The following is a 144,179-nucleotide window of genomic DNA, read 5'->3' on the forward strand; positions in this document are numbered from 1 at the left end:
TTGGGGACAGGAAGCAGAAGTCTGAAATCGTTTTGCACAGCTTAATTTAGTTACTGAGCGTTCTGGATTCTTACCTACATTGAAACTAAATGGGCTGAGCTTACTTAAGACACACATAAAGGTAGACTGAGGTTAGTGTGTTCTGTCAAGGAAAGTTCGGTTTTTAATCTGATGAAACATGCTGTGTGAATGCAGTTTTCTAAGATTGGGGCTATCGGATCTACCCTGCAAAAATTCAGATGACCACCAGAGGGCCAAAGTCCTTGGACCCTTTGCTGCCCTCTAGTGTTCCTACAAGCTTTTGAAGCCCAGATCCAGTAACAGTAGAGGTGTCCTTAGTCCAGAAGAGAAAAACGTTCTGCTGAAATCTGTAGACTGAGCTGAAGAAAGCATGGGACTATATCAACCACATGCCCTCTGGTTAGTTCGGAATTGCCAAGATAAAGCCAAGTTGTTGAAGCAAAAGAGAACATCTCCTGTAGAAATAGGCAACCTGCGTTAGGACTAATATATAAATTTAGAATCTATTTTTAATTTGTATCCTTAATATTTGCAATTCTATTATCTTAATGGGGATTCTGAGGCCACCATCATGTGATCTGCCAAGAGCAGTATATTTTCTTTTTCTATTTTTTAAACTAATTTGAGGGCTGCTGTATTCTGTGACTTGGCAGCTTAGCAATTTAAGTTTTATCAGCGTTGAATGTTTGCATTTAAAGTAAAAAAAAGGACAGGAAAGTTGGGAAAAAAAAACCTAGAGTCAGTTTGGTGATTGAGGTGACACACAGGTTGATAAAAATATTCACATAAATAAATACAGTTTCTTACACCTTAGGTGTTTAAATAAAGTTTGATTTGGTTTGTCTCTTGTGAGAGTGGGTTTCTCGGGGTGGGGTGCAAGAAGAACTGAATCCTCTAGACACACACTTACACTTCATGGTCAGGATAATGAATGAATGAATGATGATGATGATTCTGCCTTTCTTTTGATCAACTCAAGGTGGCATATATACCTAGTGCCTCCTGTTTTCTCCACAATCCCCCTGTGAGGTGGGTTGTGCTGAGAGTGAGTGACTCACCTAAAGTCACCCACCCAGCCAGCTAGTAGTGGGTTACTATCAGGTGAGGAGCCATGTGGAGGATAGGATATGACAAGAAGAACTACCAGTCCATCATCCCGTTGCAGGAGGCAAGGGTCAGATTGTGAAAACTTAAGAGGGCTTCTTGGAGAGGTGAGTTGAGACATCAGCCCTCTACCCTGTCTGCTATAGGTGGTAGAATAATGTAACATTTGACACTACTTAGCTTCCTCTCATTATTTCAATGTATTTTAGTTATTTGAATTTTGAGGAAGACTGTTTCTGCAGTGGTAACCTCTGCTTTCATCCTAGTTAATTCCCAGCTTCTAGTTAGCAGTAAAAGTTACTGTGAACAGTATAATTGCCATTTTTATGCCCTTAAAACTTACCCTAAGTAATATGTTTACAGGAATTGGATTATATTTATGTCCTTCTTGGGAAAAGTGAGTTTTTTTGTTTTTTTCTGACAGGAACCCAAGTACTTCGACAGAATAATTGAGGGGCTTAGGATCCAAAAGGCTGAGAAGCACTAACTGATCAGATTTGCCCACAAAATGCCTACGTGCATTCCAGTGAACAGCTGGTCTCCAGCCCTGTACTGTGTACAGGAAGATGTCTCACGAGCATATTTAGGAGATGAAGATGGCAATGTCTGGTAACAGGATGGAAGCTTCTGGCATACTCCCGAGTTGCAGAATTGTAACAGTGGTTCTGTTCAGTGTTCAGATGAAATGCTGTCCCACATAACTGGGATGAGAGAGCGAGCGAGCCAGCCTGCTGGAAAAATTAATGGAGCAAGACGGACCGGGATGGATTTTGTCATAAATTGCCCTATTCTCATTCAGTTATGAATAATATAGAACACTCCAGTGAAGGACATTGTGTTTTTTAAACCTGTGAATATATTTTCTTGTCAAAGAGTTTGGGAAAGGTGTGCCACGCCATCTTCTGCACCCAAACATGTATTTTTGGAGTTTGCGGTTAGCACACACGCTTGGTTAGCAAACAGAATAGACAGATGTGGAGGCGGCAGATGCTGTCACCAGCCTTGTGGGTTCTTTAGCAAGAGAATTGTCAATTATTTTATTTTTTTGAATGATTTTTAAGATGACGGTTAGATGGTGCCTTTGCTTCATAATGAAGTAGAAGGACTTGGTGGTTTACTGCAATTGGTGTGATGGCACCCTGTTTGTGTTTAAATATTGCATTTAAAAACAACGCCCTAGCTGTATTTGCACAGGATCTTTTAAATTATTCTTCAGAGAATGGAAATGGCATGGTACACCACTTACCGAAGTAAGGGAATAGTGCTTGGCTCTTCTGTGGTTTTCGTCCTATTCACAGGTTCATGGAAAGTAATAGGAATGAAAGGTTCAAAGCCATTTCTACAAGGTCACCACAAGAATGATGAAACACGCTGAGACTTTTATTTCAAGTTAGCTGACTAAGCAGTGCTTTGATTTGGGTACTGGCACAGGGAAGAAGCAAAACGGGGGAATTTATGGGAACTGTCTCTAGGAGCAAGAAGGCACAGCATACATAATAAACTGGATTCCAGTCCTGGCGTGGGGAGGAGGGATCTCTCTAGAGAGCTCTATTTTGTGGAGCGCCTCAAGGCTCTTCACTCTGTCCACGTCTTTTTAACATTTGGGTGAAACGGCAGGGGAGGTGATTAGTTGGCATGGGATCTGGTATCATCAGGATGTTGATGGTACCTAGTTGGACATCTTGGCCTCAGGCCAGACAGGCAGTGCAGAAGTGATGACCCAGTGCCTGGATGCTGTTAGGATCTGGAATGGGGAGGTGAAGATCCCTCAAAGCAGAGTGTGTTGGGTCTGTGGGCCCAATGATTCCATAGAAATGTCTTCTTCGACTCTGGTTTGCAATTTGGGCGTCCTTTTGGACTCAGAGCACCAGCTCAGTCAGCAGATGGCAGCTGTGGCCAGATGGGATTTTGTACACTTGCATCTTCTGCACCTATTGTGGCCATTCCTGGATTGGGGAGGCCTTGTTCACAGTCATTCATGACTTAGTCACCCCCTGCTTGGTTTACTGTAACATGCTCTACATAGGGCTGCCCTTGGAAAGCATTCAGAAGCTACAGCTGGTACAAAATGGGGCAGCTCAGGCAGTGATGGCAATCTCCTCATCCATTTGGGTCACCCCACTTTTATGGAACCTGCATTAGTTTCCAGTTGGCTTTTGGGTGTGATCCAAGGTGCTGGATCATCTTTTAAGACCCTATGTGGTTCAGGGCGAGGTCATCTGAGGGACTGCCTTCTCCCATATTTATCTGCTCGCCCCCTACCAGATTGAATAGGCCCCATCTATAGGAGGTGGTCACTTGACAGGACCTGGGAAGTGAGTATTAGTTGTGCCCCCATATTTTGGAATTCCTTCCCCAGAGATCTTGTCTGCTCCTTTCCACCCAGACTTCTGGAGAGTTAAGATCTGGTGGTTCCATTTAGCGCAGGACGAGGGCACATTGTGAGTGAAGGTTAGACTACGGCAAGTGTGTGACTTGGTATATTTTCAGTTTATTATTTTGATGTTGCCAGTTTTGTTTATATTATGGGTATGTTTTATTTTATGACGACCTTGATGTTTAGCCACCCAGGGTCTTGTGAAATGGAGAGCATGCAAATAAATAATAATAAACAAGTAAATAAACAATATAATATATACTTGGAGAGCCAGTTTGATGTAGTGTTAAGGCATCAGGCTAGAAACTGGGAGAGTGTGAGTTCTAGTCCTGCCTTAGGCAAGAAGCCAGCTGGCTGACCTTGGGCCAATCACTCTCTCTTAGCCCTCGGAAGGAGGCAATGGCAAACCACTTCCAAAAAACCTTGCCAAGAAAACTGCAGGGACTAGTCCAGGCAGGCACCAGGAGTCAAAAACTGACTTAAAGGCACAGTATATACAGGTAGTCCTCGCTTAATAACCATTTGTTTAATGACGGTTTAGACTTATGAAGGTGCTGAAAAAACCAACTTACAACCGGTGCTCACACTTATGACCATCGCACTGTCCATGTGGTCACGTGATCACCACTTTCGGCCTTCCCATCTGGCTTCTGGCAAGCAAAACCAATGGGGAACTACATGATTTGCTCAACCACCACTTGGTTCGCTTAACAATTGCGGTGATTTGCTTAATGACCACTGCAAAAAAGGTTGTAAAATCAGGTTGGATTCGCTTGTTTCATTTAGCAACTGAAATTCCAGTCTCAACTGTGGTCATTAAGCGAGGACTACCTGTACTTAACTGTCTAGTATATTTAACTATCAGTGAAGTACGACAAAGTCTCCTTCAAGCTGAGCAGGACTCCTGGTGGCTTCAGGGACATCAGTATATTATTTTCTTGGCAACAGAACAAAAACCTTTCCATCTAACTGATCTCTTCCTGCCCATGAAAACGCCCTGATACGGGGAAAAGATGCAGGTCCTTTACGTGCTGCGAAGAGATGCTACTTTTGTACTCGCAAGCCCTGCTCAAGCTTAATCCGTACCTGTTTCCTCTTGCAAAAAGCTCTAGCTGATAAAAGGCCATTCAGAGGTCTGGAATCAACTGAATACATTTATTTAAAAGCAATTTTAAATATTAAAAAAGTAGAAATTAACACACACAGTACTCAAACGGTCACATTAAACACGTAAGGAAACCAATGTACGGATGTACGATTGTAACATTCAAAGGGGGTTTCAGTATCAACTGGTACTATAAGGTCTGTTTTCTTTTACATGTGGTTGCAGTATGTCATAAAAAAATAAATAGCGATCGCTGTTCAACAGTAAGAGAACACATCATTTCCAGAAGGTACTTCCCTCCCTGGGGGGAAAACCCCAAACAAGCAGGCTTTCCAAATAGATCATGAAACGTACAAAATTGCAGATAGTGACTCCGAGTTTAAATAGAACCTTGTATTTAAACTCAACCTATGTATCATACATTGCATCTTAATTATCCTATGGACTCTAAATCAAATAGCTCTTGTTCCGGATGGAACTCATTTTATTTAAAAAATTTATATGCTACTTCAAAAAGCTTACAAAATAATAGACATTTGACTCTACATCATTTTACACATCTTTCTATGTTCACTTTTATCTTTTTTGAAAACCAGTGGACTTTGAGTTTGTTTTAAAATACGCTTGACAAAGTAGATGAGTTTTCTCCATTAACCGGAAGGACGTTTCATCAACAAGCAATATGGAATGCTAAGTCAGTTTTGTTCTAGCTTTTATATAAACAGCATAAGTCTGAAAACACTGACGTTGGCAGCAGGCTCGCTTGTTCGTTTGTACGCTTAAACCTTTCAACAAAATGTGCCGTGACCCGGCCGAAACAATTGTTTGAAAACCACCTTCCAATCAGAGCTGATAAATACTTCGCTTTCCTTCATGCAAGAGTTCTTAAACTGATTACGTTTTGCACGTTAACCACTTAAAAATAAGCACTGAGTTTTGTAAAACATCCACAGCAAAAGCAACAGATTAATTGCAACTTTGGGTGAAACGAATCGTTGTGGGATGGAATTTCAACGGACCGCTCTACAGGAAATGAAACTTGGGCTATTGGCAAAGTAACTTTTTTAACCCAGTATTTCTCAACCTTAGCAATTTTAAGATATGTGGACTTCAACTCCCAGAATTCCTCAGCCAGCCATGCTGGCTGGGGAATTCTGGGAGTTGAAGTCCACGCATCTTAAAGTTGCCAAGGTTGAAAAATAGTGTTTTAACCGATATCTGCCCAATAAAATTACAAAATGCATAGCAAAACACTAGCCCCCATCCTTCTCCCCCCAAAAGGGCTTATCTATTTTGAATATGATTAGGAAGAAGTGGTTTGGCCCAGCAAATCTCAGCTGTTTATCATCCTGTCTTTCGCAGGCTTCTCTGCAAGTCTGTTAAAAAACAAAGGTACTGCCGCTTTAAGGATTCAGTTCCTTAGTGTGAAAGCAATGGCACTTTTTTTCAGGGACTTGCAGAAATCTGAGAAAGGGAGACAACCTGACTGAGCAGCAGAGAGGTGTGGCAATTGCGCAAAATCTGAAGCCCTTCTTCCAAATAGTGTCGGGAGCACGCACAGTCCTAACCAATAAATGTGTATCCGAAATGAGTATGTCCTTGCTACATTGATTTGAAAAAATGAGTTGAAGCTGCCGTCATGAAATTTTAGCAGTCTAATAATCTCAGGTCCAAACGTGTCCTTCCTAAATTATTAATTCCGCGGCTGCCAGATCCTTGGCACTGTTCAATTCAGAAAGGCAAACTTCCAGATGTTCCTGTGGCTTCTCTGACGGCTGCTATTTTTCAGGAAAGGTATTGTTCAATTGTTTTGCTAACGATTTTGATTTCTCCAGGCAGTAATGCAAGAGGAACATTGCAACTTAATACGGCTTCCCTGGAATGAAGGTTGGAATCCCCCAACACCTTAATGAACCCTTTAGTTAGCAAACGAATACTCCTATCAGCTGGTATTTCAATCTGGGTGGTAAACAGATTACCACAAAGCTGCACGCTTTGAAAGTGAAAGGCAAGCGATGCTGGTAATGCTCTTGCATAAACGGAGACTGTAAGGAGGAAAGCAAAGCCATGCAAGTAGGAATGTACTTTATAATGAGACCCTGGTTCACTACAATAAAACCTCCAGCCAGAAGTCTCATATATTTTTCTTTGCGAGACTGAATCATTTTTATTGAAGACGTTCAGATGGAGTCAAGTGAGGTAAAGAGCACAGGAAGAAACTGCAGTTACAGGAATACGAACAGGAAATGTGGCCCACAGACCATAAAATTAGTACTGGTTACCTGTAGCATCAGTGCATATTTCTTGTGTTGGATGGATGGATACACCGGACACATTTTTTTTTTTAAACAATACCAAGGGAGTGGATTTCACAAGCTGTAAACTGCGCACGGTGGAAGTCATCCACGGCCGTCAGCAGCTCCTTTCGAAAACCCAGGAGTAACTCTGCTAGTTATCTACGTCAAGAATACTGATGTATTAGGAACGGTAAATTCTGTACAGCGGAAAGGGACTGGATGGGACTAACAGTTTATTCAGAAAGCTGGCAGTTCATACACACAGACAAAAATTTAAGTGCTTGATGCCACGAATGGCCTGAGCAACCCAGTAAGGCATGCCAGCTCCCACAATGACCATAATACTGGCAATGGCAAAGAAACACCTTCTATTTACAATACAATATGAGCCCCTTGTATGGGGAGGAACGAGTTCTTGCTTTGTTAACAGCAGTCATATATACATCCATATCAACAACTATGCACAGAATTACAGGAATGCAGCAGCAGCAGCTGTTGGCTTCGTGCTTAAAGCCCGACTTGCAGGAACAATGTGCAATACTCGAGTTTCTGATTAGTCTGACAAAATGTGGACGAAGGATACTGGGAAAACCCCCTTCCGTTCCGGCTTCCCTTCAATGTGGCCAATCTGCAAAGAAGAAGATTGCTTCAGGCATGGCTGGTAGGAGGTATTCTAGCAAGGGCTACTCAGGTGAAGCTTTTGAGAGGCTTCCATGATGCGTATTGTGCCCTTACTAGCCGTTTACGCACTGCCTACTTTTGCATTTCAATATCCGTCATGTAAGTCTTTCTCAGTCGCCGCCTTTTAGTTTATTTGGCTTCGGGTCCTTCTATTGATAATTATGATGCCAGCACTGAGATCCTAACTGCCATTCAACTAATACAGTTCAGTAAATTGTATTACGCTTGGCAAGGTAGATGTATCATACTAGTAACATATCTACGTTTTCTAATATATCAAGGGGATTCCCAGCATTTTTTCTCTTGGGTTTGCATGGCAGTAGCTACGCAAGCTAAGAACCAGCTCTTTCAGAGGTTACTGGCAGGCTTTATGTCCAAATTAACTTTCCCCTTCAAATCAACATTGCTGCACATTCACTCCCTGTCCACCTACTTTCCGCATGAAGGATCTCGGCTGCTATGGCAGTCGTTGGTCCTGTTACTCTAGGATTACGTTCTGCCTTGTGACTTGAATTGATTTGAAGACTAGCATGTGCGCACGTCATTTTTGCTGTACGTAGTCCCTACATAAACCACTGAGAGTCTGTGAGGTTTGGCAAGTGCAATCGACGTTACAAATCCTATTAATAATGGGGCTTACGCCAAAACTACAGGTGGTCCTCATTAAATGACCACTCGCTCAGCAACCGTTCAAACTTACGACAGTGCTGAACGAATGGCAGTTACTACCCTCCCTCGTACTTATGACATCGCAGCATCCCATGGTCACGTGACTGCCATTTGCAACCTTCTTTGCCAGCTTCCTACAAGCAAAGTCAATGGGGAGGCCAGCAGGAGGTCATAAATGGCGACTGCATGTCATCCTTGCTTAACAACCCACAGTGATTCGCTTTAGGACAGCAATTGGAAGTGCCAGGATTTCCATTGCTAAGCAGTGCAGTCACATGACATTCTGCTTTATGACCATGTAGTTTAGCGACAGAAATTCCAGTCCCAATTACTATCATTAAGTGAGGACCACCTGCATACTGTTATGTACTATACACTCAAATGTTTATTTTATTTAAACGTTAAAAGTAGAAAAATACCTACCCACCACTCTTGATCCTCCTCTCCTGTTACAATAATAATTTCACCTTCAACAAATGTAAGCTCATCATCATTATCTGCTTGGCAATCATAGATTGTCTTCACCCTCCTAATTTTATTCTTCCCCTGAATGAAAAACAAACAAGTACCATTTGAGCAAAGACAGGAAAAATACTGTTATTCTTTAGGTTGCTAATTATAAAACCAATGAGCCTATTCAGATGTGGTCAGAAAATCTAGGACAGATTTCTGTGCCACGTCTGCTTGTGAATGTGGAGGTGGCAAAACCTTTCCACTTGATGATGCAAGTTTCCCTTACAGAACAAGAGAATTCATCCCCCTTTTACTGATCACCTCCAAACGCAAATAAGATTTATTGCTGTAAAAGCCACTGCCTTTTATAGATAAGATTTATCACACGCAGATACATTTTTGAAATGCTGAATTCATGCAAATGCCAGTAGTTGTACTAAACCAATCTGCAAACCCATACCTGTAGATAAACTAACTAGAGAATAATTAGACCTGCTAAGCATCTGTTTGCCTGTTTGTGTCTTGATTACTAAGATTTTGATGCCTTCTACTATCAACAACTCAGTGCATTTAAAGATGGACCCTCAGGATAGTGAAGCATGCCCAGTGGTTCCAAAAATAAGTGCCCCACCCACACAGAATACATGTTTTCTTGCCATTCCCACTGGCAGTTCACAACACGTAGCAGCAATGGAGCAATGCAGGGCAGTAGAATCTGCTGGAATTGACTAGACTTTGCTGCAGAGGTACACGGCACGAGGCCCCTCAAGCTGCTCGACAGCTGTCCCCAAATGTGACGGTAGGGAAGTTACAAAATGCACAGGGAGTAATCATATTAATGGGTTCATTAATTGAAATATCTTCATTTTAACTGACAGTAAAAATAAATGAAACCAAATTTCATTTTTGTTTCTGCACTGCCCCACTTCTAAACCAAGCCCATCCTCAGACAAATGAAACAACTGGGCACCCCTGCTTAACAGAAGGGAGGAGGTAGGTCAACCGGCTTCCATCTTCAGCTGTTTACAGTATCATGAGCTTTAGGGGTTCTTTTTAGATAGCTTGCCAAGTAAAAAAAAAAAAATTCTTCTTATGGGGATTCAGCAAAGTCAGCTACTTCTGAGAATGCAATCATTTCAGTTGGTTTTCCTTCAACCAGGAAAGTTAGATTTATATCTGGTCTTCCCTTGGGACTTTCCCAGTTTCCCCAGAACAACCACACTGGGAGGTGGGTTGGACTGGGAGAGTGTGATTTGCCCAAAGACCCCTAGTGACCTTTCGTGGATGAAGACACATTTGAATCCAGGTCCCCCCATGCCACTCCAACTGGCAACATGGTGTTTTGATGAGCACTTTGGTATGGGGATGTTACTCTTGACACCTACTTTCTATTATCTTTACCCTGGAGTGGTCAAAAATCATTAAAATGCAGCAGTAGCTTGTCTTTAAATCCCAGTTGAAACATGTTCTGAGTGGGTAATCATTATCTCAATCTCAGCATGGCAGTTGCAAAATAGGAATCATGATCTTGGCTCATTTCATAGGATCAGTGAAAGAAACATACATGAAACACATTATGTGCTCAATAAGAATGTAGTGTAAGTAATTAGGATGCACTTATTCCACTGTTTTCGAAATTCTTCACTCTTAATCTGAAAGCATGAACTTTCAGAGTTAAGCATTTTGACTTCAGAGCAGAATGCCATGTAAGGTTTTCTCCCTTAATCCTACAACAGCTTCATGGAAGCTTCTCTTTTCCAACAGCCAACTCTAAGCAGGTTCATCTCCATTATATACCAGTCCTACAACAACATCGAAACAGAAATGATCTACCTACCATGTTTATTTTTCTAGGAAGTGGCACAGGGGTTTCAGCTGATCCAGGGGTGGTATCTCCAGAATCTTCAGATGCTTGTTTCTGGACAATCTCTTTTGACTGTATCTTTGGGGAAAGATCCACACTGGGTGATTTCTGATTGGCCTCTGAGGGCTGAGGTCTGGGGGATGCGTCCCCACCAGGAGTTTTTGCCAAAGTTTCTCCTAGTTGTGGCTTCGGAGGAAGATCCTTCATTTGGGGTTTTGGAGGTAAGTCTGCAAGTTGTGGTTTTGGAGGGAGATCCCCCAATTGCGGCTTGGGGGGTAAATCTGCAGGTTGGGGCTTCTGGGGCAGGTCAATACAGAGAGAGGCTGACTTCTGAAAGATTTCAGAATGGTGACTGGATTTATCTAGTGAGGGAAGATGGATTGTTTCTATTTTTCTTAATGCCACTGAAACAGAAAGCAAACACAATGAGATCATTTCAGATAAAGCCCCTTTCTTTTCCTTCCTATTTTCTTTAAAAAAAATGCCACCCATTTCCGTTGCAATTTTACAACTGCCACTTGTACTTTTTGCTCCTTTGAGGCTTCCTTAGATTTATTCTGAGACCCACGGACAGCAGAATAAGAAATGATGAGCATTCAGACTCAAAAGCCCAACCACAATTAATACAGGGGAAAAAAAATAACACATGTGGGTCTTTCGTTCACCCTTTTCTTTTTCTATAGTGTCATGCTTTATTTTTACTTGCAAAGGTATATATAAAGAGAGAAAAGAGTTACCACAAACCTTAAAGCAATTTAACAGAACAAAAAACAGTGGAAGAAAAAGGAAATAGTAAAAAGGACATTTTAAAATGGATCTTTAGCAGCAACCCCATTTTAAACCACAAATTAAGCCTTGACCACATGAAACATTTAGCCTCTGAATTAAGAGGTATTAAGAGAATTTAAGGCAAAATTCTACTAGTTACATTCCTACCTACTGGCTCTTAAAGTAGTCAAATTATGGGAGTAGCTTGCTTTCAATAATTTTTATTTCAAACAATCTTTCAATGCAATTCTGCATATATGTACTTATTTATTTATTTATCTATCAAATTTCATCAGCGCCCATCTCCCCAAAAGAGGAACTCTGGGCATATGAAAGGTAGATTTTACAGGCCTCCTATCATTCATTTGTAGACTAACCTAAACTATCCTAGCTTAGATAGTCCAGGGGTTTCTTCGAAGTGAAGCCATTTTGTATTACACATACTCACATAAAATCCCCCTTGAGTCAACCCTGACAGATTTCTTAATAATAATACAGAATTTCTTTTATGGTAATTTTCCCCCCAACTTCCTCATCTAACTTAACAGCTCTGGGATATCCTTGTGGCTTCCCATCCAAAGACTAACCATGTGTGCCCCTGCTTAGCTTTTTTCACGATCAGCCTTACCTTTCTGAGGTAGTTTCGGAAGCACTCTGGGGCCCAGGGCCGTCTTAGCAGTCCCGGTGCTGATGGACAGATACACAAGAGATTACAACTCTATAATAAAAGTTCCAAATGCCTTGTATTTAGAGTACAGGCATCAACCGGCACTGCCAGCATAAACATTTTCAGACTGAAAATCTTAAGTGACACCGACTGTGGGCTTGCCTTGTTCACATTGAAAGCTATACAGTAGTTAGTCATAACAATCTGTCTGTATTTTAGTTTTTAAAAAGGCGTAATAAAAGACGTATATACAAGCATATTCCTTGGCTAGTTCAGATAAGAGTCCAGAAGCTGAATTAAACTGAACAAGAAGCATCAGTTAGAAGATGCCACCATCATGGCAGTTTCCTGCACTCTGAAAGCATTCAAGCTCACAAATGTAGACTCTATTCAATTACAGTACATGTACAGCTAGTCCTCACTTAACAACCAGAATTGGCCCCCAATTACAGGTTACTCCAATATGTACTCTAATATACTCCAGTCCTAGAATTATAGTCCTTTCATCTAATGAAGCGTGTTATAGTCCACAAAATCCTTGCACTATTGAAGTCCTTTCATCTAATGCAGCATGTTACAGTCCACACAATCTTTGTGCCATATTTTTTCCTTTTATACTGTATGTCGGTCTCATGTCATACTCATGGGACTCTGCTCTTTTTCCTGAAGCAGTCTAAAATAGTTACCCCTCTGAAAACAGAAACATACAGCCACACATCTGGAGTTATATGAGGCAAGATCAACACACTGCAGGGTTCTCGAAGCATTCCCCCTTTGATGGCACTTGCACACTTAAAAGCTTCTCTGGAAAGGGCCCACAATAGCAGTATTTCGGTATTAGTATTCACTAAATCAGCATCCCCACAGCCATTTAGCAGTTCATGTTGTCAACTGAAAGAATTGCAGGCAACAGCTCAGAAAAACGATGCACATCTGGAGGAATGTAATGTACTCAAAGTTTGCTTGATATTGCGTAAGAGGCAAGAACATATAAAAGCAAAACTGTCAACTGCACGCTTCCAGAAGTATTTGGAAGTGTACTTGAAGGTGCAGAGCGCAGAAAAGAATAAAAGAGAGTGAAGGCTTGCATTATATTCATCTCATTGATTCAAAATAGTGAGAAACTCGTTGACTTGTCACTCAAAATAGCGAGAAACAGTTTTTAGCATTTTTTTTAGAGGTAGCAACAAAGGGTCTCAGAGGGTGTCTGAGATGGCAGGTTGCCTACCCTTGTATTTCAGGACCATTATAACACTTGACATTTCAGAATAGTTGTAGGCAGGAGCAATTTTTTTTTTTTAATCGAGAGAATTGTGTTCAAAGGATGACGGGATGATTGTTGATTCTGATCATTCTTATTATTAATCTTCTTCTTCTTCTTAATAGAACTGAGAGTATTCTGAATGGCCTAAGAAAGTAGAGAAGGTTAGCCAGCCCTGTTTCTCCCCAGAAGAAATGGAGCTCGCCCTTTCCTGACAGTAACAGCATCTGTATTCTCTTGCCACTTTCGTCATAATAATGAAAGCACAACGTTGCAGCTTTGAGCCGTCTTTGTGAAGCTGCACTGCGTGTAGCAAAAGGGTCAAGCTGGCCTCACAGCACTGTGAGGCTGCTTGCTTCACTCTGATCCCCCTTGCCCCCCAAGGATATCACTGCCTGTCAGCTCCATCCTCTGTGAGCAAGAATTTGTGATGACAAAAAGTAGATAATTATTTTTATTTTTATAACAGGATCAAAAGTAGAATATGCCACTGCGTTAAAAAAAACCAACTCTTTGATGAAGGGGAAGGAAGACAGAAATAAAGTATTTTTCTGATACTAGCAAAAGCGTTTGTGGAAGACTACCAGGGTAACACACACACACCTACAGACAAAAAGCCTGTGTTCGGCTTACTTGAAAATATTAAGGTAAGGCTTATGTACTCTGTCTATCAATACATATTATTTCGTGCATTGATTGTGTGTGTTTGTGTCTGTGTGTGTGTGTGTATGGCAAACTGAAAACTGAGAAGCTAAGAAAAAGGGGATATGAATGACTTCTTCTATATATATATGAAAAAAAAAATCCCCTACAGACATGAAAATCTAATCATATCTACATTCACTCTCTTGTGTAATGACAGTAACTATAAAAAGTAACATCAACATACAAATATCTTACCCTGATTGTTGAGACATCCCCTCAAACTTGTTTGCTGTTTTTGTGGCTGGTGGACCCAAATCATTACCTAAAAGTGAAAATATTGAGCATTTAAAATTTTAAAAGTAGCAGTCATGAGCTTAAATTAGTAGAAGTCATAACAGAAGTTGTATAAAGGTATGTATATGTATATAATGATTTAAGCCAAAGGAGCACTACTTCCCAACAAGTTAAGAGTCCCTCTTTTGGGGGAGATGGGCGGTAATTAAATTTGAATAATAAAGAAATAATAAATAATAAATAATTTGGGAAAATAAAAACCCGTCTGCTAATGAGGAAAGAACATTTAAAATGAAACACTCATTCAAGCCAATGTCAAACTCAATTTCATCTACACCATTCAATATTGATGGCATCTCAAGTGTCTACAAAGGAAGCAGGGCAGAACAACCCAACCTGTATGACCGCGTCCATACACAGTTTGTGGCTAAGATGCTAGGCAGAAATTTGACAAAGAATTAAAACTTGACCTGACACTTTTTTTGCTTTCAACTTCGTCACGATTTCATCCAGATATGGAAGTAATTATTTCTTTAAGGAAAGAAGGATGGATGGATATTAAAAATATATATAAGAAAATATTCTTGTATTTTTCCTCCACAAAGACCTGACTATATTGTGGCACTCTCACACTGTTTTATGAGAACTTGCAATTCGAAGTATAATTTGTTTCTACTGCAGTTCTTCAGAAGTACTATTTAAACAAGGCCGCCTAGTGACCCAGATCTGAGAGGAGACACTAGCAAAGTGCATGTAGGCATGCGCATTGCACCTGTTGGCAACTCCTTCGATCAAATGTGCCTGCTCCTGGGATCACACAACTCCAAATCACCTAGGTATAAAGGCTTTTTATTTCTGTTACTAGATCTGCTGGCGGCAAGCAACAAATTCAAACTTTCAGAGGGAAAATGTATTTGATTCCGATACGTTTAGAATTGGCTGGGGGATGCAAGAGCAAAGCATACCTTCTCTGTGTTTTGTTTTGATTTATTTATTTATAGGCTGCCCACCTCCAGTGGACTCTGGAGCTAGCCTTGGATGCTGTAAATAAAAACCATTTTGGAGGCAAATTATCCAGAGGAAGTCCTAAAAATACGCACCGTGCTCCCTGCTTCCCAGCCTGATTCTGGCTGTCTAAAATTGTAACTCCTTCCTAAATCAATGCTTTCATAATCTGAAAAACCAAGCGTGGAAACCAGAATGGGAAGAACACGGAGCAGCCCAAATGCATGGAAGTCCAGGCAAGAGAGCTAGTAGAAGATGACAGAGAGGGACTCTTAAAGGAAATGCCCTTAGCAGTTATAAAAGTTGACAAGAAAACTGAATACTACAGAATATTAGAGATAGGAGAGATATACGGTGGTGCTTAAAAGTTTGTGAACCCTTTTGAATTTTCAGTATTCCTGCATAAATATGACCTGAAACATGGATCTATTCTCCACACAAGTCCTAAAAGAGGAGAGAACCCAATTATACAAATGAGTCAAAAAACATTATACTTTCTCTTATTTATTGATGAAAATGATCCAAAGCTACAAATCTGTGCAGGGCAAAAGTATGTGAACCTTTGTTTTCAGTAAATGGTGTGTCCTCCTTGGGCAGCAATAACTGCAACTAAATGTTTCCAAAAACTGTTAATCAGTCCTGCACATCGACTTGGAGGAATTTTAGCCCATTTCTCCTCACAGAACAGTTTCAACTCAGGGATGCTGGTGGGCTCCCTCACAAGAACTGCCTGCTTCAGGTCCTTCCACAACATTTCTATAGGATTAAGCTCAACACTTTGACTTGGCAATTCACAAACATTAACTTTCTTCTGCTTTAACCATTCTTTGGTCGTACACCTTGGTTTTTTTTATCACTGTCTTGCTGCATGACCCACTTTTTCTTGAGCGTCAGTTCACACATTGATACCTTGACATTTCCTGTAGAATTTGCTGGTGTAATTCAGAATTCATAGTTCCATCAATGACGACAAGCCATACTGCTCCAGAGGCAGCAAAGTAGGCCCAAACCGTGATACTGCCACCATGTTTCACAGATGGGATAAGGTTCTTAATGCCTTTTGCCACACATAACACTTTTCATTCAAGCCAAAAAGTTCTATTTTGGTCTCATCCATCACAGAACATTCTTCCAATAGCCATCTGGCTTATCCACATGGTCTTTTGCAAACTATAGACAGGCAGCAATGTTCTTTTGGAGAGTAGTGGCTTTCTCCTTGCAACCCTGCCATGCATACCACCGTTGTTCAGTATTCTCCTGATGGTGGTGTCACAAACAATGACATTTGCCAACGCAAGAGAGGCCTTTAGTTCCTGAGACATTACCCTGGGCTTCTTTGAGACCTCCTGGGGTATTACACACCTTGCTTTTGGTGTGATCTTGGTTGGTTGACCAATCCCAGGGAGGATAGCAATGATGTTGAATTGCTTCCATTGGTACATGATTTGCCTGATGGTGGACTGGTGGATTCCAAACTCTTTGAAAATAATTTTCCAGCCTGCTGAGCATCAACAGCTGTTTTTCGGAGTTCCTCAGAAATCTCTTTTGTTTGAGCCATGACACACTTCCACATACCTGTGTTGTGAAGATCAGACTTTGACAGTGAATACCCAGAATTCTGTTCTTTAAATCAGGCAGGACCTTCCACACACACACCTGATTATTATCCCATTGATTAAAACACCTGACTCTAATTTCCCTTTCCAATGAACTGATAATCCTAGAGGTTCACATATGTTTGCCACACACAAGTATGTAGTTTTGGATCACTTTCCTCAATAAATAAATGAACAAGTACAATGTTTTTAACTCAATTTTTTAATTGTGTTCTCTTTACCTAGTTTTAGGACTCGGGTGGAAAACAGATCATGTTTTAGGTCATATTTATGCAGAAATGTTGAAAATTCAAAAGGGTTCACAAACTTTTAAGCACCACCGTAGAGGGTGGTGAAACTCATCTTTCTTTGTGAAGACAAGGCAAGATAGAAGTTCTACTTTGTTCTAACGTAAGAATGAAAAAGAGTCTCCTAGTTATTTGTAAATATCAATTAAAAGCAGGTTTTCCTTTTTTTGGGCTCTGCCAATTCTTTTACAGGATACTCCAAGTGGGTTTAGAGACAGGAAGTTTTATTGAGGTTTTTTGGATAATCTGGCCCTTGCCAATAACTTTTATTCAATAAAAGAACTGGAAACCCCTTTGTTATTAAACGCTGGCATTTCTTCCTTGGATTCAAAACAGGCTATATCATACCGTGCAGAATCAAGGAACTTTTATTTGCTGAAGGCAAACTTTCTACACACTGGGGTGGAAGAGTTAAGCTCAGCACCAGCCTTTTCTTCCCTCCCGTTTCATGCCAAACACTCATTTTTTTCTTCTTCAGAGTCCCATTTCGGGAATCTGATCACTAGCATAGGACTGTTGAAATCAGACTAAGAACTGTACAGAATTAGACCCAGGTGGTTCAAAACATAGCATGGTTGAAAGTTTGCTTTTATTTGCTTTCTTAAATCTAGGAAGGGGAAAGCCTAGGGCTATAAAGTTAGATTGGGAAGTATAAAAAAAAAGAAGAAAGCAAAAGTTAAACTTTTCCCAGAAGGCGGCAGTAGCAGCAAACTATATCGATATTGTTCTCAAGAAAACTACACATGTGTGTTCAGGAGTCATCCTCAGCTCGAGGAAGCTTCTGCCTTTAAAAGCATTCAAAACTGCACACTTGCTAAGCAGATTAAAGCACTTTGATGCTCTCCAAATATTTCTAAGGAGATATAAAGTTAGATGTTCTGTAGTACCTTTAATACATATTTGCCCATTTTAATGAAAATGCCACTTAAAATTCAAAAAGTACACAAAGAATTACAAGCAAGTGAGATAATAAAAACAGACAAAGTACAGGCGATCTCATTTGTCACATGGAAACTGCTGATGTACTAACACCAAAAACAATGCACAACACAATAGCTGAGTGTGCCATTCTTCCCCTCAAATGTCACTGTTACTACATACTCAAGCTGTGTTACAGTTTACAGTTATTTTTATTTTTGATCTTCTGCAGTGTAATTATGCTCAAGCTACTGTATATACCTTGGTAGCAAAACATTAAATAAATCAACAGATTCCAGTATTAGTGTCTTCTGTGCTTCAGGGAAGAACTGCATTCTGTATACATCTATAAATATATTTGGCGATCATTAAATGTCACCTTCATTGATGTATAAGACACTTGAATATGTAGCAACTGCTGATAACCTTATAGAGAGATCATTTTGATTTATAAACTGATTTAAAAATCACTCATACATGGCTCCCACTGATTAGAAATTTCAATCTTCCCTCTGTTTTGAAGCAATGTTCCATTAAATTTCAGTGGTCCTTTAGACACACTTTTTCTAAATGTTGGACCCAAACCAAATGCTAGAGTTTTTCAGTTTACTATCTTTTTGCCATTGGACTCAAAAGAGTCATGGAGCATACAGTTAAAACAAATCCTCAGACCTTTTTTAGAGCTAAAATTAAAAACAGATAACCTGATGCACAGAATTATCGTAACTTAATCAAGGAAAAGTGTAAGGTCTATGAAACATTCTTGGCCACTAAAGCAGAAACATGCTGTTTTCATTATCTTGTTTTAGCGTTGTAAAATGCTAACTTAAGCCATTTTCAGTGGAACACAAAATTAATGTGTTAGGGGAAGGTCAACGGTTTGATGCCAGTTGCTTCAAAAGGTTTCCTAGGATGCTTCAAAACTTATTGCGTTGCCTTTTCTACCAACAGAAAATAAAGACTGATCCAAAGAGTTGCTCTAACCAACTCCCCTGCTTCACAAGGATGTTAAAAATTTCCATCTATCACAGGTTTCATTAAAACAATGAGCTGTAAGACTTTGGACTAACTCTGAAATGTCAGCCAGAGGGTCTAATTTATAATCAGCAGTCCCAGCTCAATTAAAATGTCATATCCAACCATGATTGGTGCTCATGTTGCAGAAAATTGCTACGATGGCTTGAGCTTTCAAATGTTCAGCATGTTGACCTGTTTCCACCTTGCATTTGTTCTATACTCCACCATGTTGAAGGACACAGTAATGTTAAGATTTGTCAGTTCAGACATCACACCAAGCAGCAGCGGAAATCATACTTCCCAAAGTTCAAACCATAACACAGGATAGCAGTTAGGGTTAGGACACCCTAATATTAACCCACAAACTGGCCATTTAATCTCCCACTAAATCAACATGAGGGTTCCTTAATCATGGTGTGATGGGGCATTTAAACTAAGCCAATATGAATATTATTATTTCGCATTGCAAAACTCACCCCAAGACACTTGGCCCTTATTCTGGGGCCCATGAGGTAGTGGGCTGGGTGGGTCTGATAGGGTTCTTTTGTGTCCCGGGGGAGGGGGTGGGGGCCTCTTCTTAGACAGAGTGGAGCTGCCACTAGAGGCTGGAGTGCTTAATGGGAGGGTTGAAGGAGGGCCCGATGGACCTGTGGAAATAAACAAAATCTTCTTATCAACACAAAGATGGGTTAATGCCAATACAGCACAAAAGAAACTCAAAATTAGACAACAGGAAAATACAGCAAACGACTAAAAAAAGAACAACAGGCCATCCTAAACAGTGGAAGTTTAGTAAAATTCTTCTCCTACTGGAAGCTTTTCCAGCAATTACTGTGATTAGAAAAGCAGATATATGCATAGACACACACACACACACACATAGAAGCTCCCACAAATAAATTTAGGACATTATTAAGATGTAGAAAGAGATGCTTACATATAATACGAAGCAGACCCACTGAAATCAATTTATGTTTGTTAGACTTACACCCATGATTTCAGTGGACCTACTATAAGCACAACTGGGTTCAATAAACAGTTATACATGTAAAAATATAAATATTAAACAAAAGTAATACCTCTGGCCTGAACGTCAAGTTTCTCTAATAGAGCTAATGGAAAGAGTATATTGTTTAAATGATATTGATAAATGATCAATGAGATCAGTTAGTTACTACCTTAAATCCCATTTATTCCAGTTGGTTTATCATAAATATGATTAAGTCTAGGTCTGACTCACTGTTTACCAATAAAAATATTCGTCAACATTAGTACTAGTAAATCTAAGTAGTAATTTTGCTTATTATTTCAAATGTTAAATCTAGAAGTATAGCATAACAACCAAAAGTACAGATTTAATGTAGTAAAAGTCCCACGTTCAAATCACTGGCAAGCCAAGGAAAATCTTGCAGGCCAAGGGAAAGCCTCTTAGCAATCTGGGGATAGTGATATTCATCACAGCCCCATGCAGTATTCAAAAGTGGTGCTTCACAAAATATGTTGCAGCAGCTGTGTCCTTGCCCTACTAGTTTTCTGTGCATGCATAAAGAGACAACATCTGTGTTGAAGGATTTAGCAAGGGCTAGTCTTGAAACAGATACATTTTAATACTGTTATATCTGATGTTTGTTTTTATATTAATTTCATATTATTTATATTTTTGCTTTAACTCATTATCTCCTCTAGAAAATAACTGGCTGTAGGATTATAAGCAAAAACACTAATGAAATTGATTTAATCAAGCTATTCATTTTATGACGGTGTGCATACTAAGAAGAAGAACCCAAAAATAATGCATACATCTCTCTTAATTCTATTAAGCTTGATTACCATCCTGATAAAGAGGTGCAAAGTGAGGCTAGGCAAGAATGTTTTGTTAATCATAATCACAAGTTCGTTCACACTGTAAATTAAACAATTTTATTTAAAATGAGACAATATATACCACCTGAATTATAGAACAATGAAATTGGATTAAATTTGTATCCATTGGTATCTTATCTCAAGAGAGATCATATATAAATGGATACTCAACGGGTTTCCAAACTCCTTAGGGTATCTGCCATAGTTGGACATGGCCATAATTGACCTTACAGTAGACACTTCCCTTCAGGACCACCAAGCACCATAAAGCGAGACAGTTCATTAATGGGAAGGATGGAAAGCTATGGGTTTGAACCACCATGGGTATAAGAGCATGTGCAAAGGCAATCAACAGTTTTTTCTGACTTTGTTCTTGTTTGTAATAAAGATTCATTTAGCCAAAATGTGTCTGCAAAAATTCTTTTGAACCCAAGCCTAGGATTCAAGTTTGCTGGGTAAAGTTAAGAGGCCCTTTGATGTACTGTTGAGTCCAGATCAAGGATGCTGAGTATCAATGCTTAGTATCAATTTTATTTGCTAAGAATGCTTTCAGGTTAGACTTGGGGCCTAGGAATATTATTTAAAGTAAACATTACACTGTGCATGGGGCACAATGGCATTCAGATGTCACACTGAAGGATCAGAATCTATGTATTTACAGATAACTAATCATAAAAATTATAATTCAACATTTTTTTCATGCCAAGTGATATGTAGCCCAATTTGATGCAACTGTTCTCTTATTAAGCCCAACTATGATCAACAATATTTCCTCTGAAAAGAATTTATACATTCAAACTTTAAAATGTTTCCTTTACTCAAAGTATTAAAATTATTTTGATTAATATTTAACATTATTTGGCATGTTTAGGCAATAGTGCACCCATTTTGTAGGTAAGTATATAGGGAATTAAGAAACCATATTTCTCTAAAATACCATGTACTTGAGTAAAGCTTGGATGATCATTGGTAGCACAGATAAACTATTTTCTTGCTTTAAAACCAATCGAAAAAGGACATTGTTATGCAGTGCGTTCTAAGAATTAACCACCAATAAAAGCTAAACCTCTCTAGAAATATAAATTGCATTCACATTTCACAATGTGGTTTGTTTGGATCTGGCTTAGCACACTGTGCAATCCTGGTTGCTGCAATTTGCAAACAAGAATTTATGATTTAGTGTGTAGGGTGAAAGCCAAATTGTGGCTTATTTGCATATAATGGTTAAGCAAACCACAGCTCTGTATAATATATGAAACCACTCCTACTTCTGCCATATTACAAAGTGATACACAAGAAAAAAATATTTTAAAAAATTACATCAATATTTAAATAATATTTTAAAAAATTACATCACTCAACGTAGTGAACAAATTCTGTCTGCTGGTTACAAAGAACAAAAGTACTACTAAAAAGCATTGGTTCATTCAGTTATAGCTTCTGATTATTTCAACTAAGTCAATCATAACAATTGTATTTTCGAATAGTTGGCAATAATATAATCTCTGGTTAGTGTGGAATAAAAATGCGTCATCCTCTATTTAAGAAATTTCAAGTAGTATACGAGAACCAAACTCTGATTTTTGAATCGCCAAATAAGCAAACGTCTGATTTCAAAGAGTGGTATCACTAGAAGTTCCACACCCTCACCGTTCCTGGCTTTACTAAAAGCAGAAGTGTTTGTTGATACTTGTGTAAAATTTTATTTCTATTTTTATTTCAAGAATGCTTGAGTTCAGTGTCGGCCGAACAATTCCTTTGAGTATAATTTGCTGTACTACTATACCCCCTAACAGAGAGCCAAAGGTCCTCCTGTCCTCTATTCCATTAATATATTTGTCTGTGGTTAGACTCAATGTTTTCCCATTCTGATTTGCCAGGTGGCAACAGTGCTTTCAGAGAAGGGATCTATTTCTAAAACAAATTATACCAGAATATGTGATATTTTTAAAAACTGGTTCACTGGTTTACCGTATCCGATGTTTTTTTCACTGTAATTTTTATTTTTATCACTGCATTCTTGATTAGTTACTTGGGTATGATCGTTCATGATTATGGTACATGAATTCCTGGTGCAAGATTGTAAAATCACACAGGAAAAGACTGCAGATGCTTCACATATGTTCTCTGCTGGCGACACTGTAGGCAAAAGTCAACGTATGTGAAACGTTTTCAAAGCTGGTTCAAATCTTTCCCCAAGAAAATTATGGAGCAAAAACACTACCAAAGAATGTTGTGATTTGTCACAAAGTTTACATGACATAATATTTACTCTGTCTTTCTGTAGGGAAAAAGAACGGGGTGAGTTGATTGCTTGGAAAAATACTCTGCTGCCTGTTCATTATACAATTAATAGGGATGTACAAAACCAGCTGTTTTGGGGTGATCTATGCCCAAAAGAAGAGCCAGTTTGGTGTAGAGGTTAAGGCACCAGGCTAGAAACTGGGGGACTGTGAGTTCTAGTCCCACCTTGGGCACAAAGCCGGCTGGTTGACCTGGGGCCAGTCACTCTCTCTCAGCCCGAGGAAGGAGGCAATGGCAAACCACTTCTGAAAAACCTTGCCAAGAAAACTGCAGGGAGTTGTCCAGGCAGCCTCTGAGAATTGGACACAACTGAATGAACTGAAAAAAGAAAATGCCCCAAACATGTATTTAAGATATTCTGGTCCATGTAGGGAAGAAAACGAGGATGTATTGTTCCAGATACCAGCAGAACGTGGGTGTGGCGAGGGAAGAAAGCAAGCCACATGCACCACCCTTGCCTACTCACCTGATATAATTATTCCAGGATTCCTCTGGATTTTGTTCCAGTTGAAATCCAGAACAACCCCAATGATCCAGCTTTGCTTTCTGCTGAACCAAGGCAATTGGAAATGGTTTGGCATAACTTCTGGAATGCAATACTTTCCTTCAGATTGAACCAAAATGTAGTCTCCCAGCATGCTGGCTGGGGAATTCTGGGAGTTGAAGTCCACACATCTTAAAGTTCCCAAGTTTGAAAAACTCTTGCATACAGTAACAGAATAACCAGAAAAATCTAAAAACATTGTATCAAGACCTAGCTTGGCAGTTTTCTTCAATTATCGAGTCTTTCTGGCCTAATTCCGGAGTTTTATACATTGCATGCCTCTCTACAGAAAACTGCAAAATACTAAGGCCTGTCTTATAAGCTACACCTAGTGTTCCTAATTCGGAATTTATAGCCTCTGTGCAATGCCTTTTTAAAAAGTTAGCTCAAAATAGCAAAACGCATGAAACAAAAAGGAGTTGTTTGCGCTTTAAGTGAAACAAACTGCTGCTCATCATAAGCGTTCACTGTATGGTCAGACAATCGTCTTTCAGAAAGGCAAAACTCAAGAGTACGTTTCTGCAAGGCCCGGGTGGGGGGGGGACCCATCAATCACACACCATTGCAGCAACGCTTACGGGGGTATTTAACAAGTACCTTTTCCAGCGTTTCGTGGAGGAAGCGGAGGGCCATCTACCACTGTTGGAGAAGTTGCAGAGTCTACGCTCGCAGAGACGAAGATCTGGTGCGGGAAGGCGCCATAGGAAAGTCTTTGTTTGTCCCGTGGAGTGCTAAGACCAGGAAGAGCCATTTTGTCTTGGGGAGAAATACTGGAAGAGTGACAAAAGCTCTGGGGTCTTGGAGAACGCTCTTTCTTTATTGGACTAGGCTGTGGGAAAAAATTAACACTTTTATTTCAACGTACACCCCCTATTTAACCGGTAAGGTAAAAACCTTCCAGCTGAAGAGCAGGAAATGAGGGTCTTGTATACAGGCAGTCCTCAACTTATGACCATTTGTTTAGTGACCATTCGAAGTTACAGCGGTGCTGAAAAAAGTGACTTACGACCGTCGCAGCATCTCTGCAGTCATGTGATCAAAATGTAGGCACCTGGCAACCAGCATGTATTTATGATGGGTGCAGCATCCCGGGGTCATGTGATCACCAGTTGCGACCTTCCCAGCCAGCTTCCAACAAGCAAAGTCAATGTGGGAAGCCAGATTTGCTTAATGACCACGTGATTAACAACTGCAGTGGTTCACTTAACACCAGTGGCAAAAAAGATTGTAAAATTGGGCATGACTCACTTAGTGACCGCCTCATTTAGCGATGGAAGTTCCAGTCCCAATTGTGGTCATAAACTGAGGTCTACCTGTAAGCCACTGAGGCATGAACAGTGACCTCCATTTTCGTTTTAAGAAGCTTCCTTATTTATTTCAGGCAGGTACAGCTTTGAATTATACATCACATGAGAAAAATCAGCTCCAAAAAGGACATTCTTGAGCACATGGAGAGCTCATGATCTCTTCTAAAATCCCTGTGGATCTTAGAACTGGAGGAGGCAAGAAAGTAGATTATTCAATTATATGTTGACATATCGTTTCTAAATATATTTTATTTTTGAGTGAAGCTCTAACTAGGTTATAAGTATTTTGTTCAGGAGCCAACCAACATTCATCACATGAAAACACATACAATGAATCCTGATCTATTCTCCTTCAGTACCTCTGGAGTTACTGTACATCGCCCAGAGTTGTTGAGAGTTGGGAGACATACAAGTTTAATAAATCGCTATCGTCATCACCACCACCACCACCATCCTTTAGCGAGGCTTTGACCACTTCTGCTATCCATCAGGAACAAGAACCTGAAGGACGAGTTTTAGAAGGACCTTGCACAAAATATTTCATGGGCTGTTAATAATTTGCTTTCACAAATGTGGTCACTACTGGTTGAATTTGTATGTCACCCCAAGCTAATTATGCATAGACTGTAGGATATAACAAATGCGTAAAGATCAATGGGTTAACCATCATTATTAGTATTCTTCCATCTGTTAGTTCCATGATTTCTTGGTCAAATGCAGCCTTTTCCTTAAATGTTCTCAATACTACTTCCAAACCACTTTTTCAGCCCTACTTCCAGGTTCAGAAAGGAAAGATGGGGACTATGTCACCACCACCCAATCCATTGCGAAACAATATAATCCCCAATTCTTCTTTACCTTGTCATCCAGGTCGTCATCGCTTTCGTCCATTTCTTCCTGCCGAAGATTCCACTCATATTCAATGTGCACATGTGGATTTAGTTTTCCGGCTTTGGCCTGAGAAAGCTGAAATGCATGTAATTCAGAAATGGAGTCTTCGGTGTTTTGTGAAAGGCATGCTCTGTTCTTTGCAGGGGCATTCTGTACTATATCCAAACGCATGGCTTTGTCTGATTTATTGAAAACCCTTTATCGTGATGAAAAGAACCCTAATTCAAATTAAGAAATGAAGCATAGAAAACTCTATTCCCAATACAACGGTTCGTGCTTTGAAATCAGGGATCTTTTTTGCTTGGGGGAAATAGAGAAACACTGAAAAAGAGCAGAATGTCGCTCTGGGATCTCTGCCTGCAGCCAATCCATCCCGTTCTGTACTTGCAAAATGAGAGAGATTTTCAGGCACTGTTCCCTCCTCCATCTCCTAATTGCAAACAAGCATAATTTTCTTTTTCTTACCAGGTCTTCACATTGGATAGCTTTCAGTCTCTTTGCCGTGTCCAGGGCAGTCTCCCCAGTTTGATTTGCTGCAAGTTTCAGGATAAAGTTAACTTGTTAAACCAAACTGCTAAATGTTGTAATAAAGTTCAATATTCAATAACCATTAAAAAAAAAAAGATGCAGTGAAAATCACACGGTTGTTACATGGAAGAAGGGCATCTGGCTCGACTTATCCCTGCTCACACAACCAAGTGGTGTAGATACAACACGCCTCTCACAATCCCTTCCGTGACCAGGTATTTGCTCTGAGAAGATCCTCTGAGAGAAAAATCTGGATCAGGAAATGAAGGTCTTAAAACCGCCTGCAATTCAGGCAGAGGAGCAAGCAGCCATGGTCTCAATCCATTGCCCTTTCCTGCTTATGCCATCTAAAGAGGATGGCTCTATACATTACAAAGAACAAGGAAGTTCAGGAGAACCCGCTTACTAGAAAAAATGGACATTCATACGTGACTCACATGCTGTAGACCACAGCTCAGAAGAACAATAAAGAATCCTTCTGGGGTTGGTGAACTGGTAAAATGAAAATACAGTTGGTCCTCACTTAACAACCATTTGTTTAGTGACAGTTCGGACTTAATAACAGTGCTGAAAAACCAACTTCTGACCGGTCCTCACACAACCGTCACAGCGTCCCCACTGTCACATGATCACGATTTGAGCACTTGGCAGATGGTTAGCATTTATGACCATCGCCGCATCCTGTGGTCACATGACCACCATTTTCGACCTTCCCAGCCAGCTTCTGACAAGCAAAATCAATGGGAACTGTGTGATTCGCTTAACAACCACATGGTTCACTTAATGCCTGCAGTGATTTGCTTAACGACCACCACAAAAAGGTCATAAAATTGGGTCGGATTCTCTTAATGACTGCTTCACATAGCAACCAAAATTCTGGTACCAATTTTGGTCGTTAAGTGAGGACTACCTGTAATGTTTTGCTTTTCTCCATTTAAGCAATAGAGACATCTAATGGCAAGTGGGCATGGTCTGGCTTCCTTGGCTACTGGTGTAAACTACAGATACGGGAATCAAGGACCTGGAATTACAAATTATGTCACTTCAGTATTATATCTCAATTACTTTATGAAAGTCTGTATTTATGAATGTTCAGAGAACACTTGAAAATATACATTGTTCAAACCCTTGATCAACGACATCTTATTTTAACAAGTTAACATCAAAAGCAATGACAGCTGAGCTAAATCATCAAAGGTATAGTTGGAATATGAACAAAATGCTAAACAAGAATCATCAGGAGATTGCACCATGAAAGAAGCTTTTTATGGTAATTACTTGAGGAATATTTGTAATTACTTCCAGCATTGTATTTAAGTCAAAAGACTTCCCTTCCAGTCAGCTGTGCCTTTTTTACAGTGAATTCTAATATTTACCTCCACCATCTTTTATAGACTGTATTTCAAGAGGAGAACTCGCTCACCTGTATGTAAAGTTGGCTTGCCCTTCAAGACCAACTTCAAACATTCTGGCTTGTTATATATACTGCAATAGTGTAGAACTGTATTCCCCAACACTGTTTGCTTATCCAGGTTTCCACTAAAAATAAAGTAAAAACAAATTATATATTAGGTTACATACCTAAACGTTTATATTTGGGATATGCAGTACATATCCATGAATTTAATTTCTTCAGTAAAAAGCTTGTACTATTTGTGAATCAGAGAGTCCACAACGACCGGTAGCAGTAATTTTTCTGGCCTTTTAAAAATCAGGTGATGATGACGATGACGATGGTTCTAATAAACGTAACGATCCTGTTTCTCTTAACTACAGTATCTTTCTTCTAGACGGAACACCATGGCAGAGAATCTTCTTTCCAGCAAATGTGGTAGACATACTGTGCATATATTTCTAATTTCTCCCACAAATAGAAGAATAAGGAAGTTGTAACTGTTGCTTGAAAAGAAGGTTAAGAGCCTTGCCAGGGTGGCAGAAGGAAGAGTCAATATTTTTTATGGCTACAAGGAACCTGAGGAGCGGAGGCTATGCCAGGCCTCGAAGCCTAACATTGTGGAAAGAATTACATGGTGGATAAAGAGTGAAGTAAAGCAGGGCAAAATAAATACATAAAACCCAATATACAAGGTAGAGATCTGAAGCGTCAATGATTGACCCTCCCAAAATTAGTCTAGGGTTGGTGCCCAATAAAAAATTCATATAAGGTCAAAGTACATGCTTTTCAAAGCACTGTTTTCGTTTACCATAAAAAGAAAACTTTTACCTGCTTCCAACCCTCCAACAATCTTTCCTACCTGCTGTTTGCACCTGAAGATGCTGTTTAATGATAGTAGCACCTTCTGGAACAAATGGCAGACGGAGAGAATCCCCAGTGAGAAACTGGGTGGGCTGGAAAGAGGCATCTTCTCTTCCTCTTCTCCCACAATACCACTTACAGTAGTTCCAATGTAGTTCCTTTCTGAGAAAAGAGGGAAGGTGCTAGCATTAAGCATGTTTGTATAAGGCACTGTTGCCGAACAGATTTTTTTACAGTGGCTCTTTACGGGGTGCTACGTTTTGAGGTTGGTGGAACTGTAAGCAGGAGTTATGGTACGGTTACAGTATGTGGGAATGACCTTGGGAGACAGTGGGAAGAGCCACAGCCAGGGGAGCGGTCAGATAAAATATAGTTCGTTCATCTGGGCCTGCTTCCTGCCTGGACTACCTTGAAAGGCTGACAGGTACCCTCTGACTCCGTGGAGACAGTGGCTGAAGGCCCAATCCAATGAGCTGTCAAACTTGGGAGCCAACAGGCTATCCATCACAGGAAGCAGACCAGGGAAACAATGAGCAGGAAAAGGCGAGGGCGGGCTCCGATAATGGGCTAGATCCTGGCAGGACATCTAGTCCCAGGATGCGCCAGCAACTCTGAAGGACGGAACCATGGCAATCTGCTTAGTTACTTGGGGTAGTAACTAAGACAACACTCCTAACTGAGCCGCACCTGCAACTGGGGCTATTTAGGAGCAGCCAACCGGGACCTTGTGCTCTATTGGGAACTACATTCCAAAGATGGACCTGCAATCCTGGATCCTTACTCTGCTCTTGGACTCTAGGCCTTGTAACTCAGACTGGCTTGTGAAACTTTTGGGTATTTAAATCCTCAACTGACACAGACCACACTTGCTTCTCTGCTACCACCGTGCCCCATTTTCCCAAGCCTTTATGTTGTTGCCTACCTACTTTCTAGATCTGCCTCTCGCCTCTGATTGGACTTTGTGGATCGCTGGCTCTTTCAACAAGCATTGGCCCTGCTGACGCTGCACCCTGGCCACCAGTCATGACCTCACCTTCCCTATATTTCTCCTGTGGCCACGAGATCACAGCCTTCCCTTTTCTTCTAACTGTTGCAGCTGTCCTACTGATTATTTTTTTTACCTTCCCCCAGGAATCTCTAACTGCAAGGACTGAAAGAACTCAGCAATAGCTGCAGTAACCTTTTGATGTCCCAGAGACTATGGAAGTTTCTCAGTGCATTTTTTCAAAGGTTTCTCCACTTAAAAGAAATGAAAAAGGATGCACTGATTATCTGAGGGCATTTCCACATCGTCAGTATTTCTGCTTCCCGTGCCCTCACAAAGCAGTGGGAAGCCAACCTGTGCTGATTATCATTCCTTCCAGGGATGAAATGTGGAGAATGTGCAGCGCCAAGAACCAAGCTGTGTTCATGTCCAGCTGACCAATGGGAGAGTGCAAAAGTTATCTAGTCAATGTCCCATCCCTGAGCTACCACTGATCCGGGGGTAACAAAAATAAAATCATCTGCTAGCTTCCTCCTCCTGCACCTTCCTATTTTCAGTTTGGTCTAATGACCTCGAAAACAATCCAACATTTCCTCTGACATTTAAGGCACCAGGAGCATGATGCTGAAGTTCAGGAGGGGGAGGGCAGAATTCCCACAAGTGGCAAAACGAACCCCTCACAAATTCTGCAGACTTTATAGAAATAATAATCGACAAGAAAATCAATGAACGCTATGTTGTAAACTTGGAGTAAGAGTTTAATGCAAATGTACACTTCTATCTGTAGCAAAGGAGGACGGAAGTCATTCCTGTTCTGTATTTTCTTTCTTTCTTCTCTTTTTCTTTTTCTGCACTTTTGATTTTGCTCTTTTGTCAGGGTTCGCTCAACTGCAAAGCCCTGCCATGGTTTTGTGCTTAGGGGTGCTGACAGAGAGTTACAAGCAAGATGCGTGTCAGCACCAGTGAATTCTGCCTGGGTGAAAGAGGAGGGGCGGCATTCCAGCAAGAGGCAGTTGGAGAATGTTTACAGAAGAGCTCAGCATCAAGGCCGACCTGTCGGTGCTTTCTAGCAGAGTCTGGAAGATGAACTGGTGGGGGTTGTATGGCTGAGAGGAAAAATACTAATTGATAAGAGACTCAGAAGGAGGGGTTGGCACGGAGTGGGAAAGTGTTTAATTCAAAGATCGGAGCAGGAAAAACTTCATTCAGGGCTCTGGCTACATTTCACATCACTCTTTGCAAGCTGCTTGTTCCTAATAAAGAATTCTTCTATATCCTTAATGGATTGTACTGAGAATTTCTACGTTTAGGATTTAAAAGCGGATTTGAGAACTGGAACCATCACATCTTTTTTCTATTTTGTTTTCTTACTTCACTTTTTATCATTTGTTGTTTGCTTTTATCTTTTTATCTTGAAATCTTAATAAAGTTTAATAAAACAAAATTCGGCAGACTTTGAAAAAGACCATTCTGCAGCAGGTTCAGATAAATTGGTGCAGAACTAGGGCTTTACAAAAAAAAAAAAGATTTAGAGCGCAGAGCAGAAAATAGTGAGTCCCCTGCTGTCTTTTCATTTCATTCATTTGGAAGACAGCAGGGGCAGCCTCTCCCTTCCCCCAGTCCCTTACTTGGACATTATAGTCCCTTTTGCTGGATTCAGTTCTCTAGCCCAGACTTTGGAGGTGGGGGGAGAGTAATGCATGTGATTACACAGTAAAAGTCAGAGAGAAACTAATTTAATGCTTATACTCCAAAATATAAACAAAGAGCTGTTACCAGTTTTGTACAAGGAAGTCAACCAGATGGAGTGAGGTGTGATCAGCAGTCCGGACTGCTAAATGAAGAGCAGTTTCACCTGGCTCCTAAAGTCAGATAAAAAAGCTGCAAATTAACCCACACCAGTGCAAAGTTGCTGGCTACAATCTGAATGATTTGCAGTGAATGCTAGATCAAGGATTGCAGCTCTGAAAATGAATGTGTCAATGACTCAGGTACCTGGGTTTGACAAGGGAAGCAGAGTGAAGGTTATCACGTGTATTTAAATGGCAAAAAAACTAGAGCGAGTGCATGAATTAGCGTAGCTTGGTAGAGTATTATGAGAAAATAGATGGCGAAAAATTTCAGAAGTGCAAATGTTGGCAGAAAGGTAATTGGTACTATATAGACAGTTTGTAAAAAATGAATGTTTTCTTAAAGAAGGCAAAATGATGGTGTATTAGAATATGCAGCTTCCTACTTCGTTATATGGAAGTAATAGCGGGATATGTCAGGAGTCACATAAAAGTTGAAGGCAGTGGGAATGGGGTAAGTAAAGGTAAAGGTTTCCCTTGACATTAAGTCCAGTCGTGTCTGACTCTAGGGGGCGGTGCTCATCTCCGTTTCAAAGCCAAAGAGCCGGCGTTTGTCCGTAGACACTTCCTCTGTGGTCACGTGGCCGGCATGACTACACGGAACGCTGTTACCTGCCCGCCGAAGCGGTACCTATTAATCTACTCACATTTGCATGTTTTCGAACTGCTAGGTTGGCAGGAGCGGGGACTAGCAACGGGAGCTCACCCCGTCACGCGGATTCGAACCGCCAACCTTCCGATTGGCAAGCTCAGCAGTTAGAAGTTAATGCGTATGTACAGACATGTATATGTGTATATAGTTAATGTATACATACACACATATACGTATACACATATACATACACACAAATGTGCAAAGGTACAAAAAATCGTGACTGTGATGCAATCCTCATTTTTTGATTTAGTTTTTTTTGTCTGCACATATTTGTTTCTTAAACATATGTAAATTCAGACAACTTGTCTGAGATCTCACCTGTCCAGGCTCTAACAGTGGCTCCATTAGTTCAACTCCTTCTGCATAGACTTGGATTAGTGCAAGTAAATCCCTGGATCTGACAGCCTCTAGCAGTTCATTCAGTTTAGCTGCTGCAGATGCACAGGTCTTTCTGGAGAACTTATGGTCTACATATTTAGCAGTGATAAACTCTTTACGTGCAGTCCTGAAAGCAAAGCAAAGCAAAAACATTAACAGATTGCTTTTAAAGAAATAATCACATTCAAATTTACATTTCAGATCAAACCTTAAGATTGAAGGATTAAACAAGAGGAAAACTGAAGAAAAATTAGCCATGTTTATTCATCTCCTGGTTGTTTTCACAATTTCACATCAGAAGATGCCTCTCCAAAACATTTAGGACTCTGATACAGAGGCACCCAATAGCATAGATCAGGGTTTCTCAACCAGGGCTCCGTGGAACCCTTGGGTTCCACAAGAGGTCGCTAGGGGTTCCCTGGGAGATCACAATTTATTTAAAAAAATTATTTCAAATTCCAGCAACTTCACATTAAAGAGGTAAGCTTCATTCTTTATTTTTAGTTTAAGAACACTGTTAATGCATCTATGCAGGCCTACCCATGAAATGAACATAATAATTTTGTAACTTCTGGACTATCTTTGAGCCTGGATGTGCAGGGGTTCCCCGAGGCCTGAAAAATATTTCAAGGGTTCCTCCAGGGTCAAAAGGTTGAGAAAGGCTGCCATAGATGGTAACATTTCCCCGTTCAGCCAATCCAGTGATTATAAGAACAAGAGTTCCTACTTTCATCCCATCTCTCTCTTCAAACTGAGATTTCAGCAGATAAATGACCAATAATTATCTGAACATTATGTATCAAGGGATGCTTAAAATGATGGAAGAACCAGAAAAAGGGTTAAAGATGATTTAAAAAGGACTAAGAATGAGAGTAAAGATCATGAAGAACCTCAGATAAGAACTTCTTCACTGTAAAAGGAAGCATGAATGTGCTCAAATGAGGCCCTATTAAGCCACTCACAGAAAAATCAGGAAGACCATTGACTCATAGTTTCTTGTCTGTATGCTGACACCCACAGTAGGAAAAACAAACAGAATAAACCCTGAGCTACTCCCAAATGTCCCACGCAGAAACAAATCCTGAGAATTCAAACACACCGGCTTTCAAGCCTTGATTTGAAAAAGAGAAGCATCATGAACAGCATTAGAAAAAAGGATTTCATGAAGAATGACATCTGAAAAACAGCCTGATGCCAGTATTTCCTCATAACATTAGGGCATGAACTTACATCTGGATCTGCTTCTTGAGATAGTTACTTGAAGGCTTGACATAGATGCTTAGAGCTCTCCCATGGTCTACTAGCTTTGATGGGGATAGCTGGAAAACCAGCAACTTCCTTGTCAGCCTTTGGGGAAGCAGTATTTTCCTGAGTGCCTACACACAAGCATATCCAGAAAACCTACAGAAGGGCCCTGAAGCAGCCCCACTCCTTTTGCAGCTTTGAGAAGGACATCCAGAGGAATGCGGCATTTGCAAATGAAGCGTTTGACGATTTGCACAAGACTAACGATATGTGTGCGTGTGTGTTGCTAATTGCAGTTTTTTCATTACTTACATATCACTTGATGGAGTAGGTTTTGGAGAGGGGCTTGGTAAGTTTCCCTCCATAATTTCATTAAAACTATTATTTCCTATGTTCTTGGCCAGCTAAGCATGAAACAAACAAACAAACAAAACATCATGCAATTAAACATTTGCCATTAATTGTAACACTTTCAAACCATAATATACTTTAAGTCTATCTGATGTTTAAAAGCTACCCTTCAACACAATTTTATAAACGCTGAGAGAGTGAAAGCCAACTGCAACTCTTGTTAGCCTGTGTCAGTGTTTCTCAACCGCAGCAACTTTAAGCTGTGTGGACTTCAACTCCCAGAATTCCCCAGCCAGCAAGTCCACACAGCTTAAAGTTGCTGAGGTTGAGAAACACTAGTCTATGTTCAACAGCCCAGGAGTAACGCAGGAGAAGGCCTGCTTTGGTGTACTAGAAAATTCGGCCTCTGACAATGGAAGCGTATTCCAAAGGCATCTTCTGCGTATCTTAACAGCCAAAAAGATTTGTAAAGGGAGATATGCTCCCTCATCCAGTTAAGGCCCTAAGCAGTTAAGTCAGCAACTTAAATTGTACCTGGTAAACAACTGGAAGCTGGTAAGATATTTTGGTACAGGTAAGATATGATCAGGTAGTTTAGTTATCATTTCTACACTAATTACAACTTCTGGGCACTTTTCAAAAGTAGCTCTACATACAGCACGTTCCACAGTCCAGATAGTATTTAATCAAGTCCTGGATAACCACTGTCAAATCTGATCAGCTCAACAACAGTCACAGCTGCCATGCTGGTCATCACAGTTCTCCCCATCCCAGCTGCCACCTGCAAATAAGTGGAAGTTGAGGATATTAAGGAATAACACCCAGCTGCAAACCTGCTCTGCCAGGAGGAATGCAACTCCCACCAAAACAGAATTAACCTCACTCCCTGAGTCTAGTTTAAATCCGATTCATACGCAAGTCTCAACCCGTGTTGATTCCATTCACGCATGAGAGTCGGATCAGATGCTCTGGGAATGTTTGATCTGGGAGCATGACATTTGCCCGGATTCAATTCAGTTTGCTTTCCCCAACCCGTTCCCATGTGGAACATGCTGAATCTCCTGGCAGTGCCAAACTTCCTGAGAATGCCCAACCTCTTCCAAACCACACTGTCCCAGTTTCTGGAAGTACATCCTCTAAACAGGATGAAGTTCCAGGTATCCTGCACACGGTGCAGCAGATGAAACCTATCCGTTTCATGGCCAGAATGCCCTGGAACAGTTCAAACCACTTCCAGCCTAAACTGCAGATCGAACACAGATTTCTGCAGAACCACCGATGCGTAGTCTCTGTCCAATTTTTTCTTATAATTACAGCAGGTGAATATTACTTATTTTATAAATCCGTTTACCAAGAGTTCAGATGTTCCTAATTTGTCCAATTCTAAAGACTGGATTCGAGAAATATGAACACCCATTTCTCTGTGTATTCCGGAACACTCTATACAGGTTAAAATACCCAGGTTAGTTGAAAGCCATGTTGGATCTAAAGAAAATAAAAAATGAACAAGAGCAACGTTAATAATCTTTTTTTTTTCACTAACAGCAATGCTTTTGGATAGTTTATTGTAAGAGCAAAAACCTAATGCTATTTGATACTTGGGTTAAACTTTAGACTGTGTATCGAAACGTATCTCAGGAACAAATTTCTTGAGCAAGACGTTGTTAATGTACATCCAAGTACCTGGTGATCCACAGTCACAACAGACATCATTTCCAGCCAATCTCTGAATGTCATCAATTATGGCTTTAGTAAGATCCTCTAGGCTGTTCTCCCCTGTGCTCTGTTCTCCGCGAAAGGCCATATTTAAAGCTTCTTCTTTGCTGTTGGTCAATACTGATATCCACCTAAAGTAAGACAGAAATGTTTTTGATCACAGCATTATCTACCCAATATAAGAAACTATAAAAGAAACACGATATGGAGGAATAAAAGAGGAAAACTTCCCGAAGTTCTTATACTGTTCCATCGATTTCAAACTTTGAAAGAGATGAAATGAGAAAGTTTGAAAGAGATGAGACAACGTAAGTACATTGGGAAATTTTCCTATTTTCCTATTTTCAAGTACATATAAAGTCTGCATACCCATTTGGCTGAAATTGTGTGTTTTTTTTTTTGAGTGGTTACTTGTGACTTCGCACATCGAGCTTTTGTATCTGCACGGATGTAACTTAGATTATTCTAGAGCCCAGCTTCTACATGGAAAGGCTCCACCTTAATTTCCCAAAGAGATTAAGACATGGCTTTTTGTATTTTCCTGAGTTCTTTAAATCAAAGATATTTACCGGGTTCTTCAGGGACAAAATGCCCACGAAGGAATGCGGATCACTTATGAAAATGCAGATGACTACATAAAGTATCACAGATGGTCTCTGTGCATCACAGATGAGGGATATGCAGTTCATTCGAAAATCAAGGCGAGGACTGACTGTTCACAGACTTCATTTAACTGCGATCTGGTCTAACTTGGTGCTTTAATATTTACTCGTCACTAGACTGAAGTCCAGTGTGAATGAGCACACCTCCTATGAATGCAAGCCCAATGCTTTGATTTGTTGTGTAATCAAAGCAATCAACAGATTCCATTATTATGATTCCAATTTTATGAGAGCCAACATGGCACAGTGGTGAAGGGGTCAAGACTGGCACCAGGGAGATCCAGGTTCTGAGCCACAGACGCTCACATTAAAAACTGAAGCAGAAAACTGCTACCAATTAAAACTGGTAATAAAAATAACATGATGTGTGTGTGTGTGTGTGTCTATCTATTTCATCACTGGGATGTCCTAAGAAATCTTCTTTAAGCTTAAAGAACAGTCTGGAATGACATGCCAGGGGAAAAATAGCCTGGAAAAAGATCAGCAGGCACAGCCATCCACATTGTGTGAAGTAGCTAAAATATACACCTATTTTGCAAGCCAACATTAATCCTGTTTATTATGGGTTAAAAATGAATGTTTCCAGTAACTCCAGGAATGAAAATGTTCTTACGCAACATAGTCTTGCTCATCCTCTGCCTGAAAGTGGTATGTTCTGTTATCTGGAACATAAACATGCAAATCTTCAAAATAATGAACATACTAATTATATTCTTAGAGAAAAAAATTACTGAAAGTCTTACAGACAACGTTTAGTAACTCAGGACATATGCTGAGATGAGTCAGGGAACCTTTAAAGGTTCTATTTTCAGTAGGAAACATTTTGCTCACATTTAAAGAAATGCAAGTTGATTTGCTCTTACAAAAATATCCAGAGATGAATAGTTCGAAGAGCATGGAAGATTCACGTTGCATGTTCTATTCATGACAACCCAATCCAAAGGACTGCATGTGACACCCAAGTAATTAACTTTGAAAACATACGTGATATCAAGTCAAATGACTTCTTGTCTTCAGCATTTGGCTTCACCTGGCACGTGAGCAGATTTAATTTAGCAGGCTGCCTGTTTGACTTAAAAATAAGAAAAACACGATTTTACTTCACTTAATTTTTAAAAATTACGTTTCTAATTCAAAGGTCATCATCACACAGATGCTCTTTTTTTTTTTCTTTTTTTTTGTCCACTACCAAACGTTATGATCTTTTCAACTGCATCACTATTCCTTACTCGGCTGTGGGTGTACTAACAGAACTAAACAATTTCATCTTCCCTGTAACTCATTATTAAGAAATGTTAGAATGTTTGCAAGAATGAAACATGATCCGGAAGTGGCTTTTTATGGGATGGCAGGAGGCATGTTACTTGATTACAGTAATCTAACGACGACACTAAATCTCTTGTTAGATGAGCTGAACAGACGTATTCATAAAGAATAACAGCCAATCGTTTGTTTAGCACTTTAAATCAAAATGGGCTTTGTTATTAATTTTTTAAAAAAATAAGTTCTACACAAAATGGGTAAAGAAGAGAAGTCTCCTCTTCCGAGCCTTCTAGAAAAAGTTTATTTCTTTATTGCTTTTTTTTTTAAGGCCATATGGATTTGGTTAAACATGGATGGAGGTAACTTTGCAGCTACCTGTTCAGCTGAAACGCTGAGAAACATGGAACAATTTCTTCTCCAATCCTTTAGAGGAGGTATTTCACAATCACTAATGACAGCTTGTTCTTGAATACCAAATTCAGCATCATTTTCCAGATACCAAGAATTCAGTGCTTGGAAAGCAGATAGAACACAAGGGGGCAATATCTGCTAAAGGCTGATAATTAAATCAGAATGAATCTGACTGGAACCTCTATTCTCCATCTCTAACTTCCTTGCAGCAACTTTGGCCCAAAAGTTGTACATATGATTTAACACTTTAAAGTCTCTGGTTTAAGTCATAATGTCTTGATGAAAACCCACTGAAGCTGGTCTTCCAAGTTATGGTCATTGGGTGAAAGCACAGAATAGCAAACTTTCTAAATGTTGAGTTTCTTTTATGTAACGTGACACACACAACCGTCAAAAACTGCTTTAAAGTGGAAGAATTTCCCCTGGAGAGTATCTTGTATGGGCTTGGAATGAACTCCTGGCTAGGGCAGCTACCAAATGTTACGTGAGATAATAACAGGACAGTCTCCTAATGCCAACCTCTTAAATGATGGAGCGTATTCAAATTAATTGCATGGACAATAGATTGATTTTCTGATCTACTTAGACTATTATTCTTCAGCCTTTGATGCTTTACAGAACACACATACATCTGTATCTATATGTTATGAATAATGATTTACTTTACATTTATTTACATATTTATACCCAGTTTTTGATAAGTTACCAGAAACTTAAAAGAACTTAAAATAGGGCATTATGAAGCCCATAGTATTAGGACAGATAAAACAGATTCTCGGGAAATGCATTGTTCTCTCTCACTCCTCAAAGCATCAATAATTCACAAGAGATAACAACAGAGAAATAGCTTAGTACAGAAAGTGTGCTGTTGAGAAATATTCCATGTGCCTTTGTAGACCAGGGTTTCTCAACCTTAAGATGTGTGGACTTCAACTCCCAGAATTCCCCAGCCAGCAAGTCATGGGCACATGACATTGCACTTAACAACTGCGCAGGATTCGCTTAACAACGGCAACCAGGACTGCTATCATAAGTAGCACGGTCATGTGATTTTTCACTTTATGACCATGTTGCTTAGTGACGGAGTTGCCGTTCCCAATTGCGGTCAGTAAGTGAGGACAGCTTGTATAGAAGACATGAAAAAGGGTTCTAACTATACCTGCGTGAATAAAAATAGGACTCTTCCTGTGATCACAAATATCACTAATCCTACACAGTTCTACATTTCAAAAATAAGTTGCCCGCTAATCACCTTGAGATCTAATTTCACTCCACGTGGGGGGAACTTCAGAGGGAGGACAATCTTTTACGATATAAGAAGACTACTCACAGTTGCATGCGATATGGTCAGAATGCCATTTTTAACTGTGCATTTCCTCCTCTGCCAAACTTTCCGCAAGCTGATAAAACAGCAACATTAATCAATAAACTATTGTTCAAAATTAGGATTCTTTCATGAGGTGCCGCAGAACAAGCACACACAATCTGACACACTTCATGCATTTGTCAGAAATATGCACAATTGGTATTTACATGAAAAAATTTATATTGCTGAAGTACAGAAAAGGACTTTTCTTCATATGCAATTTTCACTGCCATGTTGAATTTCTTGAGTTTTATGCAAGCTGGCTGCAATGGCATACCACCAAGCAGTCGAACTGTCTACTGTCTGAAAGCTAAGAAATTGGACAGGAGCAGACTGTCGTTCTGCTTGAAGATAATTCAGCAAAATGGGGTTGAAACAGCCACATTATCCTCCCCAGTATAAGTCCTATTTCTTCATACTTTCAGGCTGCTGTACTGAAAGGAACTATATTTTTCCTCAGGCACAGTAGGTACTTTTTTAAGAAGAAACGGCTGCCTTATTTCTTCTGCTCCATCATCTACATTTTTTCTTTAAAAAGCTCTTTTACTTGGTTTACTTGATGGGCCTGAAGGCCACAGGCCTGCACATGGCTTCAAAAACCCTTAATTAGTAGCCATATGGGGAACAATTACATTAATTTATTAATTAAATTGACGCTAAATTAACATTTAATCAAACATCATACTTATCTTGGCCCAACCCATTTTTTGCTTCAGCAAAGGATTGTTACCTTGTCGTGGTGCTGGAGCTTGAGCACCTCAATGATGCCCTGAGCTAAACCGTGAAGGGCCACCCAAGATGGGAAGGTCATGACAGAGAGGTCAGACTAAATGCGATCCCTGGGGAAGGTAATGGCAATCCAGTATTCTTGCCGTGAAAACTCAATGGATCAGTACAACCAGAGATATCATCGGAAGATGAGATCCCCAGGTCGGAAGATGGTCAAAATACTACTGGGGAGGAACAAAGGATGAGTTCAACTAGCCCCAGACGTGATGACGCAGCTAGCTCAAAGCCGAAAGGACGGCTAGCGGCCGACGGTGCTGGCGGTGAACGGCAAATCCGATGTTCTAAGGATCAACACACCATTGGAACCTGGAATGTAAGATCTATGAGCCAGGGCAAATTGGGTGTGGTTCTTGGTGAGACATCAAGATTAAAGATAGACATTTTGGGCGTCAGTGAACTGAAATGGACTGGAATGGGCCACTTCACATCAAATGACCACCAGATCTACTACTGTGGACAAGAGGACCACAGAAGAAATGGAGTAGCCTTCATAATTAATAGTAAAGTGGCTAAAGCAGTGCTTGGATACAATCTAAAACACGATCGAATGATCTCAATTCGAATTCAGGACAAGCCATAAGATGATGCTGTCAAGGTAATGCATGCTATAGGTCAGCAAATTTGGAAAACACAGGAATGTCCATCAGATTGGAAAAAATCAACTTACATCCCCATACCAAAAAAAGGGAAACACGAAAGGAAGTTCAAACTATCGAACAGTGGCACTCATTTCACATGCCGGTAAGGTAATGCTCAAGGTCCTGCAAGGTAGACTTCAGCAATTCATGGAGCGAGAATTGCCAGATGTACAAGCTGGGTTTAGAAAAGGCAGAGGAACTAGGGACCAAATTGCCAATATCCGCTGGATAATGGAAAAAGGCAGGGAGTTTCAGAAAAACATCTATTTCTGTTTTATTGACTATTCTAAAGCTTTGACTGTGTGGACCATAACAAATTGTGGCAAATTCTTAGTGGTATGGGGATACCAAGTCATCTTGTCTGCCTCCTGAAGAATCTGTATAATGACCAAGTAGCAACGGTAAGAACAGACCATGGAACAACCGACTGGTTTAAGATTGGGAAGGGAGTACGGCAGGGCTGTATACTCTCACCCTACCTATTCAACTTGTACGCAGAACACATCATGCGACATGCTGGGCTTGAGGAATCCAAGGCTGGAGTTAAAATCGCTGGAAGAAACGTTAACAATCTCAGATATGCAGATGATACCACTTTGATGGCTGAAAGAGAAGAGGAACTGAGCAGCCTTATGATGAAGGTGAAAGAAGAAAGTGCAGAAGCTGGCTTGCAGCTAAACCTCAAAAAAACCAAGATTATGGCAACCAGCTTGATTGATAACTGGCAAATAGAGGGAGAAAATGTAGAGGCAGTGAAAGACTTTGTATTTCTAGGTGTGAAGATTACTGCAGATACTGACTGCAGTCAGGAACTCAGAAGACGCTTAATCCTTGGGAGAAGAGCAATGACAAATCTCGATAAAATAGTTAAGAGCAGAGACATCACACTGACAACAAAGGTCCGCATAGTTAAAGCAATGGTGTTCCCCGTAGTAACATATGGCTGCGAGAGCTGGACCATAAGGAAGGTTGAGAGAAGGAAGATCAATGCTGTTGAACTGTGGTGTTGGAGGAAAATTCTGAGAGTGCCTTGGACTGCCAGAAGATCAAACCAGTCCATCCTCCAGGAAGTAAAGCCAGACTGCTCACTTGAGGGAATGATATTAAAGGCAAAACTGAAATACTTTGGCCACATAATGAGAAGACAGGACACCCTGGAGAAGATGCTGATGTTAGGGAGAGCAGAAGGCAAAAGGAAGAGGGGCCGACCAAGGGCAAGATGGATGGATGATATTCTAGAGGTGACGGACTTGTTCCTGGGGGAGCTGGGGGTGTTGACGACCAACAGGAAGCTCTGGCGTGGGCTGGTCCATGAAGTCACGAAGAGTGGGAAGCGACTAAACGAATAAACAACAAACCCATTTTTTGACTCAACTACTAAAAGAGTTGTCATGGAAGATGCCTGTATACCCCTGCTAAACTGCAGCTCTTGATGGAAAGTTAAATCAGTTTTAATTTGCATACGATGGCTAACCCCATTAATGCTTTATTCATAGAGGCTACTGGCTCACCTACAGGAACACACCTGGATGCCTTACCGATTTCAGCTCAAGGTTTTAGAGATATCTTAATATGCAGTAATTTAATGCAGGATGGCAGCCTTTCTACCACAGAAATAAATAAATAATAAGGCAAAATAAGCATCTCATTAAAAGATAAAGACCAAACTTTAAAATTATTGACAAGTTTACTCGTATTTTCCCTGATCTGAATGAGTTATGCGTTCTACTGGGTTATAATAAATGGGGTTTGGCTGAATCTTTAATTGCCCTTACCACCTCAATGTCTGTATCAGAGTTAGAAAGAAGGTGGAGAGACACTGCCTGATTTTTTTGGAGGTGGGATTTGTGACTGATCAATAATAGCAATAAAAAGGCTGCCTTCCTATGCAATTTTATTGTTTTGATTTATGGGCAAATAATTCTGAGACTGCATACTGCTCAGCTATAAAATGGAATATTATGTGTAAGAGTGCTTGTATCACTTCTTGTTTCTTTATTGTCTGGGGTTTTTTTCCAGCAATGTGTATGCCATGCCAGCTTAGAGAAAACATATTTTAATCCCGAATGGTTTATTTTTTAAATGAGTAAAGCATGAACTTTGAAAAGAAATACTCATATCTCTTTTCTTCAAACCACCTTGAATACATTGTCCCTTCAAACACAGGTCAATTTCCTTTCATCATTAGTTCATTTAGCACATAAAAATCCTACAAACAATTTTTCAAATTATTACACCAAACTGGGGTGGGACAAGCTGAAAAATGAATGTTACTTTCCTAATGCATGAAATATATTTACGTCTGTACTTTAATTTTTTTTTAAAAAAAACCTATTTATTGGCCATATTAATAGATTTATATCACAGCATCAGCCAACCACATGCCTCTCTTGAACCGCTGTGAGACATTTGGTTGGACAGGTTTTTGGGAAAATGGACTTATCAGCATTAATGGGAGCCATTTTTCAAACACTGGAACATTTAAGATGTAATAAATGAAATATAGAATACTTCCTGTACTCCAGGAAGACATTTTTACATTTAAAAAGTAATTTCACAGCATTAATTCACTCCATCTATCAAAAATCATACTCTCTAATACATACCCATCACTCTTCTTTAAAAGATAACCCTTTTTCTCACTGCCATATTCTTTATTACCCTGAAGCTGATGCATGCTGTATCCTCCTTGCCTGCTCTGTGAATCCTAGACAGAAGGCAAGGACAAACATATTGATATTTTCCTTTCCCTGATTAGTTCTTTGCTTGTTGTTTTTGTTTCACATTAATTCCTGCATTTATAGAACTACTGCACAAAGAATGATTTTGTTTTACAGAAGACTCTGACGCAGACTTTTTTTTTTAACTTAGCAGATAAAAGGATTATTGCACACTTCCACAACACAGAAAAGCTCTGAATGAAAATCTTAGCACATTGAGTTAAAAATAAAATTAAAATGTCCGATGTAAATTTAGAACAGATGCAAGCAAGCAAGCTATATACACACATGTAAAACACATGTATATTGATGGTTCAATTTTATTTCCCATGCTTATTCGTTCATGGTTTGAAATTGAAATGCAATTCAGGATATACATGTGTGAATGCCTGTATATACTGTACAGCACACATACACAAACACACAAGCCTAATGAAAATACAGTGACTAAAAGATCTGCAAATTCACTGTGAATACAATATTCATTAAAGCATTGACTTACTCTCCTAGACTTCGATCAGAGAAGGCAAAAGAAACATAGAAAGAGAAAAGTAAGACAATTTATTTTTCTAAAAGAATAATACTGAACATTTTGCAGTCTATTCCGATCATCAACACTTAATAAGGGCAATAATAAAAGTAGTCAGAAGGGGGCACATTTAGGTGCTTCATAACGTGTTGGAAGTCCACACGTCCTAAAGTCACCAAGGTTGAGAAACGCTGGCGTAAGCCATCCGCCTTCTTTGCCTTCTTCTACTTTTAGCAACAGCCTCAAGAAAACTATCTGTTTTTATTACAGGGCACTACTTAGAAACTCATGGTAAATAAGCCTATTCCTAGGAACACTTTTCATGAAGTCACAGCAGAAAATAAATACTACACAAAATGCCAGCATTCATTTCTTAAAAATGCAAAAATCACAAACAGATCTTAGAGATTATTACTATTATTATTTAAATAAGCTCTACACTAAAGAGTTATTTAAGTGAGGGCACATTTCCATGCTATTAGAGCAGCCAACTGGATTTTTATAGCATCCTACAAGCCTAGGGGGCAAAATGACCTTTGGAGTGTATTGGTGTATCATTTGTATGAAACATCCTAGACCCCTTTTGTGTTCAAACTCCTTCATCTATATAGACAACTAGTGGACAGGACTAGTGTTGAACAGCAGGACTGGGGGTAAAAAAAACCCTATTGTGTATAATGAGATATATTACTCATATTTTTATATCCCTGCTTTCCATTAAAAAAAATGGAGGGGAGGGTGATGGTATGTGGGAATGACCTTGGGAGACAGGAGGAAGACATGCAGCCAGGGCAATGGTCTATAAGAGGAAGCTCAGTCCGCAGGTGGGGAAAAGCATAGGAAGCGTTTCAGATGGGACCCTCCCTAGTTTTCTGGAGACTAAAAAGAGAGGAGGAAAGAAATACTGTCAGTCTTGCAAGATTGATGTCAACCTTTCAGGTTATCCAGACAAGAAGCACACCCAGATGAATTAATCCTACTTCACTGTACAGTTACATTAACAGAATCTTGAGTCAGCCTTGTGAGGCAGTCTAGACAAGAAGCACTACCAGGACTATCAGCACTAGCTTCATTGTAAGGTTACATTAACAGAATCTTTCAAGACTGAAATTATTTCTCCCCTCCTCTCTTTTTAGTTTACGGAAAACTAGGGAGGGTCCCTTCTGAAACACTTCCCATGCTTTTCTCCACCTGTGGACTGAGCTTCCTCTTACAGACCGTTGCCCTGGCTGTGGATCTTCCTCCTGTCTCCCAAGGTCATTCCCACATACCATCACAGGAGGCTCCAGGAACTCTGCATTGATGGTAGGAACTTTGGAGGAAGACAAAGTAACTATAATAGTTTCTGAAACTAAGGGCTTTCCCCAGAGAAGGGCTCACTGGTGAGAGAAGCATCTAGGCCAAGGCTGTTTGTAAATACCTGGCAGTGTTCACAGCCTGGCTTTTCCCAAGGGACAAAAAGCAAAGGTTGTATCTACCCAAGGAAGAAAGCTTGCTGTTGCAACAATGCCATTGTGGGATGAACCCTTCAAGGCCACATGGAGGAGGACAGAAGACAGGCAAATAGATTTAGCCATCCACATCCTTCAATCCTTCACACATAAAATGAAGAGAAAACTAAGCCAAGTTTTAGTTAAAGTTAAATCAAAGAGAACAAACTAAAACAAAGACAATGTTCCAGAAAAAAAACACTGAGCTCCAAGAAGGAAAGAGTTATCATTATGGTGATTACCATAATGAAAGGATTCCGGGGGAGATACAGCTAGGCATGGCTGCCATGTATGGGGTGGCTGGTTTCCAGCCAGAACTTGATGCAAGCTTTAGGAGCTTCTGAGTAGCCTCTACATGTTCGACATGTACGAACTGATAAAGATGGTGATGAAGCAGCAGCGTTTTGAATTGGGTGTAGGAACTAGCAATAGACTGAAAGTGGCATCCAGGATGAACCCAACTTTTCCCTTAGCACTGCAGCAGTGCAGCTTTGCTGTAAACAAAACATGCTCGAAGACTGAGTGAAGCCAGTGACACTAAAATGCCAAACAGCCTGGAACTGGGTGATTTAAAGCACTTCCTTCAACTATTTAAGACGAGATCGGCCACAAAAGCCTGGGTCACAGCACTACTTGTAGTCCATTAAATTGGCAGGCACGAAAGACACAGCCTTCTCAAGGGAGATCTTGTGGCTACGTAATTCCCTTCCAAAGATATAATTTCCACCTCCTCCAGAGACTGTTTTCAGCTGGAATCTGAAGAACTGTTTTTGCATCTGGTTTTTTCCCCCAAAATCTGCACTTAAAGAAGAATGTTAAAGATTGTTACCGTTTTATTGCAGATTCTGGAATGAATTCTGCATCTGTATGATTCTTACTGTATGCTTTGTATTCTTTTAATCACTAATGCATGTGTTTTTAAATTATATCTCCTTGAGAAAGATGCTTTAGCTCTGAAAGGTAGCAGAAAAGTTCTTAAAATAAATACGGTATCTCTCACAAGGGACCCTCCCTAGTTTCTTGGGCTGTAAAGGTGGCAGGGAAGAAATGCACTTTCAGACTTGCAAGATTCTGTTACTGTAACCTCACAATAAAGTAGAATTAGCTCATCTGAGCGTGCTTCCTGTGTGGACTACCTCACAAGGCTGACAGATATGTATGACCCCTACCTTGTTGGTCCTTTCATAAAGCTGTAAAAACATGGCTCTTTCAGCAGGCCCTAAAGTAGGGTGATCTGCTCCCTGATATTTTATTGTGATATGAATACGTGTGAGTTGGTTGTCTTTGCCTGATGCATGGTATGTATTTTTGGTTTATGTTGTTTCTATTACTTATCTTTCCTGTTTTAACCATAATATGTAAGTTACTCCAGTGATGGAGGTGGCTGACTGGCAGGCTAGCTGATAGATGGATGGATAGATATATAGAAGATAGATAGGTAAGCAAATTATTATCAAAGACTCAAAAATAAATCCATGCTGGAAGAGAGAGCTAACCACTTCACAGTTAGATAAATGTTTTGGTATAATACTTGAAAAACTAATGGGGAAAATGGAATGGATGTTATAAAAAGGACATTGGTTGACTTAATAACTTGCTACACAGCATTCTTCATTTATTTGACTTGATCTATGGATGTGCCAAATTTTAACCAAATCCAGTAAAACCGTCACAGATACCAGAAAGTAAACGAAGTGCTAGCAATTGAATTGTGTACCCTCTTTACCTTGTTGTTTCAAAAGACATAGCACTTTCTTGGACATTTAAAATGAAGTACTTTATTCCAATTTGCCATGGAAGACAATCCTTGACTGGTATGATTATTTTTCTGGGTCCTGATAGACTATGACAATAACCAGTTAAAAAATATACAGTGTATCCTCAGTTTCACTGGATACCTATTCTTTCCATTATGGAATATGACTTTTCAGGGTGAAACGTCTTGTTACACTGAAGACTATTAACATGCATCATCCCCCAACTTTTAATTAGTCACAAGCAGACACAGAGACCTTGATCTGAATAAGAATAAATACAGACAATAAAATGTTATAATCATTCAATAAGTAATAAGCCACCCAGAGTCACTTGTTGAGATGGGAGGCTATAGAAATTGAATGAATGAATGAATGAATGAATGAATAAATAAATAAATAAATAAATAATAAATAAATAATAAATACAAAACAAGAGATATATTGACACCAGGGGGCTTCCCTCCCTTTTTACAGACCTTCTAAATATTGGATTTCTACTATGTAATGTCAAGCATAACCTTCACAAAATGCTTTAAAATGGAATAATTTCCCTGGAGAGTATCTTTTATGAGCTTGGAACAAACTTCTGGCTGGGGCAACTACCAAGTGTTATGTGAGATAATAACAGGACAGACTGCTAATACCAAACTTCTTAAATGATGGAGCATATTTAAATACCTTGCATGGACAAGAAGTTAACTGGTTGGTCTACTTAATCTATTGTTCATTGCATGGGCAATAGATTAAGCTGTTGGTCTACTTAGACCCATACAGCATTTTATCTTTTATGGGACACACGTATACATGTATACTGAGGTGTTAAGAATAAAGGTTTTAAAATCACCTTTATGGAGTGTGAAAGTACTGGGAGAACAACACATGGGAGAAGGAAGTGTGAACCTCTCCTTGTGTTCAGCAGTCCTCAGCTGGATACTTCTTCCACACTTAACTTGCAATTCAAAGGAGACAGACAGTATAGATGATACATTCCATATGTACTTTTGACCTCAGGGAACCAGGAAGGATGGAATCCATAGATGGGAAATGAGGAGAGGCCTAAACCTTGCATTTCCTTCCAGAAAGCAAAACGGTATACTGGTGAAGTAGAAAAGAATGCGGTGGCGCTGCGGGTTAAACCGCTGAGCTGTCGATCGGAAGGTCGGCGGTTCGAAACCGCGCGGCGGGGTGAGCTCCCGTTGCTAGTCCCAGCTCCTGCTCACCTAGCAGTTCGAAAACATGCAAATGTGAGTAGATCAATAGGTACCGCTTCGGCGGGAAGGTAACGGCGTTCCGAGTCGTCATGCTGGCCACATGACCCGGAAGTGTCTATGACAACGCCGGCTCCAAGGCTTAGAAACGGAGATGAGCACCGCCCCCTAGAGTCGGACTCGACTGGACTTTACGTCAAGGGAAACCTTTACCTTTACCTATGGTGAGAAAACAATGTGCAGGAATCAAAGCCAGGCTGCTCTCAGGAATGGGTGCCTGGGGAAGCCAGCAGGAACGGAGAACAGATAAATGACTGCCTCTTTCAACTTGTCCCACTGGGCAAATGTCCAGTACATCGAGTGCAAACTGTTAAGTCCATCACTTGAAACAACTGATAAGAGGAAACTAGTGACTGAAGTAGAAGACAGAGGATAAAGAAAGAGGTCAACAGAAGAATCCTGAGAAAATTAAGGGATTCTTCAGTACATCTTTGTAATTTCATTGGAAAAGGACAGAAATTTGATCTTAAAAGAGAGTTAATATGATGTAACAGACAGAAGTTATTCTTGGGACATGAGATTAGTGTTCAGATCCTCAGTTTCTCTCAGCCTCTCTCACAGCTCAGGACAATAGTAAAGGGAATTGCATAAGCCATCTTCTTCCTTTTGGGAAGAACTGCAATGGAAACTTTTAGTAGGGAATGAGAATGAGGTTAATGTAGAGATACTTGGCATGTTTGTTATGTTGCAAGCTCAGGGGTTCTCCAGTATTTTAACCAGGAACTGGTCACCAAAAAAAAAAGAAAAAAAAGAGGGAAAAAACTGCTTGCTGTTAATTCAAGTTAAAGGAATCTTGCGACACAAGTCAAGAATGACCACTAATGGTGGTGCCCCTGATGGAAAGAAGCGAGGAAGACCAAGAAACTCAACTGAAGCAAGAGTAAGTTAATTTCAAAACAGTTGCTTTGGAGAAAATCGATGAAGAATTTAGGGGGAAAATGTATTCCTATGCAAGCTTACTCAAAAGTAGGCTTCTATGATTACTGGAGAAATGTATCTATTTAGATGCAGATATTTAACTAACTAAATTCTTTATGATTAGTAAAATAGTAGTTGATTAAAATCGGAAAATGAGTCAGTGGCTGCAAATGCAAACTTAAGCAGCATCAACTGAAATATAATTTCCAAATCACCACAACTAATTGTTTCACTTCGTTCTGTGTCCGTCAGAGCCTATCTCAACTACTGCATGCAGACATTTATATGAAACTGGAACAGGTCCAGAGAACGGCAACAAGAATGATCAGGGGATTCATTTCTGTGAAAAGAAGTTGAAGGAACTGGGTTTGGGCATGCTTAGTCTTGGCAGAAGATGACTGAAGGGGGATATGACAGCAGTTTGCAGATACCTGAAAGGATGTCACGCAGAAGAAAGTCAAGACCACTCTCATTCTAGAAGGTAGGACATGAACTAATGGATTTAAGTAATAAGAAAAATATATTCCACTTGAATAGCGGGAAAAAGCTTCATAGTAATAGCGCAACCAATTCCTTAGAAAGCTAGTTGTCTTCTGCACTGCACTGAACATGGAGGCCAGACAGCCAATTTAAAGATGGAGTCAAGCAATGACAAGAGAGTTGAACCTGAAGATCTAAATGGCTACCAATAACTCTCTGGTATTTTCCACCATAAGAATTATGCTATAAATGGCAAGGGGAATGGCCTTAAAGGACAAGAGGAAGAGCCACGACCAAGGCAGTGATCAGACAAGTGCAGCTTGAGCCCATTTCAAGAAACTAATTTGAGAAAACGCCTCAGACAAGCCCCCCTCCCTAACTCACATGAAGATGAAGGGAGGGAGGGGAAGCACATTCAAACTTGCGGGATTCTGTTACTGTAGCTGTTCCAATAAAACTAGTTTTAGACCTATATGGCATTGGTTTCTTAGTCTGGTCTTCCTTACAGAGCTGACATATACCATAAACTACAAGCACTGTGGTGTTTGTCTTAGCTGCATGTCTGAGTCATACTTGTAATATCCCCGAAGAAGGACAGACAGTAACTTGCAATGGCTTTGGAGGCATGACAGTATGACAAATCCTACCCAGGATCTGCTCAGATATTTTTTTTCTGTTATTTTCCATACTCTCTGGCAATCAGCTATAAATGTTACTAACATATGGCTTTAAACTTTTCTTCCATGGACAATATGGGCTTTTATTTATTTACATACTACACCTACAACTGTAACTCCAATCCAGCAGGACCCCAACTGGTTCACAGCATAATGCAAACATCAGAATTACAATATATTTATACAGAAAGATAATTACAATAAATTACATACTCTATAATAGTCCGTAAATAATAAATTATAGTAAATATAATGCAAACATCTCAATTAGGGTGGCTTTTTATGTCACTTTAGAGGCAGACTTTAACAAATGTAAAATGTCTACGATTTCAACCCATTGCTGATATTAGTTTTGCTTATGATTCTTACCTCCTTTTGGTCAAGCTGTAATGAGGACTTTATCAAATCCCTCAGTGCAGTGAGTTGTTTCTTTTCTTCATCTTGTGTCTGTTTTATCTAGAGCAAAAATATCCCCAACTTGTTACCCATTTACATTTTTTTATTATTTGGATTGACAGGAATATACTTGAGTACATACATATACTTCAATTATCTACATATACTTGCTGTGCGGCGGAAATAAAATATTTGCTTTTTATTCTAATAGTTCATTATTTTCCAGAGTTAAAACTATCTGAAAACTATAACTTGCTCACTCCAGAAGGGAAGTATTGAGACTGCAGCATCTCTTTACTTTTTTTTTCAGGATATATTCAAAAGAGGCAATCACAGTCACTTTCAAGGAATTACTGATCCTACGGTTTGACCATAAAGGCAGGCATTCCTCACACTGCAAAACACCATCTTACAATACCAACCACTTTTACATTAAATGCTTGCAGTTGAGACTCTCAGAACAATGGGGCTGGGAAGAGTATTAACTTAGGTACGTAAGAGTAGAGGAGGGCCACTGACTTTGTACACATCTTTTCTTTGCTCTAGAAATAGAGTTGGACTAAAACAAAAAGAAAAAAAGCTAAAACAAATCCCGAAGTTCAAAAGAAATTGGAAGTGCATGGCACATGGGCTTAGTTTTAGAGAAGGTATAGATTAAAGGTTCTCCCAAATACTATTCCTAAGGTTATAGTAAGGCTGTTCACTTCTATAATGTACCATGACAGAGCCAATGTACTAGATGACTCTTCAAATGTCTAGCCGGCCACAATATTTTGTTTTGCAAGCAGTGCAGGAGAATGGGCTCATAACAACACAGCAGGAAACCATTTCACTCCACTTGAGGCAACACCTGTCAATCCATTTCATTCTCAGCAATCCAAGTGAACTAGTCTAGTTAGTTTAATAAATCTGAAAGTTGGCAAGGCCAACAAGTACATTTGTGAAAGTAATTTTGTGAATTCTATCTCATTTTTTACCCTCTGATGTGTGTCCCCAATAGGCAATTACCAAATAGGTATCAGTCCTGTCTTATGAATGACTTACATTATATAAATCAGCAGCTAGTTTTTCAATGTACTGTTTCAGTTTATCAGCTGTCTTCAAGCCATCTTGAAAGAAACTGAAATGAAAAAAATGTTATTTATCAGCAATATGGGAGTCATGTTTCAAACTTGTCAGTGTTTTTTCAATATACACGATGTGCCAAAAATCAGGCCCCATAAGCCAATCACAATATGTTCTTTTACTTTTTTTTTTCAGAGAAAATGTTACTGTACTTAGGTCATGCGTCAAATGAGTTAAGAAATGTTTAGGAAAAAATGGCAACCATTTTGAATATTTAATGTAATTTATATAATACACTGTCTATGGGGCCTGACTTTTGGTACACCCTGTAAATCAAATGAATATACATAATCATTTCTTATTTATCACTCGTTTTCCAACGCATGGAAACAGTAACTGGCACCTGATTTGGAAGCTAAAACATTACTAGAGGTACTTGAAATCTATTTACATTTTCATCACTTTCTCCTTTCCAGCATAAATGTTCAAAGAAGCCATGATTTTTGTGAACAGCTTTCTTTTTCAATATTTATAATCTAAAAAGTAGCCACAGAAGAAATAACAGAGACATGAACTAGAGTAGGTGTAAGAATATTCAATTCTATATCAATTCATTGTTTATTTTTAGCTCTTTTAAGAATTCAGCTGACGAATCAAACAATTTAGCAGTGGTCTTCGGTTCTCCTCAACAAATTAGAAGAGAAAGAAATTGTCTACTTGGGGTTCAAAAGCAAAAAGGTGTTTGGTAACTCAGAGGGACGGGAACATAGCATCTCTTTGCAGATTCTTATATGACAACAATTGCTTTGTCCAGGGTCCTGCAGACTCCAAAGCTCCTTTTTGCATTTGAATCTGAAGCCCAGCACACCTCTAGAAGCAGACTGGATGACAGCTTGGAAAGGACCCATGTACAAAGATTACCTAAAAACATTTAAATCATGTTTTCATATCAGTCAAGAATCTATCCAATTTTGGTGGTCATATCTGCTGCTAGAGTGTCAAAAATGGATTCAGCATGAATCCAGTTGACACTGAAATGTCCTTCAGTGTCAGGTATATCCTACATGCGAAGCAATCTTTTCTTCTCTTTCCAGATTATATCAATTCACCATTTTTTCTGTTGACCCATTTTTAAAACCAGTTTGTAAGACAGTGAAAGGATAATCAAATCTGACCTTCTATGCTGAAACAACAGGAATTCAATATCTATGACTTTGCCAGAGGTTTTGAACAAGCGGTGTTCCAATTTTATTTTTTGAAATCGACAAAACGAAAGTTCAACAAAAGCAGGTGATGTCATCCCAGAAAAGAAAAAGGCTTCTAAATTTCAAGTAACACATTGCGACTGAATAGCCGAAGAACTATACTCACTTGCATTGTGCATGATAATACTTAATAAGATTCTGTAAAAGGTCCACACCCTTTTTTGTCTTGATTTCATTAACCTTAATGAGATACTATGGAAAGAAAAAAAAATCAAGGCTCAGTAGATAATTATACATTTGGGCCTAGCTGTATTCAAATGCAGGTTCTATTTGAAATCTATTTTAACAAATTTAGCAATTATCTCAGAGGCTGTTTACAGCTAGCATCTAAAGGCACTCTGATAATATGTGATTAAAATCATGTTGTATACAGAACAGTAACACACAGCAAGGCTATTTTACATTAAAACCAATACTGTGAGGAATAGTGCTTTCTAAATTGTCTAATGCTATTGCTATTTCTTCCTCCTTAATACAACTCCTATCCTTTTTAGACATTCAGTAGCTTGTCTAACTTTACATTAAGTGCTTGGAAATAGTAATCCTGTTCTGAATCACAGCACTGTACCATTTATTTATTTATTTTTCAAATTTCTACTACTGCCCATCTCTCCCAAAAGGGGGACTCTGGGCGGTTTACAATAAAATCAAAATCAAAATAAAATTTTGCCCAAACTCAACTTTTATCCTCTTTTTGTGAATTTGCCCTAAAATGATTATGGAATTCAATATAAGAATGACAAGTGCTTATCAAATTGCAGGGAGGGGGAGAGATTTCAAGTTCCCCAGCAGCCAATACCCAGATAAGCAGGGATTAATACCAGAGAAACAATCAAGCAGGAAACAATGCCCTAATAAAGGAACTACCAAGGAGAAACCACACCCACACCAACCCTGGCAGGGCAAGCTACTGTAGATAAACAGGGGGCAAGTCCCACACTCTCTCGCACTGATGATGTTGCCTAGTCAGGTAATGAAACGTCTGCAAGCAAACAATCTTTTTTGGCTCAGAGATCACCAAGAACTCTACAGACTTCAAGTTGTTTTATACGCTGTGGCCCAGTATAAGTAGATTTACAGAATGTTTAACAAGTGACTTTAAAATCTGACTTACTTCACACATCTGGAGCTGAAACAGCCTTCTCTCTTTCTCCATTTCTTCTGCTATCTCAGCTCCAGTAATCTCTGTTCGTATCATCCCATGTTGTTTTGCATGTTCCCTTTTTTCCTTTTCAATTTTTGTGCTGTCAATTGCAAAACAAAGAAACAAAAAGCATTTAGGAAACTGGTCCAGCTTTGAAATCCACAAGAAATCACAAACAGAGTCCATCAATATAGAAACAATGACATTTCTCATGTTTCTCGTTTTACCAAATTTCAGCAAGCAATAAATCCAAACCTAAATAGCTTTCCACCTTAAGAGCAAGCTGTTAAGTGCTGAAAAACAGGAGGAGGACTTGGTTATTTTAGAAATTCAACATAAGCACATCAAGAATGATGTACCACCTTGACATAAAGATCTATTATATGCTTCATTTAAAGGAAATTAACTTTGGAAGCAATCCTTTTCTAAAAGGAATTGTAATATAGGTCCAAATTATCCTATGTGGGGATATTTATTTAATATCTTGCTTAGCCATTTTTGAATGCTATGTTTGAAAGTAGACAGCTTTTAATACCATAAAAAGACCACGGTATTTGGGAGTGAAGCCTTGAGCTGGATCACGAGATGACAATGACAAAACACTGAATCAATAAAAATGCAATGCATCCAGAGACATTTTAGATATGCCATATGCCAGGATTTCAAAGTTAACAAAAAGCATACTTCAACAAGACAGTTTTATGTGTGTCCATCCAAAAACCTGAGGTCTTGAACTCAGCATTTGTTCGAGTTTCTTCATGCATTTTCAAGCAATTATTCTTCAAGATCTGCACTGTTTGTCTGAATTACCGCATATGCTTGCAGGTAAGCCTATCCCTGGATAAGCCAACCCTTGGAAGTTTCATGTTTTAATTTTCACAACTGGCTTATCCCAGGTTGTGCATTTTCATGGTATTTTGGTTAAAAATTTGAGGGTCGGCTTATCCGAGGATGGGCTTATCTGCAAGTATCTAATGGTACTTTAAAAAAGTATAACTGTATATACCCATGGATAAGTATATTACAATTTTTGGGGTGTATTTTGGCACCTAAAATTCTCAGCTTACTTCCAAGTATATACAATACTTGTTTAAGATGGGCAGCAATATAAATTATCTATGAATGAATAAATAATGGTTATCCCTTGTTATTTGTATTTATTGAAGAAAAACAAGAATGCTTATGCATGCATGCAGAAAACCATAGCATCAGTAACATTACCTGGAAGGAATGATCACAGTTCAAATATATGATCAATTAACAGTAGTTGATTCATAAACTGACCAGCATGCCAACTACAGAAAGATAACGTGGAAATGTTTTGAGTACTTCTTTACTTATTACTTTTTAAAATTGTAACATGATTCACTAAAGGAGGGACAAATAGTAGGATGCCCTGGTATAGATTGCTAAGTGGGACTGAATATACATTTATTTTTTGCCTGTTACATTATGAATCATGAAGTGACAGACATTTGAAGAGAGTTCAAGAATAGAAAGACAGGAGCTTATTGACTTTAAGCATAAATGTTTGCTCAGCAAAGTTAACAATACTTACAATTTGGTCTCATAATCTTTCCAGGCTTTATCAAAGGGCTTTTTGAGATCCTTAGGGAAGAGGAAATTGACTTAAAATAAGGTTATGGCACTGCTATGTTAAACTGTGTATATTTAAGGTATCATTCCACAATTATAAAATGACAAAAAAAAATTAAAAGCTTTTAAGTATTTCTTTCCCATGAATCTTAGGACAGGCTTGATGGGAAAGTTAAGTATGCAATTACAAGTAAATGTAACCAAATTTTCATGCAAATGGGACAGTATCACCACCACAGTGATGGACAAACAGCAAAAATTCCGGGGTCACCACCCATCAATCTGAATCCCATGTCAAATCTGCAGGCTTACCCCTTTAATTCCTTTCAAATCGCCTTTCAAGAGGGAATCCAGGGTGAAGATAACATTATGGCTCAACCCTTGAAGCTGAGGATGAAAAGCAGTATTATTCAGTATTTAAAAACAGTGAACTTAAAATGAGCTACCAAATAGACAGCATTGTTTTCTTTCTAGGACACATTTATACCTGACAGCAGAAATTTAACTTATTCCTACATATTGGCAATTTACCAAGCTTCATATGGCACAGGTTTTATCCTAGTTAACAAAGTTACACCAACCTGGGACAAGAAGAAAAGGATTTCAAAAAGTGTTTTTAGAGAAGGGGTAACTTTTCAAGCACTGCAGAACAATTTTCAGCCAACACAGCTTAACAAGCACTCAAGACCATAGACAGCTTTTCCATTTTCAAAAGATTCTACTTCTTTAAAGCAGCCAGGAGCATTCTGAATTTCACAGCTGTTTTTTGAAGGGAGAAGAGGTTCTCTTCCTTCATTAAAAAAAAGAAAAAAGAAAAAAGAAAAGGGGAGGATATCTTGAAGAACAGGTAAGCTTGACATACTTTGGGCCTTTCACAAAGCAAAAAAAAAAATCTTGTGAACATTGGAATGCAAGTAAAACTCTGAACATTTTTGTGGGACTGTGGCAAACCAATGCAATTGGAGATACAAGGGAAAGAAGAGGGTCAGTGGGATCATGTAAAATTGGAAAAGTGAACCTGTAGGGTTTAGAGCTGTGTTTTCAACCTGGGGGACTTGAAGATGTGTGGACTTCAACTCCCAGAACTCCCCAGACAGCATGAGTTGAAGTTCAAGTTCAAGTTGCCCAGGTTGAAAAACACTGGGATGGATGGATATGAAATCTGACCACTGGAAATTAGTTTCAAATGTTTCTGCATTTCTCAGCTGTCATCAGATTTAACTTTCACCTCATTAAAAAAGGGTTAATCAAAAAGAGAACAAGATGATGAAGCCAATGCACGATGGAAAGCCAAATTAATAAAAAAATATGGCAAACTCACAAGTTTAACAGATTTTTTTTTAATAATCACAAAGGCCGGAATAGTCTGATTAAAATCATAGAATGTTTAAATCAGAAACAAACTGAGAAATTATTTACATCATCTCTTACTGGTTATAAATATTTTCTGCTGCAGTTTGGCCACTGATGATGTTAACTATGTACTTACAACCAAACTTTTTATTTGCTGACATGCTTATGCTTTTCATTCTTTTTTTTTTTTTAATCTATAAAACAAACGTAATTAAAGTACTTCTAAATCATCTATTTAGCTGAAATCATTGTTGACTTTTTGTGAGGATAACTATGGGAAGATAAGAAACCTGAACATAAGATAATGTTGTCTTTCTTCTTCTTTTTTCCACCTTGCCTGATTCCTTATAAAACTCTTCAAAGTTATCAAAAGCTTTGGAGGAAATTCTTGAAGTTACTGAGATGAATTTGAATTGAATTCAAAGAAAACCGGACGTCACAGATAACTGTTACCCAAGCAAGCAAAATTCTTAAAAGACACAATTTAGTGAAAATACAGAATTACTGTAATTGGTGGAAAACAATCTTCCTTTTTCAAAAGTAGTTAAGAACCAATAGCAGTACTTTTACAGTGCCGTTAAAATCATCACCACCATCATCACTGAAATGGAATCCAAATTGAAATGGAACGTGTCTCCTATCAATGGAAGTGGAAGTGAAATACTGGAACCCAGCCATCTGAAGCTTTCTGGGTTCAGCGAAGGTACTGATTTCTTAGAGATTCAGTGTAGAACTGAGGCCCTCGTACATTTCTGAGAAAGGGACAATAGCTGAAATCATATTCAGTGGGATTTCAATCATTAATATGACTGCACCTTGCAAATGATGGAGCTGACCTCCTCTTCTAGAGTTGAATGCTCTGAATATAATATTGCTTCAGAGGAATAGTGAAGAACCAGTGGTTTGTGGAGATGTAGAAACTTTGATTTTAAACACAGGAGTTCAAGATTTATGTATTCAAATTAAATGAAATCAAAGCTGCTATGTCCTGATCTCAATGCTTTGACACCTCTAGTGGTTTAGGATAGAAAACCTAAATTTCAGAGTAGGGAAAACCCTCCAGGTGATTGGGATAAATGTCTTTGCCCTTGACAAGTAAGAAGAGCAATTTTGGAAGGACCCTGTCTTCTGCTAAGAAGATAGTGGCTCATAGAAATAGTTACTAGCCAATGCTCATGCAAGATATTGTCATCTTGATGTAAAGAGCTTTGAGGAAGTACTGTTTGTTTGATAGCCACAGATGCTCAAGCTCCTGCTGCTTTCTTCAAAATGACAGAAGTCTGCCTCTTCTGGATGTATGTGCAACATCAAAAAACTCATACAAAATGGGTGGTGCTTGCGTCACAAAGCTGCAATGCTGCTGTTGTCAGATTGACCCTCTTTGGAAGATGCTGCTGATAGATTTGACAGAGTAACTGAGGTCATTCTCCAAAAACAACTTTGCTTAGAACTTTTTTTACACCAATGGAACAAATTCAAAGCTAACATTTAGAATGTAGGAAACACTACATGTTTGCTGCCCCCCCATATATTTTTTTTAAGATTGGAGATATCAAATTATGATCCAGTATTAGAGAAGGCAGGTGTAATGGAATGTGAGAATGACCTTGGAAGATGGGGAAGGAGGGGGAGAGATTGTGCCTAGGGGATGATCAGATAAAAGGGTGAGGAGCCTGCAACTGAGTAACAGAGAAAGAAACTTAGAAAGGAGACCCTAACCCTAACTTAGGCAGGAGATTTGTACTTTCAGACTTGCAAGATTCTGTTAATGTAGCCTAACAATTTATTAGAAGTAGCTCATCCAGTCATGTTTCCTGTGTGGTTTACCTGGGAGGGCTGACTGAAGGAGAGCCAGTTCGGTATAGTGGTTAAAGGGACCAGGCAGGTCACTGTAAGTTCTAGTCCCACCTTAAGCACAAAGCCACTGTTTCTTAACCCTACGAGGAAGGCAATGGTAAACCACTTCCGAAAAATGTTGCCACGAAAACTGCCTAGACTTGTCCAGGAGGTCTAGACAGACTTGAAGATACACCCAGAGTTAAAATACAATTAATGTAGAAGAACAGGACTTACACTGCATGCTTCCATCCTGGGTCTTTCCACATCTTTATTACTTCCTAGTTTGTGGCAGCCATAGGTTGCCAGAACATCCAAATTACTAACCTTCCAAACTAGGATTACAAGTGAACATTAAAGAATGGAACATGAAAGAAGACAAAAGGGAAGGCTGGAAGGGCATAAGCGCAAAGTATGATCACAAAACATGTTGGATCTGATATTACATGTGTTCTATTGTTTGTATCACTCAAACTAAGTTTATTTGAACTGTATGTATTTGTACACTGCAGCAATAATTCATATACATTTAGCCAATATGTAAAATATTTATAGCTTTATATCTTTGCATTCTGAGGAATGGAACACTAATTATTTTAATACTGAATAGACTTATTAAATGTACTGAGCAAGATGAGGCTGGAAGGATAAGAAAAAATGAATTCACTTAAAATCATTTCAACAGCAATGAAGTTAACTCTTTAGATAGTTTCTCCAGAGTTATCCAATGCAAAGATCAGTCAAGAAAGTTAGTTTGGAATCCAAATTTAGGATGAATGCTATTATAAATGGCTGCATAGACTGAACATTTATTTATTTATTTATTTATTTATTTATTTATTATTTATTTATCTATCATATTTTTATCACCGCCCATCTCCCCCACAATAGCTTCTGCCATTCACAAAACTAGACCAAATGCTTAAAACACTGTTATCAGAACTCATGAAAAGGAACATTTTCTCCATAGGTAAAGGTAAAGGTTTCCCTTGACGTAAAGTCCAGTCGAATCCGACTCTAGGGGGCGGTGCTCATCTCCGTTTCTAAGCCTTGGAGCCGGCGTTGTCATAGACACTTCCGGGTCATGTGGCCAGCATGATGACTCGGAACGCCGTTACCTTCCCGCCGAAGCGGTACCTATTGATCTACTCACATTTGCATGTTTTCGAACTGCTAGGTGAGCAGGAGCTGGGATTAACAACGGGAGCTCACCCCGCCGCGCGGTTTCGAACCGCCGACCTTCCGATCGACAGCTCAGCGGTTTAACCCGCAGCGCCACCGCGTAAAGGAACATTTTCTCCATAGCTGCATTTAAAACATAATGCTTACTCCAGGAATGTAAAATGTTGGGTTGTTTATTACAATCAAATACTTACGTAACAACATCACCTACATTTTATCTAACATATAACAGACCTTATATAGTAATAATTGTAAATATTTTAAAGGATAAAACATTAGAAACTCCTTACCAGATTTTTAAGCAGTGTTGATAATTCCTTAGTCAGCGTGGAAAATTTTACAAAAGCAGTGCCCAAATCTGGATTATCTCTACTTAAGAAATTACTTCCAAATTTATCTAGCACTTGTGCATAGCTTTCTTCATTTTGGACATGTTCTAAAAGAGAAAAATGTTCAATTGATTCCACTTACAAGAATACAAAATACTAAGAATGACAAATAAAATGAAAATAATTTTTCTAGAAGAACAATTCAGAGATAATAAAGCTATGCATTGCAGTAATAATATTGCACTTTTAGGGAGAAATTATCCTAACAGTGTTTTGCTCTTTTGCCAAAAGTCAAAGTTGAGACTATAAAAAAGAATGTGAAGAACGATTTAGAAATAAAAATTCAGCATCAACATCACATCCTCACCCCAGGAACCTCTTGTAATAGCACATTCCTCAACATGAATGGACTCAAGACTGCTCCCTAGTTCATTAGTCAAGACATACAAATAAGCCTGGAATCACCATGCTTTGATGTCACATTAATTAGAAAAAAGAAAAACAGTAATATCCAACAAATCAATTAGTGTTGAAACTGAAAAACAAACAGAAAGAATGGTTTTATAGAATATAACTAAAGCTTTCTACAGTTAGTCAGTAACAGCTTATTCATTTAAGAGTTTTGACCTCCTTGGCTCGTTGAGTAACCCAGGGCATGGCATAAATAAAGGCTATGAATCACAGCAAACAGGCTATAACTTAATTAAATCTCTTCTGTTCTGTGACCATCCTAAGAAAGCTAAACTGTATTTTACATGATACTCAAGACATATTTCTTAATACAGTCAATATTAGTACTCAATATATTAATAGTACTCAATAAATGTATCACAGGCATAAGATGCTAGAGAAAAGACAGTGACCTAAAGAAGAAATATTTTATTGGCCCAACTGCAGAAATTCCTGTGGCAACATATTCTGCAATTATAAACTATCAGATTTTTCCTTCTTGTGTATGAGAAATGCAAGTACATTTTTTTTAATGCAGGGGAGAGAGAATAAAAATTCACAATGAATGTAAACAACTCTGCAGAATTGCCACTATGCTTAATGTCACATTTAATACCTTTTAGCACGAAAAGCAGATATTATTCTGCTCTAGCAATCTGTTAATATTTTCCAGTAAGGTTTATTAGTGCATGAATATCCAATGACTACCTGGATGACGAATGATATAGCTATTGAGGAATGGTGCCTTGAATGTCTGAAATGGTTTTATTTCTTTGTGTCTCATTATCTTTGTGTGTTGTTGTGAGCCACCCAGAGTTACGTTGTATAAGAAGAACATCCATAAAAATTCTTTTAAATATATAAATAAATAAATATAAACAAATAAATATTGGCTGGATCAAGTGGAAATGAAAGAAAGCCTTCTCAATCTCTCAGTAAGTACATCCTCCATGATTTTTTTGTGATCACTACTTGTATCAAATATTGGTTCTCCTAGTTTCAGTCATATATATCCAAAATGTATTTAGAAATTTTTTTTAAAATCAAAATAATACCATAACTATTCCTAAGGTTTAGGAGTAAAATACAACATACTATACAATGTAATGTTTAAAATGTTGATTTTGGACTACGGACACTCAAGTTCAAATCCTCAGGTAATCAGAGAATGGGGTAGAGTTTGGTCAACCTCTCTTGAAACTAATCACCCCACATGGTTTTCAGGGGATTAAAATTAGGGAAGGCTGTTATATATGTTGCCTTTAGCTTCCAGAGGAAAATGTGGGCCATAATAATAAGAAATACATCTCAGAGACAACCAACAGACTATTATAACCACATGGCATCACTATAGCACACAAACCAACCAAGGCCTCCAAAACGTCTTATGTAAACCAAAAGAGTAGCCCAAGAAGACAAAAGGAATCATTTAGAACATTCAGTGTCAGGACTATAACGGCCACTACGTAGGACAGGCAGGCAGAAGACTAGCAGAGCACATCCACGAACACCAACTAGCAGTCAGAAGACACAATGAAAACTCCTTAATCTCACAACACATGGAATGACTCAACCATACTTTCAACTGGGAAACTATGAGCATCCTAGATCTAGGCCAAGCCAAATCCAAAAATGCTAGGGAATTCCTGAAAGTTTGGAACTTAGACAAATCAGCCATCAATAGATGCACAGAGATAAACTAAATTTACACACCATTCAAGAGAGACAACAAAAAAGCTAAGAAGGAAACAAAAAGAGCAGAACACATCCTCTCCAGCAGTTGACACCCAGACAAGCAGGGGTTAACATCAGACAAACAATCAAGCAGAAAACTATACCCTACTCAAGGAACTACCAAGGAGAAAACCAAACCCCCACCACCACTGGCAGGGCAAGCTACTGTACACAAACAGGGAGAAAACCCCACACTCCCTCGCACTGATGATGCTACCTAGTTGGGTTATGAAATGTCTGCAAGCAAACAACCAAGCTCAGAGAGCACCAAGGACTCCACAGTTCAACCCTGAGCTACAAATATTCTCTTCTATTGGAATAATAAATATATCAAGCAAACAAACACTGGCAGAACATATTTTAAAGTATAATTTGTCATTATTGTCCCCTTAAGCTCGCCCTGAAGCAATCTAATTATATGGAATTGTTTCAAATAATAGAGAAATAGACACTGGAGAAAGTCTTATTTTTATTTCACTGCAACATCCTTAACATTGCTGAGAAAATCTCAGTTAAACCCTTCTACTGATTAAGAAAGGAATTATCATTAAACACTTTTCTTGCTAGTAGAGACCAATATAGCAAAAGAGACACTTAAAAGGCTGTGAACATTTAAGTGGAATATAAAGGAATATAAACAAAAGGAAATAAAACTGAAACAAATTATATATTTTTAAAAAATTTGAAGTTATTTTCTTTAGACTGGTTCATCTCTTATAAAAATACTATAGAAATAACCATTATTTTCCCACTACATTGTATTTTTTAATTCTTCCTAATTCTTATAGTTCACAACAATTTATTTTAAATACAATCAATACTAACACACAGTAAACAATGTAATTTAGAGAAATAAAGCTTACCCTGCCCAGAATTATATATTGCTTTTACAGATTTTTTCACTTTTTGTAGTGCAGTTCTGTCCTGATCTAAGGCCTAGAAGGGAAAAAAAAATCAGAGAAAGAAAGTGAAATATCATGCTAAGGGAAACGGAACGTCTGTTTTAAATTGTATAAAAGGTAAAAGGTAAAGGTTCCCGTTTAGTTGTGTCCGACACTAGGGGGCGGTGCTCATCTCCGTTTCACGGCCGAAGAGCCAGCGTTGTCCGAAGATGCTTCCACGGTCATGCGGGTAGCATGACAGTCAGGGAACGCTGTTGCCTTCCCGCCGAAGTGGTACCTGTTTATCTACTTGCATTTGCATGCTTTCGAACTGCTAGGTTGGCAAGAGCTGGGGCGAGTGCGGGAGCTCAAGTGGCGCTCGGGTCTCGAACCGCTGAGCTTGCAACCTTCCGGTTGACAAGCCTGGCATCTTAACCGCTGAGCCACCACACCCCCTTTATTTTTTTTATGAATTGTATACTTCATTACAAAACAAGTAAGCGAGTGCAGAATAATTTTGCCAGCTGTAAAATATCGTTTAGGCAAAATACCGTTATCAGCCTCTGGGATTGTTCCTTCAATTCAGTTACAAATGGTAGAACAGAAGTTTGGAGGGTGATACAGGTAGTCCTCGCTTAACATCCATTCGTTCAGCAACTGCTCGAAGTTATGAAGGGACTTACAACCAGTGCTCAAATTTCCCGCCATTTCAGCACCCCCGTGATCACGTGAACCAAATTCGAGCACTTGGCAACCGGCTTGCACTTACAACTAAATGTGTTCAAGACTGTAGCCTCAATGTGGAATAGAAGGGCACATGCTGAGGTCGCAGAGCCACAGGTGGTCCCCAGGACCCTTGAATGCAATCTCCAAAAGTGGCTTCAAAATCGTCATTATATTAAGAGTAACTATGGGTGTGTGGTCATTCAAAACATATTTCCAAATGTGTCTGAATCCTAAACTATTGATTGAGGCTATTATAGGCATTTAAAATATATTTAGGATTGAGGGGATGATTTCTTCAATATGGTATGTGTTATGAATCAACCATTTTGAAATACGAATAAACAAACCATAAGTACGAAATACCACATGGAAACAGACATCTGGAAAATGAAAGAGGATTCTCTATGCCCTGTTTACAGCTAAAAGACTTACTCTTCAGCATTGGAAAGATAAATATGTGGCCTCCAATTATTCAGTGCTCTGCAGAAATAGTATTAGCAACTTACCAATGAATCACATTGACAGAGATTAGCTATGAATGATTATACTGAAATACGGCTACCGTTCATTCTGTAGAGCTTTTACATATTATGCATTTGCATCTATGAATAAATGCCCTGTTTTTGTTTCTTCTCTTTGTTTTGTTTTTCTCTTTTTAAATTTCTGAATTGTTTATTTTCAATTTGTTTTTGTATTCAATTAAGAAAAGCGAAACTAATAGTGATAAAAAGACAGTCTGAATAAAAGCACGTAGCGCTGAACACTTAGACAATTAAAGACATCGTTTAATTTTTTTCAAGTGTAATAAATTATTAATACCATGTTCATTAGGAGAACAATTATATAAAAAAGAAAGCCCTGTAAATGGAAAATATTCATGTGAAATATATTTCATAAATGCATTAGACAAAGAGAGAAATGACATCAAATCAAAATAAAATAGTTATCAATATATTAAAGAATAAACTTCATTTCGTTCAATGATTATCCAATTTAATTAGTTCTACAAGTGAAATACAGCATCTGGTATTCTGCAAGATATAGTGGTAAGATAGAGAGCCTTTCACCTCCTGGACATCAAATAATCCAGCTCCGATCAACAATTCATAAATGTTACCATCTGTCTGGTCTCTGGCGTCTTGTATCCAGGATAAAATGACTTAATACTTTCAGTCTATTCTCCCATAAGTAAAATAAGAGACCTATTGGTTAATTATCTTTCAGGTTAAACATTTGTGCCATACCTGCAATTATCAGAGTACACTCAGTCACTACAAAATAAATCAACCAAGTTTAATAACTTAGTTTAATAATTAGTTTTCAGTGGTACGTTTGCTCAGAAAATCTAGAAAAAAAGAAACATCCTAATGAACACCACCAAAACATATTTTACAAAATAATAGCTCCATGGTCCAGTTATTTTTTTTTAATTAAAAGTGCTAAGAAAATGAAAACTTTTAAAATTAGGTTAACAATTAGATGTTAACATTAGGTTACAGTAAAACTAGTGAGGTTAGCACAATTTTTCCCATACTATGATTTCAATGTTGAATCATAACTCCTGTAACTCCCAGACTACTGTGCTCCAAAACATCTGGAAATTATCAAGATAGCCAAAGCCAGTTTAGCAAAGAATAAAATTTTTAGACTTGACATTTCAATTTCCATTTGAAATTAATAATTTCTTTTTCCAGACAATTGGGCCAGGTGATTTCATGGATTAGCATCTGAAGTTTGAATAGAAAACCCAAATGTTAGATATGCCACGAGGAGTAGAAATTCAAGTATTGGATACACCATTCATGGGCATTTTATGAATTCATGAAGATTGTACAGCCATCTAAAGACAGGAAGTTGAAGAATTCAATCTTGCAAGTTGCATTATGAACTGATCTGGTAAGCATCCTCCGCACAAGTGCAGCATATCAAAAATAATTGTAATGGTATTTGGGAATGACCTTGGGAGATGGGGCAAAGAGATACTGCCTTGGGAATGGTCAGATAAGAGAGGGCAGAGCCCACAGCTATAGTTGGAGGAGCAAAAGGCTCAGAAGGGACCCTCCCTATGTTCTCGGGCTATAAAGGTGATGGCGGGAGAATTGCAAGATTCTTTCAGACTTGCAAGATTTTGCTAATGTAGCTTTAAAATAAAGTAGAATTTGCTTATCTGGTCATGTTTCCTGTCTAGTTTACCTGGCAAGGCTGACATTAATCCATCAACCGCTGCACCCTTCACATATTCCAACACAGTATCAAAATACAATTTAAAGTGTAACTGTGGGAAAAATGTAATAAAAGATGTTATATTTGATTAGTATAGAAATGGGACTGATGTGATCTACTAAAGTATTTTCCAAAAGGTGTTCCTTATAAGACAGTTTGGAAGCAGTTTCAAAAAAGTAAGTACACATTGCTGGCAACCTCCAACTTTAACGCTAAAGCAGTGTTTCTCAACTTCAGCAACTTTAAGATGTGTGGACTTCAACTCCCAGAATTCCCCAGGCAGCATGCTGGGAGTTGAAGTCCACACATCTTACAGTTGCTGAGGTTGAGAAACACTGCTCTAAAGAATACGTATGAGCTTCTAGTATCATATGCACCGCTGTATCAATGTCCTGTGGTGTCCCAAGAACTCGGTTTCTTTGTAGACTGCTGTCCTAAGTTATGTTATGAGAAATTCTCTTATAGCAAGACCACTGCTACCACCATGTTTGATTCAACTCCTGTATACCATCAACTTTGTAAATACCCTTAAGAAGAAGCTCCCTTAAGGTAGATAAGATGACCTCTCATAACTGCCTTACTGGTATGCCAAACAGTTTTTAGGTCAGTCCCTCTGTCCAAATTAGAAGAAGCTCCCTTAAGTAGACCATAATATGATTACCTTTGGTCTCAGAAGGTGGCAGCATCAAACCATCTTTGGCTATCTTGAAAAAAAGAGAGCTGGGACTTGTTAGTATTTGATTGAGGTATCAAGACGAAATCTCAAGGTGAAGTTAAAAACCAAACCAAACCTGGAAGTCCATATTATTGTCCAAAAAAACCAGAAACAAAAACAAAACTGCCCTACACATCATCATCATGGGGTCTCCTGGTGCCAACTTGACTGTTTACCTTTACCTATCACCCTACAACACACTTCAACTGCATTTTTCCATGTTTCAAAGGTTTCTTTTACCCATTGACTTTCTATCGCTAATCCTGGGTGACTAAAACAAATCGGTGATTTTCTTCTCTCTCCAGAACAATAAAGTAATTGCCATTACTTGAACCTATATGAATTCTTTCTCACTGATTACAGAAACAAATACAAATTACAGTTGGGAGTCCAAGAGAGTGATAGGAATAACAAATATAAATTGTTTCCCCTTTCTAATCCATAGCTAAGATCACTCATTTCAGTTAAACCAAAATATTAGAGATAGATTAATATCTATAATAGTTCTGAAAGCCGAATGTCCCCCTCAAGCTCCGTTTACATTTAAAAATACAATTCCCAATATATAGCAGTATTCACATCTTAGTACTAGCTATATATTAAAAAATTTGGATATAGCTAGCAGAAAGGTTGGATAATAATTCTATTACTAATATGCACAATTACCTTTTTCTGTAAGTTCATGACATATACATAATAGTTCAATTTATACATAATAGTTCAATTTAAATGTAAAGTTTCTTTTCTTTGTTTCTTCCAAGATACAGATCTTTAATCACAAAAGGCATCAGGAAAAAAGGTACCTGAGTGAAATAAGCGGAAATGAAGACAATGTCCTATGAAGAACAGAAACCGCTCTCCATTCCAGGTCACCAAAAATCTCTTTATCACCCACTGCCCTTTCTCTTCCTCTTTCCTCCCCTCCTTCTCTCACTAAAAATGCAGACCTGTATGACTTGCAGGTCAGGTTAGGGAATTTTTAAAAGTCCATTACATCATTTTTATTTAGCTCCTATGAACACCTTCCTTTTGTCTTAGAGCAAATGAAATAACCCCAGAATTCTACCAAGGTACATCTGGGCCAAAGCCAATACAGTTTTGCACTACCTCATAATTTGGACATCACTTAGATGCTACTGCAACCTACCAACAGGAAGAGCCAGGTATTAAATGTATGAATCAACAGAAAGTTTTCTTGCATTCCTGTCAATAGTTCTGCATCACTTGCCTTCCCATATTGTGCAATCCTCAAAAAAGAACTCAAGAATATAAGGGATTTCTTTTGATGTGTCTCTATGACAACCGATACTTCTTACCCTACAAACTGGCCACCAAAAGAAAGACAATGCCAGATGTATTTTCCTTATTTACATGATAAGCATTTTCTTCTATTGAAGTCATAGAGAACATGGATGTCTTGCCAACACTGTCACTACAGATAATTAGTTCACAAATTAAGTTGACTTGATTATGAAAGAATTAGCCCCTTAATAGGGGTTAGCCCCCTCCCTCCTGGGCTTCAGAAAACAATTGAAAACCTGGTTTTGCCACCATGCTTGGAGTAGGGAGAGGAAGAGCCATTCTTGGGGCTAGCTGGTTTCCTAGTCCTGCCTGGGACTGGCCTTACCGGCTTATGGGCTGAATTAGATCTGCCGTTACTTGGATTTGACTCTATTTTATATATTTATTGATTACTGGAATTATTTATGATTTTATTGAATTTTAAATTATTTTTATTGTGAACCGCCTAGGGTCCCCCATGTGGGGGAGGGGGGTGGTGATAAAAATATGATAAATAAAATAAAAATAAATAAAAATAAAATAAAATAAAAACTTAAAGCCAGCTAATATAGTTTGAGAAATCTGTGTAACACCAAGTGTATGACATAAGGTAGCTAAGCAGCAGATTGTCCATCCTACCGGTATTTGTGGAGAAAAGTGTTGAATAATGAATTACAAACTAATGAATATTTGTAATTACCTAACAGCCTATTCGTTAGGAGTAAACGCATTAAAACTCTTCCAACATTAAAGACACACCAAGACATGACAGCATGACTCAGTCCAACCCTCTGCACCACAGTTTACACTAACTAGTCAAAAATCAGAAAGAGTTTGAAGGCACCTCTTCAGAACACCAAATTTTATTAAAAGGCACAAGTCTTGTGAGCTACAGTTCATTTGGACAGCTTATAACTGATAAGATCTGATAGTCTGAAAAGATGCCACAAGACTCCTTCAGATGTTTGGCTACCATACAGTAGCATAGCTCTTCTCCCACAATCACTAGCAGTTACTATCTGTTCTTAATTGCCCTGGCTTATAAATGGCCCTGCTCCATCTAGTACAGCACTCAAACCACTTGCAACTAAGCACATACATGATGCTGCACAACACTTCAGCGCATGAGAATGAACAGAAAGTTCTACTGCATGTGCTCCATGTAGAAAGAAACAGAAGCTGAACCTTCTTTCTCTAAATACACAAATAGAAAATCAGAAAGGCCATATAATTGTTTGTGATCCGTAAAGAAGTCGCAAAATAAACACTGCATTGCATCACAGGGAAAAAATGCACACTTGTCATTCACATAGTCAACTCCCAGAGAACCCACATGTTTCGCTGCTCAGTTCTGGAAACACTTGGGTTGGAAAGTCCTTCGTATTACTGTAAATGCCAACAACGATTTAAACAACTCCAACTCAAGTTTTAAAGAAAATGACTGAAGCAGAAAAAGACTTTAGAATAAAGATAATGGCTGACAGATTACATCAAACCTCAGACTTGCCCTATTACTTCATTATGGCTGTTATAAGCATATTTAAGGCCTTCGTTAAAACAATCTTTTTTTTTTTTAATCAGTTGTGGGGGTAACAAGATTATGAACCAAATCTACTTAGCTCTGATAAGGGTCAATCAAACAGAAACTGCCATATTGGCTTTAAACTTTGGGAAAACCCAACATCACATTAATGGCTGTGTTTGCACAATATGTTTAATCAGACCAGATAAATACCTAGCTAAGCTTGACTAACTTTAAGTTGGGTTAGGTTTTTTCCCCCCCCTGGTATAGCAGAGAGTCAGTAGAGCAAAATCAGCAACTTACATAGCTTAAAATTCAATATATAGTGTAAATCCAAAAAATAATTCTTTCATAATCAAGCAAGTTGTGCAATCCATGTACAGACCAGAAGAGACGATAACCAATATATTGCTAGGCAGCTCCTTTAACATTTTCCAGGCTGTCTTTCTCACCTGATCTTCTTTTTTCTTTTTTTAAATTATGGAAGCTGGCACCCTTCAAAACAAAGTACCAACCTGTACTTTCATCTTATCTCTGGGCCCCATACAGACCCATAGGTTTTCTTATAGAATACAGATGGATTTGTCCCAGACCTTTATCACTTATCCAGAATAAATAAATGAATCAATTTGGGGTACCTGGAAGACACAGCAAGGAGCAGCCTCATCAGTTTCCCTTCTGGTAATGGCTGGCCAGGTCCACCACCAAAGCCATTTTGTGTGAATAGGCCAGCCTTAACTCCATGATAGGTATTTTGTGACATCCATGACTGGCTCTCAAAATTTTAAATGTTCATATTTGCCCAGAGAGGGCTATCAAATCTTGGTCTAGATCCATGTGCACATTACTGGAGCTTCCACATTCATCAAATGTGATGAGCTTGGTTAATGTAAACTATTTAAAACCTTGTGTTGACTGCCTATCTTTTAGGGAAATTAATTCTCACAGTGCTACTGAAATCCATTGACCTTCGAACCTACCATATTACAATTTGGCTTTTTCCTTTTCCAGCTTTGCATATGCTAAGCACGTCCAAGTAATTACATATATCACTGCAGGTTTCACAGTGTTGATCATTTAGTCATTTTAGCCCAATTAAGAACATCAAAATATATGTAGAACCATCCTGCTGGAATTCGACAAAGAAATGGACAACTGCATCTGGGAATTTGATGTGCTGGGAAAATATAGGTGAAACAACCACATCCAGATTCCAGATGCTATCAAGGGTGTTATGTCTTGTTTTGTTTTGTTCTTGACATCAAGTCAATTCTGACTCCTGGCAACTACATGGACAAGTCCATGCAGTTTTCCTGGCAATGTTTTCCAGAAGTGATTGCAACTGCCTTCTTCCTAGAAGTGAAAAAGAATGACTGGCCCAAAGGCACCCAACTGGCTTCATGCCTAAGGCATGGCTAGAACTCACAGTCTTCCCATTTCTAGTCCAGTGCTTTCATCACTATACCAAATTGGCTCTCTATCAAGGCATTGGTTATATTTTTAAAAAAGATTTATAAGCATAAAGATTTATAAGCCTAAGCTCAGATAAATGTGTGCATAAAACACAATCTTAATAGCTCTATGGAGGTACTAAAAGTGCAAATTGGAAGTAAAAGAACAATCCACCTATGCTCCTCTGCTTCCAATGGGCCGCTGTTTAAACTGATTGCAAAGGATAAATATTTATGCCAAAAACCATGGCTTATATAACAATAAGCAAACTAAAGACTGGTATAACTCTAAAAGATTTTAAATAAACTTTAACGGGCCTCAAAGTCATTTGAAAACCCCAGTCGACTTTCCTAATTGCCCAACTATCCTACCCTGCTTCCCTGACAACTAGTAACCATAGAAGATACTACAGCAGTTAGGTTTCCCAAATGTAGAAAGCTTTTTGTAAATCCAATAAAACCAATGATCTGGCATGCCATGAGGACATTTAGGTCACAGATGGTGTGTACATTCATACTGCCTACTTGGCTGACCTCTCAAATGTGCAATCACATCTCTTTCTAGGATGTTTATGAACCTGGGCAAATGGGAACAATGTTTTATAGCCAAATGATGCTGTTTAAAAAACTTCATTCACTTACAATGTCTTAAAAAATTACTCACATTCAAGAACTATTTCATTTGCTACTTTCATACTAATATTAGGTGGGCAGATTTCTGCTCATCCATCCAAGGGGACCTTCTCTCTTCCCTACTGGCACACACACATCCCTTTGCCAATGTTCCAAGCTTGCTCCAAAGGGCCCCTGACTACTTGCGACAGATCTGGATGATACGTAGGTGGAGAAAACATTCTGTTGGCAGATTCTATTCTGTTAGCAGATGGGAACCACTGGAAATTACTTATGTTAGTTTATATCTACTAGTAAAAATAAGCTTGGAGGAAAAAAATATGACAGATAAAAATGCAAAAACATGGAAAGCGCAAGTTAAACAGCATCACAACAAAATGAGAAACAGTAGTAACCACTGTCTAAAATCACTGAAACATGGTTTTGGAGCTGATAAACCTGAATTTTTTTTAAAAAAAAATAACCAAACTTGCTTCAATGAATTTTCAGATGGAGAATTTCTCTGCTGTTTGGGTGTTTCTTTATTAAGAACAGTTCTAAGCCACCACAATCCCAAAGGACTCTGAATGGCAAGCAAGAAATATTAACAATACAATAATCACCAGAAAATACAAAGCTATTGTGGCACCCTCAGTCTGAAGGCAAGTTGAAAAAGGGTATTTTACATTTGTTTTAAAAATGCAAGGAGGATGAGTATCACACATCCATTCAGGAGGAAGGAATTCCATCCAGGGGAAGTTAGTCCTGAGAAGAACTGCTATCTCATCCATACTTCATATACTTGGCAAAGAGATGGGACTGCAGCAGGCCATCTCTAGATGACCAGACTGGATGGTCAGATTCTATTCTGACAAAACAATATCACTGATTTCAACATAGCACCACCATTTAAATTCAACTTTTTGACCTTGGAGGAACCCTTGAAATATTTTTTTCAGGCCTTGAGGAACCCCTGCACATTCACAATCAAATACAGACCAGAAGTTACAAAATTATTATATTCGTTTCATGGGTAGGCCTGTATAGATGCATTCACAGTGTTCTTAAACTAAAGAATGAAACTTACCTCTTCAATGTGAAGTTGCCTGAATTTAAAATAATTTTTAAATAAATTGTGATCTTCCAGGGAACCCTAGTGACCTCTCACAGAACCCTGGGGTTCCATGGAACCCTGGTTGAGGAACCCTGCTCTATGGGGATAAAGCAAATCTTAGTAATGATCGTTGCTGATCCAAGTGCAAGATACCAAGAGGATGACCACAGTTGGCACTGTAAATCATTCTTCCACAACTAGGCATGCTCCAAATTAGTGGATTTCAACACCTAGATTTTTATGTTTATATTATCATCTCAGGAATTCTGAAACCTAAATTCCAGACATCTGAAGAATGGCCCAATCAGGAAAGGTTACAACCCTAAGTAGTTGAATTTTCTCAAAAGTTGTTGAATTTTCTGTTTTGACAGTTTGTAAAAATATGCAACCTACATTGTTTAAAAAATGCTGCATATAACTTACAACATACACATATGAAATCATAATAGCAATTGCTACCTGAAAGGTATAGCGAAAACAGTGTTTCTGTAAAATGATTTATTTTAATGTTCTGCCTGCACTGATAATATAATTAGTCAGAGGCAACAGAATTTTAGCTTATGGATTAATGCTGTAAGATGTGGGAGGGACAGATTGAAATATGGGATACTTCAAAAGTCTGTTTCTCTTGTTGTTCTATTTTTGAAGATCAACATGAATAACACTCTTCCCCTTACCATGAGAGATATATTTGTCAGTTACTTAAAAATACACATTAGGCCAATCTGCAATCTTCAGATACAGAAATATGACCAGCTTGTTCAGGCAAAGGAAATGTGATGTTTTAAATACTGAGGCTGGACAATAGTCATTTTGTTGACTCCATAAGATGTGCAGTTCTAACACTGCTATTTTTACAAAACATATACTCTTTACGTTATTATTGTTAGAACAGAGAAGGATTTTTTTTTAAAAAAACTTTTACCATCTGCTAACATCCAAAATGAACACTTAGAGAAGCATCAACATCAAGGGAAAAAAATGCAATCTTAAATCCTATAGATGTTTAATGATTTGAAGTCAACTATTCAAAGTGTTATTTGTGTTCAACAGTATCCCTGTCAATACAAAGCTGATCTAATATGACTTCTGTGATAGGAGGGGGGATTTTTATTAATTTCAGCTTCAGTTTCTTCAGCCAGCCAAAAAGTATAACAAGACTGACCAACTCTTCCAAATGACATAGGGAGCAGCTTCTCCTTCCTGCTCAGGAGTCTCCACTGAATACATTCTTAGTGATATTTTTCTAAACTCTAAATATAAGACATTCCCATCCTCTACCAATAGTTTTCAAAAGTTTATTTTCAAAGGAATAAATACAATCTTAATATGATAAATATAGCAAGGATGAAAGGTATGTAAATATGTTATTAAAGCACTATCTCAAAGTAAACTTGCTCATGAGATCATTTCTCAATTCCATGTAATGAACACCCACATGTACCTATATATATATATATATATATATATATATATATATATATAAGCTACTAACATGGCTAGTTTGATCAAGAAATACCTGAGATTTAGCAAATAATTTTATTCATCCAGAGAATATAAGAAGCAGCTTAAATCCACTTCCCCTAAGTTCCAATGTGCTAGTGAAATGATGGGCAAACACTCACAGAAGTGTTTTTTTCTTTTCCAGGAAAGATTACAATCTGAACCAAGATAAATTAAAGAAACAAATATTATCTTCTAACCTACATTAAAATAAATCAACACAAATTAAATATAAATTCAATATTAAATGTCAGTACCAAAAAACAACATAGACAAAGTCATTCATCTTTGTTGTCGTCTCAAGCTTGTTCATGCGCTGGCCTGAATAGGAAATAGAATCAGGGATGGTAACGCATCAGTGTGTGCAAAGTAGTCAGACACTGTCTCCATTTTAAGCTTCCCAGCCCCTGCAAAATGACACACTGAGGAACGCTTTTGATGGATTATGAAAAGCCACAAACAAAACCTAGAAATGCAGTATTTTTGGAACTTGCTGACCTTTTGGGAGATGTGAGTAAAAGCTGGGGAGAAATATAATGCATATTTTGTTATCCAACCTAAAGTTTGGAATGTCTGCAAACCTATCTGCCAGTTGATCGATACTCTCAATATCCAGTGCTCTATGAAGGAGGAGGTCTAACAGCATATTCTTCTTCCCTTGTCCTCCTTTTTAGTGTGAATTGGAGAAAGTAATAAACAGATTTTCTGAGCAATAAAGTAAGTTAAATATGCGGAACCTTTATTTATCTATTTCACTCAAGCAAGTACTATTCCCCCCAAAATATTGACATCCAAAATGTACGGTATTTCAACAATCAGCATCTGAAAGATCTATTTTGTGGGCTTTTAAAAGTGGGGGGGGGGGCTGCATCACCTGAAACAAATTTTCATGTTTTCAATTGTCAGTTTGTGTTTTCTAAAAATTTAAACATCTACCATGGATTTAAAAACAAAGGACTCCGAGTCAGATTCATGCCACTGTGATGCAGGAAGAATTTGCTTGGGAGAAATTCAGACTGCAATCGTAAACCAAGTGCTTGAAAACTTTAACATCCGAAGTCATTTTTCCAAAAAAACACCCTGCATATTTTGTAAGGTTACTATTAGCAATTACAGTCCCGCCTTAGGCCTGAAAGCCGGCTCGGTGACTTTGGGCCAGTCATTCTCTCTCAGGCCACAAGATCAGGCTCGGGCGACAAGCTGGTCAGTCAACTCCCATTGCAACCAACGGATCAACATTCAGTTGATCCGGAAAAAAAAAAATCAGACCCTGCACCTGAGGGGAAAATGCTAGGAAGAAAAAAAAAGTAACAACAGTAATTATCTTTCAAATTAGATTAAAAAGATCTGCACTTTTCTTAGAAATTTTAAAACACCTCTTGGAAAAAAATGCTTTACAACATTCTAATAGTGACAAAGATTTTTGTGGAAGATGTGGTTTAGCATTCTGTACATCTGCTGCTCCCCATCCTTTCCCTAACAGGCTCATGATGTGAGACACATTTGCTTCCATTTTCATCTCATTACGGTTTGTCCTGGCTTAGCCAAAACAGACTGTCTTTAGTGGAAAACAGAAGCAATCTTCTCTTTCGTAGCTACGGTATGAGAAAGGAAAGGAAAGATTTGTGTTTAGGACACTGCTATGACTTACAGCATTTACACCTGAACCAAGACTAAGTGGGAGAGCAAAAGATATGTCTAAACTAAACGAAGACAAGTTTTCTCAATACCCTTTCACTACTTATAATGCCAATGAAAGCACTCCTAGTTCAACTCTTAATTAACACGACCTATTAAAACATGACCAGCTCAATGCTGAAAACATCCCAGCCAGCATTCTGAGAACTGAAATCCATAGATATGAAGGACACCAAGGTTGGAGATGGCAACCTACTATTCATTATGAATAAGCATTTCCCCCTATTTCTTCAATTTGACTCAGCCTTTGTGAGAATTCCTGCCTAAGCCATTCAGCCCTAGGAAGTAATCAGGCATTTTTTTGTAGAGCAAATTGCAGAAGGGCTCTGGGGTTCATTTTAAAAAATACCAAAAGCCCAGACACAAACGGAGAGTGAAATCCCAGTTGTGTGGAGGAAAAAAACAAGTTATTCTCAGAAAGATCATCTGGGGTTTGCAGGAGTAGTAGTAATATGGAAGTTATCTAGCCAGTGGCTATCTACTCAGGTTGGAAATTCATGTCCAAGCACCTTCTGGGACTTAATTATAACTATAATGGTACTTCTTCAGCAAAGGATCGTTACCTTGCCATGGTGCTGGAGCTTGAGCACCTCAATGATGCCATGAGCTAAACCGTGAAGGGCCACCCAAGATGAGAAGGTCATGACAGAGAGGTCAGACTAAATGCGATCCCTGGGGAAGGTAATGGCAACCCACCCCAGTATTCTTGCCGTGAAAACTAAATGGATCAGTACAACCAGAGATATGTCGGTATACCATCGGAAGATGAGACCCCCAGGTCGGACGATGGTCAAAATGCTACTGGGGAGGAACAGAGGATGAGTTCAACTAGCCCCAGACGTGATGACGCAGCTAGCTCAAAGCTGAAAGGACAGCTAGCGGCCGACGATGCTGGTGGTGAACGGCGAATCCGATGTTCTAAGGATCAACACACCATTGGAACCTGGAATGTAAGATCTATGAGCCAGGGCAAATTGGATGTGGTTCTTGGTGAGATGTCAAGATTAAAGATAGACATTTTGGGCGTCAGTGAACTGAAATGGACTGGAATGGGCCACTTCACATCAAATGACCACCAGATCTACTACTGTGGACAAGAGGACCACAGAGGAAATGGAGTAGCCTTCCTAATTAATAGTAAAGTGGCTAAAGCAGTGCTTGGATACAATCCAAAACACGATAGAATGATCTCAATTCGAATTCAGGGCAAGCCATCTAACATCACAGTGATCCAAATATACGGCCCAACCACAGATGCTGAAGAAGCTGAAGTAGAGCAGTTCTATGAGGATCTGCAGCACCTACTGGACAACACGCCTAAAAGAGATGTTGTTTTCATCACGGGAGACTGGAATGCTAAGGTGGGCAGTCAAATGACACCTGGAATTACAGGTAAGCATGGCCTGGGAGAACAAAACGAAGCAGGACATAGGCTGGTAGAATTTTGCCAAGACAACTCACTCTGCAGAACAAACTCTCTCTTCCAACAACCTAAGAGACGGCTTTATACGTGGACTTCACCAGATGGACAACACTGAAATCAGATTGACTACATCCTTTGCAGCCAAAGGTGGCGGACATCTATACAGTCGGTAAAAACAAGACCTGGAGCTGACTGTAGTTCAGATCACGAACTTCTTATTGCACAATTTAGGATCAGACTAAAGAGATTAGGGAAGACCCACAGATCAGCTAGATATGAGCTCACTAATATTCCTAAGGAATATGCAGTGGAGGTGAAGAATAGATTTAAGGGACTGGACTTAGTAGATAGGGTCCCGGAAGAACTATGGACAGAAGTTCGCAACATTGTTCAGGAGGCGGCAACAAAATACATCCCAAAGAAAGAGAAAACCAAGAAGGCAAAGTGGCTGTCTGCTGAGACACTAGAAGTAGCCCAAGAAAGAAGGAAAGCAAAAGGCAACAGTGATAGGGGGAGATATGCCCAATTAAATGCAAAATTCCAGAGGTTAGCCAGAAGAGATAAGGAATTATTTTTAAACAAGCAATGCGCGGAAGTGGAAGAAGACAATAGAATAGGAAGGACAAGAGACCTCTTCCATAAAATTAGAAACATCGGAGGTAAATTCCAGGCAAAAATTAGTTTGATCAAAAACAAAGATGGCAAGGACCTAACAGAAGAAGAGATCAAGAAAAGGTGGCAAGAATATACAGAAGACCTGTATAGGAAGGATAACAATATCGGGGATAGCTTTGACGGTGTGGTCAGTGAGCTAGAGCCAGACATCCTGAAGAGTGAGGTTGAATGGGCCTTAAGAAGCACTGCTAATAACAAGGCAGCAGGAGACAACGGCATCCCAGCTGAACTGTTCAAAATCTTGCCAGATGATGCTGTCAAGGTAATGCATGCTATATGCCAGCAAATTTGGAAAACACAAGAATGGCCATCAGACTGGAAAAAGTCAACTTATATGCCCATACCAAAAAAGGGAAACGCGAAAGAATGTTCAAACTATCAAACAGTGGCACTCATTTCACATGCCAGTAAGGTAATGCTTAAGATCCTGCAAGGTAGACTTCAGCAATTCATGGGGCGAGAATTGCCAGATGTACAAGCTGAGTTTAGAAAAGGCAGAGGAACTAGGGACCAAATTGCCAATATCCGCTGGATAATGGAAAAAGGCAGGGAGTTTCAGAAAAACATCTATTTCTGTTTTATTGACTATTCTAAAGCCTTTGACTGTGCGGACCATAACAAATTGTGGCAAGTTCTTAGTAGTATGGGGATACCAAGTCATCTTGTCTGCCTCCTGAAGAATCTGTATAACGACCAAGTAGCAACAGTAAGAACAGACCACGGAACAACGGACTGGTTTAAGATTGGGAAAGGAGTACGGCAGGACTGTATACTCTCACCCTACCTATTCAACTTGTACGCAGAACACATCGTGCGACATGCTGGGCTTGAGGAATCCAAGGCTGGAGTTAAAATTGCTGGAAGAAACATTAACCATCTCAGATATGCAGATGATACCATTTTGATGGCTGAAAGCAAAGAGGAACTGAGGAGCCTTATGATGAAGGTGAAAGAAGAAAGTGCAAAAGCTGGCTTGCAGCTAAACCTCAAAAAAAACCAAGATTATGGCAACCAGCTTGATTGATAACTGGCAAATAGAGGGAGAAAACGTAGAGGCAGTGAAAGACTTTGTATTTCTAGGTGTGAAGATTACAGCAGATGCTGACTGTCAGAAGGTGCTTAATCCTTGGGAGAAGAGCAATGATGAATCTCAATAAAATAGTTAAGAGCAGAGACATCACACTGACCACAAAGGTCTGCATAGTTAAAGCAATGGTGTTCCCCGTAGTAACATATGGCTGCGAGAGCTGGACCATAAGGAAGGCTGAGAGAAGGAAGATCTATGCTTTTGAACTGTGGTGTTGGAGGAAAATTCTGAGAGTGCCTTGGACTGCAAGAAGATCAAACCAGTCCATCCTCCAGGAAGTAAAGCCAGACTGCTCACTTGAGGGAATGATATTAAAGGCAAAACTGAAATACTTTGGCCACATAATGAGAAGACAGGACACCTTGGAGAAGATGCTGATGCTAGGGAGAGTGGAGGGCAAAAGGAAGAGGGGCCGACCAAGGGCAAGGAGCATGGATGATATTCTAGAGGTGATGGATTTGTCCCTGGGGGAGCTGGGGGTGTTGACGACCGACAGGAAGCTCTGGCGTGGGCTGGCCCATGAAGTCACGAAGAGTCGGAAGTGACTAAACAAATAAACAACAACATAATGGTACTTAACAATTGTCCCCTACATCTATTTGTTGCCCTAATTAGGAATCATTCCCCATTTTTAAAAAGTAGAGATTCTGGCCCAGTTACACTCACTTTTATTTTGCAGCCAGTTGCTTTCTCTCCTAACAATACAGTAGCTGGATGTTCAGCTTAAACTTCTTCACATGCATGGGGCATTAACATTTTTTTTTTAGCATTTGACCACAAGCAGTAGGATAAAATAAAAACTACTACAGGCAACATATCAAAACCTGGAAAGAGGAGCTGAGTTTCAAGCAGTTCATATGCTACCATGTTTTTTATTTATTTATTTATTTATTCATTCATTCATTCACACACACACACATATACATACATACATACATACACAAACACACACACACATTTCCACAGTCTTAAATCATTGTTTAAGAATTCAACTGGGATCATGGGTGGGGAGGCATGCTTTGTTCAAGTAATGCTATGTTTTTCTTCTTGTACATCTACATTTTAAAAAAATAAACAGACGTCAAACAAATCCCTAAATACAACTATGGTTTTAGAACCAGAAGTTATAATCAAAAAATATATAATTAACTATGAATAGTTATATTTAAATCTCAGTTATACGAAAGTGGTCCTTTTATCATCATCTAAGCATCATGATCCCATTTTTTTGGCTGTACCCTCTAACACCACAATGCTAGGAAAATACTCACATGAACACAGAACTTTGGAAAACCAACCCATTACTCCTACGCAATTCTTGCAAGTACGGTACCTACACCGAAAAAAGTTCAAGCCAAATGTTCAGCCCATAACTTGTTATGGGTTATCTTGCTTTACAATAGATCTACTTCCTGCCACTTCTACATCTGTAGGATAGAGATATTAATTACAGTAACATACTGCAAAATCATATTTGCCAAAATCCTCAAGTAAAATCCATGTGGAATTTCAATCCAGTTTGCATTATGTTATTCAACTACTATGGAATCTCAAGGCCAAACTTTGTGGCAAGCATACCTAGTGATTAAAGGCACATGTGCGCACCACTCATGTGCACACACCTCTAAATGAAAAATGTCAAAGCAAGTCTCAACCAAATATGGTCATAAAGATCAATGGACGTAAGTATTGTACAATGTAAATCCACTCTACAGCATTCGCTACTGAATTCTCTGATTCCTAAAGCCATTACTGTATGTAGTTTCAAGCTTTACAACATTCAAGCTACACTAGTTTAAGGAAGACATCATTTCCATTTAGCATACTAATAGGACTACTTCTGAAGTGTATGCAAAAATAATAATTTATACTGAATCACTCAAACGATGAGGCATTAACTATTGTTGCCGATGCAGTAAGAACATGATTGCGCATGATCTTCATTTGGTACACATACTGTATGCACTGTTTACTGCATAAATACTGTATCTCCATGCAGTTAGAAAAATTGGGCATAGATTATATTACTGTGCTTGCATGGCTGACACACCTCAGAATATGGAATCAAGAACTACTTAACTTATACAAAAGCAGTTGCTTGTCGTTATACCAACAGTAGGTTTTCAACAACACCCTGATTCTACTCTCTTCTAAGCATGCCACAAATCACAGAATTCAAAAAGAAAACTAGAGTATGGTTTTTATTGTCAACAGGATAATAAGCATTTAAGAAAATATTTTTAGTTGTGGAGCTTTTCCCCTCATGTTTTCTTTACAAGTTTAAAGCTTCTTTAAATGTTTAAGCACTTACTCTGCTTCCCTTCCATAAGAAATAGTTAATAATTATTTTAATCCCCAAACTCAAAAAGCCGTGGCTTTAACCAAAGCTCAGAACTTGACCAAGAATCAACAAGAAGGGCAAATTCAAAGCCAGGATTAAAAGCTATTCATCAGAAAAAAATTCCTGGGAAAACCACATTTTCACTTTTTCTTAGGTAAGAGAATTCCAAAACACATCTATGGCTGAGTTCACATACCACATTCGGCCTTGATTTCTATAACTGTTTCTCAAATTCAGGACAACTGACTGGATTCATACAATATGTTATTCCATTAACCATGATTTACAGACCACACACTAAACCAAACCACATTATAGCTTAGTATAATGCATAAATCTGAACTCTTAATGCCATCTGTTGAGCCTCAACCAGTACAACTGAGATGGGGAACTTGTAGCTGCTCTAGATATTGCTAACAGCAGTTCCTAATAGCCCCTGGTAAGCTTGGCTATTGGTGAGTGAGAACTTCAACATCTGAAGGTCCATCTTCATGGACTTTCAACATCTACAGGTTTCCCATTCTCAATCAGGCCCAAAGGTGAGAAAGTTACCATAGCTATATGCTTTGCTAGCTCCCCTCATGATTTTGATGAAATTGAGTCCAGCTTAAAATCTTCCAGAACAGTTTCCCACGCAGCTCTTCATAGACTGCATGACACTACTTTTTGCTCTAAATTCAATGTATTCAAGTGGGGCCCACAACATAAGTGACTTACAGATGGTCTCTGAATTGGGATTTCAGGTTTTTTAAAAATGTTTTAATAAATATTAAACAATATTACAGGCTTGTGACAGAATATTTTTCCACTGGCTTTTGTGATGTCAATTAATCATGACATCTTTTAGTATTTTAAGCCTATTTATGTGGCTATATATGCTACCTTCAGCTTTGGAGGAAAACTGGCATATAACTCTAACAAATAAGTAGAATAAGGAAGACAAATAGGCTATTGAAAGAAATGAATAATTCAAAGTAACCGGATGTGAGTTATGCATACTGTGGAAAAATAAATACACCAACTATGCAGTCTGAGCTAATAGGGATTAATTAGAGAAAAGATGCAATGGTCAAGGCGGAATGGTCTAGGACAACATCAACCCAATGTGCACCACCTATGAAAAAGGTTACTTAATTTTCACTTAAGATTTGAAAATAAAACTGCCCATATTAAATAGCCTTTAGACAAATATATGGTACAGTCACACTTGTTACACAGTCCTGGTCAGTGCAGTTTTAAAAGGGAGATTAAAAAAGTATTAATTCAATAATAATTTAAAAGTGATCCAAGGGTTGTGCATTTTCCCTAATGGGAAAAGGCTTTAATGTTGACCCAAACACAAGCAAGTAGAAAATTCATGGATGTGTATAAAGTTTGGTGATTTTTTTCTCTCTCACCCCAATACCAGAACCCTGGATCATCTAATAAGTGACACAAACAAGACAATACACAGGTCATACACAATTCATTCATGAAAACTCACTACAGCAGGATATGTTAATGGTCACAATCTTAGATGGCTTGAAAGAAGGATTAGTCTAAATCATGAAAGATAAGGTTATCAATATCTACTATTCATAATAATCATATGTTACTATTATATTCAGATGCCTTTTGAATACCAGTTGCTGCCAGAAACAGCTGAAAAAAGATGTCATGATGTCAGTACTGCCTTCATGTCCTATATGTGGATTTCCCAAAAACATCTGTTCGGACATTTTATGAAACAGGATACTCTCTTAAATGGGCATTTGATCACATTCAGCAGGATTCCTACACATTATATTTACACTATAATCAAATATAATATAGTATAATGTAATGTAATGTAATGTAATGTAATGTAGTGTAATGTAATATACATACACATATACACATACACAATCAAACTGCATAATGATAATTACCAGGAATGAATATATATTCAAACAAATGTTTTATTATCCTGTTTTGACAATTTGAATGTCACGCTTTAGTTGTGCTTAATATTCAAGCATTTAAGTTTAGAAACTGTTGTAAAATGCAACAGAAAATGACCCAATAAGATACAAGATGGCAAAAATAAAAAAACAACCCTAAATTCCTGAATCCGGTTTCTGCAAGGAGGTACTCTTTGTAATTATTCTTTCCAACCCAATGGAATGTGGGAAAGAATGTACATAAAAGGGCTGTCCATCAGTAGGATAACTGTCCGAAACTGAACAAAATGGGGCCAAATTTGGTGCAGGGTCAGGTTTTTGTTTTTTTTATCCATTCAATCATGTCTGATTCTCAGAGACTCCTTTGACAAGTCCCTGCAATTTTCTTGGCAGGTTTTTCAGAAGTGGTTTGCCCTTGCCTGCTTCCTAGGGCTGAGAGAGGGGGACTGGCCAAGGTCACTCAGCTGGCTTTGTTCCTAAGGCAGGACGAGAATTCATGGTCTCTAACCCGATGCCTTAACCACTACACCAAACAGGCTCTCAGTGTTGGGGTAGAAGCCAACAAAACAAAGATCAAGTTAGAGAAAGAGACTAGATCAGGTTGGAGCTGCAAGGAAAGAAATCCAGAAAAAAAACTCCCAATGCATTCCTATAGGAGAAACAGCTAGGCAGTGGCTCAGAATATTGGTGAGTGTACGTGGCCCAGAGCAAAGTTATTATTAAGGGAATGGAAAGCATTTCAAATGCCACACTCTGCATGTTTGCTATCAATGACAACAGATTGGTCTTCTGGATACCTCTCCTCAGTTACCTGAAACTGGTCATGTTATTAATGCACGCATCCATCCATCTGATTTATAGAGCCACCCATCACTGATGCATGGACAGTCTATACCAGTGTTTTTCAAACTTGGCAACTTTAAGATGGGTGGACTTCAACTCCCAGAATTCTCCATGCTGGTTTGGGAATTCTGGGAGTTGAAATCCACCCACCTTAAAGTTACCAAGTTTGAAAAACACTGGTCTATACCGTGGATTACCGGCTTTGGTAATAATATCTTCAAAGGAGGCAATTGGCCCTAAATGCACCTAAATAGGCAAGAAGCTGTCACCATCTTGGCATACTGGGTCCAGTTCCATTCAAAATGCTGGCTGACTTCTTTGAAGCTCTAAAATGCTCAATTTCAAACTCAAGGTCAGAGGAGCATCAGAATACTTCCAAGAAGCCAGTGCTGCCACAGTAATGGAAGAAAGTACCAGAGAAAACAGTATCAATTTTTTTTCCTTGAGACATCTCAGTGAATCATATAGAGAGATGTCCAATACAGGCAGACCTTATTTTATTGCACTTCACAGATATTGCTTTTTTTTTTTTTTTTTACAAACTGAAAGTTTGTGGCAACCCTGTGTCAAGCAAGTCTATTGGCACCATTTTTCCAACAGGTTAGCATTTTTCAGCAATGAAGCATTTTTTAAATTAAGTACATTTTTTTTAGACATAATGCTATGGCACACTTAATAGACTACAGTATAGCGTAAACATAACTTTTATATGCACTGGGAAACCAAAAAAGACATGTGACTTGTTTTATTATGGTGGTCGGGAACCAAACCCACAGTACCTCCGAGGTACCTTTGTAAATACTCATCACAGACCTCCATGTTGTATCAACTGAGCAAACTTTATATAAAATGCAGACCTTTAGTAGAATAGACCATCATTCTCGGCCATTTAAACTTACACTATCCTTATTCAAGGTAAGATCTTTGGTATTTTAGCAGTATGTTCAAATAATGTTGGTGATATAAGAATATAAACACAGGGCACCTGAAAAAATTTCTTTTCCTGGACTAATTACGTGTATTATTAACAGTATATAAAAGTATTGTACTCACACATATATAATTTTCCCCCCCAACATGCCTTCAGTTGGTGATCTAGAACTCTTTATGTTGAAAAAGATACTGGTAATTATTCTTAAAAACATAATTTTTTGGGGGGGGGGAATCAACTGCAACTATTTCTGTTTCAAATATTTCACTGAACAGTTTTCAATAGGCCATTTTGTGGATTCTTTTCTCCAGTAGAGAAAAATTAAGTTCTTAAGAAGTTATAAAAAAATCATAAGCCTTTATAATGCTTATGTTTATGCTAATTATATGCTTTATAATACCAAGCATATACAATCTGGCTTGTTACTTAGACAAAAAACGAAGTTACAATCAGTAAAACCATGGAATCTCATTAGCTCCTTTATTTCTCCCTTCGTTCCATTTGTTATGACATAGAAACAAGAAAGTCACATCTCTCTGCTTTCTTGTTAGTGGGGAAAATAAAACATTAAAAAAATACTGATATTTGTCACATTCTTACTAAGAAAAAGAACACTGATTCAATGATTAACCAAAGGAAGGAAATGTATTAAATTGCTTTAAGAAGGCATGGAACAAAGGCCTGATCCTTACTGGTTAGTCCAGTATTTCTCAAACACGGCAACTTTAAGATGTGTGGATTTCCACTTCCAGAATTCCAAACTTGGCAACTTTAAGATGTGTAGATTTCCACTTCCAGAATTCCCAACTTGGCAACTTTAAGATGTGTGGATTTCCACTTCCAGAATTCCCAACTTGGCAACTTTAAAATGTGTGGATTTCCACTTCCAGAATTCCCAACTTGGCAACTTTAAGATGTGTGGATTTCCACTTCCAGAATTCCCAACTTGGCAACTTTAAGATGTGTGGATTTCCACTTCCAGAATTCTGGAAGTCCATACATCTTAAAGTTGCCTAGTCTGAAAAATACTGGGTTAGTCCAACAATGTTTATTTTGATTATCCTCAAAAAGAATTAACTTAGCCCTTCTCTAAACTCACAATTCTGAACATTCCCAAGATCTGAATACATGCTGACATAATAGTTGTATATAATTTATTTCAAGAGAGTTTACTTTTATCCAAGATGCTTATGACTGCAGCCTTAAAGAAAATTCTTTCATAACACATTTTAGCCAAACTGTAGCAGTTTCTTTCCTTCACCCGGTAGAATAATCTTATGAAAAAAATTCTAGTAAAAGACTAAGCGTAAGTTTTCATAGATTGATACATAAAGTATATGTAGCCAAAACAGAAGGCCACTGTAAATACATTTTGTCTGGCAAAAGTGTTTACTTGAGTAACATACTGTCTTTTCCCAAATGCCAACGTATTTCACAGTTACAAATGGATTTAAAATGGCTGGCTAAATGATAACAGTCCTCAAAGGCATTTTATTACAGTTGTAAGGTCACCCAGAAAAAGTCCTGCATTGTCAGATTCTAGCTGCTACCCCACCCGGATCCAGGCAAGATGACAGAGAATCATATGACTTGTGATCACAGAGAGCAATTCCTCATTCACATCTTTTTGGGATAAGAAACCCAGAGATCGATAGCAGCAGTCGGAGTGATTTATCTCTTGTCAAACTGCAAGCAAAGCTCTGATTTTCTTTTATCTAAAATCTTACCAAACCCTTTCAGAAGGAAGCTTGGAAGATGACATAATGGGACTTGAAAGTGGGTGTGAGAACTGATGATTCAGGAGCCAACATAGTCAAAAGACCTTGGAAGAGCCAACAAAAGGGGCTCAAGACCCCCTGTAGAATCAAACACAGTGACCCCCCTAACATACTGATCTCTCAAGCTGTATGAACCGCTGATAGGAGCATTTGATTGGCTACGTTCATTATTTGGGAAATTGTACATAACCGTATTTACGCAGCAAAAACTATCAAACCATCAGAGCAGAGTAAAAAGTTACAAATCTGAAACAACGCCACTCCCCCAACAAGACATTCATGCGCAATTGTTTTTACCCTTCGGTTCTATTATCCAATTACTTAACAACATTAAAATTGCTTTAAGCAAGACTTCTTTGAATAGGGACACAATTACCACCAATCCTTCAGAATGTCATTTTATCTTCCCTGAAGCAAGAGCATTATCAGCGCAATCGCAGTGTCAGGGAATTAAAGCTGCTCTATTTCAAGAAGGCCAGAAAACATTTTCTGCCAGCAATAATTTAAACAACGCCTGTGAAATACTACATTAATTCTATAGTGTTAACCAGTGACTGCAGGATGCTGGGATAACAATTTAAGGGATTATGTAGCTATGACACATAATGAAAGAAAAAATGAAATATATTAGTTTCGTTTCATATTGCAGACGTGTCTTCTATAAATCTGCTCTGCATTCTTGAAAAACAGTCTCTACTCTGAAGCATTTAAAGAGTCCATTCTGTGCATACATTTTGCAGATGTTAAGAACGACACACGTACATTTGCTTTTGACATTTAACATTGAGAAAAATGGATTAGACTGAGCACATTAGCGCTGCCATAAAACAACCTGCGACCCTGCATCCTTTTTTACTGTCTCCCCTACTTCCCTGTCATCATCTTCCAACTTCTCATCAGTCACTTTGCTGGGCTTCCACATTTGTGAGCCATTTCCTCTACTGCTTGTCCTTGCCACTAATTATCCACTGTTTCACCTGTGCCAAAGATACATCAAGCTTCATTCATTCCGTACAACCATTTCCTCTGCGTAATTATATGGACAAACAATCCTGCCTCTGTTGCCCCTAGTGTCATCATGAATGCAAAATAAAGAGCAGGATATGGAAGAGGGAGCATCCAGCTTCGTGTGGCATCTAAGCCTTTCAAAAGGGGCAGCAGCCCTGTACCCCCTTGTTGCCCAAGAGCACGCACATTATCGTCACCAAGAACGCAGGGCAGCACCGGCAGCCAAAACAGAGAGGACAAATACTGATTTACTGTACCTCTTCTAGCAGCGTGACTGTGTTCCTGCAGTTCTGTAGCCGGGTGGTAAAACTGGACGTAGTTGGGGAATTGTAATCTTCTGTCGTCTCAGCAATAAACTCCGGCACAGTGATCTGGTCCGGCATGATCCTGCCCAGCGGACGGAAAACCACAACGAAGAAGAAAGAGGAGACAAGGAGAGCATTAAACACGAGGCAGGGCATCAACCAGACCAGATCGGATCCATGGCTGTAGAGGCTGGACCCAGTTGGGCTCCTGACTGCAGTGGGTGCCTGCTGGAAACAGAGGAGAGGCAGGATGCCCTTCCGGGAACAGCCTACACTAACTAGGGGTGGGGGGAGGCATCTCCCCTGGGCCACCTCTGCCTCCCCAGCACGGCTGCCCACTCTCCCCCCCTCCCGTCCAAAGTCAGCACGAGCTGCTCAGGTCATCTCGCAGCCTGTGTCCCCAAACCGGGCGCGTCCCAGGCACGCCCCAACCGCCCGGCCACCTCCCCAGACTTTGCCCACAAGCTGCCAGCCCAGCGCCCCCTCCAGCCATGCCCCCCGACGCCTCCCTTGCAAAAATGCCAAGCGATCCCTCCCAGCCCCGGAAAGCCACTGGATCTCGCCTGGCCCCCGCCGCAGGAAAGAGGGGAGGGGCGGGCAGCCTGCCCTCCCCAGGACAGGGAGGGGCGCTCCCCCAGCCCCGAGGTGGACGTCGCCCCTCTCCGGCGCGAACCGGCCCCTTGGCATCCCCCCACCCCCAACAGGGGAGCCCGTCCCTCCCTCTGGGCGCGGGTCGCGCTCCCCACCCTGGAAACTGGGGGGAAGCTGCTCTGCAAGGGAGGGACCCCCCCCCCGCGGGGCTGCTGCAGGAGGGTCTCCGCCTCTCCCCGGAGGGCTACTAACTTGAGCAGGCGCCCCCTCTGCCCCTCCGCTGCGCCCCCCCAAGCTGGAGCGGGGGGGGAGGGACCAGGCGAGGGGGAGAGCGGCAGCGGCAGCGGCAGCAGGAGAAAGGAGAGCCCGGCTGCGCCCCTCGAGCAGCACCACCGAGCCTGCCGTCCGTCCGCCCGCCCGACGCGCGTCTCCCGCCCTCCCTCCGCGCGCGCTCCCGCGCCGCCTGCCGCAGCCGCCTCCACCACCCGGCGGGCGAGGGCAGCCGAACACACGCACGCACGCACCCGCGTGCCTGCCTGCCTGCCTGCCCGCCCCGCCTACTCCGAAGGGGGGCGGTTGGTCAGGGAAAGAGCGCGGGCGTCAACGCGCAGGCGCACCCTCCTTCGGGCCCGCTTGACACTTCCAGGGGCGCATGCGCCCTGGTGGGTTTTTGTTAGAGGGGAGACGAAGGTATCAACGCGCCCCGCCCACTCCTCCTCCGCGCCCCGCGGACACGTGAGGAAAACAAGGAAGTGGCCGGCGCACGCGCCTCGTCCCCTTCCCCTGCGGCGGGACTCTGGCAAGCCGCGAGCGGGCGCGCGCGCGGGGGACAGCAGCAGCAGCGGCTCTGCCTCCTCCGTGCGCGTGCCCGCGCCAGCCCCAGCTGTGGTCCAGCCCTGGCTCCGGGAGGGCGGCGACGCTGAGCTCGGAAGGAGTCCTTTTCCCCTTCCTGCCAGGAAGCCCAATGGAAATGTCACCGGTCTGGCTGGACTTTGCCTAGGGAAAAAGGCGAGGGAGACTCTGCTGAAAGCCGCCAAGAGGACACGCTGGCTTTGCTTTTCCCGGTCAACCATGTGTTGCTTGTCTTTGGGAAAGGAGAATATCAGGCGTAGAGAAGAGGGGCTTGGACAGCTCGTGGGAAGCAACACAAACATGCACTCCTCCAGGGTGAGATCTCAGAAAATCTTAAAAACAAACATGCATATTTGGGAGGAAGAAAAGCCCACAAGCTACCTACTCTCCTTCCTTGCACCACACTTAAAAAAAAAAAGACTGACCCACATTTCCTCTGCAAACTTGTTCCATTGATGGTGGGTGGAGGACAGGGTACATTCAGCTGGATCTCCTCTTCTGAGCTGAATTAAAAGAATTTTAAAGGGATCCGAGGAAAAGGCAGGCAGAGATCAGCCTTGCTTGCAGTCGCGTTTGCTGATGAGTAAGAGCAGGACGGAAAGGTGCCTCCCATTGGGGAAAGCCCAACCGAAAGGGAGAAACCTGCGTGAGGGCGATGTGGCTGTTGTGCCAGTTTGAAAAGTTGGGCTGGTTCTGCTGGAGGAGATTGCAAGATGGTGTAAATCCAGCATGGATCACCCAAGACCAAGAGGAAGAACCAATGAGCCACCACTTCCACAAGACCACACCTTACCCTCCACACGAATGAATCCATGCTAAGTTCCAGACATTGGAGCAGGAGGGGGAAGCTATGAAATTGGCAGAATGCAGCAGATACAGCACCCATTCCACAGAAAACTAGGTTGGCATGATTGATTCAAATCAATCGTTGATTCAGATCAGCGATTCAAATCAATCCTCTCCAGCCAAGAGAAAATCTAAAACAGATTTTACACATTTGTCCTTGGATGGTGTTAGAAGAAGAGGGATAACGTTACTCTGATGTTGGCACAGCTAAGGATGACTTGTGGCCTGACCACATGATGAAGCAACATCATGAGGAAACTGCAGGAAAAAAAGGTGTAACTGAGGCATGTTAGTGCCATAGGTATGAAGGAGGCATGAGCTATATTTGCCTCACCCCTAGTGAAATGTACTGTTTGATGTGGCTTTAACATATGGTGATTTCTTTTTAAGTGTATGTGTGAATTCCTCTCGCCCCTGCTAAAATGGGTATGTTTTTGTATGTGTGAAAGATGACCTCCCATCATCTCTTGCGCATTATTTTACACACAAAGTGAGCTAACCAGAGGGATGGTGTTTTCACCAACCAATGTATATCACTTGTAATAAATATGTTGCTCTTAGGGCTCATGTGCACAAGGAATGAACTACGTTACCCACAACAGGATCCGGAAAGAACAATTAGAATAAGGAGGGGTGTTGCTTAACTCTTTCCCTTCCTGCTATTTTAGTGCCTCAAATTCTCTTTGGCAATTTAGCCTTCCTCATCCCTCATTTTATACTCCCCAGTGGATTTTCAATCAAACATGTTTGCCTGGAATGTCAGTTAATTTACATGCAGACTATTTGTAGAGCAATATAGCACAGGACAGGAATGCAAAGGAAAAGACTGAAGGGTTTTATTTCTCCTTCTACCCTTCCTGTTCTGTCTGCAACTATAGGAATCCTCTTTATGTTCATCATAGTCCTTGGTTAACTTTCTTTCCCTCCCCATTTCAGTCCTTTCAAAAATGTGTATGGCTCAATAGTTCCAGGGTTAATAAACTAAAAGGGAGGTTTAATCCCATTTTCTGGCATCTCTTTATACTTTCATAAATATCATTAAGGTTGGAATCTGGAGAATGACAAGTACTTTATAATTTAAACATATCATAAACATGTTGAAATCCCACAAATTTCAGTGGGATTTAGACTCACCAAATATTCTTATTTTGGAATTACAAATTTGAAAGGGGCTGTAACTCAGGGGTAAAGCACATGCTTTGCATGAAAAACATCCCAAGTTTAATCCCATTCTCTGGCATTTCTAAGTAGATCTGGGAAAAATCTGCCTGAAAAGTGCCAACTACTTAGTAACCTTTGGATCTGTTGGATTTCCAGTCTCATAATCCTCCCACAGCATAGCTGGTGTAAATAACAGTGAGCTGGATAGATTCTAAGATTTTTGTTTTGCTTTGTTTTATGGTTCTGTCCTAAAAGTTACTATTCTGGCAAGTATAAAGGGATGGACTATAGTAATTGTTTTGCCAGTATGATGTCAGGGAACATGAGATGGCTTTAGTGTTGCAAACAGTACAGGTATTTAGCAATTGTCAAAAAATAGGTCATTATGCAACTGACCTCATGGCAGTTATAAATAAAGATAGGGAAGTAACCCCCACCCCAACAGGAAAATCAAGATCCTCCAACACAGAATAGAGGATTCTCAGGCAGGGGAGCTTCGCTCCTAAGCCCAATCACTATCCACTGGTGTCCGTCGCTGGACCTTGAGTATTATAAGCCCTAATTAGAAGGCCTGTTCAAGTCTTTGTGTGAGTCAGCCTCACCGCATCTGTCATGAAAAATGGCATTCCCAAATGCCATACCTTTTCCTGTGTATAAAGGTAGTCCTCAGTTAATGATGATAATTGGGATTAGGAACTCCATCGCTAAGCAATGTGGTTGTAAAGTGTGATGTCACGTGACCACACCGACTTAAGACAGCAGTTCCAGTTGCGGTCATTAAGCGAATCCTGTATGCTCATTAAGCGTGACATCTCGTGATTGCCATTTGCAGCCTCCTGCCAGCTTCTCCACTGACTTTGCTTGTAGGAGGCCGGCAAAGAAGGCGGCAAATGGCAATCATGTGATTGCAGGATGCTGCGACTGTCATAATTGTGAGCTGGTGGCCAAGTGCCTGAATTGCGATCGTGTGGCCATGGAGACCCTGCGACAGCCACAACTTCAAGGACCAGCTGTAAGTCCCCTCATTCAGCACTGTCATAACTTTGAACAGTCGCTGAACAAATGGTCGCTAACCGAAGACTACCTGTATGTTAGAAATAAGGACATGGTGCAAGAGTTTGTATCATCCACACACCATTGCTCTGTGCCTAGTTCCAGCCATCATGTCTAATGTTAACCTGATCTTTTACTGGAGCAAGGGAGGGATCCTTCTTCCCTTCTGCCCTAATTCCACAACCCAGTCATAGAGGGATTGGCACAAACTGGACATCAGATGAGCCATCAAGATCTATCTGAGCAGAACGGGGGAATTCAGAATTTCATATGGTGTCTAGATTCCTTCCAAAAGCCCCACCTGGGCTACAAAGTCTCTTCAACCATGATCTCCAAACTAGCTTATGAAACTCAGAACAAGCTTGCCCTCACAAGGAGTTGTGGCTTTTATCCCATTGGAGAAGCATAGCCAGCCACCAGCTACACTCCTGGCCTACTAGGAGATCTACAGAGCTGCCAAGTCCTCCTTTAGCAAATAAGATAAGCTTAACTCATACAACTTGGCCAAAACCCCCTCTGGCATGAGAGTACTGCAGAAAATAATTCCTAGCAAGGACTAAGATCCCTCTCCCAGTGACAGTTCTGCTGTGTTTCACTGTAGGATGCCCTGTCTTCTCTGCACACTGGACATCCTGTGCATTGGCTTTCCTGTGAAGCTCTTTCTTCTACAGAGAGAGAGGGCATCAGTCCAATCCAGGGGAATAATATATATCCACATATTCATAACATAACGCATCTCTCCTTTGTTCCTACATTTCTCAAGTTTTTCTCTCCTTTTGAGTTCACTTTCTGATTTGTCATTCCAAAACTCAGAAGTAGGTATTTCCTTTCACCATCTCTGGAGCAAGCAGGAGGGAGATATATCCCACTATAGAATATCTTGTCTCTGTAGCAAATGGACCTTCATGGAAAGTCCAATGTTCCATTCTAAGGCGTCATATAAAGGCCAAGCGGGGGTGTAATCAATAGCAGCCCTGAAATTTTTTAGATGCTTTAGCTGTTTTGAACCTTCCACTATGAACCGCAAAGTGACCCATTCATTTTAAACACAGTTTTCAGATGAGAAGAAAGTGATTTCCACTGCAGCAAGATAATTCATCACCACTGGGTCCCGATAATTACAGTGCTGTTTAAACCATCAGCAGCGTAATATAGTTCAAATCTGAGACTTGGTATGCCTTGCACAAATGACATTAAATAAATAGCTTTATTCTTGGGAAAATTCCTATTGCTTTCAATGCACTGATAGTGTTTCATCTGTGGACTAGCTGTGGCAATTGGGCAGAGGACTTGCAGTTGGGGAGATTTACCACCATCCCCTCCCCCTTGCAAAATACAAATATGGCTAAATAAAAAAAACTGAAGTTCAAGAGGTAAGAACTTTAACTGAAATTTCATTGCCCCATGCTTAACACTTGGAGAAGATGGAGGAAACATCAGGTTGGAGTCCTCCACTTTAATCTCCATATCTCTGCATTTTCTCCATATTTCTGTTTCAACCTCTTCTGGATGGACTTGGCTCCGATCCCTGCCTTTAATTAAACTTGGCACGAGATGGCTTGCTTACGCTTCGTTGGCACGAAGAAGCTGATTCTTACCATAGTACAGCTATGAGTCAGAGACAAAGTCCACTGCGTGGACGACAGAAAAGAAAGTTCAAGATAGGCTGAACTGCTTCTGGGAAGGGCGTGGCTCAAAGATGGAAAAGGTACAGCCCTTTGGGTGGCACTAAGAATATATTTTCCTTTTGCCACTTGGGGACTGGACAGTAAAACAAAGGGTAATTTGAAATCTTCACATGCAGATTCCAGCAAAGCCTAACGAGAGCCTTTTCTTGGTATACGATGCTGGCATCACCCTGTTGGAAATACCTCTGTCGATGGCTGAAAGCGAAGAGGAACCGAGGAGCCTTATGATGAAGGTGAAAGAAGAAAGTGCAAAAGCTGGCTTGCAACTAAACCTCAAAAAAACCAAGATTATGGCAACCAGCTTGATCGATAACTGGCAAATAGAGGGAGAAAATGTAGAGTCAGTGAAAGACTTTGTATTTCTAGGTGCAAAGATTACTGCAGATGCTGACTGCAGTCAGGAAATCAGAAGACGCTTAATCCTTGGGAGAAGAGCAATGACCAATCTCGATAAAATAGTTAAGAGCAGAGACATCACACTGACAACAAAGGTCCGCATAGTTAAAGCAATGGTGTTCCCTGTAGTAACATATGGCTGCGAGAGCTGGACCATAAGGAAGGCTGAGAGAAGGAAGATCTATGCTTTTGAACTGTGGTGTTGGAGGAAAATTCTGAGAGTGCCTTGGACTGCCAGAAGATCAAACCAGTCCATCCTTCAGGAAATAAAGCCAGACTGCTCACCTGAGGGAACGATATTAAAGGCCAAACTGAAATACTTTGGCCACATAATGAGAAGACAGGACACCCTGGAGAAGATGCTGATGCTAGGGAGAGTGGAGGGCAGAAGGAAGAGGGGCCGACCAAGGGCAAGGTGGATGGATGACATTCTGGAGGTGACGGACTTGTCCCTGGGGGAGCTGGGGGTGTTGACGACCGACAGGAAGCTCTGGCGTGGGCTGGTCCATGAAGTCACGAAGAGTCAGAAGCGACTAAACGAATAAACAACAAAAAGGACTCTCTCAACAGCTGTGTTTGCTAAAATACTGTAGATGTACCTATTAACCATCCTTTACTCAATTATTCCAGTTTTCTTGGTTAGTGTGATAGCTGAGCCCTTAACTCAGCTGAGCTCACAACACACATTAGGCTGAAGTGTGTTTGGCTTCTTTGTGGTTTAATATATCATGTAACGAGAGCCACAGTCTTACGATTATTCTACTAGGATGTTTTCTGGTGAGAAAGGTCTGCTGTGTGTACACAGTTAATTTGTGCACACATGGTTAATTTGGTTACTGAATCTACCATTTTCTGCATTTACACAATCCACTGAACAAACAACCAGGTGTAAAAGTAAACAAGCCCAGCATTCTGCATAAAGGCACTGCAACTACACAGTGTTTAACTGATCTAGTTAAGTTGTTGTGGTCGCAGCCAAAGGAACACCTGACTTTCTTTTGTATTATGGATTGTCTCATATAATTCTTTTTAAAGTTCTGCATACCATACCTGCCCATACTTAACCTATAAATTTTGACCATAAACATGGGCTGGATTCATGCAAACATGTTAGGTTAAAAACTGGTTGGCTTGTTTGTGGCTCACTGTATCATGTGACCACAGCCCACAACAATATTGGCCTCTGCTGCTTCATAATTCTTTTCAGGGTTGTCAGCCTTCATCATTTTGAACATTTTTATGATGTGGCTGCCTATTCTCATATTGAGTCCTCATATTTCGGCGAGAAATCATAGCCGTCACCCATTTGTGCCCCCACCAAGTCTCTCCAGGAATGCATTTTTATGTTATAACCTTTAAGTTCTATAACCTAATTCATGCCACTTCTGACTTCTTCTCCCACATTTGCTGCTGTTGGCTGATCTGCCCTGATGCTAAAGTAGGTCATATCCAAATTCCTTGGGAAAGGAAAATGACATAGACTATGTTTTGCATAACCTGTCAAGCCAAAACAGAGGCAATCACATTTTAGTCTAACATTGGTATGCAGTTTTGTCTGAAGGGGGAGAAAAGTCATGTCTCATTTCATCTCCATATATTAAGACTACCACCTTCAGAAAATGGCCATGCTGGTCATGAATTCTGAGAGTGGTATCCCGAATACATCTGAAAGGAACAAGATTGAAGACAAATGGGCCAATCTCAGCTCTGTTTACCATACTAGTCCATTTTACCCATCCAATCTCCACCATCAGGGGTGTCTGCAGGGGAGGGTCAAAAAAAGTCATGATGACAGCCACAACCACACAATCAAAGCCCTTTCTCACCTATATTGCAACATATATTTTAAAAGGGCAGAGCTGTGACCCCCTGGTTGTAACTGCCATCTTGACTTTCTTGGCTTCCTTTAGACACCCCTGCCCATCACCTTATGCTACATCTGGAAAATCAGTCTGGTTTTGACAGGTTTAAGATAGTTTACTTTTGTTACTGCAGGATGTTTTAAAGGGTCAGAAGGTTTAACAGATTTATTTAAACTCTTAAAGTCTAACAGGAAAGTATCTTCCATTTCAATATTCCAGTCTGATTTGAAATAGATAAAATTAGGATATTAATGTTACATGTTTTATTTCCATATTATAACTTGCCCTTAGAATAAGGTAATTATGATTAAGAAACAACACATTTTAATCCATTTTTACACGTTGGTATATCAGTACTTTCTCAAGAAATAGGTGAAATTTTCATATTAGATGATCAATTTAAACTGGTGACTCTGTAGGTGGGGAAGAGCTTAGAAAGGAGATGATACAGTAGGAAGACAACATATTTTCAAGTGTTTTGTACCCAGCGTTGTGTGTAACTGGGCAGCATACATAATAAAACAGAACACAAAAGCAAAATACATAAAAAAACCAATAAAACCACAATTTAAATTAAAAAGTAAAAAAACAAAATGGTGGCCAGCATACAGAGATTGTATGTTTAAATTCTCTTTATTTTCTGCAATCTACTGTCTGATAGGAAAGTGTGCATCATGGTTGGCTTTGATTTCATGAAATTGTACTTGGAATAAGTCTCCCTGTGCCAAAATAGAGCTTCACCAAAATACTCAATTTCTCTAGTACTTTATGGGAACTAATGCATTAGGCTGTGGGTCAAGGTATCAGCTGGAGGTCAGTACACAACAAGGGGACAATATGTATGGTAAAGATTTTAAGATCTTCCTAGAACACATGGACTGGTCAATATATCTATAGGGCCCGTTGCAGCAGTGCATAGGACAGGATTATGTAATTTGAGATCTACTGAACTGGGCATAGCTTCCCATGTTTGGTTAGGGATTTATTTATCATATTTGTATAGCCGCCCATGTCACATAGTGACTCTGTGTGGCATGCGTAATAAAACAGAATACATAAGAGCAAAATACATAAAAATAACCAATAAAACCACAATTTAAATTAAAAACAAGTTAAAAAAATGGCCAGCATACAGAGAATGCACCAGTTAACGATCATATAACCATCCAACAGGCTCCACTCTAACATGGGATCCCCAAGTTCATTTTTAATTTGCAGACATCAAACTAGGAAGCTTATTAAACCCCACGTGGGCTCAGTTGCACAACTTGTATAGGCTGCCATCAAGCACAGTGGATCATGAATTGAGTATTTACCAGTAGTAAAAAGAACAGGCGAGCAGGTACATGCCTGGTATCAAGATCTATTTATCTGACTCTGTTTGAAATGTCCCTTTGACCTCATTGTGTTAGGTAATTCCATTTCAGAAGACAGAAAAAAAATTAATGGTAGTGGTAATATTCATTAATGTCAATCCCAGGCTATGGAAAGAAACTGTAATTCATTTGCTCACTTAGACTCAGCTGGGGCCATCCATTTCATTTCATATAGGTCAAGCAATCAATTGCCCAGCAGGTCATTCTCTTGTTGCCATTAGGAGATGACGCGTGTTTTGCATAATTGTGTCATTCTTCCATCCATATGCTTCAACTCTACTTAAGCCAGAGATTCTCAGACATCATCAAACCAGTCCCTTGGGGCAAGAATTCTGGCTAATTTAGTCCTAGCTTCTGTCCCTTGATCTACCTTTGTAAAATCTCCTTTATTGTTTATGGATCTTCACTAAGCTTTTTCTTTTTTCTTTTTTTGCAGTCATGTTGACTTCTGCTGCTGTCCTTTATTTCTTCCCTAATTGGAACTGTTGCTGTTGTACTTTTAGTAAGTCCTGTTTTAAGGACTCCCATCTCCCATAAGCTTTTCTTCCCATTAGCTTCTCTTGTACTGGAGCTCAACTAACCATCACTAGAAATTTATTAAAATCTCCTTCACATCTCCAGAGATGCACTGTACTAAATTCAATTTCATTTTCCCTTGAAATCAAGAAATCCAAAAGTTACGTGATCATTTTCCTCAACATTCCTATTGCCACCAGCATCTCAACTAAGTTGCCTATACTAGTATCTAGGTGGTCTTCTTATACTTGAAAAAAGTATTTTCAAGAGGGAGAGATAAGCCAAATTATTTTAGAGGGGAGAAATAATTATTTCCTTTGCCCTTAGGGAGTGCAGAGAAATGTTACAGCAAACATATTAAAAGAAACATATACACATACTGTTTTTGTATGGGAAAGAGTTTTTTAATATAGCAAATTCTTAAAGAAGAGAATATCTGTAGCTCGGGGTTGAACTGTGGAGTCCTTGGTGCTCTCTGAGCTTGGCTGTTTGCTCGCAGAGGATTAATTACTCAACTAGGTAATACCATCAGTGTGTCAGGGCAGCCACGCTCTGAATAAGACACAGACTCACTTAGAAGGTCTAAGGATTTCTGGTTTTATTTGAACGGTGTGCGTGCAAAGAGAAAGACGGGAATCCTTATGTGGTGACAGGGTGCCCTGTTTATACTTTGCTGGCGGACATTGGGCTTCTCCACCCTCGGGCCAGGACCGGATGGGTGCTTGAGACCGCAATGCGTCAGCTGATGGGCTACCCCGGCAATCTCCTTTGTCTCCCGGTCTTCGTCCGGACCGGGGGCGTCCCCTGAAGGTGTTTCCCCGATCTTCTGATAGGCGTTAATTCCTGTCTGATGGGCGCTCCCATTATGTTGGATATTCCTCTGTGGACATGCGTGCCTGAGGGAGGTGTGAATGCATCCCCGGGGGGAATGGGAAGGCGTTCCTCTTATGTCTTTATGGGTGCTAAGTTTGGTCTGAAGGGCTTATCTATTGTGTTGGGGGTTCCCTTCTGGATATGGGTGCTTGAGTGATTTAGGGATTATGCTTATCCCTTCCTCTTACCTAATGTGCATGTTCCCCGTTGTGATGCACATATGCCTTGCAGCGGGGAACATGACACAGTGTTGTTGAGGCGGGTGGAAGAGCCGGTGGTGAAATAGAGGTTTGGGCTTACAGTTAGATACAGAAGTCAAAGGAAACTATTTCAGGAACCGCAATGTCAATTTTAGAATTTTCAAGTGGTAAATGGGAATGAATAAAAGACCCATTTTAAATTAAGAGATGCTATTAATATGATGGAGCACAGCAAAAGAAGACTATTGTTTTCCCATGATAGATGACATTTAGCTAATGCTGGGGAGTGGAAGGAGTCTTCTTGCTGGACATCTGCTGGGATTAAGAGTGTGTAGTAGAGGCTGAAAAGATATTTAAGAAGAAGACCAAAGAATAACTGGAAAGATTGCAAAAGCTAGGTCTAAGGAAGGACGGTGCTTATGGAAACAGAGATGCAAGTTGGAAACCAGAGTGATGTTAAGAATTGCAGACTGGACTCAGAATATGTACTGAGTTTCAATCCTCATTTAGCCTAATTGTTTGGAATCTTGAGAGGATAACATTGAAAAATCCAACACATGCCAGACTGAAAGGTTTAGAGGAATTTTTCCATCTTTGGTTCTCAGATATTGCTGGAGCACATGTCCCCTGCATCCTTGGCCATTGGACATGCTGGGTAGAGATGACCAGCTAGGGATGATGGCAACTTCAGCCCAACAGCCTCATTGGAAAATTAGAAAAAGTAATGATGAGTTGAACTCTACAGCTAGCCTCACCAGTAGTATGGAAAACATGTAATTTCCCCCCCAAATTTGGAAAGCAAGTTAAAAAAAATCTCAAACTCCATCACACCCCACCGATATAATTTGGAACACCACAGGACTTGACACCAACCCCTCATCCGGCTTCCATCCCTTATACCTAGCTAAGAGAAGTGGGTAGGCACACAGTGGGGGACATGGAGGAATTGATTTCTTCTCCAATTCTAATTAAAATCTAAACTGGGGAAGAACTTCCAAGGTTGCAATACTCAGCTCCAAAGTAATATTTCTATGCCCCCAAACTCGATACAGATAGACTTGGTGGAAGTGAAAAATTCAGCAGCAGGAATCTGAAGCTATCCCAAAACAACCACAACCACCACAACAATGCAGTTAATGCTATTATATGCTTTTGCCCTTCTACACTTTCCATAGCATTTATCAAAAACCACTACCTAGTTGAAATTTCTTGAGAAGTGGGAGCTATTGAAGAATCAGAGGAATGTCATTTAGCGTAGAGCCTGGGAGAAATATTTTTATCCCTTTGCACTCTCCTTGAAAATGTATTAAAGGAAACTGTTGTTTTGTGTTTAAGTGGTGAGGTTAAAGGGCTATTAACACCTGAAAGTTACTGTCTTAGCAGGTGAACATCTTATTTCCAAGGCTGCTTTCAACCATCTGTCTCAAAAGAGTGTTGTGAAGGGGGGGGGGGACTCAGAACTTGAAAATGAAGCTCAGCCCAGAGCTGCACGTGATAAGCTGATTTATGTGCTGATTCAGTTTTGCCTTTGTGTTTTGAAGTTGTCACGCCAGAGCAAGTTATACTGACAACCACATTAAGGCATTCAAGATTTGCAAGAAGAACAATAAGCAATAAGGCATGTACTTTGGAACTGCTGTATCCAGGAAAGAAACCGAAAAGGCAGCAAATCAGAAATGAATAATGAGCTGCGGGGGGTGGAGGGTGGAGGGGAAAGGAGGTGGGCTTGGCAGGGGTGGAAGGAAAATAAGGGGATTGTTGGAACTGAATCACTTTTCTGTCCTAGTTCCTCATTTCAAAAGGCCTTTGGCAACTGATAAAACTATCAAATAATAATAATAATAATAATAATAATAATAATAATAATAATAATAATAATATAGCTGACTCCGCAGAAAAAGTCATCTGTAATACCAACTCTTGAAGCCATGCCAAATATTTGGAAACATTTAAATTTACTGGCGTTGACACTCCTGACTTGGCAAAAAAGTCCACCTTGACTGGAATTTCTTAATACTACGATGATACTGCCATGATTTCGAGGCTCTTGATTAAAACCCAAATCATTGGAAAATACCAGTGTAAAGCCAGTAAAGTTTGTTGGATGAAATAATAATAATAATACCTAACTTTAAGCAATATGATCGTTGACTGTTATTTGCAAGAGTAAAATCTTCCAAAAGTTCTTCCAGATAAATCACGTTGGAGCAATTGTTTCAAATTCCAGAAGCTGGAATTGCATGTTAGATTAATCCATAATGTGGTTTGTTTGAATCTGGCTTGGCCGATTGCATAACTTTGGCATGATCTAGCATGTCGCACGAGCTCAACCAGTTGTGGATCATTTAAATCATGGTTCGACAAGCCATAGCTTAACATAATGTACAAACCAGGATAAAATGTTTGCTGTTTCTTCAAATTGTTATATATCTACTAAATTTTGGCCTCCTTCTGCATTTCCAAAGCTCTAACACTCTATCCATATTTGCAGGAAATCATGGAGAGCAGTTTTATCTCAATGGTACTCCATTATTCCTCAGTTAATGTTCACTTAAAAAAACAAATCTCTGATCCTTTTACTGGTCATTATTCCAGAAATATTCTAAAGCTAGAAATCTATCTGATGAACTTTAAAAACAATGACTTTAAACATCTTAATCTACTTATTTTTCGATTTTCTCCCTTAAGCCACCCCTCCCCCACCAAGTCTGTTTTTTATTTCTGATACTTCTGCTTCAGAAAAAGACTCTTTTCTCACAGAGCAAATTCATTTTATTACAAGAAAACGAAGAGTATTGCATTATTTATTTATGACAGAGAAAAAATTAATGAAAACAATAATTCCAGAGATGGCAAATTATTAATGGCTATAGTAAATCAGTAGAGAACAGTATAATAAAGCAGTCCCTTCCAACCTTATGATTCATATATATACATGCACACACACACAAACGTTTGTGTGTATACATGTATATGTTTGTGTGTGTGTATATACTCACACACTCTGTGTGTGTGTGTGTGTGTATAGAGAGAGGGAGTACTGGCCAATCAACCAGACATAGTGGTAGTAGGCAAGGACCAGAAGACAGTGGTGGTGATAGATGTAGTGGTGCCAAGTGACAACAGCATCAGGAAGAAGGTGCATGAGAAGCTGAAGAAGGACCAGTGATGGAAGGAGGAACTGGAGAGGATGTGGAAAGAGAAGACCAAAGTGGTCCCAGTGGTGGTAGGAGCACTCAGGGCTGTGACTCCCAAGCTGGGAGAGGGGCTCCAGCAGATCCCAGGAGCAGCATCTGAGCTCTCTGTCCAGAAGAGTGCAGTGCTGGGAACAGCTGAGATCCTGAGCAGAACCCTCAGACTCCCAGGCCTCTGGCAGAGGAGCAGAGGTAGAGGAAGACACACACCACGCTTAGGGGTGAGAAGGGAATTTTTATATATTTGCCCTAACATTTTCACTCATCTAGAAAAATCTGGGTCAGGGATGGAGATCCTATTCTGGCCTATTTAGAAATTAAACCAGGCACAGGAAAGTGAGTCAGATACGATATATCTGCAGTAGGCAGAAATCTACACCGGTAAATTTACCCATTTGATCCCCAGATTCCCCATCACACAGCAATTAAGCGTTAAAATAGTCTAAAATATTAATCTTATGGTTTTGTAGTAACTATCAGTAGTAACAATGTGAGCATGGGGATACCGTAATGAATATTTTAATTAATATTCTCCCAAGCTTGGCTTGCTCACTCTTTTTAATTAAAAAAAAAGCAAGCGAGAATACCTGACTATTCGACGTGGGAAACTGTAGAAGATCTTGCCATCATCGGCAGGGCTGTAAAACAGCCAAAGCACAAACCTTCTGCAGAGGGAGAAGAAAACTCAGACAGCTCATCGAGCCAGATTGCAAATATTTAAATATTTTCAGTCTCACTTATTTCCCATCTGTATCCAGGACAATGATCCAAGGCATACACACCAAGAAATGGAATACCAGTTAACTTGTCTGTTTGCTTTGATATGAAAGATTCCTGTTTTCAGGACCTTTTTACTGAAGACGCCATGGCTGTATACCAGATGCAGTGGCTGAACTCCAGCATCAAGGGGCTGGACCAGCCTTTCTCAACCGTTTGACCCTGGAGGAACCCTTGAGATATCTTTCAGGCCGCGGGGAACCCATTCAGGCTCAAATACAGGCCAGAAGTTGCAAAATTATTATATTTGTTTCATGGGTGAAAAAAAAAAATGAAAGGTCCCCTGTGCAAGCACCAAGTCATGTCTGACGCTTTGGGGGGATGCCGCTTTCACAACATTTTCTTGGCAGACTATAGAGCGGGGTGGTTTGCCATTGCCTTCCCCAGTTGACACCTTCCCCGGCAAGCTGGGTGCTCATTTTACCAACCTCAGAAGGATGGAAGGCTGAGTCGATCTGAGTTGGCTACCTGAGAATCCAGCTTCCGCTGGGATCAAACTCATGTCGTGGGGAGAGTTTCGGTTGCAATACTGCTGCCTACCACTCTGCACCAGGTGGCTTCTATGTTTTATGGGCAGGCCTGTATATATGCACTAACAGTGTTTTTAAACTAAAAATAAAGAATGGAACTTACCTCTTTAATGTGAAGTTGCCTGAATTTGAGATATTTTTTTAAATAAATTGCAATCTCCCAGGGAACACCTAGTGACCTCTCCCGGAACCCAAGGGTGCCACAGAACCCTGGTGGAGAAACCCTGGGTTAGGATGAAGAATTTTAATGGCGGTCTTGGGTTCTAAAAGTTGTGAGCCAAAGTTTTCACGGGAACCCTCTAAATGTGTATTGCTTTCCCCAGAAAGATCTACCTTGCACCTGCATTGGCGATTTTCAGTGTCTGGCAAATCTCTCTTTGCTTTTCACACCTTTCATTGTGCTATGTTCTCTACTGACCCCGATGAATCGTACGCAGCATTTTGTCTCTCTTAAGTGTTTTATAGTCTTTTTAGTTTTGTAGTTTCATCTCTCCAGCCCTCCTCAATTGCTATAGCTCAGGGTTTCTCAACCAGGGTTCTGTGGCACCCTAGGGTTCTGTGAGAGGTCACTACAGGTTTCCTGGGAGATCCCAATTTATTTTTAAAAAATTTCAAGTTCGGGCAACTTCACATTAAAGAGGTAAGTTTCATTCTTTATTTTCAGTTTAAGAACACAGTTAATGCATCTAAACAGGCCTACCCATGAAACAAATATCATAATTTTCTAACTTCTGGCCTATATCTGAGCCTGAATGTGCAGGGGTTCCCCAAGGCCTGAAAGACATTTCAAGGGTCCCTCCAGGGTCAAAAAGTTGAGAAAGGCTACTGTAGCTATACCTAGGATCTTTGATGGCACAATGGTAGCTAACTTCTTGACTCTTTTTGACACCCCTGCAAATGCCCTTGTCTGTACATGAGAAAAGGGAGTAGGGAGGGCGAATGGGAGAATTGGAAAATCCTCCAGTGGTCTCTCCAATAGATGTAGGGCCCATGGAATAGGTTGATGTGGGTTTGAGCTCTGGTTGCAGAGGAAATAGCTGGTTCCTTCAAAATGAGGGCAGGGTCGTCATCTGCTTTCACAAGAACCTCGAACTGGGAATTACGATCATCTGAGTGGAAGGTTCAGCCTTCAGAGGTTTAACCTGATAGTGATGTGTATTCATCTCTTTCTAAATCCATTTTCAAATCTACAGTGATGGTGTTCAGTTAAGCAGTAATTTAAGGGCTTGGCTACAGCAGCCTTCCTAAACCCATCCCTTTCTACGGTGCCGGTCATGGATAATCTACCCGTTGTGGAGCCCAACATGATTTGTGGGTATCAGATTGGGGAAAACATCAGAGTCAGGCTCACACATCTCATGCTGTATGCAATGATGAAATCCTCAGTTATCTTAGCCTACCTCAGAAAATTACTAACAGAATAAAAGAGGGGAGGGAACATGTATGTTACCCTGATTCCTTGAAATGAGGGAATGAATGGACTGAAGAGAGGCATTTGTCTTCTCCAACTCCCTACTGTGAACCTAAGATAAGTCCACATACAAACTTCCTTTCGGTGTCCTGCATGTCAAGAAATTTAAGTCTTGTGGTGTCATCATAACCGGCAGCATTGCTGATTTTATACTTCTGTGCTGCTGGGTTTTTAACACATCCTAGCAAAAATATCTTAAATTAGCCCTTGGATTTACTGCAGTTACAATGCCAGTTTGTCCATCTTTCTTGGTTTATGCTAAAGCTACTATGGGGAAGTTAGACATTTATATTACCTCGTCTGTAGCTTTGGTGGTTTCCTAAAGCACACACAACAGAGCAACTTTGGCGTCCACCATTCATAGAATGAACAAACAGAAAAGAGATCTAGACACCAAGGCTTCCTTTCCTCTGTTTTGTAAAATTGGCAGGGAAGGGGAGGAATGTGCTTTATAAATGGATGTCCTTCTGCACACCTGCAGCATTCTCAGCAGTGTTTCACACAAATTGCATTCCATGAAGGAATGGCTTTAATTTTCAGGGATTAGTTAGATATTAGGCAGTATTTCTATCCCTGAGAATGTTGCAGGTATGGAAGAGGTAAACCATAACTATCATGTGGATTGGGTATCGTAAGTCTGTTGAATCTCTAGCAATGAACACTACCCAATATTGGTCACGTTGGTTCTTGCTGTTCATTGGATATTAAAATGCACACAATATGTTTGAATATATCCAATAGGGCTTTCTCCAAGTTATTTATTTTATTTATTGGTGTATTTATTGTAACTTATATTTTATGATTTTAATCTTGGTTTTATTGTAAACCACCCAGAGTCCCCCTTTCTTGGGAGAGATGGGCAGTAATAGAAGTTTGAAGAATAAATAAACAAACAAACATAGAGCTGTAAGCACAGAGTGTTATACTTCAGCCACAGTACTGTTGGAGATATCGTGCCTGCCCACCAAATTGTTTCTTTTATGGTGCAGAATAGAAGAGGGATCACCTGGTGGCCTACTTTCCATCACTATTCTGTTCCTGCTATGTACATAACAGGGTTAAGGCTGGAATAACCAAAGGCCACACCCCTTCTGAATCATCTAGGTTAATTACCCACAGTGTTGCTTGGAAAGTTCTGTCTTTAGTTATATTGAGATATACAAGTAGTCTTCAGTTAACGACCACTCGTTCAGCGACTGTTCAAAGTTGCAACAGCACTGAATGAGTGGTACTTACAGCCAGTCCTCAATATTCCGGCTGTTGCACCACCCCTGTGGTCATGCGATTGCAAGCGAGGCACATGGCGACCGGCTCACACGACATTTGCAGTGTCCTGTGGTCACATGATCACCATTTGCGACCTTCCCTGCTGGCTTCCCACAAGCAAAGTCAATGGGGAATCTGGCAGGGAAGGTTGCAAGTTGCTCCCACCACTTTTTCTCCCAAGCAGCCCCCTCTTGATTATGAGATTCCAGGGATCTTGTACTCCATAGCACGCTCACACCACAGCACCCCCTCCTCAGCCCGCAAGCACTTATCGCAGCATCCCCCTGCCTCACTCCATAGTACTCGCCCCCCTCCAGGCTGCTTGCAAGCTGCCCAGAACTTACAACTCTCAGCCGGCTTCCCCATTGTCTTTGCTTGTGGGAAGCTAGCAAGAAGCCGGCAAGAAGTCTGTTTTTTATCTCCCATTATGTTTTGCTGATTGCTGATGTTTAATTAGTAAACATTAAGTTGTATTTTTTGCCAGCTGAACTGAATGTATCTATGTTTGCTCTGATCTGGATAGAGGGATTGACTGGGAGTTCGCTGGCTGCTGACTAAACCTGAAATTGCCAACAATTAAATGATCCTAGGAAAACTAGCATCTCAGACTTCTTAAACCTGAAGCTCACCAGCTGTCTTGCCTTCAGCGTTCATAAGTCCCAGCCAGAGAGGAGAGGTAACATTTGAAGCTTCAGTCTTGCTTGCTTTCACTTGCTGTAACTGTCCTAACAGTCAGGAGCCACGCTGAGACGAGGAATAAGTCTCTAGTGTTTTATTACTGCTACATTAGACAGAAAATCCTAACAAACTGAAGAAGCGTGGGAAAACCCAGACAGATAAACCCCAAAAGTCAAGGCAGGTCTGATCTGTGTCTCTTTGAATGGCTGCTCAACTCCTCAGTACTACGCATGCGCTTTCCCCCCTGGATAGGGGCCCCCTCCTGCTCACCATCAGTGCTCATGACAGTAACCTTGGGATAATATTATCAGCCTATCATAGGAAGCTGCTACAAAACTAACTTGGGTTGAGTGCTTTGGCCTTCTGAACTCCTCTACATAAAATTAAGTAACAGCATCATTAGTGACAATTCATATAGAATTTAGGGATGGGAGTAAACGCGGTCAGATAAATTACGGTATCAACTTCTGCAACATCAGAAAGCTATACGATACAACAAAAGCTGTAAGATACTATCAGCTGACTTTCGCCCATCATGTATTGGATTTTCATTATGATGGAAAGCAGCTGTGCCCCAGATCCTGTTCTCCCCCCACAATGTTTTCCTCCTTACCCTATTCATATACAGAAAGCCTTCAGTAAGATTCTGGAGAAGCAACAGAACAGGATCAGCCACATCAATTGTAACTCATTCCTCCTATATATTGTATATGTGAAAGAGCCATGAATGTCTACCTTGACAAGCTACCATTGTCAAGCTTTTAACCTGTGCTTTATTTTCCTGTTTATTAAATGGGTGTTACAGGTAGTCCTCGCTTAACCATTCATTTAGTGGCGGTTCGGAGTTACAATGGTGGTGGAAAAAATGACTTATGACTGGTCCTCACGCTTACAACCATCACAGCATCCCCACGGTCATGTGATCATGATTTGGGCACGTGGCAACTGGTTCGCATCTTTCATTATCACTGCGTCCCATGGTCATGTGATTGCCATTTTTGACCTTCCCGGCTGGCTTCTGGCAAGCAAAATCAATGGGGAAACCACATGATTCGCTTAATGAACACATAGTTTGCTTAATGCCCATAGTGATTTGCTTAACGACCACTGCAAAAAAGGTCATAAAATCGGGTCGGATTCACTTAATGACCACTTTGCTTAGCAACCAAAATTCTGGTCCCAGTTGTGGTTGTTAAGCAAGGACTACTTGTATAGCCATTTTTACAGAGATCAGGAAAATTTAACTATTTATTGGATGTCTTTGTGTCCCATCTTTTTCTGCTCAAATGCCATTGACTGTGTGGCTGTGCATGTTTCTCTCTGCACGGGTGATTGTGTGTGTGAGGGAGACGGTATTATCTCAGTTAAAGCAAGAGTAGTGTTTTGAGAATGACAGCAGCAAGAATTAAACTTCAAACCAAGCATTAAAAAAAGGACCAAGATTATTGTTTTTTTTTTTAAAAAAAAGAGGTTATTAAAATCTTAGTAAGTGGGGCAGAGTCAGGGGAAGAATTTCCAAAATTGCAGAGCTATCTATGAAAAGGCCGTGATTCTGTAGCTCCTAACGATAGACAAAAGCCTCCAAAAGAATGTTATACTTCAGTAGATGTCAGGAAACTATTATTTTGGCTTAAATCACTGTTTCTTACCGATTCCATAACGAATCCCTTGAGGAGAAGCTGGACAACCTGGAAGCTGAAGATCTCATGTCTCAACACAAGGAAGTTACCTACAAAAATTGGGGGGTGGGGGCGGAAGAGTGACAGGCTAATTAAAACCAAAGAGGATATATAAATGAAAAGGCACACATTATCTATCTATCTATCTATCTATCTATCTATCTATCTATCTATCTATCTATCTATCTATCTATCTATCTATCTATCTATCTATCTATCTATCAGATTTGTCACCGCCCATCTCCTCCCACTGGAGGAGGAGGAGATTGAACCCACCTCTGCGGTCTTTTCTCAACGGCTCATTTAACACACAACAAGCAAAAACCATATCTACAGTCACAAGGATGCAAATCCAACAGGAACTGCCGCCAAGTCATTTGACATAAAAACAATTCTGAAGCAAACAATTAAACTTCTTGTACTGTACTTGACACAGCAGTTTTTTTATCTCAGTGTGGCAGAAACCGTTCAAATTATAACCATTTCATACCGGCTGATTAAGGAAATTCTTCCTGCAACAACTGCTTGAGGAAAAATAGAATTGCACACTGAGCCCTAAATGCAGGTTAATAAAATCTTGCTCCTGCATTTACATAGCACAGCTTGTCCACATAAATAAACTATTACAGCTTAGTGCAATGGCCTGGCTAAGTCAGTGATGGGGTTCTTAAAATATCAGGAACCACAAATGATCACTCTCAGTTTAGTCTACTGTAGTGTCTTCTGTGATCCAGGCCAGCTTTTCTTTAAATGATTGAAAACAGTGTTTAAACAAAAATATAATGATGCACAGCTCTAGACCCTGCAACAAAGATAACAAGAAAAGAAGGTTTAAGAGCACTTTCTCATGAAGGGTTTTTGAATATTTACTTGGGCTGCAAAAAAGAGAAAAAAAGAAAGAAGGGAAGGGAAGGAAGGGAGGGAGGGAGGAAGGAAGGAAGGAAAACACCTAGATCAGTGGTCCCCAACCTTTTTGGCACCAGGGACCGGTTTCGTGGAAGACAATTTTTCCACAGACCCGGGGAGGGGGGGCGGTTTCGGGATAATTCAAGAGCATTACATTTATTGTGCACTTTATTTCTGCTGTTGCTGCAGAGCTCAGTACTTTTCCTGTTGTTCCTGCAAAACTCAGACTGCATCCTAACAAAGAATCTACAGCCGCTGCTGATCTGACAGGAGGCGGAGCTCAGGCAGTAATGCACGTGATGGGGAGCAGCTGTAAATACAGATGCAGCTTTGCTTGCTCGCCTACCGCTCACCTCCTGCTGTGCGGCCCGGTTCCTAACTGGCCATGGCCTAGGGGTTGGGGACCCCTGACCTAGATGGCCATTAGATGGCAGCACATTGTTAGGCTCTCTGTATCTCTCTGCTGCCACCAAGTGGCTGTCCAGGCATTTGCAGCCCAGATACAGTATAATAGCCCTAATTTTTGTAAACCTCCCCCAAAAGTCAGAGAGACATAAAAGAAGCAGTGAAGGAGTTGGCAGTATCTTGGAATTGGGACTGGAAAGGTTCTATGTTAGGCAGGAAATAGGGGAAATTATCAGATGGGTCAGTTTAAAGGAAGTGATTCTTGACATTATGGGTCCCAGGTCATTTTCAGATGACTCTGCAGCTTCAACTCAGCATATGGATAATTGGCACCAGCAAAGTTATTCTAAAATCAGTCTAATTTCTGATCAGATGAGCCCGATGAAGTGTGGGAACCATATTTTGAACTTATGAAAGCATCATTTTAGTGCATTGAGTAATCCTACGTGGAGCTATCTGAGAGCAGGTAAACTACATTCATATGGCATATGAACAGGCAAGGTAGTTTTATGAACTGAAAGTGTGATTTGAAGTGGGTTTGTAAACCATGAACTGGAAGTGATCATGCTCATGTATAATATGAGGCCACTGTTGCTATGGGAATGGTTCTTGAAGTTCTTTTTGCCTGTCCCCACATGTTCTGCTGCATGAAATACTTTCGGTGCTTAGCAAACCATACTCTGTTGTTACACCTGAACTGAAAGCCACTGCTTGCTTTAGTCCTCCAAATCAAATTGCAAATCATTGATTGAAGCTCTTTTGCTGTCTGGATTAGAGGTCCAAAATTGCACATCTATTTGCTGGATTAGATACAATAGCAAGCTACCGTTTGCAGCAATCCAGGAATTATTTAATGAAGGAATCATGTGAGAGAAGAAAAAAATGAGGAAAGGGAAGTTGAGTGTGAACTTGGGGTTTTCTTTAGGTTCAGAAACCAAGCTAAGCCAGAATACTTTGCAATTCTGGCCTAGTACAAACATGCATACCTCTGTTCCACATTTCCACTTGGCTGCCCAGCCAACAGAAGGCACCAAACATACCATAGAAACGGCTTCCATAGTCTGTTTAGCGTAGCTTCCATTTTAAGCTGGAACAACAATAAAGCTCCTTCCTTCCTTCCTTCCTTCCTTCCTTCCTTCCTTCCTTCCTTCCTTCCTTCCTTCCTTCCTTCCTTCCTTCCTTCCTTCCTTCCTTCCTTCCCTGCCTTACCCCACACTGTTCCTTTCCTCCCTAACCTTGACCAATGCAAACTTTGCTACGTGCTCAGATGAAGCTGAGTTCTGACCCTTTTTGGTTGGCATTTAGTTACTGTGACTGCATAAGAACCAGCAGCTGCCCTGTGAGACATGAAAGCTTTAATCCAAATGTATGAAAAGGAACAAACTGTACAGGGACAGTGCCTATTGTCAAGAGCACATCTCAGTCTTCAGCAGACTCTCCCAAGTTCATGATTCCAAAAGGATTGGAACTACGGTTTCTAGAATTGATACCCAACTTGATTTTTGACTGGCTATGAATTCTGGCAGTTGCCCAGTACATCTGGTGTACACTCCAATACATCTAGTCCAATACATCTGGAGTATACTGTGTTGGGGACAGTTGGGTTAAACCAATGCCAGCAGGCCACAAACATGATCACTAAAATATACTGCTACAGATTGTGGTAGATCTAGTATGTTAAAAGTGCTTATATTCAAACAAGGGGATGATGCTTTCACTGTTAGGCACTTACATTGCCTATAGGTATTTGTGGATCACGTCAGTTAAGCTGTTTGACAATGCAGCTAATCTGTTCATTAAAAACTCAGATGAAGATTTTAAACCTGATTTTAATGACATCTAGAGCGAAGAATCTAGATGTGAATGGTATGATTACTAATGACTATTGAACTCCATTAACATTTTTTGTTCAGGCAATGCAACTCGGTGATCTTTTAGCTTTTGTTTTCATTCAGCCAACCTCAGGATAGCCTCTGTATTGCATTTATTTTAATTGGATAAGTAAGCAATTCATTAAGAAGACACTTTCCATTAGAAAAGCCTTAGCTTGGCTTGCAATTTTATTCTCAAAATGTCGGACACATGGCTTAAACACTGGGTTATGGAAGTGGCATTCAGAGATTGATAACTAGAGATGGATCTTTCAGGAGTTTTGGGAATTCCACTGTACCATTTGGTGAACCCTATCAACCCATCATGCAAAGGCTGCAATTGTTTATGCGCTTCCATTAAACACAGTGAGACTTACTTCTGACTGTGCATGCTCTCTATAATCCTACAAGGAAAGGCTGAGGGAACTGAGAAGAAAAAAGGGAGATATGACTGCATCTTCATGGAAGGAGAAATACCATGGAATACAGCAGTTTCGTCAGAATGAGCAAATGGACATTGCAACATTGCGGGGCAAACTCTGCCCCTTGCATATGTATGTGAGAAGTCATGACACACATACAAAAGGGCAGGGCTTGTGTTGCAGTGCTGTGGCACCGATGCATAGAAGTATAAGCTGCCCAGAGTCACTTGTTGAGATGGGCGGCTATAGAAATTGAATGAATGAATAAATTAAAATGAATATTCGAAAGAAGACAATGACCTGTTCACTGCTGATCAGGACTAGATATAATGGCTCAATGGCTCAGGACTGATTCCTCCGGAACATTAGAAAACACTTCCTAATAGTAAGCACAGTTGGCAGTGGGATAAATTCCCTAATGAGGTGGTAGGCTCCCTTTCACTTCAAACTGAGGCTAGATAAATATTTGCTGGAGTTTCCTATGTTAACCAAGAACCTGGATGTGATGGCCTAAAAGAGTGAGTGTGGTATAATTAAGGTGTTGGACTAGAAATGAGTAGACCCAAGCTGTAGCCCACTTTGAGCCATGGAAGCCCACTTGGGATCAGTCATTCTGTTTCAACTCAACCTATCTCACAGGGCTGGTGCTGGAAAAACAGGAGAAGAAAGGAGCACTAAGCCTGCCACCATCAGTTCCTGGATGAAAGGTGGGTTATACATCTAATAACTAACTAAACAAATTCATTCCAGTTCTATGATTCTAATCCTTCTGTGGACATTTGAATTCTCTACCTCAAAGAGATCTCCTACTTTCCTTTTAAAAGCTTATTAATTAATAGCATTTCTCTACCCAGAATGATTTGTTCATTGAAGACTAGTCATCTGCAAAGATAAACTCTCAGAGTTTTGCACAATACTCTTCAACTGGGTACTCTGTGAAGTTCTTGAGAGGCACCCAGCCTGATTAAAGAGCCAAATTTGCCAGGAAATTTGAGGACAGAGTCCAGACCACCACAGCAGCTTTAAGACCAGGTTCACCCATAATGCTAAATCATAAATCATGTTTGATTTTGTTCTGTCACCACAGAGTACTTTATAATCTAGCAGCTTACGATCTTTTAATTTACCATATGCACACATAACCATATATATTTTATATGTCTTTTATATAACTCTTTATATCCCCCTACACTTTTTATACCTTTTATACTCCTATGCCTTCTTTTATGGATTGTATTCCTCCACCATGCTTTATGCTGGTCTAGGACTATAATAAAGATTGGTTTGATTTGGCTTGATTTGATTTTTTTTGAAGTTTGGGTTCATATGTCAGTGTACATCAGAACCAGAGAAACTAAATTACTGCTTAGCATAATTCTTTAGCCCAGCCATGATGTCATGTTATGTGTTTCTTTTAATTGCCAAGAGAAGAGAGCTTTAAGAAGTGCTGTATCAGACTGAAGGTCAATCTGGGTCAGCATTCTGCACCATCGTGGTCAAACAGGTACCAACAGGAAGCCACAAACTTGGGATTCACTCCCTTCCTTGTATGGTTACTAGAACCAGAAAGAGCAATTTTGTTATTTGTGAATGCTAATAGTGAATGTTAGCATCACAATCCCTGATAGAACTGGGTTGGAGTTAGCCAAAAAAACGAAGAAAAAGTGTTACCAAATCCATGTTAATATTGTTGCTGTAGTCACTGTGTGCCTTTTATCTCTCAACAATAGTCTGAATCACAGAGTTTTGACCTTGAGATATAATGCAAGCAGAGCATAATTATAGTTCTTCTTTCTCTGTAAGCAAACAGTTGCATCTGAAAGATTTGAGAGAGGCTGGTTCACACGCTGCATTTTTTTCAACAAATACTTGGGGAAAAGACATCACTTTACATTATGGATATCTCAGAAAACAGGAGGAAATTTTGGTGGGAACTTTTGGGGGAAATAGCTGAGTAGGATCAGTTAAGCATCAGCATTATATCAGGGGCATTCATCAGTATGAACACGAAGCAAGTGATAAAATAATGGGTACTCCCAAGTGAGTGTGTTTATGGTTTCCATAAGATTTGGCAATGTTTTTAGCACCAGGCAGTATTGTGTGATCTCACAGGATGGCCTGGTAACAAAGCTTCTTCAACTCCGCTTGAAATCTTGTGAGATTGGCACATCTTGTGAAACTCCTACAATTTCATCCTGAGATCCTGAATGAGAAAACCAAGAAGTTTCACAAACTGTTGGTTGCCTTGTGCAACACCTTTCAAGATGCTTGGATGATGGGGTATCCGAACTGTCAATCACAGCATATTTGGGAACGATTGGGGAACTGAGGAATATTTGGAGGTAGGGTGGGAGGCTGGGTCTGAGGGAAGCTCCAAGTCCCAGCCTTAGAAATATGTCCATTTTCCAGAAACAAGTTTATATATTTGGTGTCAGAGAAGGATTGACAGCCCATAGATACACTGTAATGTGAAAAGAACCTGTTTTAAGTTACCCAAGAAAACTTTGATTCCTTGTTTAAATATTAACAAAATGACTGTGCTGTTCTATGGCTTCCCATGTTCCACCCAGTCACGTGACCTCAGATAGATAGACAGACAGAGAAATGGATAGACAGATAGACAGATGAACAGAGAGGTATAAAGAAACAGAGGAAAAAAATAAAATCATTTCCAAATTAGGAAAGGGTTTGATGGTGTCAGTGAAACCAATAGAAGCTTGGAGATATCTCTAGGTCAGCATTTCTCAACCAGCATGCTGGTTGGGGAATTCTGGGAGTTGAAGTCCACACATCTTAAGGTTGCCATGGTTGAGAAATGCTGCTCTAGGTTAATGGGAGGGAGGAACTCTACAATAAAGAGAGACCACTACAGGTTCTATTAATAACTGAATGGCTCAGTAGGTGCTCTCTGGATCCCTGCCAAAAAGCAATAATCGCATCTAGGCAGCAAACCAAAATGTAGTGCAAAATCATGAAGTACATCAATGATGACTGACCTGCTTTGGGCAAGACTACCAATTGGTAGCTCTTCAGCCAACTACCTCCATTTATCACAGAGTCACACAAAAGACAGTCAAGAAAGCAAACAAATGGATCGCTGAACACATAAACCAGGAGCTATTCCTTGAGGCACAAACAACCAGGCTCAAGTTATCCTACTTCGGACACATATGTGAAGACCTGCAGTAGCTCTCTGGAGAAGGTGGAAGGAAAGAGAAGAAGAGTATGACCAGCAGCTAGATGGATGGACTGAGATACTGTGGCAATGAGTGCCCTGTTGGAAGAACGGAAGGACCAGGTTAGGAATAGATTGTCATGGAGAAATTATATCTATGTGATTGCTAGGAGTCAAAAACAACTTGATGGCACTCAGTCAATCAATCAATCAATCAATCAAGTAAGCCACCACTGTGGCTTTTAGGCAAACATATTGCTAAGCAGTAGGGCTAATCCCTTATAACATCTAGCCCAGGATACTTGCAATCTAATGTTTTGCAGTAAATGGAGTTGTCAAACAATCCCTGAAAATAAACCCCTCTCTCTCAAGAGGTGATCCCTTTTGGATGATTTTGGAGGACAGAACAATTCCTCTGACTTATGATTAGCCTCATGCTGAGATTTTGTTTCACAGAAAACTCAGAGCTCGCTTACCTAGGTTGCCTGCAGCCTACAGATGCCCATAGTGCTGACGCTCCCATGGTAATGCAAATGGTCGCATAAGGAAACTCAAATGCTCTATGATGAGAAAAGATCCAGGACTTTGCACCTCTGAAACCCAGAATCTGCGTTTTTAATGGCACTGCTTGGGCTATGCCAACCATTGTGGGACATGAAGTTCCTTGCACATATGAATTGGTGACATGCACTGATTTTTTTTACAGTGGTGCCATTGGGGCAGGAGTGGATGAGAGAAGGAGAGAAGACTGTTAATGAAGAGCCTTTGGAAAGCATGGTGGAGGGCAGTGAGAAACCAAAAAGTGATCTCAGAGCTGCTGAGCAGCAGTAGTTAGAAAATAAAAAAGGCTCAGCTTCTGGTAAAGAGGAAGCAGAAGTCACTCTGTGCAGATCATCCAGGCTCTGCAGAGCTCCAAAGAAATAATGCTGATGACGTGTTTGAAGGATGGACAAATCTATCTTTACTTTGTTAAAAGTAGAAAGATGTGGGAGTAGGACGATCACTTGAAGAATTCTGCAGTGGCTATGTGGTAAGAAAACCATCTGAGACTCACTTGCAGAGCAGTAGCTGGTTTTAGTATATAGATATAATTGCTCTGTGGAGTTAGTAGCTAAATCAACATTAATACTTGAATTCTGGTTCGTCTTAGGCTCTCTTTTACCAATGCAAGAACAGCACACCTGATTCCATCTCAAGCAACATGGTGCAACTTATAATTTAGTGCCAAGGGTTCTAGGTTCAGACTGTAGCATCTTCATGTAAGGACAAGAATGACTCCACTCCTCTTCCAGTCTAAAAACCTAAGTAAGATTTTGCCTGTCAATAGCTTGCTGAGATTACTTATATGGGATGTAATGATTCTGTCAGTTGAAGATCGCATTGGGCTTTTTTAAGGAAATGTTTAGAACGTCATACAAAAAAGTGGATGGAGGAAGGACCAGAAATGGACTTGATTGAAGGGACAGGGTTCAAGAGTTTCAAGGTGTGAAATGGACTAATTTTTTGGTCTTGCCCATTCTGGGAAGAATTGCTCTGAAATTCCCCAAAAGCTTTCTTTTACACATAGTCCTTGTTTAACAATGCTAATCGGGACTGGAAACTCTGTCATTAAGCACTGTGGTCATAAGTCGAAAAACCATGTGCCTGCACCACTTAGCAACAGCATTTCCAGCAGTCCTGGTTGCCATTGTTAAGTGAGGATCTCACATCACCATGACTTCCGACTTTCTGCTGGCTTCCCCATTGACTTTGCTTGAGGGAAGCCGCCAAAGAAGGTTGCAAATAGCGATCACGTGACTGCAGGGACACTGAGATGGCCATAAGTACAAGATCCGGTCATAACTACCACTCATTCAGTGCCATCATAAGTTCAAATGGTGGCTGAACAAGTGGTCGTTAAATGAGGACCATCTGGTATATCTGTCTCTCTATCGTAATCTTCCATCTTATCCACATTAAGCTCCCTTTTTAAAAAAAGCTAAGATGTTCAGGAATTCCTAGACAGCTTGTCATTTTTATTCCATCAGGATATTTTGGAATGTTTCTCATGGAGGAGTATGTGTGGATAAAGTTTGTGCTAGAATGGAAAATCTGCATAAATTTTGCAGGATGGATATGCAAACAGGAGTTGTGTGTTCCTGGCTCGTGAATCTCGTCTGTCAAATTCTTCCTGAGGTCAAATAGAGGTTTTATTCTGAGCAAGCCTATGTTTCTCTTTCTTCTTGTTTCTCAGAACGAGAGCTCAGATGCTGAATGATACTGAACAGCTCCAGGGTGTTTGGGAGGATGAACTGACTTATCCCAAGACACAGTAAGTTCATCTGTTGCTTTTAACATCAGTACTGTACACACCAAGAATACATTTCACCAGGCTTTGTTGACTGTTACATCTTGCAGATATGTAATTGTGATTGCACATACAATATGTGAGGGTGCCTCAAATATACTATATCTAATGGATATTTCATAAACAGAGATTTTCCTTGCTGGCCACCGTCACTGGGACTATTCCTCTGGCAATCTGTGAATTGGCTTCTGGGCCTGATGCATTTGTTCTTGAAGCAAACATTTCTCTAAATCAACTGCTTTGATCAGTGCTCTTGATCTTAACTGGATGCCAAATTGCAGGTTGGAAGTTTTATGAGTAGGATTGAAAGACTGTAATCCAGGAGGGCAGAAATGAGAGCAGAAAAAATGTAATCTTTCCTCTTAACCCTTTGATCAGAACACCGTTGCCCGTTTCCTCTGTTTATTTCTATTTATTGGAGATTTGAATTCTTGTGAGTGGTTATATGCCTGAACATAAGCACAGTGGCAAAAGAACACAGAATCATTAAATAGCAGAACAATCCCATTTCAAAAGTTTTGAATTTGCTGGCTTTTTTCTCTCTGAGCTGTTGGGAACAGAGCAGCATAGAAATGTTAGCATGTGATAAAATAATAAAATAACATAATAAAAAATATTTTTAAATGTCTTGAATGCAGAGCATGGGCTTAGTCCAGCTATCAGTAAAAGTTGATAGATGTTCATTACATATGAAGAACAAAAGCTAGAGTTCTTGAAAAATACATAAGATAGGAAAGGCTGACTTCTATCTAACCTGCATTTTGAACGGATAGAAGGGAAAGAGGCGGAGAGAGAGAGGGAGTTATCTTGTCTTTTAAAGCACAGACTCATTTTGCTAACAATAAGCCAGCTGAGAAAGAGAAACAGGGACAGTATGTGAAGACTCTTCCCTTTATCTCCCTCTTGCCATTTATCCTAGTGGTCAACTAGACTCACAGATATAAAGAGATGACACAATCTTATTTATTTATTTACTTAGTTACTGATTTACTTACTTACTTACTTATTCACAGTCTCTACCAGATAGTTCTGGTTTGGTATTTTTGACTGTTGGATCCTCCCCAAGGACATAGGACAATTAAAGACATCACTGTCATATATGTGCTGTTCCCAAAAAAATGCAACTTTTGGTAACTGATGAATTGAGATTCTATCTATCCCTGTTGTGTCCAACTGCTTTAGATGATATTCCTCCATCTCCTCCTTCTTTCCATTTTGATCAATAGGACAATCAAGGTTACCAGGCACATTATCCTGATTTTGATGTTATCCTGCTCCTGTTGGCATGTCAACTTGATGAGAGATGTGGGCATGCAAAGAAGTAAAGATACAACCTGCATCTTTTATTTATATTTCAAATTTCTATCACCGGTTTTATTGTAAACCTCCCAGAGTCCCTTTTGGGAGATGGGTGGTGATAAATTTGATTAATAAATAAAGAAATGTTTCCCGAAAAGGGGACTCTGGGCAGTTTTAAGACTAGGGCAGGATCTCCCAATATAGTGCACAACTCCCAGAAATGTAAGTCACTAGGACTGGTTGTTTTTTCTTTGCATTTCTTAGTCAATTGCTTCTCAAGCTTCTTATTGTTCCCTTTTTTTACCATGAGTTAGAATTTATGACGATGTTTTTAATTATTCTGCAGTAAGCTGCTTTGACTTCAGCAAAGGATTGTTACCTTGTCGTGGTGCTGGAGCTTGAGCACCTCAATGATGCCCTGAGCTAAACCATGAAGGGCCACCCAAGACGGGAAGGTCATGACAGAGAGGTCAGACTAAATGCGATCCCTGGGGAAGGTAATGGCAACCCACCCCAGTATTCTTGCCGTGAAAACTAAATGGATCAGTACAACCAGAGATATGTCGGTATACCATTGGAAGATGAGACCCCCAGGTCGGAAGATGGTCAAAATGCTACTGGGGAGGAACAGAGGATGAGTTCAACTAGCCCCAGACGTGATGACGCAGCTAGCTCAAAGCCGAAAGGACGGCTAACAGCCGACGGTGCTGGTGGTGAACGGCGAATCCGATGTTCTAAGGATCAGCACACCATTGGAACCTGGAATATAAGATCTATGAGCCAGGGCAAATTGGATGTGGTTCTTGGTGAGATGTCAAGATTAAAGATAGACATTTTGGGCGTCAGTGAACTGAAATGGACTGGAATGGGTCACTTCACATCAAATGACCACCAGATCTACTACTGTGGACAAGAGGACCACAGAAGAAATGGAGAAGCCTTCCTAATTAATCGTTAAGTGGCTAAAGCAGTGCTTGGATACAATCCAAAAAATGATAGAACGATCTCAATTCGAATTCAGGGCAAGCCATCTAACATCACAGTGATCCAAATATACGGCCCAACCACAGATGCTGAAGAAGCTGAGGTAGAGCAGTTCTATGAGGATCTGCAGCACCTACTGGACAACACGCCTAAAAGAGATGTCGTTTTCATCACGGGAGACTGGAATGCTAAGGTGGGCAGTCAAATGACACCTGGAATTACAGGTAAGCATGGCCTGGGAGAACAAAACGAAGCAGGACATAGGCTGGTAGAATTTTGCCAAGACAACTCACTCTGCAGAACAAACTCTCTCTTCCAACAATCTAAGAGACGGCTTTATACGTGGACTTCCCCAGATGGATAACACCAAAATCAGATTGACTACATCCTTTGCAGCCAAAGGTGGCGGACATCTATACAGTCGGTAAAAACAAGACCTGGAGCTGACTGTAGTTCCGATCATGAACTTCTTCATGCACAATTTAGGATCAGACTAAAGAGATTAGGGAAGACCCACAGATCAGCTAGATATGAGCTCACTAATATTCCTAAGGAATATGCAGTGGAGGTGAAGAATAGATTTAAGGGACTGGACTTAGTAGATAGGGTCCCGGAAGAACTATGGACAGAAGTTCGCAACATTGTTCAGGAGGCGGCAACAAAATACATCCCAAAGAAAGAGAAAACCAAGAAGGCAAAGTGGCTGTCTGCTGAGACACTAGAAGTAGCCCAAGAAAGAAGGAAAGCAAAAAGCAACAGTGATAGGGGGAGCTATTTCCAATTAAATGCAAAATTCCAGAGGTTAGCCAGAAGAGATAAGGAATTATTTTTAAACAAGCAATGCGTGTAAGTGGAAGAAGACAATAGAATAGGAAGGACAAGAGATCTCTTCCAGAAAATTAGAAACGTCGGAGGTAAATTCCAGGCCAAAATGGGTATGATCAAAAACAAAGATGGCAAGGACCTAACAGAAGAAGAAGAGATCAAGAAAAGGTGGCAGGAATATACAGAAGACCTGTAGAGGAAGGATAATAATATCAGGGATAGCTTTGACGGTGTGGTCAGTGAGCTAGAGCCAGACATCCTGAAGAGTGAGGTTGAATGGGCCTTAAGAAGCACTGCTAATAACAAGGCAGCAGGAGATGATGGCATCCCAGCTGAACTATTCAAAATCCTGCAAGATGATGCTGTCAAGGAACTGAGGAGCCTTATGATGAAGGTGAAAGAAGAAAGTGCAAAAGCTGGCTTGCAGCTAACCCTCAAAAAAACCAAGATTATGGCAACCAGCTTGATTGATAACTGGCAAATAGAGGGAGAAAACATAGAGGCAGTGAAAGACTTTGTATTTCTAGGTGTGAAGATTACTGCAGATGCTGACTGCAGTCAGGAAATCAGAAGACGCTTAATCCTTGGGAGAAGAGCAATGACCAATCTCGATAAACTAGTTAAGAGCAGAGACATCACACTGACAACAAAGGTCCGCATAGTTAAAGCAATGGTGTTCCCTGTAGTAACACATGGCTGCGAGAGCTGGACCATAAGGAAGGCTGAGAGAAGGAGGATCGATGCTTTGGAACTGTGGTGTTGGAGGAAAATTCTGAGAGTGCCTTGGACTGCCAGAAGATCAAACCAGTCCATCCTCCAGGAAATAAAGCCAGACTGCTCACTTGAGGGAATGATATTAAAGGCAAAACTGAAATACTTTGGCCACATAATGAGAAGACAGGACACCCTGGAGAAGATGCTGATGCTAGGGAGAGCGGAAGGCAAAAGGAAGAGGGGCCGACCAAGGGCAAGATGGATGGATGATATTCTAGAGGTGACATACTTGTTCTTGGGGGAGCTGGGGGTGTTGACGACCAACAGGAAGCTCTGGCGTGGGCTGGTCCATGATGTCATGAAGAGTCGGAAGCGACTAAATGAATAAACAACAAAAGAAGCTGCTTTGAATGGCTCTTCAAACGGCTCTTCATCTTGGCTGGGAAAGCAAATGGTCTCTAAGCCTAAATAAATAAATAGCTGTTTCTGAAAATTTTACACTGCCATAGAAGGCTTAGACATTACCTTAACCTGGATGAGAGCTCTTCTCAAAACTAGTAAACAAACATGAGATACAGCTAAGGTCCAGCGCCACCTAGAGATGAAATTGTAGAATGACATTACACATAATGTATTGTGTGGAAGACATTGCTTGAGCAAGCTATTTGCCTCTTGAAAAGTCTTATTAGAAACAGATGTATCATACCCGGTTTGATGAAATAAATTTAGTAGCATTGTCAAATGCAATATATCTACTAAATTCTGCCCATACCGTGGTCATATAAGTGCAACCTATATACAGTTACCTCATTTTTCTCTCATATTAATTAAAGGAGTATGCTTGCTTTCTAATTCACGTAACAAATGGTTCAATTTAATTGGATAGGAATAAATCGTATAATTAGGAATGAGAAAGGGTTCTGGGGCCTCTTTCCTTGATCTGTGAGAAAAGCCTGTCTCTTAGGAAACTAGCAGACACCTCAAGGATGTTGAAGCCTGGACATCCTCATCACCTACGGCATACTCCTTGAATAAACTATAAACAAACTAGCAAATCTCAAGGAAACATCCACGCTATATTCCCACATGTGCCGAAAACCTAAAAACAACACAAAACCAAAACAGTGAGGCTCAGAAGCGCTGTGGGGGAAGTGAAGATGACAAAGGCCAGCCAGCTTCCCATTTTTTACCTGTAACATTTAAATCATTATTTTTAAAAATAATTCATAAGGGACTGGGAGCATGGTGGGAACCAAGGAAGATGACTGCGGTCCTGGTGCTGCTACTATATTATGTCGGAGACCACTGGTGTGAAGTAGCATCACTTCAGTCTCCAAAGCAAAGGGTCCCAAACTTTGCTTCTTGCTAGCCAACTGCAAAGACCAACTCACCAACTCAGTTCACCCAGCAGGATAAACTCTCAAGCCCAATTCCTGTGATCATGATAATCTGCTGTGCCCCCTTCCCCCCAAAACCACTATAATATGACTTGAGATTGTTTGGTGTGGTGGTTAAGACAACCAGCCTAAAACCAGGAGACCATGAGTTCTAGTCCTGCTGTAGGCACAAAGCCAGCTGGGCGATCTTGGGCCAGTCCCTCTCTCTCAGCCCTGGGGAGAAGACAAGGGCAAACCATTTCCAAAAAACCTTGCCAAGAAAACTGCAAGCACTAGTCCAGGCAGTCACCAGGAGTCAAGACTGACTGGAAGGCAGATGATGATGATGATGATGATGATGATGATGGACACCAAGACAGTTGCTAGGCTTTCTACAGTGTGCCCAACCCCATCAGTTGCTATTCCAAGGGATGCTTCATCTGAACTGGAAAACCCATTTACCTTTTCCTTCTAATGGACCCCAAAGAACACTGTCAATTTTTTCTCCTCCTGAATATGGAGCATCCAGATTCAGGGACATTTCAGAGCATGAACTATTCTATCTTGTCTGCTTCTACTCAGTCACCATGAAAGAAAGTCTCATGGATGTTTGTAACTAGAGTTGGACCCAGTGTGTGCCAGCTGTTATATTGCCGCTATTCCTTCCTTTGTTCCTTGCTCAGAGCCAGAATGGATCAGAGCATAATTCAGCCTCTTTACATTCCCAATCTCCTTAGCAGAGAACAAATTGGTTTCTCATAATCCCAACCATCTTCTCCTCCAGAGGTTGCCACTTTTCTGTATGGGTGCTGCCCACATCTGTAGATAATGCAAAACTTATGTGTTTTCTGGCACAGCCTTCTATCCCAAGATTTATACCCTTCCTTCTAGTAAAATGAAAGCTGCTTATTTTAAAATGCCACATTCTTTAATTTCACCACATTTAATTTACTGGATATCCTCATTTCAGATTCCATTGCCAGACTGTCACAGTGTCTTCTCTAGCCCATACAATCAACATGAGGCTTTGCTTGCTGCTCAAATGACAAAGGCCAGAAGTGAAACCCAGAGGAAACAGTGGAAAAATTGTTTTTCCCTTCAAATACTACTTATGTATTTTTGATAGACAAAGAAGTGGGTATATGGCATGCCTGACATCCCAGGTCCAAATCAGATAGGCCCTCAGCATAATACCAAAATACTGCACAAAGATGGATCCATACTATACCTCTCGGTCCCCAAGTGCTTTTTGAAATGATTACTGCTAATACCTGCATCTATATCAGCATTATTTATACAAAACCTATCAAGTGGACAATGTTTTGGGACCATACCAAGTATTTTGTAAATGGTCTCACAAAATGGCTTGTATGGTGAACATAGCACCCAATTACTAGAAGCCAAACACATTGACCAGGCTAGTGAAGGTGAGCAGACTTTGAAGAAAGCCTTGGACTTAAAAAAAAAAAGTCTTTTCTAAGAATGACTATGGAGCCTACAAAGACATTTGGAAAGAAAGATGTTATTGGAGGCTGGTATTTTGCAGAACACCATCTTCCCTTCGATTATTATATTGTGGAGTCCTTGGTGTTTGCTTGCAGATGTTTCGTGACCTGACTAGGTAACATCATCAGTTACCTGACTAGGTAACATCAACAGCACTGATGAAGTTACCTAGATTGGGTAATGAAACGTCTGCAAGCAAACAGCCAAGCTCAGAGAGCACCAAGGACTCCATAGTTCAACCCTGAGCTACAGATATTCTCTTCTATTGGTAATTATTATAATATAAATAAAAAGTATCTTTAAAAAATTAAGTCAGGTGAGGCAGGGAGCCTGGTGGGCACCAAGGTAAATATTTACAGGCAGATTGGTATCCACACACTCCTTATTTCCTAATCCAATTGTTTTCCCTACTATTACTTGGCCAGCTTCTAGGCTGGCTAAAAATTTCTATAGAAGTATATGTGTGCATATATGTACCCATGAACACAAATCATCATGTTTTTTGCAGTTCAGCAAGTCCAATTCATATACCTTTCTTCAGTCAAATGGCTCATGAGTTTGGATCATACATGATGAGAGATTTGAACTGGGCTGATTAACTGGGTTCCTGCAATGTGTGCAGTTTGGGGGCAGGGCTGATCCATGGGGTCCCGCTCATACATAGATTGACTATGTGCTGTCAAGTCAGTGTTGACCATTGGCAACCAGGCAGATCTGCTGCAGGACGATGTGTCCCCAACCTGGTCCTTCCGTTCTTCCAACAGGGCACTCATTGCCGCAGTATCTCAGTCCATCCATCTAGCTGCTGGTCATACTCTTCTTCTCTTTCCTTCCACCTTCTCCAGAGAGCTACTGCAGGTCTTCACATATGTGTCCGAAGTAGGATAACTTGAGCCTGGTTGTTTGTGCCTCAAGGAATAGCTCCTGGTTTATGTGTTCAGCGATCCATTTGTTTGCTTTCTTGGCGACTGTCTTTTGTGTGACTCTGTGATAAATGGAGGTAGTTGGCAGAAGAGCTACCAATTGGTAGTCTTGCCCAAAGCAGGTCAGTCATCACTGATGTACTTCATGATTTTGCATTGCATTTTGGTTTGCTGCCTAGATGGGATTATTGCTTTTTGGCAGGGATCCAGAGAGCACCTACTGAGCCATTCAGTTATTAATAGGGAATGTAACTAAGATCTGTATCAGTCACTCTTCCCCAACATTTATTTGATGGCAACTACCTCTCACGGTTGGGCTGGCTCCTGCATATTACTGTTCATTCCTTCAATTCCTGAGCAGAATGAAACAAGAGCAGAGGCAATACAATTGAACAATATGCCTCTTCAGAATGCAGCTGAGGTCTTCTATATTAAGAGCTCATTTCATTCTGTAGTACTAACCCTCTGTTTCTGATTTTAGATTTGCAGAGACTGTTCCTCTTTTGAGTGAGGTGGGGTAATATTATTCCAGTAGGGCACCTATTATCCTGCACTTCAATCTAAAGCAGTGTTTCTCAACCTTGGCAACTTTATGATGTCTGGACTTCAACTCCCAGAATTCCCCAGCCAGCATTAGCTGGCTGGGGAATTCTGGGAACTGAAGTCCAGACATCTTAAAGTTGCCAAGGTTGAGAAATACTGATCTAAAGTGATACAATTATACCAACTCAGAATCCTGCAAACACTTCCCCAGGTATCTACAATGCAGCCTTTCCTGATTGGAAATTATAGAGTAACATAGGGAAAATGGAACTGGTTGGTAAACTTTTTCTGTTCTATTCTTACAGCAGTGTGGCATGATTGAATCCTATGTTAACAGTTCTAGTTATGGGTAACTTTGATTTCTGGGTGTTGTCAATTTATTAAGCTTCCGTTCATCAGCAATAAGCACTGGTTTTTAAAGATTGGTGTGCATTTGGGTACCCATAACTTCCAGTATGAGAGCCAGTTTGGTGTAGTGGTGAAGGCACCAGGCTAGAAACCGGGAGACCGTGAGTTCTAGTCCCACCTTAGTCATGAAGCCAGCTGGGTGACCTTGGGCCAGTCACTTTCTCTCAGCCCTAGGAAAGAGGCAATGGCAAACCACTTCTGAAAAACCTTGCCAAGAAAACTGCAGGGACTTGTCCAGGCAGTCTCCAGGAATCAGTCACGATTGAACGGATTAAAAAAAAATAACAAAAACTCCCAGTATAACCATTTGTCCGAATGCTACAGTTTTTGCAATCTTTCCTTCTCAAATACTTTTGCTGAATAGGACTGAATGAAGAGTTTTTACAATTTGGTTATTGAGAAGGGATGAGATATGGGAAGAAGTATCTTTTTATATGTATACTGCAGAAGGTGTTAAGTTACTGAAATTGTTTATCTTTGTCTGAAGGGAGGGGGGTCATCTTTTATATACTGTATCTTCTTTTTCTTTTCTTTTTGCTATCTTTTTGCACTTCTATTTTTCTTTTCTTTACCCTTTATATTTTCTTTAGTTTGTATTAGTGTTTTATCTGTGTATTTGTAAACTCCAATAAAATTATCTTTTAAAAAAGAAAAAATCTGTTTACTGAACGGAAGAGAGGTTATGGGACAAGATGACCTCCAAGCTGCTTTCCTTCTCTAATACCCTATCGTTCTGAGATGTACTCACAATTTCATTTATGCTTATATATATTTTAGTCAAAAAGCAGCACACCGAAGAGCAGACTAATCTAGAAACTTTTTTTATTTTTAAATACCCAACCTGGAAGGTGGTTAAGAACTGGCATTCCCTATATGAAGTTTGAAGGAATCAAGTTAATTAACTCACCTAGGATTCAACCTTATAATCTGTTGCATATGTAGGCTAAACTATTAAACCAGGAATGGTATGTTTTGTTTTCTTACTAGGTAAATACATAGACTGTCCTATTTTTCTTTATGGATAAACTGGAAGTGATCTGGACTATAATACATACATTAATTTTTTGGATACGTTTTGTTGATACTTTGGGAAACTGTTACGAAGGCCTTGTAAAATATAGTTTTATTAAAGTTTAAACATTCCATGAATAGAAGAACTGGGAAAGCATCCAATAATTGGTGCTGAGAGTGGTGTGTGTGTGTATTGTATACACACATGCACACTTTTGTTGGCAGGAGGTCAGAGCTAGAAAATGTCTAAAGCATTCTGCCCCAAAGGAATTGTGGTGTCAGACAGTTATTCCAAAATAACTGGGAGAGAGAGAGAGGAAGAAAATGTATACATTCGCCTTTGCTACGCACAAAAATGTGCTTGTGCTTTAATAAACAGACATGGATGCTGTCCCTTCCTAGCTAGAGAGCTATACAAGTTTGGCAGAATGCAAGCTTGACCTGCACGTGGCCATATTTAAATCCTGACATCTCTACTTTGCAAAGGGAAAAGCTTCAGCGTGAAATACTGCTCTGACAATTGGACTAAACAGAAAAAATAGGCAGATTCTTAACCGCATGCAGACCCTTAGCAGAGTCCACTCCTAAAGATTTATGGGTTGAGTTTGCGCAGTATTCTTAACAGGGTCAGCGTAGAATATGAGTGTTAAGTGAACATTCTAATCCAGTCAAAAGGCCATTATAAAGCCCCATTGAGTCACTCCTCCCCCCCAAAAAAATATGTATTTATTTATTGCATTTTTCCATCGCCCATCTCAACAATGACTCTCCAAAATAATTGGAGAATGGCTGAAAACATGAAGGCCTTGTCTCCAGAGTTCATTTGTACAGTTCTGGAAGCCAGAGGACATGCCAGGGATTTGTTTTTTCCATGACATGGGTGAGGGGATATAGTTTTGCCATAGGTGAGACTGGGCCTGGTTGGGGCTAATTCCAACCCCCCTGGGAGTTAATTGACCAGTCAGTTGTTCTCTTTTCAGGGTTCCCACAACACACACACCCAGACACCCTCCCACTAAATCATTTCAGTGTGTCATGGGAAAAGAGCCAATGTTTTCTCAACGGAAAGAACCTCTGAAATTCCTATTCCTATATGTTAACAGTTTTGTGGTTGTTTGCAACCACAAAATGGTTTCAGCAGCATTTTGTTTTCCTGCTAATTTCTCTTCTCACTGCTTACATTTAGAAGATGAATTGCTGGAGAATCTTAGGAAGGAAGGATTCAAGAATGTTGTCCCCATCCACCTAGGGCTTTATAAATGAAGTGAAGATATTTTGACAACTAGCATTGTATGTTCAAACGGGCCACCCTGACAAAATGGTGGCTGCCACATTCTGGACTAGGAGGAAGAAGTTTCTTTCTGTCTTTCTTTCTCATTATATTCTTCCAGCAATGTTCCTAATACTTGCGGGAAAATGTCACCAGAGATTTCAGGTATGTATTTTGAAGGGTGAAAAGAAGCATCTGGAAGAAGGATGATTTGACAGGAACTAGTAGCATGCAGAGAGAATGTATTACATTCCCCTCATCCCTCATGCTTATTTTTCCTATCCGTCATATTCTAGAAAGAAAAGAAGAAGTAGAAGTAGAAGTAGAAGTAGAAGTAGAAGTAGAAGTAGTAGTAGTAGTAGTAGTAGTAGAAGAAGAAGAAGAAGAAGAAGAAGAAGAAGAAGAAGAAGAAGAAGAAGAAGAAGAAGAAGAAGAAGAAGAAGGAACAGCTAAAGCAGTCCTTAGGCCCCCTCAAGTCAACCAAGAACTAAACAGAGAATAGTACTGAACTCTTTTTGGTGTGAGATTGGGAGTTTTGTGCCAAATGATAAAAATGGAGCATCCTTTTTGCCAGGAGACCTCAATGGAATGTGCTCTGTTTCCTGTGTCTGTTTTGCCAACAAAAAGCAAAGCTTTTTCCGGTCCAGGGAGCTGTACAGTCTGCAAATACTTAAGAGGCAGTTTTTTTGAGAGTAACTCTAAGCCACATCTTAGAAAAGAGTAGTGGTTAGCTCCCAGTTCAGTTCCTACCAGGGTACCTCTGTCATTAAAGTCTCTGTAGTATTGTACTCTAATCCAGTCGGAATTAGTTTAGAGGGGAAAAAAAAAGTACTGTAAATGCAAATGATCAGGGTTTTTTTCAAAATCTATAGGCAGACTTTAGAGAAGCTAGAGAAGTTTCACCTGGCAAGAGGACAACATTGGATGAGAAGGTCATGTTGATATAGCTTTTCAAAGAGATGTTGCATAGGAGAGAGCAAGGATGTTCTTTGATATCCAAGAGGACTATCTAATAGATTTACATTTCACCATGGCAGATTTCAGTGTTTGTTGTGGAGAAGATTTTTAATAAAACCAACGTGGGAAATGGGCTCATTTTGCTGGTCCAAGCAGAAGCTGGACTTGTAACTGCTATGGATGCTCTAACCCTGGACCACAGTGCTGTCATTTAGTACACCCCATTGTGTTGTACAAAATTAAGGTGGGATATCAATCAAATCAATCAAGGGTAGAAGAGAGAAAAAATGGTTTCCCTGTTTCTCATTCCAATGTTATGGGTGATTTTAAGTTGCATCCTATGACAGATTGTGGAGAAGGTAGGAAAGGAATGGAAGAGAAAGTTGTTCTAAACAATCAAGAGGTAGAAGGTGAGTCCATTGCTACCTTATGTGATAAACTGCAACTCAGCCCCGATGCTGAGAAACCTGGAGAGAAACATTTCAAATCACTCAACTTCACGTTCATGAACTCACTATAAATGAAGGCTGGAAATTCCTCTTGCAATTTACAAGATGCTGTATTTAACCCAGGACTAGTATTAAATATGCCTTACTAAAGTCTTTGTAATTCTTGCTTCCTTAATCTTGCCTAGCTGGGCAGAGCTTGGTACATTCCAGAAAGCTAGGAATTCTTTCGTTGAAGCTTGGTAAATAGTGACTTTATAAGAGCTCTGCTGGATCAAGCTGGTTAGTCCTGCATCTCTTTTTCCACAAAGACCAGCCAATGTTTCTGAGAAGTTTACAAGCAGGGAATAAGGACCTTCCCAGTTGTTTGCCCTGAGCCTGGTATTCACAGGCATGTTTAGATCAAGAGACTGTGTAAAAACCATAAAGACCAACTGTCACTGATAGCCTTATCCTCCATGGATTTGTCTAATCCTCTCTTAAAGCCATTTAAGCTAGTGGAGATCACCACATGTTAAAAAGTCCATGTATCAGCTAAATATCGCATGAAGAATTACTTCCTCTGGTCTACCTTGAATTTCCCACCATTTTAAAAGTATGCTGAAATCTGTCTTGTAATTTCTCAAAACTTTCCACACCAAAAAGCTTCCAATTTTCCACATCATCAGGGCTCTTCAGAATCTTTCAATTTTTACTTGGTGGTGATTTTGAGCTTATTTAACTATTAGAGGTGGGGGATTAGGGGTAGGAGATGGTTAATCCTAGTGTTCTTGCTTTGGGGTACACCTCTTGGGCTTCCAATTCTTCTCAGTTGGAAAAAACCCCATGGAAATAGGTCAAGCCCTAAGTCAAGGAGGTTACAAACAATTGGAAGAAAAATGTTTACATGTACTCTTTGTAACTAAGTTCAAGAACTGCATGCTCTGTCTATGAGAATTTCACTTGCAGTTGGTTTTTCCTTTTGAAAAAAAAAATCAAAAGTACATCTTTTATCAAACTGAATGAAAGGCAAGAGAAAAATGCAAGAGAATTTTTCAGTGCAGCAACAATCCATATCTTGGGATGGCCCAGAATATTGATCTTAGGAGAACAAGAAAACAAATCTGTCTACTTACATAAATCCTTGGTGCATCACCCTTCCTGTTTTACAAAAGTAAACACTCCCAAATATGAAAGGTTTGCCCCCCCCCAGTGCTCAGATTTTCTAGTTTTCCATTTTTTGACATTGTGCCCAGTTTTTTGAGATATGGCAACCAGAACTAAGCTACAAGGTATTTCAAGGGGTCGTTACACTAACAATTTGGTCAAGGGCATCACAATGATGGCAATTTTATTTCCAGTCATTTCCAGAAGACTTAGTAGTATGGAATTTGCCTTTCTCAGAGCTGCTGCTGTGGGGTCATAGTCTCACTAGCTATCTATCATGATCTTGTGCTGTCTTTCTCCCTGGAGTGAGTTTTCCATGTCCGAGTGAGCACCATCCTCTGGCCTGCAAGGGCCTGAACTGGAAATAGTTACTCTTTGTGAAGATGCATCCTTGCCATCTATGTCCTCTTCTGTGATTGAATGTGGGCTGAGGCTGAGAGAGAGCTAAAGTTGTTGTGAGGATGAAATGGAGGAGATGAAATCATAAAGGCTTCCTCCAAATCCTTGGAGGGGGAAAAAAAAGGAATATAACTAGAGTAAATGCTTCTTGTGAGAGCCAGTTTGGTCTTGTGGTTAAGGCAATGGGCTAGAATCAGGAGACTGTGAGTTCTAGTCCTGCCTTAGTCATGAAGCCAGCTGGGTGACCTTGGGCCAGTCCCTCTCCCTCAGCCCTACCAAGGAAGGAATGGCAAACCACTTCTGAAATCTTGCCAAGAAAACTTGCCCAGGCAGTCTCCAAGAATTAAGAATAATTCAAAGAAAAAGAAAGAAAGAAAGAAGCTTAATAACTTCAAATTTATTATATAGAAAGAAAGAAAGAAGCTTAATAACTTCAAATTTATTATACTGTATACTTTTATAAGTGCTGACTTAACCATATTTTGCTTAAGAAGATTATAGCTTAGGATGGCCAGGAAAATGTCTCTTATCACCTCCCCTGGAATAACTTCATGATCAGAGGAAAACAACTTGGTCTTGCATGTTTGCTAGTGAAAAAGCAGATGCTGGGAATTTACTGCATTGTTCCTCCCCATGAGGGTGGGGGGGAAATCACCCTATTGGAACCATAAACTAGTGACTTAATTTTCCTTCCCTGTCCATTCTTTTCGTCTTTCTATTTGCAATTCCTTTCTTTTCATACTGTCTGTAAACCTCAAGCTTGAATGGTCTTATTAGACATTTTTATAGGGCTCAGGTTTTTCTTGTCTAGGTGAAGGACAGAGTAAGAGATTGCCAATCAATCAATCAATCAATCAATCAATCACCTAAGAGACAACAGGCAACTTTCTCTGCTTTAGCATGCTTTATATATATTGGTCTATAACTCCCATAATTCCTGAAATTACAGTCTAATTAGAAGGGAATTAGGTTGAGAAAGGTTGGGTTAAGAAATAAAAAAAATCCAGGGATATTTCGAATGCAGGGATCAAGTCTTTGGAAGAAGTGATTTCAACAATTATCTTGATTTGAAAAGTGCAGCTTTCCCATGATAGTTTGGCTCTTACCCATTCCAGAAAATGATATTTATCTGTACTCAAGTCAGATCTCTCTCCTCTTCCTGAGAGTCATCCCTTATCAAGGTAGCAGAGAAGATGAGGTAAAGTTAACCAAGAAGGATAATAGAGGAGAAGGCATTTAATTCATCCGGTGCCATAGCCAAGGACTATCTCCTGAACGTTTCCTATAATACTTATCCCATTCTCCCAGCTGGACTCACTTCCATTTCTTTTTCCAGCTAGGGAAAGCAAAATGGTAATTAAGGATGCATTTGTAGGGAAGAAAGAGCAGATGGAGGAAATGTGATCCTATCTGATTCAGCAGTCACCTCCCCATTCCATGCAGTAGCCTTATGAGAAAAATAAGAGATTTGGAGATTCCTCTATATGAGTAATTTCCCCTTGGGTGCCATGGATTTCCATGTGTGTTCAACTTCTTGAACATACAAGCATTGGAGCATTTCTTACTTAAGGAAATGAGACAACTGATTCGGTCTGATGATCTTCTGATGTGTATGATGCAGGAAGGTTATCACATGAAACAGATGGGGAATAGTCACCCCTCCAGATTAAGATCTGCATTTCTAAGACAAGCCTGTGAAGCTTCTGTTCTTGGGGGAGTTATTTGACCTGGGGGACTCTCAGGGGCAAAAATGAACAACAAAGATGGTGCCTGCTAGGAACCGAGTAGGGGAATTCTTCATATAAAGAAAACCAGAAATTAGTTTCTTCCTGTTGTGTGGTAGGGTGGGGCAGGGCCAGGCTAAAACATAAATTGGACCTAAATTAAATTAAATTAAACACATATAAATAAACATCGTATAAGAAAGCAGAATGTGTGTGGTTATATCTTTGAAATACAGAGAAATAATCACGACGACTTGGAAAGTCAGAAGATTCGTCAGGTTAAAAAAGAATGTGCCTATTACCAGAGTCTCAGTAAAGGTACCTAGAATACTTGATAAACGTGAGATAATTTCCGTTTCTTTAAATCTGTGCACCACTCACAATAGCATTTTCTTTTTCATTCCTTAGTACAGAGACCCACCAGAACCAAAATAACCTGAAACAATGTTATTGTTCAACACTGATTATGCTTTGCTCTCACCAATAATTTATCTCCACTTGAAGGCCAAAGATAGCTTTATGTGGGAATCCTTGCCTTGCCTTGCCTTGCCTTTCCCTTTCCCAAGAGCAACCGTGGGTCATATTTGGATCAGGGCCAACAGCAAGAGAGATAAAGTATATTTTTCCCTCTTTTCATATGTATCTCTTGATTTGCCTTCGTTCTGAAACTGGATTTCCCCTCAACAGACATGGATTTCCCCTCACTAACAATAGCCAAGAGTAGTGGGTCCTTTAATGTCAGTTAAGTCACAATGCAGGGAGAAAGACACACATCCACCACTGTTTTCTGAGGTTCAACCTTCAGTGCAGTGTTTCTCATCCTTGGCAACTTTAAGACGTGTGGACTTCAACTCCCAGAATTCCCCAGCCAGCATGGCTGGCTGGGGAATTCTGGGAGTTGAAGTCCACACGTCTTAAAGTTGCCAAGGATGAGAAACACTGCTTCAGTGGGTAGCATGTAGCAATTGGCTGTAGTTTTTCTTACATATTTATATTGAGGAAAAATCTGAAATCACATGAGGGTGCCCTATGCAACAGACATCAATTTTAATGTAAGACGGAGAAGGAGGAGGAGGGGGAAGGAATTGTGTGAAAATTGTATCAGTAATTCTACAGCCTTAAAATGTTATTCCGAAGCTTATTCATGTCCTGTCTAAAATGGCTTGCCAAAAAACTGGAGGAAGCATTTCTTCACAGAATACATGGAATTTGCTAACTGAAGTTCTGCAGATGGCTGTGAACCTAGATTCCTTTGTGAATGGATTACAGGAATCTAAGGAACATACAGCCATTGGTGGCTACAACGCTTTACGGCCGTAAGTTCCTTAAGAATCAAAAGCAGCCGTGCTGGGGAGCAACAGTGAAAATGATTCCACCCTCTCTCCCTTGTGACTGCTCTGTCATGTTTCCTCATGTAGTGTGTCAACTGCAGAGAAAATATAAAAATGCCTTCAGAAAGCCCGTTCTCATAGGGTTTTCTGCCTAATCAAAACCAGGCTGCTTTGCACTGTCCCCACAAATGGGCTATCCGTGCCAGGTTTTCTGAACAAACAAATTAGATGATGCTCTTACACCATCAGAAAGAGTTTGCAGAGCAATATTCCACCTCAGTGGAACAGATGGCTCCATAGCACCTCTTATTGTACAGATACTGCTGCTACATCAAAACGGAACTCCTCTTGATGGAAATCTGTGACATGAGAGTCACAGCAGACCTCCATTCCACTCAGAAACCTTTAAAAGAAAGAATGAGAAACCCCATGCTCAGATTATAGACATATCTACAGCTCCATACTTCAAACAGGAAATACTGGTAATCTGTTCAAAATATACTGGTGTAGGCTTTCATCACCCTACTTATTCAATGTGTACGCTGAACAAATAATTCAAGAAGCAGGAATGTATGAAGAAGAACGGGGTATCAGAATTGGTGGAAGACTCATTAACAACCTGCAATGCGCAGATGATACAACTTTGCTTGCTGGAAGTGAAGAAGACTTGAAGTACTTGCTGATGAAGATCCATAGCAAGCAACCAGTTCAAATCATCAGGTATGCTAACGCTATTAGCAGGCACATCCCCTGAATATTGCATCCTGTAAATTAGGTTTATGACTAAGTGTGGAAGAGGAAGCTCTTCAAAATTAAACTCAGACTGGACATTTGCTGGCATAGAACTGAGTGACTGAATCAAATTAATGTGAAATGCAGCTGGTATGCTTTTATTTTTTGTTGGCAGGTTCTCATAGACTCCTTAAGCATGCCTGGTTATAATGCTGGAATGTTAGTAAAAACCACAACTATCAGTATTTCCCAACTATATCACTCTAGAACAGTGTTTCCCAAACTTGGCAACTTTAAGACATGTGGACTCCCAGAATTCCTCAGCCAGCATGTTCTAGAACAGGGTTTTTCAACCAGGATTCTGTGGCACCCTAGGGTTCTGCGAGAGGTCACTAGGGGTTCCCTGGGAGATCCCGATTTATTTTTAAAAAAATTCAAGTTCGGGCAACTTCACATTAAAGAGATAAGTTCCATTCTTTATTTTTAGTTTAAGAACACTGTGAATGCACATATACAGGCCTACCCATGAAACAAATATAATAATTTTGCAACAACTGGCCTGTATTTGAGCCTGAATGTGCAGGGGTTCCCCGAGGCCTGAAAAATATTTCAAGGGTTCCTCCTGGGTCAAAGGTTGGGAAAGGCTGCTCTAGAAGATGCTGTAGTTCTCTGAGGATGTGTGTCCTATGTCTTTTTAGATCCCTGGCCTGTACTCCTGTTCTCCAGTCCTTACCAGCTGGTAGCTCATACTTCTCCAGTCTCTAGTATCATGGACAGTCTCTACCGAACCTCCTTCTTCAAGACACCAGAACTGGGTGGTAGAGCATGTACTTAGAGGTAGTGATTTCAATTTCAATTCCTTCCATCTCCAATTAATATAATCAAGGAGCAGATGGAATGGAAGATTGCCTATTCCTCAACTTCCAGCTTGTTGACATCCATATCTTCCAGAACTTTGATTAGCCTTTGGTCTTCTCCACAACCAAGTCTGTGCCTACAGTGCTTGTGAAATTTCCTTCCCAGTTAAATTGACCATGTTCCTTTTTCTTGCACACACTGGTTACTAACTACTCTATTCCCTGAGTTGATGTAATGTTCAAATATCCTCTATGGGCATTTTGGAAGGACTAGAAAAAGAAACATCATACATGCAACTTTGCATGCACCCACAGACATGAAATAGAAAGAAATAGAGATGGGCAAATTTGATACCTAGTGACTCTTCCTCCCCCCATTTTAAGTTTTCCAAGTTCTCCACTAGTCTCCATACCATTTATTTCTATATGATCCAGCACTAAAAACAGTTTAATGCCCAATGATACAATTTTTTAATGTAGTTTTAATACAAAAAGCACACATACAAACTGTTATATTAACTCCTCTTAAAAATGCATTTTTGCAAGCAATTTTCCTTAGTGTAAAGTTTTATATGCATTTTCCCCAATATATGTACTTTTTTGCATACACCCATTTTATAAGCAGTTTTTGAGTTACAAACCTGCATGATCTCTACAATCATCTAGGGTGGTCCTACTGTGGATGGTATGAATTGTGGATTGTCATTCTGCAATCACCCACAGACAGGCCTTCTTGGTGGTGGTACCTGCTTTACGGCATTATGTGTTCTTCCATTGCAGTAGAAGAACTCTAACTATTAATTGTTCTGGTGATCATTGAAGATCCATCTTGTAACCCATGTCTTCTCCCCATTAACTTTTTCTCCCACCAATTTTTAAAGTTCAGATCTTAGCGTGGCAATCTTAACTTCTTGGTTAAAAAAAATACGTTTTTTAAAATTGATTGTAGACTGGGAAGGGGCGTATAAATACTTCAAGAACTACCAGTGCAACAGCATATGACCTGACTTGGATTCACTTAAAAGCATCAGAAAAAGTCTTCCCCATCTTTAGAAAGAGGCACAGTTGAAAATATTGCAAAACCAGCCTGCACCATAGCTTCATTAATCAGCTCCCAAAGGTGTTTCAACTATGACATTCTTCCAACTTCAAGAACATTTTTAATTAAACTTTATCCTTCTCTCCCTCAACCTTTCTTAATCTGATTGCCAGCTCAGAGACTTTCATAACTAAAGTTAAAATGGCCTTGTGCAGTCTGATCCTGTGTACATTTATCCATAAGCAAGCACTGCTAAGTTTAAAATCATGCATGCATTTTTAAGCCTTCCTGAAAATCTCTCCCCTCCTCTTTCCCTCTTCTGTGCATTATTAGGGTTCATCAATAATTCTTTTTATTTTGTTTGTTTCGTTTTAAGAATGCAGTCCTCTATATAATTGGGAGTTACACACACCAAACTCATTGGAAATCAAGTAAGGACACATGGAATTGTTCAAATATTACAGGACTTCCCTGAATATAGGAGATGTTTCCCCCTGAAGTTGGCCTGTTTTGTCCAAAAGTTAAATTCCAATGCAGTCCCATGAGGATCTGGTTACTTACTGTTGCCTTGTGAGATGATGCTGTCAAGGTAATGCATGCTACATGCCAGCAAATTTGGAAAACACAAGAATGGCCATCACACTGGAGAAAATCAACTTATATCCCCATACCAAAAAAGGGAAACACTAAAGAATGTTCAAACTATCAAACAGTGGCACTCATTTCACATGCCAGTAAGGTAATGCTCAAGATCCTGCAAGGTAGACTTCAGCAATTCATGGAGCGAGAATTGCCAGATGTACAAGCTGGGTTTAGAAAAGGCAGAGGAACTTGGGACCAAATTGCCAATATCCGCTGGATAATGGAAAAAGCCAGGGAGTTTCAGAAAAACATCTATTTCTGTTTTATTGACTATTCTAAAGCCTTTGACTGTGTGGACCATAACAATGGCAAGTTCTTAGTAGTATGGGGATACCAAGTCATCCTGTCTGCCTCCTGAAGAATCTGTATAACGACCAAGTAGCAACAGTAAGAACAGACCACGGAACAACGGGCTGGTTTAAGATTGGGAAAGGAGTACGGCAGGGCTGTATACTCTCACCCTACCTATTCAACTTGTACGCAGAACACATCATGCGACATGCTGGGCTTGAAGAATCCAAGGCTGGAAGAAACATTAACAATCTCAGATATGCAGATTATACCACTTTGATGGCTGAAAGCGAAGAGGAACTGAGCAGCCTTATGATGAAGGTAAAAGAAGAAAGTGCAAAAGCTGGCTTGCAGCTAAACCTCAAAAAAACCAAGATTATGGCAACCAGCTTGATTGATAACTGGCAAATAGAGGGAGAAAACATAGAGGCAGTGAAAGACTTTGTATTTCTAGGTGCGAAGATTACTGCAGATGCTGACTGCAGTCAGGAAATCAGAAGACGCTTAATCCTTGGGAGAAGAGCAATGACCAATCTCGATAAAATAGTTAAGAGCAGAGACATCACACTGACAACAAAGGTCCGCATAGTTAAAGCAATGGTGTTCCCTGTAGTAACATATGGCTGCGAGAGCTGGACCATAAGGAAGGCTGAGCGAAGGAAGATGGATGCTTTTGAACTGTGGTGTTGGAGGAAAATTCTGAGAGTGCCTTGGACTGCAAGAAGATCAAACCAGTCCATCCTCCAGGAAATAAAGCCAGACTGCTCACTTGAGGGAACGATATTAAATGCAAAACTGAAATACTTTGGCCACATAATGAGAAGACAGGACACCCTGGAGAAGCTGCTGACGCTGGGGAGATTGGAAGGCAAAAGGAAGAGGGGCCGACCAAGGGCAAGGTGGATGGATGATATTCTGGAGGTGACGGACTCGTCCCTGGGGGATCTGGGGGTGTTGACGACCGACAGGAAGCTCTGGCGTGGGCTGGCCCATGAAGTCACGAAGAGTCAGAAGCGACTGAATGAATAAACAACAACAGGTAGTTCTTGCTTAAGAACCATCCGTTTAGTGATGGTTTGGACTTACAATGGTGCTGAAAAAAGACTTATGATTGGTCCTCACATGATTGTCACAGCGTCCCCACAGTCACGTGATCACGATTTGGGCACTTGGCATTTATGACCATTGCAGCATCCCGTGGTCACATGATCACCATTTTTGACCTTCCTGGCTAGCTTCTGGCAAGTAAAATCAATGGGCAACTGCGTGATTTGCTTAACGACCACATGGTTCGCTTAACACCTCTGATGATTCACTTAACAACCACCACAAAAGAGGTTGTGAAATTGGGTGGGATTCACTTAGTGACTGTTTTGCTTAGCAACCAAAATTCTGATCCCACTTGTGATCGTTAAGCAAGGACTACCTGTATGTGCTCTCCAGTGAAACCAGCTAGCTTGAATGAAAAAGCCTTGTTTCTTTTAGCTCAGCATAATGAGATGGGGCAGGAGAGAATAGCATGTGCAAACATAATCATAATTTCTAATATTCTCAGTTTCATCAGATTGCTGAAGAGGCTGCATCCACATAATCATAGATCAATAAAACTTTCTCTCTAAACTTCACACAAAGCTGTGTTTCCTGCAAACATTCTAAATGCAACCTTTTATCGGCTTTTCTGCATGACCCACGAATAATGTAAACCTCTCCTTCAATGCATTTCAATATTGTATCCAATACAGGAATTGGGTGGGGGGCTAGAAGATCCCAAACTGCATTAAAAGGCTACAAAGTACCCATACAATTCACTGAAGCTTACTTCTGGGTAATTAGTTATCACTGAAGTACTGGCACATACACATTTTGCCTTATTCCCCGCTAAAGGTTGGGGCCCTAGTGTAGATTACACCACCTGAGTAGCAAAAGAAAGTTAATCTGAATTTGAACGTATTTTCTAAATAACATTTAGGATTAAAATAGTCAGATCCCTTCCATCTTTACCATCTTGAAGGTAATCTAAAGGTCTTGTTTTTTTTAAATTCACAGTGTTATTATTGCTTCTCAGCAGAAAGCTTTAGGAGTAAAGTTAGCGCTTTGCTGACGGCTTGTCTTTGCTCTAGCTCCTTTGGCTCAGAAAGATTTCAAAAGTAATTTAATGTCTACACTGGGCTGAAATTTTAAATGAAACTGTGGGCTTGATTTGCAACAGACTTTTGAATGATGCAGATAATGTTCATCCATAAGGATGCTGTTGTTTGAAGTGGGGAGAAGGAAAGAAAACATTCAGTCTGAATTTGATTTTTAGTCAGTATCAGGGCAATCTGTGGACATGCGGCTTCTCCTGCAGAACCAGAAACCTGCCCACAAGAGGCTGTTCTTAAAATGAATGTGTTTTTCCCACAAGTAAGGATTTTTGAGTTTGGTGGTAGGATATCTTTCTGAATTGCACATGGAAAGTTTAGCAGCAACATCGTACGGCGAAAAGCATGCGTTCTCAAGCAGTTAAAATATAAAGGTATCAACATAGCAACACAAACAGTTTTGCAGTCTGTGACTTGTAATTTAAAACATCCCAATTTAATGAACACAAAGTTGGCTTCAGCCGTTTTTTTCTTAATCCGCATCCCTAAATCCATCAGAAATAACTCACCAAGATTCGTCCGGGTTGAACTCCCATTCCAGAACAGCATGCCAAAAGGAAGGCCATCATTCCATTGTCTTTAAAGTGCTAAACTTATTTTCCAGCAGGGAGCTGGAAAAAAGAAAAGAAAAGAAAAAAGGCCATATTGCACCAGTAGTAATTCCCAGGAACTTTTGTTGTTGTTGTTTGCTTGCTAGATTAAACAAAGAGCATCTCAAAGTCCAGGGATCCAGAGATATTCTCTGGGAAGTTTAAAAAGTTTTGATTTGCATCCATAAAAAACTTGGCGGGTGAGGAGACACAAATACAGTTGGGAAGGAAAGTCCACCCATGTGAGCTGAAAGAGGGGGAGGAAAAGGCCAGGCATTGGACACCCCTCAGACTGATAGATTTCAGGAAATCCAAACATTTAAACAGGAAATCTGAATACAAGATAAACATTCTATAAGCTCCAGGGTTAGCTTGCAACTTTGCTGGTTAACCCTTCTGCTGCTCGGAGCTGGATGTGGAACTCAGTCAGATGTGCTTTGTTGTAACTGGATCTCTTTAACAGTTCCCTCTATGCTTCCATGTGCCAACAGCTAGATCCTGCTCTGAAGGTATTTCTCCCTTCCCTACCCCCATTTTGTAAAAAATTACCAGCATCTGGCCAGGTTTAATTTCTCTCTCTCCCTCTTTTTTTAATGTCTGAATCACTACACAGCAAAGCTTTAGGGAAAAAGCATGTAAATGTTGTGGCTAATACTTTCCATCAGACAGGCATATCTATAATGCCACTTTGATCAGCGTTAGCAAAGAAAAGAATGACATCATGAGTCTTCAATAGATCCTTGTCCAATGGTCCCTTCTGCTCAATCATCTAATTGCCCCCACTTTATTGGGTCTCTTCCCTCCTGCCACTGCTTCATGTCAGCTGGTTTGATATCTCAATTGCGCAGCTACAAAGGTTAACTTCAGGAAGTTATCTGTGGATTAATTTTCTTATCTTTCTGGTCCTCTGTGCTGCATTAACAAAGTAACAGAAAGAAGAAAAGGGGCACTGCTATAATAACGTTTTGCAGCCAGATCTAGTAGACCTAATGTTATATATATGTTCGAACAGCCTTTCTCAAACTTTTGACCCTGGAGGAACCCTTGAAATATTTTTCAGGCCTCGGGGAACCCCTGCACAGTCAGGCTCAAAGATAGGCCAGAAGTTGCAAAGTTATTGTATTCGTTTCATGGGTGGGCCTGTATTAATAGTGCATTAACACTGCATTAACAGTGTTCTTAAACTGAAAATAAAGAATGGAGCTTGCCTCTTTAATGGGAAGTTGCCTGAATTTGAAATATATTTTTAAATAAATTGTGATCTCCCAGGGAACCCCTATTGACCTCTCACAGAACCCTAGGGTGCCATGGAACCCTGGTTGAGAAACCCTATGTTATAATGATGTAAGCGAAATTGAAATAGAGATGTCTTCCCACAGGCTCAGAGATACAGCCATAGGAGTTATTCTATTCTAACTCATACTTATTTCCCAGATTTTCTTTAACTTAGCCATGGTCAGAAAATCAAAATGGTGGCCACACTGGTGTGATTGAAGCTCTCCCTATTTTTTAATGAGGGTGGCATATGCAATAGGCATAAAAACCAGGCAAAGCTTTGATCACACCAGTGTGGCCACCATCTTCACTTTTTTGACCACACCCATTGGACACCC

General features: G+C 40.0%; 1 protein-coding gene across 3 annotated transcripts; it reads right to left on the minus strand.

Moving 5' to 3' along the window:
• Window positions 1–4,643: 4,643 nt before the first annotated feature.
• ASAP1 (ArfGAP with SH3 domain, ankyrin repeat and PH domain 1) lies at window positions 4,644–90,241 on the minus strand. 3 transcript variants are annotated; one of them, XR_010067678.1, is made up of 29 exons: window positions 89,230–89,582; window positions 64,105–64,177; window positions 61,019–61,164; window positions 56,670–56,744; window positions 56,320–56,369; window positions 54,732–54,861; window positions 53,724–53,809; window positions 52,332–52,407; window positions 51,261–51,347; window positions 43,659–43,759; window positions 39,590–39,659; window positions 37,570–37,657; window positions 37,199–37,247; window positions 35,891–36,054; window positions 35,559–35,692; window positions 34,169–34,260; window positions 32,552–32,738; window positions 31,505–31,590; window positions 27,910–28,025; window positions 26,424–26,491; window positions 25,926–26,033; window positions 24,358–24,589; window positions 19,526–19,696; window positions 14,168–14,234; window positions 11,968–12,026; window positions 10,545–10,975; window positions 8,678–8,800; window positions 5,820–7,532; window positions 4,644–5,691 (listed from the first exon to the last, which is right to left on the minus strand). XR_010067678.1 is itself a non-coding variant. In XM_063299691.1 (29 exons), the coding sequence occupies exons 2-29, from the start codon at window positions 89,353–89,355 to the stop codon at window positions 7,458–7,460; spliced, it is 3,270 nt and encodes a 1,089-aa protein (XP_063155761.1). In that variant the 5' UTR covers window positions 89,356–89,359; window positions 90,121–90,241; the 3' UTR covers window positions 6,742–7,457. The 3 variants fall into 3 exon arrangements, 2 of the variants coding, with proteins under 2 accessions (XP_063155761.1, XP_063155762.1); XM_063299691.1 differs by lacking the exon at window positions 4,644–5,691 and adding an exon at window positions 90,121–90,241 and having other exon boundaries at window positions 6,742–7,532; window positions 89,230–89,359; XM_063299692.1 differs by lacking the exons at window positions 4,644–5,691; window positions 19,526–19,696 and having other exon boundaries at window positions 6,742–7,532; window positions 89,230–89,583.
• Between the last annotated feature and the right edge of the window lie 53,938 nt (window positions 90,242–144,179).

This window comes from Candoia aspera, chromosome 3, assembly GCF_035149785.1.
Source record: "Candoia aspera isolate rCanAsp1 chromosome 3, rCanAsp1.hap2, whole genome shotgun sequence".
NCBI lineage: Eukaryota > Metazoa > Chordata > Lepidosauria > Squamata > Boidae > Candoia > Candoia aspera.

Coding starts and splice junctions, on each gene's coding strand:
- ASAP1 (XM_063299691.1), bottom strand. CDS start 89,355: ATGCCGGACCAGATCACTGTGCCGGAGTTTATTGCTGAGACGACAGAA. Junction 35,693..35,890: donor TTGTGACTGTGGATCACCAG/GTACTTGGATGT, acceptor TATTTTCTTTAG/ATCCAACATGGCTTTCAACT. Junction 7,533..8,677: donor AGGAGGATCAAGAGTGGTGG/GTAGGTATTTTT, acceptor TCTTCTTTGCAG/ATTGGCCACATTGAAGGGAA.